This window comes from Panthera uncia, chromosome X (genome assembly GCF_023721935.1).
Source record: "Panthera uncia isolate 11264 chromosome X, Puncia_PCG_1.0, whole genome shotgun sequence".
Classification (NCBI taxonomy): domain Eukaryota; kingdom Metazoa; phylum Chordata; class Mammalia; order Carnivora; family Felidae; genus Panthera; species Panthera uncia.
The window spans coordinates 103,018,054-103,129,491 of record NC_064817.1 but is presented as its reverse complement, the minus strand read 5'-3'; the positions used below and the strand labels follow the sequence as shown (position 1 = coordinate 103,129,491).

The 111,438-nt window shown below is 37.6% G+C and overlaps 1 protein-coding gene across 2 annotated transcripts; it reads left to right on the top strand.

The window, feature by feature from the left end:
• Positions 1–40,748: 40,748 nt before the first annotated feature.
• Positions 40,749–105,577, top strand: ZNF280C (zinc finger protein 280C). 2 transcript variants are annotated; one of them, XM_049644282.1, is made up of 20 exons: positions 40,749–40,886; positions 48,535–48,580; positions 48,700–48,746; positions 54,991–55,137; positions 58,020–58,085; positions 58,187–58,323; positions 62,585–62,699; positions 65,587–65,757; positions 65,903–66,012; positions 72,018–72,238; positions 75,926–76,083; positions 76,741–76,841; positions 77,604–77,750; positions 84,576–84,707; positions 88,579–88,892; positions 89,359–89,499; positions 97,033–97,095; positions 99,845–99,963; positions 100,112–100,148; positions 104,019–105,577. In XM_049644282.1, the coding sequence occupies exons 3-20, from the start codon at positions 48,716–48,718 to the stop codon at positions 104,095–104,097; spliced, it is 2,289 nt and encodes a 762-aa protein (XP_049500239.1). In that variant the 5' UTR covers positions 40,749–40,886; positions 48,535–48,580; positions 48,700–48,715; the 3' UTR covers positions 104,098–105,577. The 2 variants fall into 2 exon arrangements, with proteins under 2 accessions (XP_049500239.1, XP_049500240.1); XM_049644283.1 differs by lacking the exon at positions 104,019–105,577 and adding an exon at positions 100,273–100,541.
• The last annotated feature ends 5,861 nt before the right edge of the window (positions 105,578–111,438 follow it).

Below are 111,438 nucleotides of genomic sequence, written 5' to 3'. Positions count from 1 at the left end.
ATGTACAATGATTACCAAGCATGAGGCAAATAGCTTCATGTGCAGACAACTACTCAATGAGACAGGTACTATTATTTTACCCTTTTGGTAGATGAGAAAACTGAGGTCTTACGAAGTTACTAGAGTAACTTGGTAATGGCAGAGCTGGGATTCAAATTTGGGTCTGACTCAAGAGCCTAGGCTCTTAATGACCATGCTATACTGATTCAGCTTTAATAATTCCCTTGTTACTTTCAAAAACTTTCTTACTAAAAATAGATAATATAAAAACCATGTGCATGCATTACAAAATTTGAATTCCCTTCCATTTACATCTAAGCAAAGCACTCCCTTCTAGCCAAACAGGCTCATAGCTTAGAATCCCTATTCAGAAGAACTGTACTGTCACCAATGATGTGAAGTCTATGTCTCCAGTGGGGACCTGGTCTTGTCCCTCACATCCAGGTCACCGAACCTTGTAGAATTTAGGCCCCCTCTGTGAGCAAATCACCCAATTTTTCTACAAGACAGCACTTTTGCCTCCTCAGCCACTGCTACCACCAGCTAATCTCACTGATCACCTAGATAAACCTGTTAAAAAGGAACTTTGTTTTCAAATGACTTATTTTAAAAGTTCTACAATAGATGAATTTAAAATAGCATTTGTAGCACCATTATAAACACATACCACACTTTTAACACATTTGCTATTTGCTTATTTTATTTTCAACATTTTTCTAAAACATACAAAAGATCTAATCCTCATTATCAAAGTTGGCTATTTTCCTTTTTAATTACCTTCTATTTGTAGTCTCTATCACACAGACCAGTATTTAATTATACTCTGTCTTGTGTTATGCCTGAATTCTGATATCTCCAAGAGATAAAGTATTGAAGAAGATAGAATACTGGAATCTTCAAGTTGGAAGGAGATTTAGAGGTTGCTTCTATAATATTCATTATGAACAGTTATTCAGTCTCTGTTAGAATACTTCCAGTGTAAGTACACATCACAAGTCAGCCATTATACTATTTTTATTCAATGACACAAGAGAGTGAAAAGGCAAGGTACAATCTGGGAAAAGAGATTTTTAATCCATATGTCCTACAAAATCTCACATCCATTATAAATAAAGAACTCCTAAAACTCAGCAATAAAAACAGAGACACCTCAGGGCGCTTGGGTGGCTCAGTCTGTTAAGCATCTGACTCTTGATTTCAGCTCAAATCATGATTCCAGGATTGTGGAATCAAGCCCCATGCCAGGCTCTGCACTGAGCATGGAGCCTACTTAAGATTCTCTCTCTCCCTCTGGCCCTCTCCCCGACTCGTGAACATGTGCTCGCTCGCTCGCTCTCTCTCTCTCTCTCTAAAAAAATTTTTTTAAATAAAAAGAAACACAGGCAACTCAGTGTGTATATAGAATATCATTCAATCATAGAAAAGAATGTGATCCTGCCATTTGTGACAATATGGATGTATCTAAAGGGTTTTATGCTAAAACAAGTCAAAGACCAATACCATATGATTTCAATTATTTTTTTAAGTTTAGTTATTTATTTTAAGAGAGAGAGATCAGGGAAGGGGCAGAAAGAGGGAGAGAGAACCCCAAGCAGGCTCCGCAGAGACCAATGTGGGGCTCGAAACCACAAACCATGAGATCACGACCTGAGCCAAAATCAAGAGTCAGACGCTTAAACAATTAAACCACCCAAGTGCCCCTGATTCCACTTATATGTGGAATCTAAAAAACAGGGGAGCATGGGTGGAACAGTCCGTTAAGTGTCTGACTTCAGCTCAGGTCATGATCTCATGGTTCATGAATTCCAGCCCCAAGTTGGGCTCTGCGCTGACAGCTTGGAGCCTGGAGCCTGCTTCAGATTCTGTGTCTCCCTATCTCTCTGCCCTTCCTCAGCTTGTGTTCTCTCTCTCTCACACAAAAGCAAATAAATAAGCATTTTATAAAAAAGGAATCTGAAAAACAAAAAAACCCAAAGAGTCATAAACACGGAGAACAAAACTGGTGGTTGCCAGAGGGGAGGGGGATGAGGGAATGGGCAAAATAGGTGAAAGGGATTAACAGGTACAAACTTCCAGTTATGAAATAAATTACTCACACAGATGAAAAGTACAGCATAGGAAATATAGTCAATAACATTGTAATAATGTTGTATAGTGACAGATGTAAGTACACTTACCATGCTGAGCAATGCGTAAACATATACAATTGTCGAATCACTGTTATACACCTGAAACTAATATAACATTGTATGTCAGTTCTACTCCAATAATTAAAATTTTTTTCAGGGCACCTGGGTGGCTCAGTCGGCTAAGTGTCTGACTTCGGCTCAGGTCATGATCTCACGGTTCATGAGTTCAAGCCCCATGTGCTGTGCTGACAGCTCGGAGCCCAGAGCCTGCTTCAGATTCTATGTCTCCCTCTCGGCCCCTCCCCTGCTCATTCTCTTTCTCTCTCTCTCTCTCTCTCTCTCTCTCTCTCTCTCTGAGTAAACACTAAAAAAATAAATAATCTAAAAAAATTTTTTTCTTAAGTCTCCGTGAAAAAAAAGACAGGAAACTCAATTTTTTTAATGGGGAAAATACTTGAAACACACTTCATAAAAGAGTACGCCCAAATGATCAATAAGCATATGAATAAGTGTTCAGTATTATTAGGCATATAGAAAATTAAAATTAAAATCACAATACAAACCCACCAACATGGCCAAAGTTAGAAGGACTGACAAGAAGGGGGTTGGTGGAAAGCATCTCAAATTCTTTTACACTGCTGGTGGAAGGCTGTATTAGTTTTCTATTGCTGCATAAAAAATACTGCCACAAATTTAGCAGCTTAAAACACCACACATTTATTGTCTTCTGGTTTCTGCAGATTAGGAATCCAGGCACATCTTAATGGGGTCCTGGGCTCTGGGTCTCACAAGGCTGCAATCAAGATGTTTTTATCTCAAGACTTGATTAGGAAAAAATTCACTTCCAAGCTCACTCAGGTTGTTGTGAAATTCACTTCCTTGCAGCTGTAGCACTGAGGGCTTCAGTTTCTTGCTCGATGTTGGCCAGAGGCCACTCTCAGCTCCTGAGGCTGTCCCAGTTTTCTGCAACATGGCCCTTTCCATGGGCAGTTCACAATATGGCCACTAGCTTCTTTCACATCAGCAGAACGAGAGCCTAAGATGAGGTTTCATCAACACAGAATTTAGCGGGACAATTATTTTCCGTGATGAAGTCTACACCTATTTTTCAAAATTACAATAGCTTCTTTTTCAGATTATAAAAAAGTACATAGTCATCATAAAACATTTAAACTGTACACAGAAGTGGAAAGAACGTAAAAAATCACCCCCAAAACCAAATACCCAAAGGCTACTACTCTTAACAGTGTGGAGAGCCTCCTTCTAGCCCTCTCTCGGGACATACACACATAGTTATGCTATCATTCTTGTGATGTGCACGTTTCTGTCCCATGCTCCTACAGGGTGGCCTTGTGCTGAAGTCAGTGTCTCTGCTACCTCTTACCTATGGTCCTCCCACATTTCCCCAATTTTAAAAGTTATGTATCTTGGGGCGCCTGGGTGGCGCAGTCGGTTAAGCGTCCGACTTCAGCCAGGTCACGATCTCGCGGTCCGTGAGTTCGAGCCCCGCGTCAGGCTCTGGGCTGATGGCTCGGAGCCTGGAGCCTGTTTCTGATTCTGTGTCTCCCTCTCTCTCTGCCCCTCCCCCGTTCATGCTCTCTCTCTGTCCCAAAAATAAATAAAAAATGTTAAAAAAAAAAAAAGTTATGTATCTTTATAGAGGGAAAGGGAAAATATAAAAACCATAAACAAGAAGATAAAAATGCAAAAGAAGTAAAATAAAACGTAAACATCACCCCCACTACCCAGATAACACCATTAACATTTCTATGTGTTTCCTTCCAGTCCCCTCAACTACCCAGGTATCACCATTAACATTTCTATGTGTCTCCTTCCAGTCTCTCCATCTTTTACATAATTGTATATATACCTCATAAACCTTGTCTTACCTCCTGGCTTCTCACAAATCTCACTCCCTCACTCCTTCCCTTGCATCCTGGACAGCCAACCTCTCCCTCCATTTATCCTTCTTATTAGCTTCATGTTCTTCCCAGGGTACCAAAACAAGAAAATCCTCTTCTAATCCTGTGTCACCCTCCAGATACTGCCCAATCACCTTCCATTCATAGCCCTTTAAAATTCTTAAACAATATTTTACTTAACCCAATATATCCAAAGTAATATCATTTTGGAACATAATCTGTATAAAAACTATTGAGATATTTCACAGTTATTTATATACTAAGTTTTTGTGTATTTTACACTCACAGTTCATCTCAGTTCAGACTAACTTTCCAAGTGCTCCATAGCCACATGTGGCGAGTTGGCCACCATACTGAGCAGAAGAAATCTAATTCATTGCTCCATCTGATAGATGATTACATACCTCCCCCAACCAAAAATCATCTAGTGTTCTGCTATTCAAATGTGGCCAATTAGTAGCATCAGCATCACCTGGAGCTTGCTAGAAATTCAAAAATCTCAGGCCCCACACAGGACCTATCTAAATTAGAATCTGCATTTTAGCACTATCCCCAAGTGATTCATTTGTATTTGAAACTTAAGAAGTCTGGTCTGCCTTCTATTAAACACTTCCAGTAGCAAGGAACCCCCAATTCCATCCCCAACGAAGCCTGCCCCTTCTTTAAATGGTTGTAATTATTAGAAAAACATTTCTTCTTTATTGAAGATTCCCCGTAAGCCTGGCATTGTGCTAAGAACTTCACATCAATTATCCATCTCATTTAAGCCCAACACTCTATGAGATAGTTGCCAATTTTGACTCCTTTTGTTGTGGTCACTGTTTATTGTGATAAAATATACATAATCATAAAAATTTACCATTTAACCACTTTTAAGTGTACAATTCAGTGGCGTTAGCTACATTCGCAATATTGTGCAACCTTCACCACTCTCCATTTCCAGAACTTTCATCATCTCAAACTGAAACCTATTAAACAATCACTTCCAAAAAAAAAAAAAAAAAGAGGTTAGAGTGGGAGAGAGCCAAAGCGTAAGAGACTCTTAAAAACTGAGAACAAACTGAGGGCTGATGGGGGGTGGGAGGGAGGGGAGGGTGGGTGATGGGTATTGAGGAGGGCACCTGTTGGGATGAGCACTGAGTGTTGTATGGAAACCAATTTGACAATAAATTTCATATATTTTAAAAAAATAAATAAATAAACATTTCCACATCTCCTCTCCCCCCAACCCCTGATAACCATCATTCTTTCAGTCTCTAGGAGTTTGACTATTCTAGGTACCTCTTATCAATGAAATCATACAATATTTGTCTTTTTGTGTGATTTATTTTGCTTAGCATGTTTTCAACATTCATCCATGTTATACACTGTATCAGAATTTCCTTCCTTCTTACAATAATCATTCCTTTGTATGTATGTACCACATTTTGTTTATCCATTCATCTACTGATGGACATTTCGGTTGTTTTCACCTTTAGGCTATTGTGAATAATGCTGCTATGAACAGTGGTGTACAAGAATCTGAGTCCTCGCTTTGAATTCTTTGGGGTAAATACCTAGGAATGGAATTGATGGATCATATGGTAATTCTATATATTTAACTTTTTAAGGAACCACCAAACTGTTTTCCACAGCAGCTGCACCATTTTATCATAGCCTTTAAAAAAACAGTTGTTGTGGCTATTTTTCAGATCAGAAAAAAGTTTTTAACCCTTTTATGAAAACTGGAATACAGAGAGAAAAAAAGATTTTTAAAAAATTATAATCCCATTATCCAATGAAACTCTTCACATGTTCATACAGATTCTTCCAGGATGTATCTTTATGACAATTGTTCCTTAAAATAAAGGTTTTGGGGGTGACTGGGTGGCTCAATCGGTTAAGTGTCTGACTCAATTTCGGCTCAGGTCATGATCCTGCAGTTCATGGGATCAAGCCCCACATCGGACTCTGCCCTGTCTTGGTGGAGCCTGCTTGGGGTTCTGCCTCTCTCTCTGCCTCCCCCTGTGCCCCCAACCTCTTTCTCAAAAGAAATATATAAACTTTTTAAAAGAGAAAGGTTTTGTTACCATGGAATTCTAAACATGCTTTCGAAGGAATATTTCAGAAGTGTACTTCCCTTAAAAATATACCATTTTTCAAATAATATGCAGCCATCAGAAATTATGCTTCTGAGAAGTATGCAATCATAATGAACTTTATCTTCTATTGAATGCCTCCTTTTTTCCAGAAAGTCACCCATGCTGACTCTAATCCTCACTACAACCTTGTGTAGGCTTTACCACTGGATGGACCAGGTTTTGCCAGCTGTGTGGTCTTGAATAAGTACCCAACCTTCCCATCCTTAAGTTTCCCCAGCTGTGAAAACAAAGAACCTACTAGCACCAACCTCTGGGGTTACTGAGCATTCAAATGAGACGATCCGCATAAGGCATGTGGAACGGAGCCTGGCTCGTCATAAGCACTCAGGAGATGTCTATGTTCATCAAGTAAATTCGGGTTGCCCTGGCAATTTAAACATGCAAAATGAGGTGCAACCATGACAGTACTCGAAGAACGTGTAGCTGAACACTTTGATAATCCTGGGGGTGGGGGAGACCTTCTAAGCATGCTATCAGAGGCAGAGACATCAAACAAAGAATTATTGGAACCAGGGGCACCTAGGTGGCTCAGTCAGTTACGCATCCGACTTTGGCTCTGGTCATGATCTCGCGGTTTGTGAGTTCAAGCCCCGCATCGGGCTCTGTGTTGACAGCTCGGAGCCTGAAACCTGCTTCGGATTCTATGTCTCCCTCTCTCTCTACCCCTCCCCTGCTCACGCTCTCTTTCTCTCTCTCTCAAAAATAAAGAAGCATTAAAAAAGAAGAATTATTGGGGGCACCTGGGTGGCTCAGTCGTTGAGCCTCCGACTTCAGCTCAGGTCACGATCTCACAGTTTGTGGGTTTGAGCCCTGCATCAGGCTCCGTGCTGACAGCTTGGGGCCTGGAGCCTGCCTCGGATTCTGTGTCTCCCTCTCTCTCTGTCCCTCTCCCGCTCGTGCTCTGTCTCTCAAAAATAAATTAAAATGTTTAAAAAAATTTAAAAAGAATTATTGGGACCAACCACACAATAAAAATCATGGCTGAAAACACCAAGAAGTTAGAAGATAAGCAATAATTTGGGGGGGGGGGGATGTAACTAATTTGACAGACAAAAGGTCTTTAATATACAACAAGCTTTACAGATTAAATAAATACAAACACTTAAAGGTATTTTCGTAGAAAAACAGGCAAAGGATAGAAACAGTCAAGCAAGGGAGTCCAATGTGGCCAATTTATGCATGGGGACATTTTGATGAGCCCCGCCGGCACAGCCGCTGTGACGCAGCCGCCCGTTCCAGCCGTCTCCATCACAGTGCACTCCCCCACCTACCCTCTCTCCCCAGCCTGCAGTCCAGAGGACTCTCACTTTGTATTTTAGTGCTTTCTGCACTATTTACATTTTCTTCTACAAAAGTGTTACTTCCAATCGTAAAAAATAAAAATAAAAAATCTTTTATACAGTGTAAACCTCCAAGGAGAAACTAAAATCATCTTTATAAAAGAAGTTTTATGGTATTAAATATAATGTTTGCATACTCTAATCCTGAGAGAAAAGTTGGGAATTTCGTTGAGCATTTCCTCTACGTCTGGAGCTGAGACTAAGGAATCTTTTGTGCTTTAAATACTTTCCTTCCCCTCCATTCAGTGTCAGATAGATAGGTAGGTAGGTAGGTAGACAGACAGACAGACAGACAGTTGCAATTTATTCATCCATTCACTGGATAGGTACTTATGGAACACCTGTCGGGTGCCAGGCATCGTGTCAGGCACGGGGACCTAGCAGTGAACTAGAAACAGTCCCTGCCCCCTTGAAATAGACAGTCTGGTTGGGGGAGGGGTGAACAGAAAGGAAGTCGATATTCAGGTGGATGACATATTGTCAGGTGTGAAGAAAAACGAAGCAGGGAAAGGACACAGAGAATGGCAGGGGCTGCTGTTTTGGATTAGTCAGGAAGGCCACACTATCTAATGTGATATTCGTGGAGAGGTGTGAAGGAGGTGAGCGAGTGAGCTATGAGGATTTCATTCCAGGCAAAGAGAACAGTAACAGCAAAGGCCCCGAAGCAGGACTGAGCCTGGTGTGTTTGATGAACCCTGAGGTCACCAGGGTGGCTGGAGCAGGGGGATGAAGGGGGACAGCAGTAGGAGATGAGGTCAGAGAGGTCATGAGTGGAAGGAGATCAGGTAGGGCTGTGTATATCATGGTAAAAACTTTGGATCTTCTTGGGGCGCCTGGGTGGCGCAGTCGGTTAAGTGTCCGACTTCAGCCAGGTCACGATCTCGCGGTCCGTGAGTTCGAGCCCCGCGTCAGGCTCTGGGCTGATGGCTCGGAGCCTGGAGCCTGTTTCCGATTCTGTGTCTCCCTCTCTCTCTGCCCCTCCCCCGTTCATGCTCTGTCTCTCTCTGTCCCAAAAATAAATAAAAAACGTTGAAAAAAAAAAACAAAAAAACTTTGGATCTTCTTTTTAAGAGTCTGGAAAGGTTGACATAATCAGGAGAAAGCAAACCTACAAAACATAGAGGTGTCTATCCTTTATATTTTCAAATGAAAAAGAGAGTAATTCCCATTAAAACAAATGACTCCTAGTTATATGTGATTATAGACCAAATGGTGCCCAATCCCTAACCATCCTTTACTCCCCCATCACTGAGACCTTAACCTCAGATTGGCAGGGTTTAGCAATAGGGATTTGGGTGTTATGAGGAAAGAGTTAACAGAGCAGGTCTGGTGGCTTACTCCTTGTCTGTCTCCAGGAGAACCATGAGAGACCCTTAGGCAACCCATGAGGATCTAAGTGTTGTTTTTAACACCAACAGATTGATGATTTTGTTGTGTACACCTACAGTAATAGGCCATGGCCATGCTATCTTGTTATGATTACTTTGCACAAACATGAAGATTGATGATGTGAACCTGGTTTCATTGTTGGGGTCCTGAATCTCCTGGTCATGGCCACTCGTCAATAAGATGTACATATGTGACCAGCCTTCCCATCTGTGATCCAAAACCTGAGACTCAAAATGGTCTTTACTGGACACAGATATTTCATGTGTATCCCTGAAATTCACTGCTACAAGACACTGAAAGAGAAATTAGAAAGTATTTTGAACTAAATGAAAATGAAAACACAACCTAACAAAAGCTGTGGGCTAAAGCTCAAGCAGTATTTAGAAGGAAATTTATTGCCCTGAATTCCTATATAAGAAAAGAAGAAACAGCCTCAAATCAATGACTCCAGCTTTGATCTTCAGGAACTAGAAAAATAAGAAGAAATGAAACTGAAAGTAAGCAGAAGAAAAGAATTATTAAGGCAGGGGCAGAAATCAATGAAATAGAAAACAGGGAAAAATAGAGAAAATCAATGAAATCAAAAGCTGGTTATTTCAAAAGATCAACAAAATTTATAAACCTGTATCCAGACTAATCAGGAAATAAAAAGGGAAGACACAAATTACCATTATCAGAAATAAGAGCAGAGATATCACCATAGATCTTCCAGACAACAAAATAAGGGGATATTATAAACAACAAACAATATAGGAAATTTAGATAAATTAGACTTCTTCAAAATTTTTAAATTTTTGTGCCTCAAAAAAAATTAAGGAGTGTCAGGGTGGCTCAGTTGGTTAAGCACCTCTTGATTTCAGTTTAGGTCATGATTTCACGGTTCATGAGTTTAAGTCCCTCATCGGAGGCCACGCTAACAGCACGGAGCCTGCTTAGGATTCTCTCTCCCTCCCTGTCTCTCTCTGCCCCTCCCCTGTGCTCACTCTCTCGATCTCTCTGTCTAATTAAATAAATAAACTTAAAAAAGAAAAAACTAAAATAAATTAAAAAATAGACATTTTTGAGCCTTAGAAGACACTACCAAGAAAGTAGAAAAACAATCCACAGAAAGGGAGAAAATATTTGCAAATCATATATCTGATAATAGTTTTAGTATCTAGAATAAATAACTCTCATAATTCAACAGAAAGAGAAACAATCCAATTAAAAATGAGTAGAGAGATGGGGTGCCTGGGTGGTTCAGTTGGTTAAGTGTCCAACTTTAGCTCAGGTCATGATCTCACAGCTTTTGAGTTCTAGGCCCGCAACAGGCTTTGTGCTGATAGTTCAGAGCTTGGAGCCTGCTTCAGATTCTGTGTCTCCCTCTCTCTCTGTCTCTCCCCCGATCACACTCTCTTTCTCTTTCTCTTTCTCTCAAAAATAAATAAACATTAAAAAATAGAAAAAAATGAGGAGACAGAGAGAAGGACATTATATGATTATAAAGGGGGCAGGGGGAGCACTTGGGTGGCTCAGTTGGTTAAGTGTCCAAGTCTTGATTTTGGCTCAGGTCATGACCTCACAGTTCATGAGATAGAGCCCCATGTTGGGCTCTGTGCTGACACCATGGAGCCTGCTTGGGATTCTGTTTCCTTCTCTCTCTATCCTTCCCCCACTCACTCTCTCTCTCAAAATAATGAAATATTTTATTTTTTAAACATTTTTAAAAATTAAAAAATAAAAGGGTGGGTAAATCTTGCAAGAGGACACACAATTCTAAATATTTATACATCTAATAACAGCTTCAAAACATATGAAACAGAAACTGATAGAATAGATATGAAAGGTGGCATCTGGGTGGCTCAGTCAGTTAAGTGTCCGACTTTGGCTCAGGTCATGAACTCGCGGTTGGTGAGTTGTGGGGCTCTGTGTTGACAGCTCAGAGCCTGGAGCCTGCTTCGGATTCTTTGCCTCCCTCTCTCTTTGTTCCTTCTCTGCGCTCTCTCTCTCTCTCTTTCTCTCTCTCTCTCTCAAAAATAAAGATTTAAAAATTTTTTAAAAAAGAAATGAAAAATAAACAAATACACTCTTAGAGATTTCAACATATCTTTCAATAATTGATAGTAAAAGTAGACAGAAAATCAGTAAGGATATAGAAAACTTAACACTGTCTACCAACTTGACCTAATTGAAATTTATAAAACACTCCAATGAACAACAGAATATACATTCTTTTCACATGGCTAGGGAACGTTTACCAAAATAGACCATATTCTGGGCCACAAAACAATTCACAACACATTTAAAAGTATTAGAATTATAAAACTGTGTGTTCTCTGAACCCAATGAAATTAAATTAGATTTTACTAGATTAGATTAAATTATATCAATAAAACAAAGATTTCTAGAAAATGCCTAAATATTTGGAACCTGAGAAACAAACTTTTAAATAACACAGGGGTCAAGGAAGAAATCAAAAGAAATTATAAAGCATCTGAAACTGAATGAATATGAAAACAGCAAAAATTGTGGGATGGAGATAAAGCCATGGTTAGAAGAAATTTTATGGCAGTAAATACTTATATTAGAAAACATTAAGGATCTTGAAACAGTGACCTCAAATTTCACCTTGAGAAGCTAGAAGACAAAGGACAAATTAAACCTAAAGTAAGCAAACTTAAACCTAAAGTAAAGACAGAAATCAAACACTGAAAATTAAAAACAACAACAACAACAACGAAAAGCCGGTTCTTTGAGAATGTCAGTAAAATAGATAAACCTCTAGAAAGATTGACCAGGACCCAACTAACCAATATTAGGATTGAGAGAAAGAACAGAAGTTATAGATCCTATAGATACCACAATTAAAGACGTTATAAGAAAACAAAGACCAATACAGCTCATAAACTTAGATGCAAAAATTCTTGGGGTGCCGGGGTGGCTCAGTTGGTTAAGCGTCCAACTCTTGATTTTGGCTCAGGTCATGATCCCATAGTTCATTAGTTCAAGCCCCAAGTTGGGCTCTGCACTGACAGTACAGAACCTGCTTGGGGTTCTCTCTCTCCCTCTCTCTGCCCCTCCCCTGCTCACTTTCTCTCTCTGTCTCAGAAAACAAACTTAAAAAATTCAAAAATTCTCAGCAAAATTTTAGCTAATTGAATCTATATGTATAAGAGCTACTTCATCATGACCAAATGAGGTTTATCTGAGGAATGCAAAGTAGGTTGAACAATCAACATCACTATAATTCACCATATTAACAAAAGAATAAAGGAAGAACACACCATCATCTCATTAGACATAGAGAAAGCAGTTGAAAAAATGCAACATCTTAGCATAAAATCTCTTAGCAAAGTAGGAATAAAAGGAATCTTCCTTAATCAGAAGAAAGGTAACTACAAAAGACCTACAGCTAAATCACATTTAATGATGACAGAGTGAATTGAATGCTTTCCCCCTAATATCGGGAACAAGGCAAGGCTATCCACTTTTACCATTTCCATTCAATATTATACTGAAGATTCTAGCCAAGCCAGTAAGTCAAGAAAAAAAAATGCATCTAAACTGGAAAACCTTAAGGAGAGGAAAACATTAACCTCTCATTAGTCATGGATGATAAGTTGTCAAAACATAAAATCTTCCAGAATGCATAAACAAGCAACGACTAATAAGTGAGTTCCACAAGGTTGCAGGAAGTCAATATACAGGAATCAACTGTATTTTTACACATTAGCCACGAACAACTGGAAATTAAATTTTTTAAAGCATCAAAAACATGAAATACTTCAGGATAATTGGGTTAAAAATGTCCAAGTCTTATACATTGAAAACTACAAAAACATTACTAAGAGAAATTAAAGAAGAATTAAATAGAAAGATATACTCTACTCATGGATTGGAAGACTCAATATTAGTAAGATGCCATTCCTCCACAAATTGATAAATAGATTCAACAAATACCAACCAAAATCCTAGGAGACTTTCTTGTAAAAATTGACAAGCTGATTCTAAAATTCATAACTGGTATGGAAAGAACCTAGAATAATAAGCAAAACAACTTTGAAAAATAATGACAAAGTTAAAAGACATACTACCTTGTTTTAAGATTTATTATAAAGGTACAGTAATCAAGACAGTAGTATTGCCAGGATAGAGACACGACCAATAGAACAGAATAGAGGGTCCAGAATAGAAGGTACAGGTTGCATATATGGTCACCTGATTTTTGACCAAAGTGACAAGGATATTTTCAACAAATGATGCTGTCAAAATTGGATAACCTTATGCAAAAAAAAAAATAAAGTTTGACTCATTTTATGTCATATATAAAAATAAACTAACAATCAACCTTAGACCTAAAGGTGTTAAAATATTTCTTGAAACTCTTATGTAGCAGTTAAACTTAATCTGATATAGAGGGATTCCATCATGTAAAAAAGATGTGAAGAATTATATTCCTTTCCTAAAGATTTGGAATTTAAAATAACCAATTAAAAACTGATAAATTCAACAATAAACAAATCTCTTTAATTTTGTTTAATCCAGTAACACACAAATGTATTTGATCATGGAACTCTTTATTTGCACATTAGTAATATTCTATGAAACACACTTTGGAAATCATGATTTTGTTCAACACTTTTGCTTTACTTGTGAGGAATCTGCTACCCAGAGACAGCAACTCACTTGACCAAGACCACTTGTCTCCAGGCATAAATTATCTGCTCTTTGCATTATGCAACAGATTATCATTTTCACTAGGTATGGGATATGTCTTGAAGGTTTCAAAAACAAGTACTGCTTCTGTTTCTGTGCTTGCACTACTCCAAGGGCTGTTCCTATTATATAGCACTTGTCATCATATAGTACAGTAATCTGTCTTCCCCATTAGACTGAGCACTCCCTCTGCCCAGAGAATGTGGACTGATCATTTTTGTTTTGCCCAGGTGGTTCCAGTGAGTAGAATATAGTGGAATCTCAGTAAATGTTCCATGAATGAAAGGACTTGGGATGGTTAAAGGACTTCCATGTGAATAGCCCAAAAACAAGAGTACAGACATCCAAGAGAAGAGTAGAGGACTCCAAGTTGGACAAAAAGATACTGAGGAAAAGTGACATATGGGAGAGAGGCAGGACTGGAGAAGTATTAGGAACAGTATTCGAACAACAAGGAATCAAGAAAGTGGACCCAATGAGAAGTAGTGGTATCACCAATGGAGAGAAGGTATTTGGCTCAGGACAATTAGTAGATTATTGCATCATCTCTAAATACTTATCTATTCTATCTAGATGCCAAGAAAATGCTCTGCTCCATGCAAAAAAAAAGAAAAGAAAAGAAAAGAAAAATAGCACATTATGACATAACCACATTAAAATACTTATTTCAGGGGCGCTTGCCTGACTCAGTCAGTAGAGCATGCAACTCTTAATCTCAGGGTTGTGAATTCAAGCCCCACTTTGGGGTGGAGCCTACTTTAAAAAAAATAGTTATTTCAGGGCGCCTGGGTGGCTCAGTCAGTTAAGTGCCCACCTTCGGCTCAGGTCACGATCTCACGGTTTATGAGTTTGAGCCCCGTGTCAGGCTCTGTGCTGCCAGCTCAGAGCCTGGAGCCTGCTTCAGATTCTGTGTCTCCCTCTCTATCTGCTCCTCCCCTGTTCCCACTCTGTTTCTCTATCTCTGTCAAAAATAAACACTAAAAAATTATTTCAGTTGGATAGCACTGAACATCTATCATAAGTATCAGTTCAATGTGTAGAGCGAAATCATTTCAAGCTGGTTATTCTCAAAATAAAAATAGTAGAATATATGAAAACACAATTACATCGCAAAAAGAACTAACATTGATCATGACAAGCTCTTGGTATACATAAACTCATTTAGGTCTCTCAACTACGTTGTGAGGTAAACATCTCCCCACTGGTTTCAAAAAGATTTGAGGAACTAAAGCATCTTCTAAGAACCTGCATTCTGTCATCAAAATCTGGGTTGCCCAAATTTTTCCAATAATTTCCAAAACCAAAGTTGTTTTAATGTGGTGAACTTCTCCAATGCCCCAATTTTTTTTAATGTTTATTTATTTTTGAGAGATAAAGTGCAAGCAGGGGAGGAGCAGAGAGAGAGGAAGGCAGAGGATCTGAAGCGGGCTCTGTGCTGACAGCAGAGAGCCCGATGCAGGGCTTGAACTCATGAACCTTGAGATCATGACCTGAGCTGAAATCGGACACTTAACTGAGCCACCCAGACGCCCCTCCAGTGACCCCAATTTTATAAAAAGGGTTTGATTTCCCTGACTTACATAATTTCTTGTTGAACAGCTAAAAACGATAACACGTGCATCATCTTATTCAGGGCAAACTGTAGGATTTCAAAACAGCTGCCTCTCTAAGGAGCATCCAAGACTTCTTAAGAGTTACTAATATGGGTTCTGTATCAAAATCAATTTGTAACTTTTCATTGGAAGAGAAGAAAAAGAGGAATGAATGTTTATAGAGTGCTTAAGAAATTCCAGATATTGTGCTAAACACTTTAAAAAGTTTCCTGTATATAATTCTCATACCCTCCTTATGAGATCAAATGGACCTTGCTTCCGGAATGCTTATAAAAAACTGTGAGTTTTAAAAGTTAGAAAAACAAAGGACAGGGGCATCTGGGTGGCTCAGTCCGTTAAGCCTCCAACTCTTGGTTTCAGCTCAAGTCACAATCATATATGGCTTTGATGGTTCGAGCCCCACATTGGGAGATGCTCTAGCAGTGCGGAGCCTGCTTGAGATTCTCTCTCTCTCCCTCTCTCTCTGCCCTCCCCCCACTCGTGATGTCTCTGTCTCTCTCAAAATAAATAAACTTTAAAACAAGAAAAACAAAGTACACAAATAGGATAAAAATTTAATAATGGAAATTAGTCGTAAATATGCAGAAAGTAAACTTAAAGACAGCACTACTACAAAAATAAAATCTAACTTTACTTTTTATTTATTTTTATTTTTTTAATGTTTATTTTACTCTTGAGTGAGAGAGAGACAGAACACGAACAGGGGAGGGGCAGAGAGAGAGGGAGACACAGAATCTGAAGCAGGCTCCAGGCTCTGAGATGTCAGCACAAACTCATAAACCGTGAGATTGTGACCTGAGGCGAAGTCAGACGCTTAACCAACTGAGCCACCAGGAACCCCATAAAATCTAATTTTAAATCTAAATTTCTACTTATTTGTCTCACTTATTTCCTTAACATTTTAAATAACAGTCCATAAATATAAGGCAAATATATTAAGTGATACTATTACCTAACAACACTTGGAAATATTAGTTATGTTCTATTCTAGACAACCACTTACATGAGAGATTCTAAGATTAAGTTTGAATTGTAAAGTTTTGCTTATGATCTCCACTTTGGAAAAAAAGTAAATCTCATTACATTTACATTTACATGGATGCAGTCAAAATCGTGTCCAATAACTCTGCCGCAGGAAAGATTCATTATAACACAGTTCTATAGAGCAGGTATTGGTCCTGCCTCCTACCCAGCAGTCAACAACAAAATCCAACCCATTAAAAGTAAGGGCAGGCCCTCTGGTTTCAGCTGATATATTTTTTGTCATTAGTTATTACCTCCCTCCCCCATAAAATTCCAAAGCAGTCTTAAAATAAAAGTGCCCCGTTCAAATGGCTGGAAATTCTACCTCTGTACTGGCTTTCCTATAACTGACACCTTTCAGGTTATCATCAACTATATTAATATGATCTTGGGAGGGGAATGGAAAGGGATGTTGAAAAAAATATTTTTTTCATAGAAGACCCCTTCCCTAAATTCCTAATAAATATCAGGATCAGAGGGTGACATATGATTATACTGTTATCTTTTTAAGTGGTTAAATCGAATGACCCCTCTGGCATTCACATTTTAAATCTGCAAGGGTAGACATTACATCATTTAGATGTCAAACTTGGAGAAGCTGGACTCCAGGCCCCCGAACTACTACTACCCAAAGTAGATGGAGTTCACGCTACCTAGTCTCCACATCGCCTTTTTTGTTTCTTTGTTTTTCTCCTTTTGTAAACTCCAAGATGCCGCGGAAAATTCTCCTGCGGCACTGAAGTCGAGCCGATCCCTATTAGCGGCCGTGCGCTGCTGCTGGGATTCATCTTTGGCCACTTCTGGGAGGTCCTAAAGCTGAGAAGAGGGGCTCCGTGGGAGACACACCAAAGCCCAAAGTGGAGAGTGGGGAGATGGGGCAGGGCATCAGGAAGAGTTTGAAAGTTTGGGGCGCTGGGCTGGTTTCCAATGTCCCCCATTTGTTACCAAAACAGTGTGAGCAGGAGGGGGAAGAGCCCGGGACTGGGCGGCGAGGAAGGACGAGAAGGGACCGGCTTGCCAGGCAAGGACAGAATTGACAAGTTGCAGGGAACACGCCTTCAGCAGCGCTGAATTCGAGCTGCGGCCGTTAAGTCCCCAACCCAGTCTGGGGTCGGAAAGCTCCCCACTGCAGGTCCAAGGCGCGTTGTTAAAAAGGAAACGGAGACACTGACCCCTAATGTCACTCTCGCCGGGCTTCCTCCCGGTTTTGACGCCCGGTCCGCGAGTGACCAGCCCTGGACCTGCTGAGCCCACGAAGCTCGCTACGCGCCAAAGCCACGTGCTCTCCCACTTGCCCCAGAACCCCGGCACCCGCCCCAGCCGAGCGCGCCGCCCGCGGGCTCGTGACCGTGAGTCGCCGCCCCACTCAGCTGGTCCTCGTGGAGCGGACAGCGAGTTTGGCACCCTGCAGAGGAGCGCGGGCCAGGGGCGCCCCTCTCCCAGCCTGAAATTGCCTGCCGCCTTGTGGCCGCATCCAGTCATCAGGACTAAAATTCGCTTTGGCTAGGAGAGCGCCCAGGCTTACTTTGCCCCAGGGGGCTCTGGGTCCCAGCGGGGATGGGGACCCCCTCGCGGGACGAAATGGCCGCCCCCCGCCCGGGAATTGAACTGGTGGGTCTCCTCGGGCGGGCAATTGTTCCCTGGGGTGGTCTCAGCCCTGGGGCTTGGCCTCAGCTCCAGCTCTGGCGCCCGCTGCGCCTGGAAAAGCCGCTAGTTAACCCCTTAGTCACCTGCGGAGGAAGTAGGTGTGGGTGAGCGAACGCGGAAGAGCTGGCGGGAATCAGGAGCGACCGCGGACCGGCTGGAGGACAAAGCCCTCAATGGGGGGAGGCGGGGTGGGCGGGAGAGGCGCACAGGCCCCCCTGGGGAGCGCAGCGCGGCGGGCGCCCGCACGTCCTGCTTCCCGCTCTTCTCACTCCTTCCTCCGCCCTGAAGCGGAGCCACAAGGAGAAGCAGCTGCGGACGCATCTGGATCCATTGCGGCTCCATCCACGGCTGGCTGCCGTCCCCCAGCGAGCCGCGCTGCATGCTGGCGACTGAGGCCGGGCGAGGCTGCGCTGCTCTCGGCGCTGAAGATGCGCGCGTGGGGGAAGGGAGGCCAGGCCCCGTCGGCCCTCTCTTCGGAGTAACGTTTTGGTTGTTCAGATTCGGTGCGGAGCCCAATGCAGAATATAGGGCAAAACCTCCCTCGAATTCTACAAAGCAGTGTGGGCTTCATGTTTCCAAACACTATAGTCACTCAACCCCTCCCCCTTCATGTTCACAATCATTTCCTCCCACCCGAATCCTGTTCGGGGCCACGGAATTGGGCAGTGGAGCCAGTCCTTGGAAATGGATCAGGACAATGCTTTTCGTTTTACAGAGGAGAACCAGACAGGTTTTGTCACATAACCACTATCTGGCACAAGTTTTGAACTTGGCTTGAGGAAGAAGCCTCAAAGGTGTAGAAAGAAAATATTACTAAATCTCTATTACGTTCAATTCAGGGATGGAAGTAAGGACTTCTCTTCTGACATCTTTTTGGGTCAGTGAATGCAATAAAACCGGTAAGGCCTAAGCAGAAGAGACAGTGCAGAGAAAGAAGATATGTTCAGAGTAATAAATTCAAGGAAATAGTCATAGCTGAGGGCAACAACATGGCAAGAAGGAGCCATAGGTACTCTGAGTTGGATGAAAACAGGGAGGTAGATTCAATAGAAAATATATGGATATAATTCCTTACGAAGGCAGGGAAGGCAATTTTGGGGGTGGGGATTTCCAAGGTATCAGTGGCCAAACCAAGACCCTGTGCCAGACAGACCCTGTGGTAACTTCGCCAATATCCACTCCTCCTTATTTTGGTGGCCACCTCCTGTTCCTTAATGTTACATCCCTGCCCTGACTGCCTTCTGGTTCCAATTTTAGCAAATTAGCATAATGCAAATCTAAATCAACATAATCCCATTCCCTGGCATTGACTGGCTAAAAACATGACCCAATTGGGGCTAGTGAGTGTAGCAATTTCCTGGGGGCTTTGAGAAAAGTTTTTCTTTCATGTTCTGGAAGAGTTTCAGAGGCAACCCCCTCTTCTGCATGTGCTCAAAGAAACAAGGAGCCCCTGATATTCTGAGCAGCCATATATCAACCATAACAAAGAGCCAAGTTTAAATAATGCAGACATCAAGAAAGTATAGGCGGAAAGAAATCTGACATTGGTTCCATTTTTGATCTCCGAATAGTGCAATTTTTCGTATCTATTATGGCCCGTGATATTTTATTTTATACTTTCTTTTCCCCATTAGATTGCATATTCCATCAGGGTTGGAGCTGTCAGGCCTCTTTCTACAACATATACCTAATGCAATACACACTTCAAAAATTGGGGCTGGAATCATATCTATCACTCACTTGACATTGTAACGGAAATAATTTTTATGCTGCAATACAGTCTTTTCATGTGTCATTTTTAATGATTTTTAATGACACATTTTTTATTCCCACCAGTGGATTTCCTATAATAGCTCTGTCCACTTGGGAAAAAGGGAACAATGTGATATAAAAATTAATAACAAAATGGGGCACCTGGGTGGCTCAGTCGGTTAAGCATCTGCCTCTTGATTTCAGCTCAGGTCGTGATCTCGTGGTTCATGAGTTCGAGACCTGCATCAGGCTCTGTGCTGACAGCCCAGAGTCTGGAGCCTGCTTTAGATTCTGGGTCTCCCTCGCCCTCTGCTCCTCCCCCACTGCACTGTGTTTCTCTCTCTCTCTCTCTCTCTCTCTCTCTCTCTCTCAAAAATAATTAAACATTAAAATAAATTTTAATCATATAATATGTGAGTTTTTGTGTCTGGCTTCTCTCAATTAGCATTATGTTTTAGTTTTTTTTTTTTTTAAGTTTATTTACGTAAGTAATCTCTACAGCCAATGTGGGGCTCTATCTCATGACTGAGAGAGCAAGAGTCACATGCTCCTCAGACTGGGCCAGCTAGGTGCCCCAGTTAGCATTATGTTTAAAAGGCCCATCAATGGGGGCGCCTGGGTGGCTCAGTCGGTTGAACATCCCGCTCTTGATTTTGGCTCAGGTCACGATCTCACTGTTCATGAGATAGAGCCCTGCACTGGGCCTACAGTGTGGAGCCGGCTTGAGATCCACTCTCTCCCTTTCTCTCTCTGTCCCTACCCCACCCCACCTTTCCCTCAAAATAAATAAATAAACATTTAAATTTTTTTTTTAAAATAAAGGTCCATCAATGTTGTAGCATGCATCATTCCTTTTTAGGGCTGAATAATGTTCCATTTATGATTATGCCATATTTTGTTTATCCTTTCACCCACTGACGGACTTTTGGTTTGTTTCCACCTTTTGGCTAATATGAATATTGCTGCTGTAAACATTCCTGTACAAATTTTTGTGTGAACATGTTTTCATTTCTCTTGGGAATATACCTAGAACTACTAGATCACATAGTAATTCTATGTTTAACTATTTGAGGAACTGCCAAACTGTTTTCCACAGCAGCTGCAACATTTTACGTTCCCACCAGGAATGTATGAGAATCTCTACCTCCGTATATCCTCACCAAGATGTTTATTATCCACTTTTTTTTTACCCACCCTAGTGTGTACTAAGTGGTATCACAGTGTGGTTTTGAATTACATTTCCTTACAGACATCTCTTCATGTGTTTGTTGGCCTTTTGTAACATATCTTTGGAGAAAATTTTATTCAAGTCCTTTGCCAATTTTTCACTGGGTTGCTTGTCTTTCTGTTGTTGAATTGTGAAATTCACTTACATATTATGGATGTTAAAACTTTATCAGAAATATGATTCGCAAATATTTTCTACAATTTTCCAAGTCACCTTTTCACATTCTTTTTTTTATGTTTATTTATTTATTTTGAGAAAGAGAGAGAGACAGAGTGTGTGCATGCACGTGCAAGCAGGGGATGAGCAAAAAGAGAGGGAGAGAGAGAATCCCAAGCAGGCTCTGTGCTGATAGGGCTCAATCCCACGAACCTGGAGATCATGACTTGAGCCAAAATCCAGAGTCAGACGTTTAACCAACTGAGCCACCCAGACCCCTGTCTTTTCACATTCTTGATAATGTACTTAGAGGCACAACAGTTTTTGATTTTCATGAAATCCAACTTATTTATTCTTTGGTTGCTTGTGCTTTTGGTGTCAATCGAAGAAACCATTACCAAACCCTTATATAATGCTTGTAAGAATGTAAAACGGTGCAGCCACTGTGGAAGACATTTTGGCCATACCTTACAAAGTTAAACATAGACTTAATATATGATCTAGCAATTCCATTCCTAGGTATATACCCAAGAGAATTAAAAATATGTGTTCATAAAAAAACTTATACACCAAAGGTCCTAACAGTATTATATATAATAGTAAAAAATGGAAACACCGAAATATTCATCAATTGACAAATACATAAACAAAATACTTTATATCCATACTGTGGCATACTATACAGCCATAAGAGAGAATAAAGTACTGATATGTGCTGAACCACGGATGAACCTTAAAACATATGTTAAGTGAAGAAGCCAGGCACAAAAGCCACATTTCGTATGGTTAAATTTTATGAAATGTCAAACATAAGCAAATATAGAGAGCTAGCAAGTAGATTGAGGGTTTATTAGTGTTAAGGGGTGTTAGTGTTAATATGGCAATACTCCCCCAGGGTGCCTGGGTGACTCAGTCGGTTGAGCATCAGATTCTTGATTTTGGCTCAGGTCATGATCCCAGGGTTGTGGAATCGAGCCCTGTGTCAGGGTTCAAGCTAAGTGTGGAGCCTGCTTAAGATTTTCTCTCTCGGGGCGCCTGGGTGGCTCAGTCGGTTAAGTGTCCGACTTCAGCTCAGGTCATGATCTCATAGTCCGTGAGTTCAAGCCCCGCGTCGGGCTCTGTGCTGACAGCTCAGAGCCTGGAGCCTGCTTCGGATTCTGTGTCTCCCCCTCTCTCTGACCCTCCCCCGTTCATGCTCTGTCTCTCTCTGTCTCAAAAATAAAAAACATTAAAAAAAAAAAAAGATTTTCTCTCTCTCTCTCTCTCTCACTCTCTCCCTCCCTCTATCTTCCCCTCTCCCCCACTCATGCTGTCTCTCTAAAAAAATTGGCAATACTCCCCAAAATTGTACCTCCAGATTGAATGTAAGACTAGTCAAAACATCACCTCCTTTCTTTTTTATTTTTGCAGAAATGGATGAGCTGGTCATAAAATTCATATGAAATTGAAAAGGATCCCAAATATCCAAAACAAATTTGAAAAAGAAGAACAATGTAGGATTAGTCCCATTTCTCCATTTCAAAACATACTACAAAGCTACAGTAATCAAAAGAGTGTGGTTCTAACGTAAGGATAGAAGTATAGAGGGGCACCTGGGTGGCTCAGTCGGTTAAGCATCTGACTTCGGCTCAGGTCATGATCTCGCGGTTTGAGTTTGAGCCCTGCATCAGGCTCTGTGCTGACAGCTCTGAGCCTGGAGCTTGCTTTGGATTCTGTGTCTCCCTTTCTCTCTGCCCTTCCCCCACTTGTGCTCTGTCTCTCAAAAATAAATAAACATTTTTTAATTAAAAAAAAGAAATGTAGACAAGTGGAGGAGAATGAGAGCCCTGAAGTAAGCCCATACAACTATGGCCAATTGATTTTGACAAGGATGCCACAACCATTTAATGAGGAAAATTAGTCTTTTCAATGAATGCTTCTGGGACAAGTGATATCCACATACAAAAGAATGATTTTGTACCATGTTTCATACCCTATTACAAAAATTAAAATGGGTCAAAGACCTAAAACTATGATATTCTTAGAGTGAACTATATGTATAAATCTTGACTTTGGATTATCCAACTTTCTTAAATATGACACCAAAAACACAATTAAAAAAGGAAAAAAATAGATAAAGTGCACTTCATCAGAATTAAAAATGTTTGTGCCTCAAAGGAAACTAAGTGAGAAGGCAACCCACAGAATTGGAGAAAATATTTGCAAATCATATATCTCATACAGGTCTAGTTCAGAGTACAGAAATAACTTTCCAAACTCAACAACAAAAAGATAAACAATCAAGTTAAAAATTGGGCAAAGGACTTGAACAGACATTTCTCCCAAATGGCTAACAAACACATGAAAAGATGTTCAACATCATTCCAACGCAAATAAAAATTACAATGAGGGACGCTTGGGTGGCTCAGTCAGTTAAGCATCTGACTTCAGCTCAGTTCATGATCTCATGGTTCGTGGGTTTGAGCCCTACATTGGGCTCTTGGAGCCTGGAGCCTGGAGCCTGCTTTGAAGTCTGTGTCTCCCTCTCTCTCTGCCCCTCCCCCACTCACTCACACACGCTCTCTCTCTCTCAAAAAAAGAAAAACTACAGTGAGATACCATTTCAGACCCACCATTATAAGTATTAAAAAAAAGAGAAAGTAACAAATGTTGGTGAGAATATAGAGGAATTGGAACCCTTGTGTATTGCTGGTGGGAAAGTAAAATGGTGCATCCCATAGAAAACAATTTGGCAGTTCCTCAAAAGTTAGACATATAATTATTGTCTCAGTCTGTGTGGGTGGCTTAAACAACAGATAATTATTTTTCATAGTTCTTGAGTCTGGGAAGCCCAAGATCAAGGTGCTGGCCAATTCTATTCCTAGTAAGAGCCCTCTTCCTGGCTTACACATGGCTGCCTTCCTGCTGTATCTTCGCATAGCTCTATTTCTCTCCTGTCTCTTCTTTTTTTTTTATAATAATACCCACTTTTTTTTAAGTTTATTTATCTTGCAGGAGGAGGAGCAGAGAATGAGAGACAGAGAGAGAGAGAGAGAGACAGAGAGAGAGAGAGAATCCCAAGCAGGCTCCACACTCTTAGCACAGAAATTGACACAGGGGCTCGATCTCACAAACCATGAGATCATGACATGAGCTGAAATCAATAGTAGGATGCTTAACCAACTGAGACACACAGGCGCCTCTCTCTCCTGTCTCGTCTTATAAGGATACCAATCACATCATGAGGATATACACTTATCACCTCATCTAAACATAATTACCTCTCAAAGGCCCCAACTTCTAATACCATCACATTGGGGGTTAGGACTTCCACATATGAATTTAAGGGGGACACACAAACATTTAGTCCATAACAATACCATATGACCTATCAATTCCACTTCTGGATATACACACAAAAGAATTGATAGCAGGGACTCAAACAGGTATTTGTACACCCATGTTCATAACAGCATTATTCACAATAGCTAAAAGGTGGAAGTAACCCTAGTGTCCATTGACAGATAAATAGATAAACAAAATGTGGTATATGTGTATAATGAAATATTATTTAGCTTTAAAAAGGAATGATTTGTGACACATGCCACAACATGGATGAAACTTGATAACATTATGCCAAGTGAAAGAAGCCAGACACAAAGGAGACATTATATTATTCCATTTATATTAAATGTTCAGAATAGGCAAATCTAAAGAGAGAGCAAGTAGATTAGTTGTTTATTATGGTAAAGGTTTTGCAGGCTAGGGAAACGATTGCTAAAGACTATGAGATTTTTGTTGAGGTGACAAAAATATGTTAATAATAATTGGCTGTGGTGATGTTGCACATATCTATGACTATACTATACTAAAAATTATTGAATTGTACAGTTTAAATGGGTGAATTGTATATTCAAAAATTATATGTCAATAAAGCTGTTTTTTAATATTTTATTTTTTATCCTAAATATTCTCCCTTTCTTTTTTCTTTTTTCTTTTTATGAATATAATTTATTGTCAAATTGGCTTACATACAACACCCAGTGCTCATCCCAACAAGTGCCCTCCTCAATGCCCATCACCCATTTTTCCCTCTCCCCCACCCCCCCATCCACCCTCAGTTTGTTCTTTGTATTTAAGAGTCTCTTATGGTTTGCCTCCCTCCCTCTCTGTTTGTAACTACTTTTTCCTCTTCCCTTCCCCCATGGCCTTCTGTTAAATTTCTCGAGGTCCACATATGAGTGAAAACATATGATATCTGTCCTTCTCTGACTGACTTATTTCACTCAGCATAATACCTTCCAGTTCTATCCACGTACCTGCAAATGGCAGATTTCATTCTTTCTCATTTCCAAGTAGATGTGGTTTATATATACAATGGAATAAAGATTTTATTTTGAAATAATCTCTACACCCAATGTGGAGCTTGAACTCACAACCCTGAGGTCAAACGTCACACACTCCACCAACTGAGCAATCCAGGTGCCCCTGGGTTTTTTTAAATTGTATTACTATATACTTACATGGAACAATTGAAAGCAAATAAGAAAATAATTGCATTTAAAATAGAGTCAATACTGATTTAAAAAATACTTAGGAATATTATTAACTAAAGAAGTAAAAGACTTATTATAAACTGAAAACTACAAAATATTGTCAAAATAAACTAAAGAAGACATAGAGAATGGGAAAGTCATTCCAGTTTCGTGGACTAAAGTACATAATATCGTTAAGATAGCAAATTCCCCAAATTGATTTAAAGATTGAATGAAAAGCCTATCAAAACCTGCATTTTTGGGGCCCCTGGGTGGTTCAGTCAGTTAAGCATCTGACTTTGGCTCACGTCATGATCTCACAGTACGTGAGTTTAAGCCCCGCATCAGGCTCTGCGCTGACAGCTCGGAGCCTGGAGCCTGCTTCAGATTCTGTGTCTCCCTCTCTCTCTCTACCCCGCCCCCGCTCGCACTCTGTCCGTGTCTCTCAAAAAACGAATAAAATGTTTAAAAAAATTTTTTTTAAACCTGCCTCTTTTTTGCAGTTATGGACAAATAAATCCTAGAATTCATATGGAATTGAAAAGTACCCTGAAGAACAAACATCATATTGAAAACATAGAGGAGTGAAATAAAATGAAAGTACAGAAGTAACCTCACACATCTATAATCAATTGATTTTCAATGAGGATGCCACAACCTTTCAATGAGAAAACAATAATCTTTTCAACCAATTGAAAAGATTAGATTGGAGAATTGGATATCCACATGCAAAAGGATTTTGTCCCCTACCTCATACCATAATCCAAAATTATCTCAAAAGAGATCAAGACCTAAATGTAGGAGTTGAAAATCTAAAATTCTTGCAAGGAAACATAGGTGCAGATCCTTGCGTTCCTGGATTAAGCCATTTGTTCCCACTCCTAATTCTATACCTAATGAACTGAAAACATATGTTCATACAATAACTTGTCCATGAATGTTCATAGCAGCCTTACATTTTTAAACTTTTAATTTATACTCTGCTTTTTAGGGTGATGAAAATGTTCTGACATTAGATTGGTGATAATTGCACAATATTTTGAATATACTAAAAACACTGAATCGCACACTTTAAAATGTACATTTTAATTTTAATTTTTATAATTCAATTTTAATTTTATGGTATGTGAACTACAACTCAATTAAAACTATGCTTTCTATAAATGAACAATATAGAAACAAATTAAAAAATTATATTTCACTTCTAATCCCGCCAAACAGCTAATAAGAACTTTTTGGTATGTTTCTTTCTCTTCTAGTCTGTGTGTGTGTGTGTGTGTGTGTACATATATAACATATATTTCAAAATTAAAAGTGAGATCATATTCAAATATAATTTTACAATCTAATTATATTTTATAAAAAATTCATACCCTTGGGGCGCCTGTCTGGCTCAGTCGGTGGAGCACAGGACTCTTGATCTCAGGGTCGTGAGTTGGAGCCCCACATTGGGTGTAGAGATTACTTATATAAATAAAACTTAAACTTTAAAAAAAATTACGTTTTATTTTTACTTAAAACTTTTAAATAAAAAAAACTAAGCTTATTTATTTATTTTGAGAGAGAGAGAGAGAGAGATCGCACGCATAAGCAGGGGAGGTCCAGAGAGAAGGAGAGACAGAATCCCAAGCAGGCTCCGCACCATCAGCACAGAGCCCAATGCGGGCTCGAACTCACGAATCGTGAGATCATGACTTGAGTCAAGATCAAGAGTCAGATGTTTAACTGACTGCACCACCCGGGCACCCCAATAAATAAAACTTAAAAAAATTCATTTCCTTACAATATGAATAGAACAGTATAATTAACCCCCATGAATCTACTACCTGGATCAACAAATATTAAACTCATGGCCAATTTTCCTTCATCCTCACTTCCTGAGTAATTCAAAGCAAATCCCAGACAGCAATTCATATTATCCATAAATATTTCAGCATACATATATAAAAGGTAAGGATACTTCTTTTTTTTTAATTCTTTTAAAGTTTATTCATTTTTTTTTAAATAGTGTTGTTGAAGTTTTTTTTTATTTTTTTTTTAACGTTTTATTTATTTTTGAGACAGAGAGAGACAGAGCATGAACGGGGGAGGGGCAGAGAGAGAGGGAGACACAGAATCCGAAGCAGGCTCCAGGCTCTGAGCCATCAGCCCAGAGCCCGATGCGGGGCTCGAACTCACAGACCGCGAGATCGTGACCTGAGCCGAAGTCGGACGCCCAACCGACTGAGCCACCCAGGCGCCCCGAAAGTTTATTCATTTTTGAGAGAGAGAGAGAGAGAGAGAGAGAGAGAGAGAGAGAGAGAATGTGAGCAGGGGAGGGGAAGAGAGAGAGAGAGAGGGAGACACAGAATCTGAAGGAGGCTCCAGATTCTGAGCTGTCAGCCCAGAGCCCGACGTGGGGCTTGAATTCACAAACCCGTGAGATCATGACCTGAGCTGAAGTCGGACACTTAACCTACTGAGCTACCCAGGCACCCCAAAGGTAAGGATACTTCTTAAAACCGTAACAAGAATGTCAATATTATAATTCTATAATTATTTTATTTTATTTATTTGAGAGAGAGAGAGAGACAATGAGGCAGGGGGAAGCGGCAGAGAGAGAGGAAGACAGAGGATCTGAAGGAGGTTTCATGACCTGAGATGAAATCAAGAGTCAGACACTTAGCCACCCAAGGACCCCTGGATTGTCTGTTCTGTACAGTTTTCCATAGTCTGGGTTTTTGCACTGTGTCATTTGGTGTGGTTTTTATCCTCCATATTTTCTGTGAACTATTATTTAGATTTAGAGGCTTAATAGACTTTAGTGTGATTTTTCTTTTTAAAAAATTTTTTTAACATTCATTCATTTTTGAGAGACAAAGTGCAAACAGAGGAGGAGCAGAGAAAGAGGGAGACACGGAATCTGAAGCAGGCTCCAGGCTCTGAGCTGTCAACACAGAGCACGACACGGGGCTTGAATTCAGAAAGGCAAGATCATGACCTGAGCCAAAGTCGGACACTTAACCGACTGAGCCACCAAGGTGCCTAGTGTGATTTTTCACAAGAATACTTCATATGTGGTGCTGTATACATGCCATCAGGAGGCAAATAATGTCTGCTTGTCTGTTCTGGGGGAAGTTAACAGCCACTCAAGATCCTGTCCTAGCTGTAATTTTTCATTAAAGATAATAAAATTATGACATTCTATCATTTCTTCTCCATTTATTAACTGGAATACTTCTGTTAAAAAATATCCCCTTATTAACTCCATGGATACCCTTAGGTACCATACGGAAATGAAAGGCGAGATAAAATACTTCATTCTTTTTTATTTTCCAGTTTTTAAAATTATGAGTTGGTTCCCTAGCATTGTTTTTAGAGTATCAGTCAGATCTAATGCATTGAAATAGATTTGATATGTTTCAATCCATTAGAGTTATTCTTCTCATTGCTACTCTAATTGTCCCCTCTTTGAGCAGCAGGAGGATCTTCAAGGTGGTTCCTGAGTCCTTTTTAGCATGAGCCAGCATGAGCCAGCCATACTTCTGATATGACAACATGTTCCAGGATCATCTTGTAATTTTCTGCTCCAATCCTAAAGTCAGCTATATCTCCAAGAATGCCTGGACAAGATTGCTTTTAATGCCTGCAAGTTATGGATGTGCTATTATTTATTTAACCAATCCACTTTTTGCAGGGAAAGAGCTTTAGATAGTTTCTAACTGTTCTGCATTATGAATTAAACACTGAGCTATTTTATAGAAATAGTATAGGGGCGCCTGGGTGGCGCAGTCGGTTAAGCGTCCGACTTCAGCCAGGTCACGATCTCGCGGTCCGTGAGTTCGAGCCCCGCGTCAGGCTCTGGGCTGATGGCTCGGAGCCTGGAGCCTGTTTCCGATTCTGTGTCTCCCTCTCTCTCTGCCCCTCCCCCGTTCATGCTCTGTCTCTCTCTGTCCCAAAAATAAATTAAAAAAACGTTGAAAAAAAATTTTTTAAAAAAAGAAATAGTATATATAAGATGACTGACGGCATGCTTATATTTTTCTTTATTATTTAATATTTAATGAAAGCCTAGTCAGTTGACTCATTTATGGCCTGACTCATAAACTAGTGTGCATCATTAACCTATTAAAAACACCTGCCTCTAGAGCAGGGCTTGCAAACAATGAATTAAAATGTGGCAGCAAAAAAAAATTAATTAAAAAAATAAAAAGTGGTACCAAACATGAAATAAAATCTCTGGAGGGAAAACTATATATATTTAGTCCCTAATACTCATTAGCCCTTAACGATACTCTGCTTCCTGGAACTATAATCCCTCTGACAGTTCCTAGACATTTCATCACCAGCCAGGAAGATAAGACTTGGTGGGAATAAGTTAACTGAAAGGTTTTTATTGTTAAGCTTCATTGGAGGTGGCTCACTTCTTGTGCACCTCTCCAAGAAGTTTTTATCTAGAAAACTACTCACTTACTCCTAAGAATTATACATGGAAAGTCACTGGCTCCCAACCACCCAAAATTCCCTATTTGTTTGCTTGGCAATTTTTGTATTGGCTGAAATGTTAGAGTGAATTAAGCCATCTCATACTTTATACACACACACACACACACACACACACACCAAGGCAATTGGTATATATTTTGGAGTACTAAAAGTTTTCTTCAATTTTTGAACATGATGCCTCTAATTCCTATTGATACATTATAGAATTTCTCTTTTTCTCAGACAGAATGTTTGAAACCTATTTTTCTAAGACTCCCAGACATGGGCAACAATCTTTAGGAAGAAAACAAAAGCATTCTCCAGAGATGCCTGTACATACTTTCACATTTTTTAATTTATTGCGTATTTTCTTTTCTTTAAATTTTTTTAAATGTTTATTTATTTTTGAGAGTGAGAGAGAGTGCAAGCAGAGGAGGGGGCAGAGAGAGAGGGAGACACAGAATCCGAAGCAGGCTCCAGGCTTTGAGCTGTCAGCATAGAGCCCACCGCAGGGCTTGAACCCACAAACCATGAGGATTAACTGACTGAGCAACTCAGCTTCCCCTACTGTGTATTTTCTTTACTTACTTTAAGACTCATTTCATCTGTATTTTGAAAGAAATGTAAGTCAGGTTCTATGAGATAAAGGTGCTTTCGGTCAAATTTCATTAAGTAAAAGCAGTTGCAACTCATAGTGTACTTTGGCGTGGGGAAGACTTCATTCTATGGGATAGTTAATAGGAGAAGCCACTCTTCCTTCAAATTATAGAGACCCCAGATATGGAATGCTTACAACAGAACCCACTGTTCTTGAGACTGGGTGGAGTGTACATGTCCTGCTGTCATGCCGTCTATAACCTTGCCAAAACAAACAAACAAAAAAACTGGTTTGCATGCATTCGTATAGGCTATGTCAATTTTTATGTTTGTTCATTTTGTTAATTGTGGGGAAAGGGGTATATGGTTAAGTAGAGTCGTCAGATAAAATACAGGCCATACTTACACTAACAATTATTTCTTGTTTATCTTGAAATTCAAATTTAACTGGGAATCTTGTATTTTTATTAGCTAAATCTGACAAACCTACTTATGAGTAGACAGTAATAGTGATTGATCTTTGGAAATTAAAAAGGACTACATATTGTATAATGCAGAGGGGCACTTCTAAAGTTTAATGTACATACATAATTATCTGGCGTGCTTGTTAAAAACCAGATTCTGATTCTGCAGATCTGGAGGCGGGCCAGAGGTTCTGCATTTCTTTTGTTTCTTAATGTTCATTTATTTATCTTTGAGAGAGACAGAGAGCAAGCAGGGGAGGGGCAGAGGGACAGAGATCATTACAGATCCTGCAGACACCAAAATGATAAAAAAGGAATATTACAAACAATTCTACACACATGTATTTTAGAATTTAGATGAAGTAGACCAATTGCTTGAAAATCACAAACTAATAAAGCTCACTAAAGACAAAAGAGATACTTTGAATGTTCATTCTTATAACTATTAAATGATAATTAATTCATAATTTAAAACCTTCTTAAAAAGAAATCTCCAGGCTCATAGTTTTACTGAATAATTATACCAAATATTTAAATAGAAATAACACAATTCTACCCAACCTCTTACGAAAATAGAATAAGAGGTAATACAGTGCAAAAAAAAAAAAAAAAACCAAAACAACAACTTCAGATCAATATCTGCCATGAACTTACACACGAAAGTCCTCAGCAAAATACCAGTTAACAGGATCTAGCATTTTATTAAAAGAATTATACACCATGACCATGCAGGATTGATTGCAGGTACGAAAAGCTGGTTCAACATTTAAAAATCACTCAAAGCGGAGCAGATTCTAGCTGAGTGGCGGCGGGAGCGCAGCTCACTGCACCCCACCCCCACCCCCTCATCCCGGCCTCGGCCAGGCCCCAAAGGCAAGGAAAAAGAGGCTGTCACAGAGGCTCCGCCCGAGCCAGGCTTACCTGCGGTTTCGGGAACCGCCGGCTCCAAGATGGTGTGAGGGGGGCTTCTCGTGTTCCAAGAACTGCCTGTGCGGCGCTCAAGCTGCTGTACACAGGTCAGCTTTTAGAAAAGTTGGTCGGAACAATACAGCAAGTGCTCGAAATGAAATCCAGAGAAATTTAGACTGATGTGGGTTTCGAACCTTTAACCCAAATGACACCTGTCTGGCTAGCTGTGTGAAAAGCAGTCACCCATGCTCACCATATGCTCCAATAATAGGAAAATATGAAAAAAAAAATAAAAGGAAAATATGCCGGGGAGGTTTTGAGATTTGTTGGTGGCATTGACCTCTTCTTCAGCTTTACAGAGATTCTGGGTGTTTGGCTGACCTACAGATACAGGAACCAGAAAGATCCTTGTGCTAATCCTAGTTCATTCCTTTGATGCAAAAACAAGGCACATCTTTCATATTCTGATCTTTTTCACTTTCTCTAACTTAAATTTCTGCTAATTTGTCTGTTTAAGAAAGCAGTGTCTGAAAAGTCACATTATTGACAGTGGAATTATATATTTTTACTCTTATGTTTCTCTAAATGTTTTCTTTTTTCCATTGCTTAAAAAAAAAATCAGAAACTTGTGGTCTCCTCTGAATCTCAGTGGTACCTGTAATCTGTATTCTCGGTGTCTGTCACTGTCCACTGTGGCCTTTCTTAGCATTTTTACCTGCAGAAAAACTTTTTATGGCACTATTGTGCTGATCATATTGTAAATATAAATATACGTCTCACTGGAATAATTGTTTGTAGTACTGTCCTGTGTAGATAGTTCCTACTGGAAAAAAGAGTTGAAGTTTATTAAAGCCAGAAAGTATCAGATTTTATTATGTTAAATTCAGTAAGGGAAATCCAAATTCTCAATTTTTTTGTCTTTTTAGGAAAGCTGTATTGTGAAAATTGTTAACATAAAAGTGATAATTTAGTTCCAGTAGTCTTTTCTGATTAAACTAATGTAGCCTAGAAATAGCTATGTCTTTAGGAAAGTGTGGTTTCGTTTTTGATTTTTATAGTTAAGTACAAAGGAGAAATGAATGGTCTCATGAATGTTCTGATGTGTAACATTTGCCTTCAGCCTTCGAGATGGAATGAACTTGAGAAATTTAGAAAGTATCACTATATAATATTCATATTTTTTTATAATAATTTGAAGTCCAAAAAACTGCATTTTTAAAAAACTTACTATTAATGCATTGGCCCACATAGCAAAGAGATACTTGATTATCTTACAAACTGTTAAATACCTTTTTCATGAATTTTCCCAGTATTGTAATCCAAGCATATCTGAATGTGAGCTCCCATAATTTGAAATTGAAATAGTATTGTGGTTCTGTATATTATGTTAAAAAATTAAAGAATGGAAACCTTAAAAAAAGAAAAAAAAAAGAAAAATCATTCAACACAACAAACCATATCAACAGCTTAAAGAAGAAAAATCCTCTGATTGTATCAATTGATACTGAAAAGTATTTGTCAAAATCCAAACTTCATTCAGAATAAAATCTCCCAGTAAACTAGAAATAGAGGGGAACATCCTTAACTTGATAATGTACATATATAAAACCTTACAGCTAACATTACACTCAACAATGATTGAGCATCAGACTTAACTATAGAAACTGAGTGTTTTGCCCAGGGAAGTACAATTCATCCATGTGGCCCCAGGAGTGGAGCTGCGGTCCAGTCCACTCACCTCCCTCTGGCCCAGCCTCTGGTCAGTGGAGCAGCCAGAGAGAGAAATTTGTCCTTCTGCAGCAGGGGTCCAAGGCTCTGAGGCCCCAGTGCCCTTGTCTGCTCTTCTGGCCAGTTGAGTGGCAGGAGATTAGCCTAGGGCTAATGCAGAATCTCTTCACTCTGGATAGAGCAGCCTCCACCCACAGCCTTGCTCCCCTTCGTCCTGGGCATTCTTTCTTCCACACCCACACCATTTCTCCTTTGAGCCTTCTCCAGGTCGGGACCCTGTCTTCTAAACACCTTGATATTTCTCTCTACAGTGAAAATGAATGATGAGTGAGCAAAGAATGTGTTCGTGAGAATAGTAATTAGCATTTCTGTCAATGTTTATACCAAACGTTCCACTGCCATCCAGGCTTTCTTAACAGACTACATGTAAAGTGATGCAATGGAGACTTCTCAGTGAGGAGGAGTAAAGAATGCATCCCTTCTGATTCTTTAGTGACTCAGTGATGAACCCTTTCAACATTCTTGAGTGTTCTCTATTAAGAGAATCTTGAACTGGTGAATTTCTCACTTGGTGTTCAGCTGTGGTCCAATCAGAGCATTTGATATATCTTTTACTCATTACATCTGAGGGGGGAAAACAGCACCACTCCCTCCTGCACACATTTTCAGACTTATGGGCATTTTCAGACAATTGATACGTTTGAAAGAGGAAAATACTATATTGTACCTTGTTTTCTCACTTGCATTACATCCTCCTGAGACTGTGGCTTGACCTGTAGCCTGTGGTGTTCCTGAATATGATTGGCATGGGTAATTAGCAAGCGACTAAGAAAGAACAAAGAAAGTGATATCAAACAAGTATATGCAGGGACATCGGAACAATGGCTTCAGAGCCTGAGGACTTAGTGGATCACTCTAGCTCTGCACACAACTCCATGTACCTTCACTTCTTCTTGGTAAATTAAATTAAATTAAATTAAATTAAACTGTTCTTACCTTCCCTATATCATAAGTATGTTACAAAAATAAACTTAGATAATTGAGGTGAAAATACTGAAGGTTTTGTTTGAGGAGGGAAGTAGTGGGTGAAAGGAGCTCTCTGAATGGAACATTCAGTAGAAGAAAGCCATTTCACCTTCAGTTTAGAAACCATTCATTTAATTAAATTCAATGCACATCTTTTGAGCACTAACTCTGTATATGTGGCATTCTGGGTCGTGTGCTATGTGGTCTTCATAGAAGTTATGACCCAGGGGAGCAATGCTAACTCCTATGTACTCTGACCTTCTCTTATACCTGTGCCAGTTCCCAGCCCTGAGTCCGGTCCATTTTCACCTCTTTCTGTTTGTGCTCAAAGGCAGCACAGCATTCTAGATACAGGCCAAAACAATGATGTTGAAGTTGGGGCCCCCCACTTGAGCCTAAGTTGTGGGTTGAGATTTAGACATGTCTGATTACCCCAGTGACTGAGGAGCCTCCTGGGAGAGAACATGTCCTCAAGGAAGAAGAAACCAGACACAATAAGCTTCAGCCAAAAACAAATACTAGGTCATCAGAAGGGAGAGATTCTCTGAGCCCAGTTCTGTGTCTCCTGGCCCTTGTCCAAGTCCAAAGGGCGGTGGGGTGGGATAGAGTGAAGGGAAGAAGAGGGAGTGGGGCTATAGATAAAAGCTGAAATATCTGTTTCAAACTTTTCAAATCCCAAATTTTGTATGTATCACACATGCTCTTATTTCTTATTTTACTCTGAAAGGATGAAGGCATCAATACAAGTGCAAGCAATAGAGTACCTGATTGGAGGTGACTTTTTAAAAATAAGAAATGTGTTACCTCATAAAATAAGTTTGGAGGAAGATGATTCCAAGGTTGGTTAATTGAATAGCTCAAGTACATCACCAAAGGCCCAAGTGGATTTCTTTCTGCTCTGCCATCTCCAGCATGACGGTAATATTTCCTGTCATCTGTCAGGGCTATACCATGGCTTCAGCATTCTTTGGCATCAGATGCAAATAGAGGCACCCAGCAAAGAGGGATGATGCCTCCCAGACCTGTGATTCATTCCCTACACCCTCCCTCTAAACAAAGGAAGGAAAAATCTTTCAGGAGGCCTCTAGCCGAATTTCCCTTGGGTCTCATTAGGCAAAACTGTGTCATGTACCCATCTTAAACTGACTCCTTATAAAGACAATGAGACTAATCATAATCCACTCCTCATACTGAGAAGAGAAATCACCTTTCCAGAACATGCAACAGAGTAGGCTCCAACAACAATCATATTTTTCCAGAAATAAGGATAGGTGGCTATGGCTTAGGCCTCAATGAGTTCCTTCACCTTCCTTCTCCACCATTTCAAAGGTTTGTACATAGTCCTATCTACTGTAAAATGTTTCTATATCTATCCCTCTTCATCACCTCTAAATTGTCCTGTCTTTACCTAGATTCTGTACTATCTCCATCTGAGAAGTAATACCCCTCCACTTAAAGACCTGGCCCTCTGTGTAGTTGGTGTATCCTCGACATTGCTCTTGTCCTAGACCCTCACTCTATTCCTGAACCACACCTATAGGCTGCTCCACCTGGCACTCCATAACTGAGAATCAGAAGAGATCTGAAGCCCTTTTCTTTGTCCCAGGAGAATACAGATTTAAAGATTAGAGAACACTTTTAAACCCTATGAGATGGGGCAGGAGTGGTGGTGGAGAGGCAAAGACCAAGAACATGCTTTATTGTGTCCTACCAGAATTCTATACCCAAAGATTCTCTGTCCCACTCTGGTATGTAGGACTGCCATGTGGCATCCACAGCCACTTGACTGGGGTCTTTTGGGGGCCACTTCCATTCCCCACCAGCCACAATCCCTTGGAAATTGAGTTTCACTCTAATTTTCTAATTTATCCTGGAGGAAATCCGAGAATGACTGAGAATGACTTGGTTTGAACTCAAAACTTGTTCCCTTTTCTTACACGCCATTGAGGCATTTATTCATTCAACAAATATTAAACTCTGTTCCAAGAACAATATGCTAGGGAGACATTGGTGAATGAATCAGGGTTCCCAACCTTCATGGATCTTACAATCTGGTGAGAAAAACTATTTTTTCCCACAAGACTTGGCTTGAAATTCATGTCTCTCTGACAGGGACCAGAATGGAAACAGAAGCTGGCAGCAATGTTGAGTTATTAACTCTATACAGTACAACCCATGTTCTAATCCTTCACACACAACTACTATTATTAGTATAAAGTATTTTGATCTTTATACAACTCTTATCACATTTTCCACTGAGGGCATTATTTCAGTCAGTCACTGTTTCCAATGAGATAAACACTGTAGGATATACTTGTGGTACAATATGCCTTATTAACAGTACGTTTGTCATCTGAGTGGAATAGGCCAAGGATACAGATTACAGCAAACATGGAGCCAGTATCTGATCCAAATTTATGTTCCATCATCGTTGTTACCCTTTCTCTGCTCATAGTCAGGAATTGATCTGACTATTCAACAGAATAGCTTATAGATGTATTTTCAGGAGATAAAATATTTACTGTTACCTACCCTCCTTTGGTTCTACTTACTGGGGAATATATAGTAAAATAGAATTTTATTTTCTATTTTAATGTTTCAAAATTCACCCCAGTTAATCATTCCCATATTTTCTCAGAAAAAAACAATTTTTCACAAAAAGTGCTACATTGTATGGAAATACAATACTGCTTTTTTATATGCCTTATAAATGCCCTCTATTCATTTGAGGAAGTCCTTAATTGTTTCTAATTTTCTAAAAATTTTTACCAGGAATAAATATTGGATTTTGTCATATGCGCTCTGAATCTATTGGAATGATTGTATGGGTATTCTCCTTTATCCTGCTATTATAGTGAGTTACATTGATTGATTTTTGGATGTTAAATTAACATTTAATTATCCCAGAGGACAAATCCTCCTTAGTCTGGAAGCATAATTCTTTTTATATGCTGTTTATTTTATTTGGTAATGTTTTGATAAGGAAATTTGCCTCTATATTTATGAAGGATATTGATCTGCAATTTTTTAAAATGTTTGTTTATTTTTGAGGGAAAGAGAGAGACAGAGCGTGCAAGCAGGGAAGGTCCCCTACTATTATTATATCGCTACTATTATTGTATTATTAGCAATGAGATTCTTTATGTTCGTTATTAATTGATTTATATATTTGGGTGTCTCAAGTTGGGAGCATAAATATTGACAATTGTTAGATATTCTTGATGGATAAATCCCTCTACCAAACATTTAAAGAAAAATTGATACCAATGTTTCACAAATGCTTCCAGAAAATAGGGTGAGATGCTTCGCAATGCATTCTATGAGGTCAGTGTTACCCTAATACCATGACTAGAGAGAGACATTACAAAAAAAGAAGAAAAAGAAATGAAAATTGTAGACCATTATCCCTATGGATATAGACTCAAAAAAATCCCCCAAATTTCCCACTTTCCAAAAGTGGAAACAACCCAAATATCCATCACCTGAATAATGGATAAATAAAAATATGGTATAATCTATATAATGGAATATTATACAGCCATAAAAAGGAATGAACTACTGATACATGCTACCACATAGATGAACCTACCTCAAAAACATCATGATAGGTGAAAGAAGACAGACAAAAAAGCTATATATTGTGTGATTTTATTTATATGCAATGTCCAGAATAGGCAAATCTGTACAGACACAAAGGTGATTAAAGGTTTCCAGCGTATGTGGGTAGAAGGGAATTGGGAGTGGCTATTAACAAGTATGAGGTTCCTTTTTTGGGAAGAAGTAAATGTTCTGAAATAAGATAGTGATGGTTACACAGTATTGTGAATGTATTAGAAGCCACTTTATTTTTATTTTTTTAATTTTTTTTTTATATTTATTTACTTTTGAGACAGAGAGAGACAGAGCATGAAGCGGGGAGGGTCAGAGAGAGGGGGGACACAGAATCTGAGACAGGCTCCAGGCTCCGAGCTGTCAGCACAGAGCCCAACGCGGGGCTCGAACTCACGGACTGCGAGATCATGACCTGAGCCGAAGTCAGACGCCCAACCGACTGAGCCACCCAGGTGCCCCTGGAAGCCACTTTAAAACAGTGAGTTTTTTTATGCAAGTACCTCAATTTTAAAAATTGCCCCCCCCCAAAGGCTATATAGGAGTAAATCCTCATTTAATGGCAGTCCTGGGGAAAAAAAAAAACAACACCAGTGGCCAGTTCATCAAAAGTACTAACAGAATGGTTTTCTAGAAGCTCGGGGAGGGGTTTTAAGCAGAGTCAATCATTCACATAATTTCCCATGTGTTAAGTACATTCTCACCAGGCATCCTTTGTATTATAGTTGGGCTTCTTGAGTACATTTCCTTTTGAGAGAAAATTTGCCAACCAGGTTTCTGGTCTTCTTGGTTGTTATATTTTTCACGAAAACAGAATAACTTGCATTGGAATTTTGATTTGGTTTATAAATGTTTTCTGATCATCCCATTGAGGAGAAATTGACCCTCCCCTCTACTAATTTTAGTTTGGATGTGGAGGCTCATGACACTTTATACACTAGGAGAATTAGAAAGAAATTTTATTACTCAAGGAAACTCCTGGAGAGCAGGAGGACCAAACAGGCCTGGGGTGGCTTGAGAGAGGCAGAGAGAGTGCACTGGACCTTTATAGTGTCTAAGGGATGGAACTGGGGAAAAGCTTCCCCTCATGGGCTGTAGACTTATAAGTTTTAAATTTCACACCTGTGCCAAAGGATATGGCAGGCAAGCTGCAGTTAGTTGCCAGGTTTTTTTTTTTTAATGTTTATTTATTTATTTTGAGAGAGAAAGGGAGGAAGGGAGAAGGGAAGAGAGAGAGAGAGAGGGAGGGAGAGATTCCCAAGCAGGCTCCACACTGTCAGAGCCTGATGCGGGGCTCAATCCCACTAACCATGAGATCGTGACCTGAGCTGAAACCAAGAGTCAGACACTTAACTGACTGAACCACCCAGGCGCCCCTAGTTGCCAGTTTTAAATGTTCCATCAACACCAAAGGAAGAGGCTGGCTGGAGAGTTGCAAGTTTTAAATTCCCCACCAGCACCAAGGGCAGGGGTGCCAGGGCTGTAAATTTGCTAGTTTAAATTTCCCACTAACAACAAATGAGAAGGCACTGGGCTTTTCTATCAGCCTCTCTAGAAGTGGGGAGCAATCTCTGAATGCCTCAAGATTTTGGAACTTAACTTTCCATATTTGTTACTTTATTCTGTCCTTTTCTGTAAAGCTTATTTTCAGTACTAATAGCAAAGGACAGTATAGATGAGAAAGAAGAAACTAACTTAAATAGAAGAATTGGTAGGATTCAGTGACTGACTGAACTTATGTATGTGTTAAGGAACTAGTGAAACAAGATTCTAAGTCTGGGTAACTCTTGAGAACAGTACCACTAGTGCCACAGACTTTCTGAAATTCTATTGGGAGAGGAAACTTTCTTAACTGTTCAGAACACACATATTTAGAAAATGTTCAAGCAGTATCTTGGAAAATGTTTTTCTTGTAAATGTATATTTTTCTTAACATTTTAATAACTATTATAGATATCTATATGACAGGAATAACAAAGAGTTGAAAGCAAAGTTATATGGTTTAAAACAAACTTACTGGCAAAATTAACCAATAATTTAAATAATCTAACTTTTATTCCTTTTATGCATCTGGTTTATGTCTTTGCCTCTAAGGCACAGTATTTTTTTTTTTTTTATTGGTGTTCCTAACTCTTATACACAAGGAACACATTTTCAGGGTGTGCAGTCCAAATTTCAAGAATGCAACTCAGGATAAAGAGTAGATTCCCTGAGGACGCTGGCATCAGCCTAGGACCCTCACCCTGTCCCTCTGCCTTCGAGAATGTGTAAATCCGTGCACATGTCCGTGCCGCCCTCCCCGATCGGTTAGAAAAGAAACCCGGATGTGCATGGGCGGGGAGGAGCTGGCGTCTACCCATGAGGCAGTGCGCGTAGTTATACATTTCTGCCTTGGTCTGAGGCGCTCATTCCGCGCTGGGAGTCGTCGCGGCTGCCGCTGTTTCGGCGGCGGCCGCCTAGTGTTTTCGCGCTCCTCCCTTTCCTCCTCCTCTTTCTCCTCCTCCTTCCAGTCCCAGTCAGGGCGACCTGCACTGCTCGCGGTAAGTGTCCCCCGCCCCCGCCTGCTTAGGCAGCGGCTCTGCCACACGGCTGTGGCCGCATTTCTCCGAGGGTGGCCGCATTGCTCTGAGGGTGGCGGCAGCGGCCCGGCTCTGAGGAGAACAGGTTGAGGGTCCGGTTGCCGGCGTGTGTTGCTGGGATCGCCCAGGGAGCGGGGGAGGGGACGAATTTGGCGGCGCGGTGGCGGGTGGGCCACCATCTTGCCGCCAGCCCTGGCGGGGGAGGGATCGCGGAAAGGTAGCTGCTCGGCGGCCGGCCGGGTTCGGAGGCCCGCTCACGCCATGGCCGGCTGGCCGGGCCGCCGCCGCTGCTGCCTCCTCACCGCCCAGGGCCTGTGCGTCTGTCAGCGCTCAGCCTGGTTTTCGCTTTTCTTTCTGGTGGCAACTCCCTTTGGTCTTTTGTATATTTGATACAAATGTTTGGCGAAACCACAGAAGGTTCCGAACTTTCTGGCTTCAGGGCCCCTCGGGCTCCTCCTTTCAGCCCTTATTCCCCCCATCCAGGTTACCGTTCATTCAGTGCTGATACCCTTGTTCTTGCCAAAGGAACTGTGCTCCTCGTCATAGAAATCGTGCTCCATTCAGTTATTGTCTAGAAGAGCCCTAAGGAGAAACGTGGAGTTAGGTACCTAGTTTTTAACAGTACAGTTTGTACCTTTTGCTGAGATGAAAACAAATGTTTCATTTTGCGGTCTTATCCTTCTCTAGACACAGAGGGAATACCTCTTAACTTCTCTCAAGTTTTAATGCTTTTTAAAAGGAGAAATCAGAGAAGAAAATGTCAAGTGAACCAGCTTCTGCAAGAACGGGGGATGTTCATCCAGGGGATTCTCTTTGTTTGCAAAGATTTTTTAGTTTTTTTAAAAAAATCTGTGAACTTAAAATTTGCTTTTATTGTCTTCAGATTTGAACTGTGAATTTAAATATCTTTTAGTGTCATTAGACATAAAATGTAAACCAAGAAATAGAGTTTCAAACTAGCATAGTCTTCTAGCATTTGTGAGATGCCCTGTTTGGGGGGTTACTGTAAAAACTCAAGCTGTCTCCTTAAGCAGAAACTTTACTGAGCTTATGAGGGAACTGGCTTGCTTATAAAATTAAGTTAGGGCTGTGTGCCCTTGGTGCTTTAACATCTGTACAAGTTCTGCTATCATTGCATCTTGCATTTGTATATTTCATTGACAGTCCTTTTAAGATGAGCTGTGGAGTGTTGGTAGAACTGTTTAGAAAGTGAGAAAATAGCCTCGAGGAGAGGACTTTCCCTGAGGTCACTTTGGATAGGAGGTGATAGAACCTAGGTCTTCTGACTCCTCCAATGCTCAATTCACTATAACATGCCCCACTTTTCATGGGAATGAGGTGGTCAAGGAGAATAAGCAAGGACACTCGCTTAAAAAAATATAGGAGACATTTTTCAATTCCCCTTTCCTTTATATTTTCATTTTAAGACTTCGTATCATTTCAACTTTGTAGTATTTAAATAATAAATAATATCATTGTTTCCAAGCATATTGAAAAGTTGAAAAACAACTCATTCTTCCAATAACCCATTTTTCCATCAGAAAAAGTTCTGATGTTGAAGAGCTCCAAATTTCAGCTTCCCTGTTCAACCCATTTTCCTCACTTAAGTTTTCTGGTCCAATGTGATTTCTTCAGCCCAGTGTTTTACTACCCAGCACCAGCATTTTAAATAGAAAAGCAGAGTAAGCAGAAAGAGTATATAATTCTGTACCCCTGCTTCTCTCCAATTTGTTTTCTTTATTCAAGAGGACATTTAGAACCATACCAAAGAATTTTTTGTTATATTAATTGGACAGGAAAATTACTTAAATGAAAAACAATTGTTATAAATAGAAAGTAATCCATAGTTTTAGTGACCAGATATAGGAACTTATATTGAGAAAACCTGTTTTGTTATTCCAAAGGTAACTTTTCAAAGAACAGAAATATTTCTGATACATTCAGTAATTAATATAGCCCTGAATATTTTTTTCTGTACTCCTGCTTCAGAGAGGGACTTAAAAATGTTTGGTTTTCAGTCAGGTTTTAAATAATGACTCAGGGAGATGTGGTTTACTCATTTGTATCAAAAATGTGTTTTTGATTCATTCTCTGCAAAGCAGTTTTCTTTTAAGGAGTGGTTTTATTAACCCTCAGTATGTCAAGAAAAATAGTCATCACTGTGTATCATCTGGATAAAATGGACCATTTTTATTTTATTTTTTATAAGTTTTCTTTTTAGTGCTTATATGCATCAACTTATAGTATGACTTTCAGTACAGAAGGAAAAGTTTAGTAAAATAATGTGAAGTACTCTACAATAATTTTTCACGTGCTTTATTTAGTCTTCCCAATAGTGCTGCAAGGAAGGTATTACTGTTTTTTATTTTACAGGTAGAATAACTAAGCTCAGAGAGGTTGATTAAAAATCCTATAGGTTTGGGGTGCCTGGGTGGCTCAGTTGGTTAAGTGTCCAACTTCAGCTCAGGTCATGATCTCGTGGTTTGTGGGTTCGAGCCCTGCGTGGGGCTCTGTGCTGACAGCTCAGAGCCTGGGGCCTGCTTTGGATTCTGTGTCTCCCTCTCTCTCTGTCCCTCCCATGCTCATGCTCTGTCTCTGTCTGTCTCTCAATAATAAATAAACATTAAAAAAATCCTATAGGTTTGGTGATCATAAAGTGGTAGATTCAAAATTCCCAGTTATTCAACCCCTATTTCAAGTTTTTTCATCATTGTACTCTACTTTTTTTCTTGATATTTTCCCTAGTAGATAAGTTTTACTTCTATAAAATGTGCATTAATTAATAAGCATACTTCCTGAGGTTACTTTAGTAATTAGTGATTATAGAATATTTTATGAAGCTTATATAAAATATTTATTATATAATTTGGCTTTGAAAAGCCAATTATTAGTCTTTTTCTAGGTTATGCCTTTTACATATGCACTACAATAAAAACACATTCTTATAGGTAAAATATTTACCGAGTATGATATACAAATTACTTTGCAGAAAGTAAATTTTATTATTGTGTCCCATCCCAAAAACTAACATAAAAGAAAATGTTTTAAAATATAAGCAATCTTTGCAAAGTATTATGTGAATGAACTTTAATCTTAGTGTCAGCTAGGTGTTTTCTACAAATAGCTGAAATATGAAAATCAACAGAAAAATTGAAAACCTAAATAAAATTAGGGAGAAAATAGTAAAGTTATTAAAGAAATGTCTTCTCAAAATGTGCCTGGACTAAATGGGTTCAGACTTTCAAAAAATAATTCCCGTAATATGAAAATTTCTTAAATAAAAAAAAAGGTGAGCCTGTGTTTTTCTTCTAAATAATATGTGATTTGTTCCCCAAACCTGGTTTGAGAGTTTGAATTGTTTAGATGCCAATGAAATTGTCTAAGGAACTAAGGTATAATCCAGTGTTTCTTGCATGTGAGTACTGGACCAATTAATTTCTATTATAAGAAAAGGTTTTCACAGACCTCTTCCTACTAAAAATGTTTAAAATATCTCTGGAGCTCTTACACGATCATAAAATAGTCCTATAAAACTATAAAATCAATACTATTTGAGTCAACTTTAATACATTGAATGGATAATACATTTTGATGAAACAGAGTCACTGCCTGCTTATTATTGAGTTTTTCATACCTATCTTAAACAATAGCAAGATTTTTCTATTTGAATCTTTTCAATACCATCATTTCTGTAGCTAACTATACTGTCACTTGACCTTCATTTGGTGCAAATTCGTCACTTAGATATTTTCTTCCTATGTTCTTGAGTTTGTTACTAGCCAGCAGCATTAAAAGTGGTAGTACTTGATGAACATGCTGTAGTAAAGACAGACAAAAACATGAGTATTAATATGCTCCAACAATTCCACTTCTGGGTGTTTATCTGAAGGAAATGAAAACGATAACTCAAAATGATATTTACATCCCCATGTTCACTGCAGCTTTATTTACAATAGCCAAGACATAGAAACAACCTAAGTGTCAATCCATTGGGTGAATGGATAAAGAAAATATGGTATATAAATATAAAATGGACTATTAAAAAGGAAAGAAATCCTACCATTTGTGACGTGGATGGACCTTGAGGGTTTTAATCTAAGTGAAAAATCAGAGGAAGACAAATACTATATGATCTCACTTATATGTGGAATTTTAAAACAAAGGAACTTATAGAGAGCAGATTGGTGGTTGGGGGTGTGGGATGGGCAAATTGGATGAAGATGGCCAAAAAAGCTGTTACATCTTGGGGATGTAACGTATAGTATTGTGACTACAGTAATAAGACTGTATTGTATATTTGAAAGTTTTTAGATAGCAGAACAAAAATTTATTTTATTTTATTTTTTTAATGTTCATTTATTTTTGAGAGAGAGAGAGACAAGCACTAGCGGGGGATGGGCAGAGAGAGAGGGAGACACAGAATCCATAGCAGGCTCCAGGCTCTGAGCTGTCAGCACAGAGCTGGACATGGGGCTTGAACTCATGAACCACAAGATCATGACCTGAGCTGAAGTCGAATGCCTAACCAACGGAACGACCCAGGTGCCCCAGAACAATATATTGTTTTAGGGCTCTCTTGCACCATTTTCTATATATCTATTTTCCCCAGAGGTCTATTAGTTTGAAAAATATTGGGGTATAAGCCATTGGTAAATGTATTATTACTGTTGAATGCAAGTACCAGAAACCTGGCTCAAAGTAGATTAAACCATAAGTGAACAATTATTCCCTTTTTTAACTGAAAAGGCTTAATAATTTACTTCAAGCATGGCTAGCTTCAGGTGTTTAAATGGTGTCATCAGAACTTGAATATCTCCCTACCCTACCCTCTTTCTCTACCGCCATAATCTTAAGGCTTTGCTATTTTTTTTCTTGGTTTCTTTCTTAGACATTCTTTCTCCACACAGTGACTCCATTCCTCCCAGGCTTATATCCTTCCAGCTTATTATTTTCTTAACAGCTTTATTGAGATAAAATTAATATAACATACACTTCACCCATCTGAAGTGTATAATTCAGTGGTTTTAGTATATTTACAGTGTCATGTAACCATCACTACAATCAAGTTAGAACATTTTCATCACCCCTGAAAGAAAACCCATATCCATTGGGAGTCACTCCCCATTTCCCTCCAATCCTTCCAGCCCTAAGCTGTACTTTCTCTCCTTATGAATTTGCCATTTCTGGACATTTCATATAATGAAGTCATACAATACGTGGTCTTTTTGCTGTCTTCTTTCACTTAATATGTTCCCAAGGTTCATCCATATCATAGTATGTGTCAGTGTTTAATTTCTTTTATGACTGAATATTATTCCATTGTATAGGTATATCACATTTTATTTATTGATTGGGCATATGGGTTGTTTCTACTTTTGGGCTATTATAAATAATGCCGCTACACACGTTCCCATGTATAAGTTTTTGCATGGGCATATGCTTTAAATTCTCTCTCACTTGGAGTGGAATTGCTGTGTCATATGGTAACTATTTTTAACTTTGTGAGTGACTGCCAAGTATTTTCCATAGTGTCTGCACCATTTCATATTCCCACCAGCAGTGTATGAGGGTTCCAATTTCTCCATATCCTTGTCAACACTTGTTATTATCTGTCTTTTTGATTACAGCCATCCTCCTAGGCGTGAAGTGCACATAACATACAGTTTACCATTTTAACTATTTAATCTATTAATGTTTTTTTTGAAAATATCATAGACTTGAACTCTTAAAAGTGAGTCTTAAATATGTAGAAGCTGAAACCATAAAATATCTAAATAGTAAGTATTGATACAGGCAGTCTCCAAAAACGATCGTATTCCAAGAGGTCTTTCATTAGTTACTTGGAATTCGCTTTTGCCCCATAGGAACAGTGTATTATGTGCATAGTAACTCTGAGTCAATAGCTGAAGTGGAGACTTCTGTTCTGCCTGTTTTGGTGCCAGTTCTGAGTTGCAGAACGTAGAGACCCTCTGGAGTTGCTATTATGGGAGCTCTAAGATCCTCATTGCATGTTTTGCTGGGTATTTCATTTCTCTAACAGATTATTTAATCTCCCACAGAATTCCCCGCCAAAACTCTGATGAGAATTTTTTGTGGTGATAGTTTTGGAAGGCTTGATTACCTTACTGTATAGCACAACTTTAGATGAAGTTATGATTCTAATGGCATCTGGGGATTTTTGACTTTTTTGAGTGTTTATGAATGTACCAATTGAAGCTCCTTGGTGACGGTTATGGGCCTCAAAATTCATCTTTGTAGATATAGGTGGTGTATATGACTTGTTTATATAAACTACTTGTACATTTAGTACTAATTTTAGGGTATTTGTGCCAATAGACATTTTATTTGAGCATTTAATAAAAGTGTTATACATGAGTCTCCATAGGCTATGTGGTTATGACTCTTAAAAAAAAAATCCGTATTCCTGGTAGCCATAGGTCTTTAATGCTGAGCAAGAATTGACATGGATTTATCTATGGGATATATGCATTACCTTAATTCTAGTTTAGGGAGAAATGGTAACTATTCAAGTAATTGAGTTAAAGAGATTTCGGTAGTCAAACTTCAACAAGGGAAATTTACTTAAGTTCAGAATTCACTTGAGATCTTTGTGATAGTAATTCAAACATTTATACCAATAACAACTTCTGGAGTGAAAGTGGGTTTTTTTTCCCTTTGGTCTAATGCAGTGTAAATAATTTGGAATTGGAAAAAGCAGGAAAGTTTGCTTTTGCCAGTCTGAAAATAAAGACGCATGTGAAGATTCAGCTCTGTTCATCCTAATACTTTAGGTATCTGATGACTATTTTTTAACTTTTTTTGTTTTATAACTGAAATAGTTTTTTACAGCATTTATTTTGTCTGCAAAAAAAAAGTGTGTGTGTGTGAATTCAGAACACAAATACCTGCTTTAAAGAAAACAATTCAAAAAATTTTTGATAATGTTTACTATAACAGCTTTTTTTAAAAGCTCAAAGAACTGTAGATATATTAAATTGTAATCTTCTGAAGGCAAGGACTATGCCTTATTCATCTTAACTTTTTCCCGAGAATTGAGCACATCATTTTGAACACAGAAGGCAATGAGTAATTAATTATTTTTAATGAGTTAATCTATGATGAAGTATATACAACTAATTCTTTGTTTCTTGTAATTAGTGTGAATAAGAAATAAAAATATATAAACTAAACATTTTTTAATGTGTTTTGTAATAATTACATTTATTTCTGAAATATGAAGAATAAGTAATGGTTAAGGATTGTCACTTAGCATTTCAAAATTCGGATTTACTAAAGCATGTATATTACATGTATTAACTAAAATATGTATTTACTAAAACGTGTTAGTCATATTTACAAAAAGGTATCTTTCAAAATTTATTTGCAACTTAACAATCGTCAGATTTCTTCAAGTAATAAATGCTTAATACATTCAGCATTTTATTTACTAAATTTGCATTCATTCAGGAATGAGCGAATCATGGAAAGTGAGTAGCATATGTATATCAAACATAATAAACTCAAAAGGTAAATTTTTCGTAGAACAAGATTAAATGTGTGTACATTTAACAAATCCACCCTAATAGTAGTTATCCTTATTTTTTTATAGGGAAGAATACTAAGACCTAACTTGCTATCTTGTCTGGAGTCATATGGTGAGTTTGCTGGAGATCAAGATTAGACCCAAAAATTTCTGAATCCCAAGTCTCATGTTTCAATATTTGGTGTTAAAGTAACTCATAAAATTGATTGATGTCATGTGTTGGTGTCTTAGGTGACTCTGCAACTTGATGGATGACGACAACCCTTTTCCATCAAAAAGTAAGTATTGCTGTTGCAAGTGATACCAATGTGCATGGCTTTTATACTGATAACTTTGTTTTATAATAAAAGGTGAGAGAAGCAGTGATAGGCACGTTTTTAAAAAAAAATACCAAAACACTTAAATTGATTAAAGTAATACATGTGCATAGTAAAAAAGAACAATATACAATAAGAATGTCAGTAAAGTAGAAATGAAGTGTGTCTTCTTCATCTCCAGAAATAATTACTATTACTGGTTTGGTATACATTATCACAAACTTTTTTCTATGCATAGACAAAAATATAAATTATTTCTAAATAAGATCATACTATTTATGCTATTATGTGGCTTTAAATTTTTTTTACTTGGGGCGCCTGGGTAGCTCTGTTGGTTGAGTGTCTGACTCTTGATTTCAGCTCAGGTCATGATCCCAGGGTCGTGGGATCAAGCCCCATGTCAGGGTCCGTGCTGAGCATTGATCCTGCTTAAGATTCTCTCTCCTTCTGCCCCTCTTCCCCACTCGCACTCACACTCTCTCTCTCTTTTTCTCTAAAATTAAAAATAATAATTTTTTTTTTACTTTTTTACTCTACAATCTATCTTGAATATATTGACAATGGTAGTACCCAGTTAAAAAGAATGAGGAAGATCTATGTGTTAGACATAGTATCAAGACCATGGTATCAACATAGATATAAATGATTTTTTAATTATCTGCATACATGAGTGTCCCTCTTTTTTTAATTTGGCATTGCCTGACTGCCTAGTTTCTTAGCTTGTTGATTATCATGTTAAGTGTCAGTGCTTATTCAGTAGACTTCTGTGTATAAGAGGAAATACAAAGGAAGAAGAAAATATGTTTTTCATTCTCACTTTGGATCTTACTTTGGAGTTAGATGCATACAGTTAAGAAATCCACATTAAGGGGGCACCTGGGTGGCTCAGTTGGTTAAGTGTCCAACTCTTGGTTTTGGCTCAGGTCATGATCTCACAGTTCGTGGGTTTGAGCCCCACATCAGGCTCTGTGCTGACAGTGCAGGGCCTACTTGGGATTCTCTCTCTCCTTATCTCTGCCCCTCCCCTGCTCACTCTTTCCCTTTCTCTCAAAATAAATACACATTATTTTTTTTATTTTTTTAGATAAAGAAATATTAAGAAATAGTGAGCAGTTTGAGATCATATATAGTAAGTCTGGAACTGCATGGCATAGAATGTCAATGTAGTAAAAGGTGGAAGAAAAACAGGTCTACTGGTTTACTAAGGAGGTTGTAACTGAACCAGGAGTTGGGAATTAAGGTACTGTTGAGTATCTGCTTGAGGTTAGGTTAGGTACTTTATATGGCATTTTCCTCAATCTACATTACCATTTCCATTAGGTAGATATTGTACACATATTAGAGGTAAGAAAACAGATTGAAGTAATTTCTCCAGAGTCACATCATTAGAAATGGTGCAGTGAAGATTTGAACTATTAAATTTTATGTGAGGTCCATGCTCCTACTATACTCAACGTGGACAGTATAAGGTAAGGAGGGAGGATATTTTAGGTAGAAGAAAATACAAATGAGAGGTCCAGGAGACACAATGAAGATGGTGTTTTCAAGTATTCAGGATATGTAAATGATAAACTATGAATTACTCTTTATTTGACTTAGAGCATTCTGTATATATGTTTTTAAAGTAAAGTTAGAAAAGACAGTTTGTAAAATTGGTTACATTTGGAAGGGTGGGAAGGTTTTTGTTTTGTTTTGTTTTATAGTAAGTAACTCACCAAACATTAAACATTATGCAAGAAATAATTTTGGCATACCTATATAGATGAGCAAAATAAGTTTAAATAATTTTAAAAGAATAGTGCCAATTGATTTTTTAAGGTGTTTCTTTTGTATGCCATCCCCACATCATTGTTTTCACACACTAATTTTGAGTCAAAATTAGAAATGACATTTAATCTAGCAAAATTATGTTTAGAAATTATTGCATTTAAAAGATAAAGATATCATTGTCTTAAAAAAACCAGATGATCATTGTCTAAGCCAGATCCTGGAGTTATTGTTTTGTTACTTTTTAGTTGTCCCCCCATCGGCAGGCATCTCACTCCACGTATCTAGTACCACTTGTATCCATCCTCCTTGCTATTATATTAAATTATGTGCTTCCTCAATACTTTTTTAAAACCATAACAATACATGCATAGTTTTAAGAAACAAATAATCTGAAAGTTATAAATTGCATAACCACAGTTTTTGAAGGGTAAGAATGAGAGGTGTGTGTGTGATCTGGATGTATGTATTCCCTATTTTTTCAGGCATTCCCTTTCAATAGGTTAGCTTTTTTCTCATAATTATTTCCATATTTCTAAATTTTTAACACATATGTGTACTGCTGTCTCTTCAATTTTTTTGCCATTATCTAATAATTTTTTTTATCTAACATGAGGATTTTAGTTTTCTTACACTTAGCCCTCCCTCCAAGCATCTTTCACTGCAGTTATAGCTCAAATTTTGGTTAAATCATTAAATGTTTTTATTACGATGACCATAATATTGTTCACTGATGAACATAGTACTATGGTATTAATATGCTATGCATACATTGCCTTTTTCTCTTTTTTATATACTCAGAAATTCAAATATTTCATTTTTAAAAATTTGCTAAAAGTTATATTGTTTATTATAGTTGACTAAATTTGCTAAATTTCATTAAAGTCTATAGCCAAGTCTTCTCACACCCTTCTGTAGCTTCTTAATTCAATTTTCTATATGGTAAAACTCATCAGGTAATCTAACACTTTGTGTGTGTGTGTGTGTATGTGTGTGTGTGTGTGTGTGTGTGTGGTCTCCTGGAGACATTCCTCCTGGGAGTAATGTTCTCTTGTTTTACTCTGGCTGGTTGTTATCTAGACCCATTGAACAGCTATTATTCTGGGACTTTCCTTTGTCTTGGTATTGTGCTGAATGCTACAATTTCTGCATTCTGTATCTTCCTCCTTCCTAAGTCCCATATTTTGGTGGATTCTTCCTAAGAAAGGAAGAGTGAATAGGGGGTAATTTTCTGTGATCTTGGTGGTCTTTATTTTTGATGAAAGAATATGTACCTCATGCTTGATGAAAATCTTGGCAGGGCACAGAATTCTAAATTGAAAATTATTTTTACTAATACTCCTGAGAACATTATTCTAACTTTCTTTCTGATTATAGGATAGTTTCTATGTCTAGCATTCACAAATCACGTGATATATTCCTATAGTGTAGATTTTTTTCTTTTCAATCTGGACATTTATGTCCTTTAGAACTAAGAATTTCTTTTGTATTTTTCCTTTGATTATATCCCCTCCCCTTTTTTTCTATTAATTTTTTTGAAACTTCTATTAGGTGACATTGATTAGTATATATATGTTTTTTATCTTTTAAGTCCACTTATGGGACATTTATTCAACTTTGGCATTTGGGTTTGGGGGCTTTTCTTTTACTGAATTTTGTCTGTCTTTTTAATCTTTTTGTTTTCTGCATGTTATTTTTTATAATCTTATTTCTCTGAAAATGCTAATTACATTCTAATAACACTTTTTTGAATTCTGTACTACCTCTTTTTTTTTTTAAGATCTTTTAACCTGCAGGGCGCCTGGGTGGCTCAGTAGATTAAGTGTCCGATTTCAGCTAAGATCATGATCTCACGGTTCATTAGTTCGAGGCCCACATGAGGCTCTCTGCTGTCAGCGTGAAGCCTGTTTCAGACCCTCTGTCCCGCTCTCTCTCTCTCTCAAAAAGATTTTAAAACATCTTTTAATCTGTTTCATTGTTTTGGTTTTTCACGTTGGAGGTTTAGTCCTATTTCTGGTGTTCATTGGCGTGTCCATATTTAACAATGAGGCACTAAAATGTTTCCTTGGAACTCTGAGTGCTTGGTCAGCACTTGTAGGCTGGTGGTACTAACAGTATGTTCTTTGGTTAGTTTCTCCAGGTGAGAAATGTCTAATCTTTCCTGGGATGGAATAAACCTCACCTTAAGTCCCCTGTTTTCATTCTAGCACCTCATTGCTGCTTTGCTGTGTGCCTAGTGTTTCTGAAGCTGGTTCGGTTTTTCTGGTAAAAATCTAACCTATTGCCTCTTGTTTTTAGTTTATCTCCGTTTTGTTAATGTAAAAGTTTATGGGTTTTTTTTTTCAGATATAGTTAGGTAGTTAATAGGTATAATCATATTTTATTAATAAAACTGAAACTCATTTTCATTGGATTTGACTATTTAAGTTTTTATTTAAATTCTAGTTAGTTAACATACAGTGTAATATTAGTTTCTGGTATACAACTTAGTGATTCAATACTTGAATACAACATCTAGTGCTCATCACAAGTGCCTTCCTTAATTCCCATTACTTATTTCACCCATGTCCCCACCCACTTTCCCTCTGGTAGCTGTTTGTTTTCTATAGTTGAGAATCTGTTTCTTGGTTTGCGTCTCTCTCATTTTTCCCCTATGTTCATTGGTTTTGTTTCTGAAATTCCACATCTAATTGAATCATATGGCATTTGTGTTTCTCTGACTTATTTTGTTTAGCATAATACTCTCTAGCTCCATCCATGCCATTGAAAATGGCAAGATTTCATTCATTTAATAGCTGAGTAATATTCCATTGTATCTATATATACCACCTCTTTTTTATCCATTCATCAGTCGATGGACATTTGGGCTGTTTCCCATAATTTGGTTATTGTAGAAAATGCTGCTATAAGCATAGGGGTGTATGTATCCCTTTGAATTAGTATTTTTGTATTCTTTGAATAAATACCTAGTAATGCAATTGCTGGCTCATTGGGTAGTTCTGTTTCCAACTTTCCGAGGAACCTCCATACTGTTTTTCAGAGTGGCTGCACCAGTTTGCATTCCCACCAGCAGTGCAAGAAGGTTCCCGTTTCTCCACATCCTCATCAACACCTATTGTTTCTTGTTGATTTTAGCCATTCTGACAAGTGTGATATCCCTTTGTAGTTTTCATTTGTATTTCCCTGATGATGAGGGATGTTGAGCATTTTTTCATGTGTCTGTTAGCCATCTGTAGATCTTCTTTGGAAAAATGTGTATTCATGTCTTCTGCCCATTTTTTTTTTTAAATTTTTTTCAACGTTTTTTATTTTTATTTTTGGGACAGAGAGAGACAGAGAATGAACGGGGGAGGGGCAGAGAGAGAGGGAGACACAGAATCGGAAACAGGCTCCAGGCTCCGAGCCATCGGCCCAGAGCCTGACGCGGGGCTCGAACTCACGGACCGCGAGATCGTGACCTGGCTGAAGTCGGAGGCTTAACCGACTGCGCCACCCAGGCGCCCCATTCTGCCCATTTTTTAATTGGATTGTTTTTTGGGTGTCGAGTCTGATAAGTTCTTTATAGATTTCTGATACTAACCCTTTATCAGTTATGTCGTTTGCAAATATCTTCTCTCATTCCATAGGTTGCCTCTTAGTTTTGTTGTTTCCTTCACACTACAGAAGCTTTTATTTTGGTGAAGTCCCAATAGTTTATTTTTGCTTTTGTGTCCCTTGCCTCAGGAGACATACCTAGTAAGAAGTCGCGACAGCTGATGTCAGAGAGGTTACTGCCTGTGTTCTCCTCTAGGATATTGATGGTTTCCTGTCTTACATTTAGGTCTTTAATCCATTTTGAATTTGTTTCTGTGTATGGTGTAAGAAAGTGGTCCAATTTCATTCCTTTGCATATTGCTGTCCAGTTTTCTCAACACCACTTGTTGAAGAGACTCTCTTTCATTGGATATTCTTCCCTGGATTTGATTACTGAAACTTTGATGTTTCAAGTTTTTCTTGGATTTGATTATTCTTTTTTAAAATATTTATTTATTTTTGAGAGAGAGAGAGAGATCAGGAGAGGGGCAGAGAGAGAGAGACAGAGGATCCAAACTAGGCTCTGTGCTGTCAGCACAGTGCCTGATGCGGGGCTTGAACTCACAAACCTGAGCCAAAGTCTGACACTTAACCCACTGAGCCATCCAGGCACCCCTTGTATTTGATTATTCTTAACATTTATTGGCCACTACTGATGACTAATGTTACCTGTTACTTAGCCAGCTAGCTTAATTTTATTACTATAAATCTTAGAGATTGAACTGAGTTTCTTTTGCTATCGTGTACTGACTGCAAATATCAATTCAGTAACTAATATTAGGATTACTAAAGTAGATCTTAAATATCATGCTATGCATTGCAAAAAAGTTACTCAAAAATATGTTTCTCTCCTTTTGACATTTAGATAATTCAAAAATGGCAGAACTCTTTATGGAATGTGAAGAAGAAGAGCTAGAACCATGGCAGAAGAAAGTAGAAGAAATTCTGGATGAAGACGATGATGAGCTGATCTTTGTTGGAGAGATATCAAGTTCAAAACCAGCCATTTCAAGTAAGCATTTATTTCAGTGAAGTAAAGTTTTATAGAAGATTCTATTTCTATTAGAAAAACCTGTGGGCTGTCTTATCTGTCCTTGTTATTCTGTAAGGAGTTGGAGCACACAGGTCAGTAAGAATTGGTAAGAATCAGAGGGAGGATGTGGCTGAGGACTTGAGTAAGGAGGAGAGAGGTTAAAATATCATTTGAAAAAAATGAAATGTTAACTAAGTTAACTAAAGGTTAAGATTACCTAACAGCATTGTAAGCCTTCTGAAGTTGGAAATCGTAAGTTTTAGTGGAGCTGAGTAGCCTATTCACTGGTTTTCTTTTTCTCCCTTAAGCCCAAATACACCTAGAAAAGAAAGCGTTTGGAATGTTTTGCTTGAAATATCAGAATACTGGGTGGCTGGGTGGCTCAGTCGGTTAAGCATCCAACTTCAGCTCAGGTCATGACTCATGGTTCATGAGTTTGAGCCTCGCATCGAGCTTTCTGCTGTCAGCACAGAACCCTCTTTGGCCTCTGTCCCCTCTCTGCCCCTTTTCTACTCGTGCACTTTGTCTCTCAAAAATAAGTAAAACATTAAAAAATAAGGGAGCATGAGTGGCTCAGCTGGTTAAGCATCTGACTTTGGTTCAGGTCATGATCTCCTGGCTTGTGAGTTCAAGCTCCGCGATGGACTCTGTGCTGACAGCTCAGAGCCTGGAGCCTGCCATGGATTCTGTGTTTTTTGTCTCTCTCTGCCCCTCCCTGGCTCATGCTGTCTGTCTGTCTCTGTCTGTCTGTCTGTCTCTCTCTTTCAAAATAAATAAATAAATAACATTTAATAAAATATCAGAATGTTAAATACGTTTGTGTTAGTCTCTGGGATGCTCACATACAGGCAACTGCCTTATCACAGTGTCATCTTGATTCACAGCTACAAAATGAACAGGCACTGCATGATTCTTCAGTCTCTTGTTTGTGTACCAACATGGGCTATAGTTTTTGGCCACACATATCTTCCAGCAACTCTTGATTATATTCATGAAGGAAGGAGGGTCTGGTCTTTAGCCACTGTGCTTGGACAATGCAGGCAGTTAGCTTACTTAATTATCATGGCTTTCTAGTAGAACATGTCCAGTAATTTTGTGGATTGTTAGGTTTCAGTTAGAGTAATTAGTCTTGACGCTGTGATAATGTTATAGTGAAGTTTTTGATCACACTTGTTAAAATGTCCAATCAACAATGTGTAAAGTGCAGAGGAGCAACATAGAGAATTTCAAGGGAGAAAGAGGAAATAGATTCTTTTCCTTTATATTTACTTTTTTCAAGCCAGGAGAATTTTGCAAAGAATATAGCCAGCATACCAGTGTTCTCTTATTTACCATGGCAGTACATTATATTGTGGTTAAGACATGAGTTTTTAAGTTTTTTGAAAGCCCAGTTCTTGCTTTTCTTGACTCCAAACTTGGTATAGCACTTCTATTCAGTTTTATCAGAGATAGAATAATTTAATTCTCAATATAATTTCCTGTAGCAAATTGAGAAGTGCCAAGTGGAAAGCCACTTCAGTTATAAACTGAAGTAAGTATGTTGGCATGTTGGTTGCTGACAGTGGAACAGAATATTATAATTATTTCCTAGTTGCTGTGATTATTTTTATCCTGAACTATTACGATATTTCAAATTATTCAAATAATTCTATTGAAATCATGGTAGTTCAAGTCGGATTTATATCAATTGTAGATAACTTAACAGTACTCAACTAAAATAGTATGTATTAGTTTTAAGTAATTCTATCTAGAATAATGTGTATTAATTTTAAGTAATTCTATCAAAAAGAAAGTTGACCTCAGTGAAATTTCTCTTCTAAATGAACTCAGAATTTAAATGAATTTATTGATGTTTAATTTTTGAGCCAAAAAATATTTTTGGCATATGGACCATGAGCTAAATATTGATATAGAACCATCATAAAGTTAGGGGTGGTGGTAAAAAGTTGTGTTTGATAGATTACAGTCACCAGAAAGTACTGTAGGATTGACTCTTTAATGGTTTGAGTAAATACCTACCTTAATTTATGAATGAAAACAGTATCAAGTTATTTGAGCAGATTTTTCTTCCAGAAGACTTCTGTGGTGCCTAGTCTTAGAGAACTGAATTTCCATTTTCTTAAAAAAACCCTACTTTTGTGTGACCCTTTACTTTACAGAATTATTCTATGAAATCTAGCTCTTTTCCCCTAGGAGAGGGAAAAGGAAATATTTTGAAGTTTTATGTGATTTTTACAATGTTTTGTACCTTTTCCTGATTAGCAATTTTAAGCAAATGTCTGCTCTTCCAAAATTGTATTTGATTCCTCAATAACCTAGAAGTTATGGGTTTGCATGGGTATAGGAGTGAACAATGTTTAAAAAAATTTTTTTTACCTTTTATTTATTTTTGAGAGAGAGAGAGAGAGAGCAAGTAGGGAAGAGGTAGAGAGAGAGGGAGACACAGAATCCGAAGCAGGCTCCAGGCTCTGTGCTGTCAGCACCGAGCCTAATGCAGGGCTCGAACCCACAAACCGTGAGATCATGACCTGAGCCGAAGTCAGACACTTAACCCACTGAGCCACCCGGGTGCCCCAGGAGTGAACAATCTTAAACTGATTGAGAGGGTCATGTCAGGCTCAGATTGACTTTTGGTATAATAGTAGGTTTAAGACACTCTGGTAAATTCTAGGTTAAGTTTAGTCCGTGGTCTTCAGTAGTGTCCCCTTCAGAACTCGAGAGCAGTGGCACAGATAATCTAATCAGCTTGCCCATAATGAAACTTTCAGGCTTTGGGGTATATACTTAAATTATTAGTTGTATATGGATATATTGGGAAATTTTTTTCTATTACCTTAATATATATTTAATTCTACTTGTAGATATTTTGAACAGAGGTAACCCCGGCTCATCTTCAAAGGGAATAAAGAATGAGACACTCACTCAAGGTATGGTATTATTGTACTGATTTTAATTCTAAAATGAAATATTTTGATAAAATTGGTTGTGTGGAACAATATTCAATATACTGTGTAATTTTAAAATGCAGGTGTTACTGATACATTCAAGCCTATGAGTCAACACTACAAAGATCCAACATCAAATCCAGTGGCTGCCTTGCCTAGATTTCATCCTGAATCTAAATCTTCACAAAGCTCTGTTATTGTTCAGAACGTGTCTAAACCTGTAAGTGTTTCTGAAACTACACAATTAGCTCAGGGACACATTGGATAGTATAATATCCAGTTAGAATTGTGGACTATCATAGCTAGTCACCATTCCATTAGAAGCATAATTGCAATCAGAGAATGTCAATATCTTTATGATAGCTCAATCAGTACCCAAAGTAATAACTGTAGGAACTAGCCAACTTGTCAATATCAGGTAATATGCTTAAATAGGTAGAATATTGAAAACTATGCTATCTAAAGGTGAGTAAAAAAGATCAGTAATGATTGTTGCATACTGGCAAAATTCTTAAGACAGTAAATTGAACCAAGTATTCTTATTTGGGAAGATTGTTCTGAGGTCATTGTTCCTGTTTATTCTGAAAACATACTTTCATGGCTTAGCTTTTATTTTTTTAAAGTTTATTTATGTTGAGAGAGAGCGCATGTGTAAGCAGGGAAGGGAGAGGGAGAATCCCAAGCAGGCTCCATACTCAGCGGAGAGCCTGACATGGGGCTCAATCTCAAGACCACGAGCTGATATCAAGAGTTGGATGCTTAACGGACTGAACCACCCAGGTGCCCCTTTGTGGCTTAGCTTTTAAAACTTCTAACAGATATAATAGTTAATGGTAATATTTAATATTTGTTATTATGGGTCCTTATTCTAAATGCTGTATGTAAATTAATTTCATTTAATTCTTATGATTTCTCTATGAAGTAGGCATGATTATTATCCCATGTTATACTTGAGGAAACTGAGACTCAGGCTAAATAATTCACTCAAGGCCATATAGATGGTAAATAGATTATGGATATGGGATTTCAATCCAGGTTAACCCAGAGGTGTTTTGGTTTTGTTTCTTGTATTTTGGGTTTTTTTTAAAGCTTAAAAAATTTTTTTCATGTTTATTTATTTTGAGACAGTGTGAGAGAGAGAGAGAGAGAGAGAGAGGGAGAGAATTCCAAGCAGGTTCTGTGCCATCAGCACAGGGCCTAATGCGGTGCTCAATCCCATGAACCATGAGATCATGACCTGAGCTGACATCGAGAGTCGGATGCTTAGCCTACTCAGCCACCCGGGATCCCCTAGCCCAGAGGTTTTAAAATATGCACGTACACACATCCATCCATACATTTAGCATTGCTATACATAGAAACATTGCTTTAGAGCGGTGTTATAGTCCGCATACCATTGGCATTCCCCGAGACCCTTTCAGGGGTTTGTGAAGTTAAAACTGTTGTGATAATTACACTGAGACCTTTCCTCTTTTCACTGTCAGCATTTGTACTGATGATGCAAAAGCAATGGGGGATAAAACTGTTGGTGCCTTACTATGAGTCAAGGCAGTGGCACCAATTGGGTGCTAGTAGTTTTTGTATTAGTGACCACCAAACACTCACAGAAAAATTTCACTTTCACTTAAGAATAACCTTGAAGATGTAATAAATTACTAATTTTATTTTTTTAATTAAAAAAATTTTTTTAACGTTTATTTATTTTTTTGAGACAGAGAGAGACAGAGCATGAATGGGGGAGGGTCAGAGAGAGAGGGAGACACAGAATCTGAAGCAGGCTCCAGGCCCTGAGCTGTCAGCACAGAGCCCAACGCGGGGCTCGAACTCACAGACTGAGATCACAACCTGAGCCAGAGTTGGACGCTCAACTGACTGAGCCACCCAGGTGCCCCTTAAATTACTAATTTTATTAACTCTCAGTCCTTGAATACAGTTCTTTTGAAATACTGTGTGTGATGAAATAGGTAGTATGCATAAATGATTTCTGTATCTACAGTATAAAGGTTTTCTTGAGGAAAACCACTTGAATTGTAAGTTGAACTAGCTGCTTTTTTTTTTTAATCCAAAGACATTTTTGTTTGAAAGGATGATCGGCAAAGCACCATGTATTAATTATTGCTGCATAACAATAGGATCACAAACTTAGCAGTTTAAAGCAATATGCAGTTATTATCTCATGGTTTCTGTTAGGAGTCAAGGCATGGCTTTACTGGCTCCTCTGCTTCAAGGTCTCACAAGGCTGCAGTTAAGGTGTCAGCCAGAGCTACCATACCATTTAATATTGCTTCCAAACTCACATGGTCATTGGCAGTATCTAGTTCTTTGTGGGTCATCAGACTGAAGGCATCTGTTTCTTGCTGCTGTTGGCCAGAGACTGCACTCAGTTCCTTGTTATGTAAGCCTTCCTAACATGATTGGTTGCTACCTCAAAGACAGCAAGGGAAAGTGAGTCCTTAGCAAGACGAGCTATATACCATAGTCATGTACATTCTATCACATTTGCCATACTCTGTTGGTTAGAAACAATCACAGGCCCAACCCACACTCAAGGGGAGATAACACAGGGTGTAAATATTAGGAGGGAGTCATGGGGGCCACCTTTAGAATCGCCCACACAGTTTTTCAGTCCTCAAAAATGTACAAAGTGTGCCTGTCACAGAAAAACAAAAACAAAAAAAAAAAAAAAAACCTGATAGTACTCTTGCCAATGATAAGATTTGAGCTTTCAAGCAAAAATTAGATTTTTGTGGGGGCATCTGGCTGACTCAGAGGAGCATCTGACTCTTGATTTCAGAGTTGTGAGTTCAAGACCCATGTTGGGGACTTTAAATAAAACTTCTTTAAAAAATAGATTTTGGGGGCACCTGAGTGGCTCGGTTGGTTAAGGGTCCGACTCTTGATTTCGGCTCAGGTCATGATCTCACAGTTAGTGAGATTGAGCCCCGTGTTGGGCTTCGTGCTGACAGCGCAGGGTCTGCTTAGGATTTTCTCTCTCCCTCTTTCTTTCTCTCCCTCTTTCTCTGCCCCTCCCCTGCTTGTGTGCACACATACACACTCTCTCTCTTAAAAAATTAAATTTTAAAAGATAGATTTTTGGAAAACTTGTATCTGCATTCTGAAACAATTATCAATAATAATATGAGTTCTGGAGTAGTAGTTCAAAAAACCTGAATTGAAAATGAGAGAGACATGGGGCGCCTGGCTGGCTTAGTCAGAGTAGTGAATTTTAGCCCCACAGGGGTATAGAGCTTACTTAAATCAAGCTGTATAAGAAAAACAAAGAAAAGAAAATGAGGGGCTTGAGTGCTAATTCTAGCTAGAGCATTGTCACAACCTCAGTGGCCCTCATTTTCTTCATTTCTAAAATAAGAATATTTACCCAAACTACTGGCTCTCAAACTTGGATCCTCTAAGTATCCACAGGATGTTTTTCTTTTTAATTAAAAAAAATTTTTTAAATTTACATCCAAATTAGGTAGCATATAGTGCAACAATGATTTCAGGAGTAGATTTCTTAATGCCCCTTACCCATTTAGCCCATACCCCCTCCCACCAACCCCTCTAGTAACCCTCTGTTTGTTCTCCATATTTAAGAGTCTCTTATGTTTTGTCCCCCTCCCTGTTTTAATATTATTTTTGCTTCCCTTCCCTTATGTTCATCTGTTCTGTGTCTTAAAGTCCTCATATGAGTGAAGTCATGATATTTGTCTTTCTCTGACTAATTTCACTTAGCATAATACCATCTAGTTCCATCCACATAGTTGCAAATGGCAAGATTTCATTCTTTTTGATTGCCGAGTAACACTCCATTGTATATATATACCACATCTTTTTATCACAGGCTGTTTTTAATAAAAAGTTAGTAGGTGTTCTTGATAATGGTAGGCTGCCAAAAATGTAAAAATTATTTTAGCTGGAATCAGACTAATTCAGTGGTTTCTCATGCTATCATAAGCTGTTTGGCATTTAGGGGGAAAAAAGCAAAAAGGAATATAATCATTTACATGGAGATAGATGAAAATCATTCCTACCTTTGACCTAGGGAAAAAGAATAATGGAGTGGGTGGTATCTTTCATATTAAAAAAATTAGAAACTAGAGTTTACTCAGACTCAGAATTTTTTGTTTTTGTGGGTATGGTTGTTTAATCAAAGTTCCTCAGTTTCCCAATCCTAGGGAGCTTTTAGAAAACAGTTTTTTTTTTTGTCATTTGATCTGGGGTGAGGCCTGGGCATGATAGATTTTTTTTTTTTAACTCTCCAGATGATTCTAATGTGAGCCAGGATGGAGAATGACAGATATATATTTTCAAATCAATTGAGAATCCTATGTAAGGGAATTTTCTCTGAAAACGTTAAGCTTCATTCTTCTCTTACCACAACAGCTCTTTAGGGCAGTCTAGAAGATAATTTTGTGTGTGTGTGTGTGTGTGTGCGCGTTTCATAAAAGTTTATGAAACAAAATAATTATAACTTTTTACAGGATTTTACAAAGAATTTATCACAAGTTGAATCGGATGATTCTTCAGATTTACTGTTTGACTTGACCCAGGATACAATTCCACTGTCCCAGGAGGGATCAACAATTTATATAGAAGGTTTGGCTTAGCACATTTTATGAATATAATAAAAAGAAACTTAGTGAATATACATGTGGATTGAATTTCTATTTTGAAACCCATACCTTCATGTTAAGTTTTTCATATACCATAAGATAGAAGCTAATAATCTCTGACTGCCTTTCTTGTGTGATTTCTTGTGTATAAATTTGAATTTAATAGTAGAATATTGTATTTCTTTCTATTAAGTTAGCTAACATGTATTTTTTTAGCTCATTCTCACTTGGAACCAGCCATGGCCTGAAAAATCTTAATATAATTTCTGTGAGTCAAGAAAGTCCCCTGATGTCCTAATACTATCATTTTTTAAAAAAAGTATTAATCATTTGGAAGGCCATTAGTATGAGAAAAAGCACATGGTTATAGTTGATTTTTTAAATAGGCTAGTGTCTTTCTTTCCAAATAAATCATTTTGATGTGATAGTTAAATATGATTATAGAGTATTATTATAAAAAGGCAGTCTTTAAAAAAATGGTTATTTGCACATAGTAAGTACCTAGTAAATATCCATTGAAGGAATAATGAAAATTTTCAATTGAAGTATTACAGTTCTTTGTGTACCATAACAAAGTTCTTCATTAACCTGAAATAAATTAGTATGCCATGAATTTTATTTAGTTAAAAATTCCCTTATAATGATAGCCATTGCTATTTGTATATTAGTAAATTTGTTATATTTCACTAAATGGACAGAGGTATGTAAAGATTTTTTTAATATTTAAATTGTTTACTAACAAATTCATGCACATTTACCAAACCAAAATAGAAAAAACATCTATAGTAATATGTGTGCAAAAATATTTTTCCCATTTTGATAATACTTGGTTTATTTACCAATCTAGGGTCACTTATCTAAGTTAGTAAAATAACCAAGAACCAAAATAAATGAGAAGGTAAAATAGTTGTCTGAAGTCTGATTTTATAAAGCACATGGTCTTTATTCATAGAAAATGTCTGAAATCTTGAAGCTTCTAGGGGGTAACAACAGTGACACCTAATCCTCTTGTGAATTGTTGTACTATAGGGAGTGGAACTTTGCCTTGATGGTAAATGGGGTTATAGTTGATTAGCAAAGTATAGGTTTGAGCCTGTATTCTAAAGGTTTTTGTGGCCTTTATCATGTCACATCTTTATGTTTCAGATTTCTCATTTTATTGAAATAGATACTTTTATTTTTGTCAGATAATACATTCATTCTCCAGACCTGACATCAGCCATTTGGAGATATAATTTTAATTCTTGCTCTACTTATCTCAGAGCTTTTTTGAGGCTCAAATGAGATAAGTGAGAAATGATAAATGCATTAAAGCTTTAAAGGACTTGACAGTAAACAGTTGTTAGAATGATAATTGCGAATGATAATATGTATTATGTGTTCAGAAGCCTGATTAATGGACTCCTGTCTAGAATAATCATAGAAAGTCCTTGGAGAAGGTTGGATTTGAACTTGATTTTGGAAGAATGAGAATAGGATTTTTATTGGCACTGTTGAAGATAGTGAATGGCACAAGCCAAAGACAGTAGAAATAAACAGGTTAAGGGGCTAGAATTTAAAACTATTGAGCTCAGAGTGATTTTATTTAACTTGGGAATTTACTCATGCTTTAAAAAATTATATATGAAACAGTCTATATTTATTGTACAGCCTGCTAGATAATCAGTTGCCAAAATAACAGCAATCATTGGTTGTTCAAGTAACCTAAGTATCTGAGAAGAATGTTGGTGATTACACAGAAATTGATCCCAAGTGCCTGCAGTATAGCTGTCAGTAAGCATGTGCTTGAAGATGGGAAAAATCATTTCTGTGTCATCTTAAAGAATGAAACACATATTTGACAGTGGAGCCCACTAATACAATACTCTCATTTTCTGTTATTTGTCTGTTCTACTGCTTCTCCTATTACTGTACAGTTGGGAGCATTAAAATAGGATGTGCAGTTTTAGAATCTTTATCACAAAGTACAATTGTGTGTTATTTTCTACAGGACTTTTGCTGGGTCTGGTTATAGCCTAAATAGCCCTACTTCTCTTGAAAATACCCTGAATTACATGATTCTTTAGCCTTTAAGGTGATGGTTTTCAAACTCAAAACTGTCTTTAGTAATGAAATCTCCTCTCAAACAAAATTTTATGTAAGTCTAATTTCTTTAAAAAGGTAAAAGGAGAGTTTTTCTATCTGATTTGCCTACTATATTCCCTAAGACAAAACCATTAACCTCAGGGGAATACAGTTTGAAAGCCATCATACTTTTTTAAGTTTTTCATATGAATGTGTGAGGTATTATCATTCAGGATTAGTTGTTTGTACTTTGTTCATGGGTTTAAATTACTTGTTTATTCCCTATCAGGTTGTTAATAAGTAGAAAAAGAACTTTTTATGAGTATCTTAAAGGTTTTCTCTAAATTTTTAAAATAAAAGTTGTTTTTGTTTACAAGCCCAAAGGTGTTTAAGCATCTGAAGGTAAATCTGTTTATGGGAACTGAGCTTAGAATGTTCCCTGTGCTTCAACTTTTTTTTTTTTGCTGAGGATTTTTTTGGTCTGCCTTCTTTTATGTTACCTATTTATATATATTTCTTTATGTGGAAGTATTTTTAGAATTTTCTTGCATAAAAAGTTTATTTCATAAATTGTTCAAATGTATGTAGTTCATAATAACTATTTGTACAATTTCTATCTTGATCATATAAGTTTTGATCATTCTGTATTGTCATTTGTATGCTATAATTCATTTATATTATCTTTAATTTAGCTTCAAAGTATTTTTACTTAAATTTAAATGTAAAGCCATTTTAGTAGCATTTGTAAGCAATGGTCTATATTAAAGTATTTACAAATATTTTCCCCACTATTTAAATCATTGTAGGTATAGATGAAACTCTGCCTATAATAAAACGTTCTTCTACTTCTAAAGTAAACAGTGTTAATCCAAAAAAGCCAAAGACCAGTGAAAGTGGTTCTGACATAAGTCCTTGTGCTTCGTTGTCCTTAACTAACTCTCCTTCGGTGGCATCTTCCCATGTTATGATATCAAAAGGTAAATATGATTCTAGCATGTGAAATAGAAATTATATTACTTATACATAAATTTTAGACATTCTAATGAATTTTTAAACTTTTATTACTGGTTGTTTCACGTTTAAAAAAGAATTTGAGTCACGAAAGTCCTTAATCTGTTTTAGGTACAAATACCTCATCACCTCACTATAAAACTGGAGCGCCTTTTCTAAGATCTTGTCCGAGGTGCAATGTAAAGTTTAATCTTTTGGATCCCTTGAAATATCACATGAAGGTAAAATTTTTTCAAAATTTGAATTTTAAAAATACTGGCAAGTTTCTGAAAACATTAAGGATCGGTCCATTGTAAATGCTCGTTTGTCCGGGTATTTAGATAAGGAATCTTCTCATTGATATTTTCATATAACTTAAGTAAAAATTGATATTCATGATCATTGTCTTTATACAAGATTTAAGAATCTTTCCCAATCATGAAATTTTAAATTTAGCTTATGTGTACTATAGTATATGTATATTGTATTTTACAGGGGGCATTAGAGGATACCAAGTAATCCTTCATTAATTTTATTAGATGTGATAATAGCTTTATCAGCCATAAAATTATCAATAAAAATATCCATTTTCTGGAGCTGGATGATGAAGTAAGGTGAAATTGACAGTGTTTGGGAATTGCTTTAAAACTAAGGATGCTAGACCAAAGCTTTAGATGTTGCTTTTCCTAAGAGATGTGATTGTCATTGATCTCTCTCTGAGGCTTTAGAATATATGAATACATTAAACACAGTGTGTAGTACTTTAAGAAATAGAATAGTCCCGAGTGAGGAGGAGATCTTCCCTACCTCTGACCCCTTTATTATTTTTTTAATGTTTATTTTTGAGAGAGAGAGAGAGAGCTGGGGAGGGGCAGAGAGTGAGATAGAGGATCTGAAGCAGGCTCTGCAGTTTCAACGCAGAGCTGGATGTGGGTGGGACTTGAAATCATGAACCGTGAGATCATGACCTGAGCTGAAGTCGGATGCTTAACCAACTGAGCCATCCAGGCACCCCTCTCCAATCTTTTTAAAGTATTATATCTAGAAGACTGTAAAAAGTCCAGTGTTTCTTTTAGCGACAGCCCTCAGAATGTTTGCAGGTATTGAAGCTTTCCCAGGTGAATCATTTATTTCTCAGATCTTAACATTTCTTTCTCTTCATTTCTGGCATTTTTTTTAATTTAAAAGTTTTTTAAGATTTATTTGTTTTTGAGAGAGTGCAAACGGGAAAGAGATGGGGACAGAAGATCTGAAGTGGGCTCTGTGCTGACAGCAGCGAGCTCAATGCAGGGCTCGAACTCACGAGCTGTGAGATCATGACCTAAGCCAAAGTTGGATGCACAACTGACTGAGCAACCCAGGTGCCCCTCGTTTCTAGCATTTTACCACTTGCAGGACAAATGTCTATGGCAAATCTCATTTGCAAAACCATTTGCCTCTACCCATGAAATGGTTCATGGGTGGAGGAATCCTCTCCTGCTCCTGGATGGCCTCCAATCGAATTGCTTTATTCAATCCCATTGCTTTATTCAATCCCAAATGGTTCCCAGATAAGTTAGTCCCATGCACCACAGCTACCAAGTCACGCAGGGGCTGCAGCCTTTGTCTGATAAGGCCCGCCAGGCCCTGGGCCGAGGCACCCTTAGCCAGCACTCACACACGGTGCTTGAATCTCTGTACATACTATATTTTAACTTCTAATGAAAATAATGTATTGATCAGAATATTTTATTGACTAGGTCATGCCATTCTTCAAACCTCTTGTAAAGCAGACATTTTGTTAGGTGCTTAATCTTTCATGGTACTTAAAAATTCTTTTCTTTAACGTTATTTTTTTTTGTCTGGTGATATACGTGTGTCACGTTACTCAATGAAAATCTTAGTCTTGGCATTTTAGTGTTTATTCATCAGGCAGAAACTAATGGTAGAACATTTCATAAGTAATGCATGTTACTAGTTGTTACAGGTTAATTCTAGCTTTATGTTGGTGTAGGAAGCTCTTGAAATTAGGTTTTAGATATTTCTTTTTAAAAAAAATGTTCATTTATTTTGAGAGGGAGAAAGAGAGAGTGGAGGAGGGGCAGAGAGACGGGGTAGGGGTGGGGAGAAAGAATCCCAAGTAGGCTCTATGCCCAATGTGAAGCCCGTCCCAGGGCTTAATCTCATGACCATGAGACCATGACCTGAGCTGAAATCAAGAGTCAGATGCTTAACCGACTGAGCCACCTGTATTGCAGTGTTCTGTGTTGTCTGTGGAAAGATAGTCTGTAGTCTTGTATGCCCAATATAAATGGCAGGCAGGGGGAAAAGAGGCAAGAAAAAAGGCCATGTAGATTATATTTAGGAAAGACGGGATGAGAAGAGTGCAAGGCAAAGAAGCAACTTAGGAAAAGTTCTTGCTGTTTCAAAGACTGGCAAATTTTTCACTGAAATTCAACATTTTATAAAAAATGTAGAAAGAAGTGTCCTAAAATTCCAAGTACAATCTTTTTTTTTTAAATTTTTTAACGTTTATTTATTTTTGAGAGACAGAGAGTAGGGGAGGGGCAGAGAGAGAGGGAGACACAGAATCTGAAACAGGTTCTAGGCTCTGAGCTGTCAGCAGAGCCCAGTGCAGGGCTTGAACTCATGAACCATGAGTCATGACCTGAGCCGAAGTCAGATGCTCAACCTACTGAGCCACCCAGGTGCCACTCCAAGTGCAATCTTTATTCTTGGGCAAAACTGTATTTGAATATTGAATATTTGAATATTGGAAATATGGTTATTTCCACCTCCCTGAGTGTGATTCCCGTTAACTGAACTTTGGGTTTTGGTTTTATATAAGAATTAGCTTTTACCAGCATTTTCAGTTTTCCTATCTATGTAATATAGAGATATACTTGATGTTTCTACGTTTTACATTATAGATGGAAAGTGAAAAAAAGGGCTGACTTTTTTAGTAATCCTTGGTTTATTTAATTGGGGGTGGGTGGGTAATATAGTCACATGATTCAAAAAGTGTAAGAAGGTAGATATTCATCATCCCTTACCATCAAGGAAATGCAAATTAGAACTAGAGTGAGATATAACCTCACACCTGCCAGAATGGCTAAAGTCAGCAACAGGTGTTGGCAAGGATGTGGAGAAAAGGGAACTCTCTTGCACTGTTGGTAGGAATGAAAACTGATGCAGCCTCTGTGGTAAATAGTATGGAGGTTCCTCAGAAAGTTAAAAATAGAACTACCCTATGATCCAGCAATCACACTACTGGGTATTTACCCAAAGAATACAAAAATACTAATTCAGAGAGGCACATGCACCTCTATGTTTATAACAGTATTATTTACAGTAGCCAAGATATGGAAGCAGCCCAAGTGTCTATTAATAGATGAATGGGTAAAGAAGATGTGGTATATATACGCAATGGAATATTATTCAGTCATAAAAAATTAAATCTTGCCATTTGCAGTGACATGGATGGAGCTAGAGAGTATAATGCTAAGCAAAATAAGTCAGAGAAAGACAAATTACATATAGTTTCACTTATATGTGGTATTTAAAAAACAAAACAAATGAGCAAAGGGAAAAAAAGAGAGAGGCAAACCAAGAAACAGACTCTTAATTATAGAGAACAAACTGATACCTACCAGAGGTGAGGATGGGTGAAATAGGTGATGGAGATTAAGGAATGCACTTGTTGTGAGGAGTACCAGGTGTTGTATGTAAGTGTTGAATCACTGTATTTTACCCTGAAACTAATATAACACTGTATGTTAACTAACTTGGATTAAAATAAAAACTTAAATAAAAAAGAATGTATACAGTGAAGAATCCCATCCTGTCTCCTATTTGCCTGGTTCCCAGTATGAGTTGCAAACGAAATAATTTTTTTAATGTTTTGTTTACTTTTGAGGGGTGGGAGGAGCAGAGAGAGAGAGAGAGAGAGGGAGGGAGGGAGGGAGGGAGGGAGACCAACAATCCGAAGCAGATCTGAGCTGAGAGCCCGGAGTCCCATGAGGAGCTCAAACTCAGAACCTTGAGATTATGACCTGAGCCCAAGTTGGACGCTTAACCAACTGAGCCACCCAGGAGCCCCAAAATATTTTTTTATTAATTTTTTTATATACTCTTTGACATTCTTTCTGAATGTATAGGCACACGTGAATGTTCTTATTTTTCATATATTTTATACACAAATCATAGCATATTACATATATTTCTTCACTTGAAGAAAGTGGCACACATGTTCTCTAAAATGTAGCTTTTATTCATTGTAGTATTGTTTGTGATTAAAACTATGTGAGGGTTTTACATTTTAGCTTTACATTTTTATATTTCAGTTAAATTTTTATAATACTACAATAAGGATTTCTGTTTTGAAAAAAATGTGAATTTTAGATTATTTGTGGATAATCTTTTGCTGTTATTATACATATGTAGATTGGAATACCACAAAGATAATATTTTCTTCCAAAGGAAGTATTTTAGAGTGTAAATGAAACATCCTATTTATCTAAGGCACATTACTAAGCTTTAAAGTATTATTTCATTTAATCCATAGAAAATTCTTCAGGCTCGATCTTTTTCTCCTTGTTTTATAGCCAATTAATTGGTATAGCTGGGATTCAAACCTCAGTCTCTTTGATGGCAAAGTCCAGGTTCCCACACTTTTCTCTCTGTTTTGAAAATTGTATGGGCTCTTTTCTTGGATGTTACATAGAAACTTGAAAATAAGGGTTGTTATTTGTTTTTAAGAGTATGGAATTTGATAGTTATCAGTCAGTTCTAACATACAAATATGTTATTTAGGTTCCTGTATCTTCATTTATATTCATCTACCTGCTCTGTCATTTTTTTAAGTTTCAAATTAACACTATTTTCTTTGATGTCTTCCAATTCTGTTTTATGGCTGCTGCTATTTAGGATATAGATGGATCTATCTCTTTTAACTTCATTGTGAATGTATCCTATATCATTTTTATAAAGTGTTCCCTTTTTGGCCTGGATTCTATTTTGTTTGACATTTATATTCTTTATCTTTTTATTTTCACCCCTTCCAAATCACTTTGTTTTTGGTACGTTTCTTGCTTCCACAGAGTTGTTTTTTCTTTTGTGATCCTGTGTGAAATTTCTTTTTTCAGTAGTTGAATTAAACCCACCCATTTGTATTGACAGGATAGATTTAATTGATCTGGTAGGTTTAATTGGTCTTGATTCTGTCACAATTTTTTTGTTGTGTTTTATTTTTCTAAGCTTTTCATTTTGTGGTTGCATTGTGAGTATGTAGTTTGAGTTTTTAGAAAAGTTTATATTTTTGATCTCTAGTTATTCTTAAAGAATTCTTCTAGAGAAACTCCACAACTGCAAATTGTGTATAATAAATGAATTAGTTTTATCTAATTGAAAATTAAAAGTTTATGTATGTAAGTATTCCACATTAGGGTCAGTTTATATGAGGTCTTGGGTTTTTTTTTTTTTAAGTTTATTTATTTATTTTGAGGGACGCCTGGGTGGCTCAGTTGGTTGAGTGTCCAACTTCTGCTCAGGTCATGATCTTACAGTTTGTAAGTTCCAGCCCCACATCAGGCTCTGTGCTGACAGCTCAGAGCCCGGAGCCTGCTTCAGATTCTGTGTCTCCCTCTCTCTCTGCCCCTCCCCCGCTCACACTCTCTTTCTCTCAAAAATAAATTAAACATTAAAAAATTTTTTTAACTTTATTTACTTATTTTTGAGAGAGAGAGAGACAGAGAGAGAAAGAGCATGCACACTAGTAGGGGAGGGGCAGAGAGAGAATCCCAAGCAGGCAGTGTGGAGCCCGTTGTGGAGCTCAAACCCACAAACTGTGAGATCATGACCTGACTCGAAATCAAGGGTCAGACACTTAACCCACTGAGCCACCCAGGCACTTCTAAGCTATATCATGACAAATATGAAATGAATGACTTTAGGCCAAGGATCAAATTATTATTAAATATTTATATCTGAAAATTTTACTTACAAGGAAAATGGTATTAGATATATAGCTATCCCTGGTCTTAAGGTTTTTAATTTGTTTTTGAAATTATTAAGATATGAGTGTTTATTGTTTGAATTTTTTAGATTATATGAAGAAAGAAGCAAACATTTTGGTGACTCTCTCTCCAGATATATTGCCAAGCATATTTTTACCTAAGCTGGCCCTAGTTATAAACACAGAATCATTTTATGGCACCTAACTTTTTAGAGAGATGTAAATAAAACATACATATATTTTTTTCTCTTTCAGCGTTGTTGTCCAGACATGGTGAATAAATTCTTGGAAATGATTAAAGCAGAACTTATAAATACTGAAAATAAAAATAAGACTGGTGCAGAAAAAGGAAAATTAATTATGTTAGTTAGTGACTTTTACTATGGAAGACACGAGGGAGCTGTCGATGATGAACAGAAGACTTACACAACTTTTAAATGCTTCAGTTGCTTGAAAGTTCTTAAAAATAATATTAGGTATGTAAATATTTGTTACTGTTTCTCTTTGAAAATTGGTATGCTACTGATGTAAATATCGTATCTTTATTTTCCTGTGCTATCCTAGATAAGCAATTTTAACACTTTCTACTAAGAATAAAGGCAGATTATTGTGTCGAAAATCTTTTGTTTTTTATTGTATTTTAGGTGTTTGACACTTAGATCCACTTTGTTGTATTTTTTTAATAAAGCTTAAGAAAGGAAAAAATTTGTTTTAACTTAGAGAAAAATCACATTTGTCTGTATTTATCATTGAACTAGGAATTTTCAATGAGATATTTTTATTATTTAGCTACTTTTGAATCTACTTTTCCTATCACAAGAACTACTTCATCCAGTTTGACCTCCTCCATATTAGTCTTATTTAATGCTCTAGTTTTCAATTCATATGTATCATTTTTACCACATTTACCTTGCAGAGAAAGTGATATTTTAAAAATATTTTTTTAATTTTTTTTTATTTTTGAGAGAGAGAGTGCACAAGAGGGGAAGGTGCAGAGAGAGGGGGGGACAGAGGTTCCAAAATGGGCTCCACACTGACAGCAGAGAGCCCGATGCAAGCCCAAACTCACGATCTGTGAGACCATGACCTGAGCTGAAGTCAGACACTCAACCGCCCCTAGAAAGTGATATTTTTTGATGATCTTTTTTTTTTATTTAAAAAATTTTTTTTAACGTTTATTTATTTTTGAGACAGAGAGAGACAGAGCATGAACAGGGGAGGGTCAGAGAGAGGGAGACACAGAATCCGAAACAGGCTCCAGGCTCTGAGCTGTCAGCACAGAGCCCAACGCGGGGCTCGAACTCACGGACCTCGAAATCATGACCTGAGCCGAAGTCGGCCGCTTAACCGGCTGAGCCACTCAGGCGCTCCTGATGATCTTCTTTAGAGAAGTTCCAGTTTATGAAACTTGTCTGCTTTTATTTTATAATTTAACATATTTTAAAAGTAGAGATATAATTCTCGATTTTGAAGATTTATACGTGTATGGTTTAAATTTTAGGAACTTACACTTTGCAGTCTTTGAGTAATATGGCATAATACTGTCATCCTAAGTAAGATAGTAATGAGCAAAGTAACAAGCAAGACACACTGACTGGTATTTTTCATTGGGTATGTAGTCTGACATTGTTTTTTTCAACATTTTATTATAAAACTTTTCAAATACTCAGCAAAGTTGAAAGTATTTTACAGTGAACATCTGTATACTTACCACCTTGATTCTACCATTAGCATTTTACCTCACTTGTGTTGCCATGTACCTATTCATCCATAGGCTCCATTTGATGTTTGGTTTTTTTTTGTTTTTGTTTTTGTTTTTGTTTTTTTTTTACTTTTCAGAGTAAATTGCAGGCATCAGTGCACTTCCTTTAGATGTGATACTGATATGTATATATGTGTATATTGTCACACACACACGTATTTGTAAACTTTTAAAAATATTTACCCTTGATAGCTATGCTTTGTAATTAGCATTCTTAAGTATCCTGCAGGTCATTTCTAAGCCTAGTATTTATTTTATTTTCTGATGAATTCTTGGGTCCAAAATGAAGTACCTGGAAAATCCCTGAAATGCACTGTAATATAAACCTAAAACAATTATGAATGCTACATTTGTGGCAGTGCTTTCTATTCAAAGACCTTTCACATATATGATTCATATGAGTTTTTACATTTTTTTACCTCCTTTTATTAAGCCCTAACAGCCATCAATAGCTAATGGCCAGTAGCTTAACAGAAGAGAATTGTGCTTTGAGATGTAACACTGAAACAATGTTATGATGAGAATTCTGTGACTTCCTTCCATATCTTTACCATTTTTACAATAAAATACATCAGAAAATAATAGTAAATTTGGTCAAATGCATAGGAAAGCGGTTCACTGTTTAAGTATTTAACTTATTATAGTGAAATGTTAGGCATGTGATACTGGAAGTTCTTTCAGCAATAGCCTTTTGGTTTTTCCTTTAAGATTGGCCTGTTTAATATTAAACATGAAATTTCCTTTTTTGTTTCATTTCAAAAGACTGGTTATAGATTTCTAGATTATCAGAATATCTAGAAATTTTAAGCTAACCATATTTTATAACACTTAGAAATCTTGTAAGATTTTTGTCATATTGTTTAGTAAATAAAACCTGAACAGTTAACCAAAGATGTTGTAGATGTTAAATAACATTTTACCTTAACAGTAAATCTAGGATGGCAAATTGATGGTTTTAGAGGGTGATAGAAGTGAATAGGTCAAGATTTCTACTCTCTGCCCTGTCAAGATATTGTAGGATTTTTTTTCTACATTAAGTGTTACCAAAACCAGTTAGGGCTATTTTATTCTGAGAATGGCTTTGTGAGGTGGTTACTTTTTTCCACATCTCCATCTCCTGGCTTGAGAAATGTGCACTGCAGATGGGGGCAGTGGAATAATTGAGAGATAGCTAGTTAACAGATCACTTTATGCAGGTAGATTGTATTACTTAAAAGTTATAAGCTGAAAGTTTAATGGCTCATGACCTTTATATGTAAATATTTAGGCAAAACTTGGATTTTTAAAAATAGATTTTAATAAAGATGATGTTAAAATTAAAGAAGGGGGAAGGGGGGCTGCTGGCTGGCTCAGTTGCCAGAGTATGTGATTCTTGATCTCAGGGTCGTGAGTTCAAGCCTCACATTGGGCATAGAGCCTACTTAAAAAAAGGAGGAAAAAATATGTCAAGGTGTACTGTAAGCAGGACGTGTCAGAAGATAAATGTTAAAACCTCCATATTATGATTGCTATCTAGGCTGATGACATCATCACTTCAAGATTGTATCCTTTGGGGACTCATAATGAGTAACTGTTAATATTTGGCTCTGTATTAAAATTGTTAACGTGATTGAATAGCTTTACTTTGAAATTCAGTAAAAAGTTTCAGTGAGCCTTCTGAAATAGATCTGCCTTTTTATATTGTACTCTCTGCCATCGAAGGTCATAGTTTCCTTCTCATAAGAAACCTATTAGGGAACCTGACATAGCAGAATGTAAAAAATGAACTGCGCTACAGGGGGCATGGCCTGCGGGTCAAAATGAAGTGTTTGTGCTAATAGTAAACCACTATCATGAAATAAAACAAGATGTTCTTGTAATTACGAAAAGCTCTTGTAATTATAGGTATTAAAATTGCTACTACATGCATTTACAAACCAAAACACAAATAAAAATACTAATTTGTCTTTTAAGCAGCTGAAACCTATTGTATGTCTTTAAGACCTTTAAAAGACTTCTCTCTGGCTCCGTAGCCGCTTTTGGTGATAGGGTTTTCTCTCTTTATGTATTTAATGTATTTAAAATGGAAATAGTATTTCATGTATGGAAAAGAAGCCTGTTGTTTTTCTTTGCAAACTTTTTAAAATCTGAATGAACGATGAAGGCTTGTAGCAAAGTAGTGGTATTTCATATGAACTACATTAATGGATGATTCTCAAAGATGCAGAGAGAAATGTTTACTGGGCCACCTAATGAAAGTGATTATTTAAAGTGCACACTTTTCTAGAAGACTTTAAGGCTTTGCAGATACTACTTTGAGTAATATAACTATATTTTTAACATTTAAGTTCAAATACTTATCTGTGAGTTTTTTCCTTGGTTATAAATCTGAATATTTGCATCTATTGACAATCATTTATAGGTTTATGAACCACATGAAACACCATCTGGAACTTGAGAAGCAGAACAACGAGAGCTGGGAAAACCATACTACCTGCCAACACTGCTACCGTCAGTATCCCACACCGTTCCAGTTGCAGTGTCACATCGAGAGCACACACACTCCGCATGAGTTTTCTAGTAAGTCACCATTTTGCTGAAGTCGTGAACATCCATGACTTTGGTTATCTAAGCTCTGAGGACTCCTTACGATTTCTGATGAGAAACGTAAGAAAAAGAAATAGACTTTGGATTGTGGGCACAGTTGAAAATCAAGTTTTAACGTGTATAAACTCTTCGCTAGAATTGCTTTCTAAAACTGAAGTCTTGTAAATAGAAACTTCCTTTACATAATTCGTGCATCATACATAGGGGGCTAATGTTAGAAAATTCGGATGCCCCAGTTTGCAATTATGGAATCAATGGCCTTGATTTACACCCTAATAAGAAAAGTAACTGCGATGATAGTTAAAAATCATGGAGTCTGGAGTTAGCTAGGATTTAAATTCCAGTTCTGCATCTTAATATAGCTGTTAAGACCTCCGGCAAGTTACTTAATCTTTCTGTGCCTCAGGTCCCTCATCTGGAAAATGGGGATAAAAATCGCAGTACCTCTCTCAGTGACGGCATATAAGTAAAGTCCATAGAACAGTGTTACAGAGTTAACAACTCTAGAACCGTTGGAACCACCATCACTATTACTATTACTGTTATTATTGCCATTGTTATGGGTATACAAAATGCATCTTTTATTTCTATACATCCTTAAAATGGTGTAATTGTTTTCTCCACTTTCAGCTATTTGCAAAATCTGTGAATTATCATTTGAAACCGAACATGCTCTTTTGCAACATATGAAGGACACTCATAAACCCGGTGAAATGCCATATATTTGCCAGGTACACATTTTATCATGTACTTAGGTTTTTGTTTTACTTTCACGTGCCACAAAATCATATTCTGTTGCTCTTATTAACTGTTTGAATAAAACGAGTTACTAAAATTGAAGACACTCTTCAATAATGGAAACTCCATTGATGTAACTCATATACATGGGCAATGGTGGCTTGGACTTTGTAGGCCATAGTTTACTGACTCCTGGACTAGACAAACAAAACACCCTGCTGCAGAAAGACACGTATGGATTTTCTTACCATGTAGAGAAGAATATAGATATGACAGAGAAATAAGAAATGCTATTAGTTATGGGGAACTCAACTAAATGCTTTGAGACCAGTATTTTTCCAGAATTTGAAATGGTTCCCAATCAGATAGCAAGATAAATTGCCTCTGTCATAGCCTGGGTGCCATTTAAAACCCAAAGAAGAGAATACTCTATTTTATATAGCAGGAAAAACTTTCTAGGACAAGAGGTGTCAAAATTTGGAAATTCAAACAAGATAGGGGGGCAGTAGGTCTGAAAAAAAAGAAGAAAATCTGGTTATATTTAGGAATATATCCCCAAACTTTGAAAGATAATTTTTGTTTCAAAGATTATACTTATTATTTTCAGTAATAGAATTCTTGGTTGTATACGCAGCAGAGCTGAATTAGCGTTTCATAATATTCCTCTAAATAAATGACTCATCATTACTACTTTGATGTAATTGCATGTCCGTTATAAACTTTCAAGTTAAATTAAACCTTCTTTATATTTCTAGGTTTGCCAGTTTAGATCTTCAACATTTTCTGATGTAGAGAATCATTTTAGAGCATCCCATGAAAACACTAAGAACTTGCTGTGTCCATTTTGCCTCAAAGTTAGTAAAATGGCAACTCCCTACATGAATCATTACATGAAGCATCAGGTGAGATTTAGCAGTTATTTGTTCATTTTGTCTTAGTAAAAAGGCGTGTGCGTGTATATATGTATGTATGTGCACATATACGTATGCATATGTGTATATACGTATATGCATATATGTATACACACACACACACACACACACCTTAGAGCATTGGTTAGATTTGTTCTAAAAGGAAAGTTAAGTGGTTCCAAATGACATGATTAATTTACAATTTATGCTGAATTACTTGTGAAATTTCCACTCCTTATCTCTGTCCACTTCCTATTGGTGGTGAGGCTCTTGAATAGAGAGAGTTCTGAGGTAGAACTGGGAGGCCTAGAGCAGAGGGGAAGAGGGAAGATGAGGGAAATATTGAAGTTGAATATTTCAGGGGTCTACAAGTGGTGAAAACAGGAATGATTTTAAAGGTAGTGAATCAAGAGCAGGGAAAAGGGTATTTTTGAACTGAGAAAGATAAGCTTGAGGACTCTGTTTTTTTTTCTCCTTCTCCAAACTTCATTTCTACTTTCTAGCTCAGTTTTTATTATGAAAAGACATGTGGTTGTCTTAGCAACCTAGAATGGTCTTTTGTAGCAGCCAGTGACAAAGGAAATAGCAATGACACTTGTTTCTAGATATGTGAACTCTTCCAGAGGACTATATTTAGGTTATAACTTGTTTCCTAGATGACTTTTGCCAGTTTAGCTTTGTCATTTCTGGGATACCAGTGTTAGTGCTGGCACCTTTCCCTTGAATTCTCTGTTTATTCTTGCTGGGTCTTTTCCTGACACAATTAGACCATCCTTTATTTAGGCTGAAAACTTTGATGAGACAGTAAACCTATTTTTTTTTAATGTTTATTGATTTATTTTTGAGAGTGGGGGGAGGGGCAGAGAGAGGGAATGAGAATCCCAAGCAGGCTTTGTCAGCTGTCAGCACAGAACCCAGTGCGGGTCCTGAACTCATGAACTACGAGATCATGACCTGAGCCGAAATTAAGAGTCAGACACTTAACTCGACTGAGCCACCCAGGCACCTTTAAACAGTAAGTCTATTCTTGAGTGTTTGAAAGAGCAGTGGTACCTTTGCCAAAATTAGAAGTCAACAAGTTTACCAAATGCAATTATGTGATCGAGTTTTGTCTCCTCACTCATAAGCTCATTACATTGTCTTATTGTTGATTGCATTGTCATGGCCAATTTACTCAGCACTGGTTTTCTCAGCATTGTCTACTCAGTATTGTTTTCAGTTCCACTCATTAAATGACCATGAAATCAACTTGTACTTGTTAATTGAAAAAAAGTATAAAAAGTAGAATACCCAAATATATTCAGGATCACCTGTGTCATGACTGGGATGGTTCCAACATGCTGGGTATGCCATCTCACCCTTAAGAACCTGTGGCAAAATCTTTCTTTTTTAAAAAAAATTTACATTTTTTAAATTTATTTTTGACAGAGACAGAGCACAAGTGGGGGAGGGGCAGAGAGAGAGGGAGACACAGAATCCAAAGCAGGCTCCAGGCTCTGAGCCCGATGTGGGGCTCGAACTCACAAACTGTGAGATCATGACCTGAGCTGAAGTCAGACGCTTCACCGACTAAGCCACCCAGGTGCCCCCCGGCAAAATCTTTCTATTCTAGAGTTTCCCAGGAGTGTTCCATCAGATGTTAATAGATGTTCCACTCTAAAATTGCTCCTGGAAAAAGAAGTTCCGTAATTGGCTGGATTTAAAAAATTAACAATTTTTTGTTTATGTTTAAAAATAGAGCTTTTAATATGCTAGAAAACCTTATAAATCCCCAAGGAAGGGATATTGTCTATATTGTTCCCAAAATTTATTTAATCCTTTATTTGCGCAATGCCTACTAACATTTCTTGAGGAATAGTTTGGAAAACACTGGTCTTGGTGCTTTATTTCATGTTTTGACCTTTGATTTTGAAAGGAAGAATGAGATGTAAAACAGTAGCTCTAACTATTTCATTATGAAGCTTTTAACATAATTCTTCCTACCATGCTTTACTAATCTCCAGAGTGAGGTACAGATGCAGAGGAAGTAAGAATGTCCTTAGAAAGGTAAAGAGATGGATGGGCCTGCCATGTGGACTACGTCTCTTAAGTGGTTTACCTGGTCTATAGTCACTCTTCATACCCTAAATTGTATGCCTTATCTTGCCATGTATATAGGAAAGAGTTGACCCAGCAGGTCTGCGTTGTTCAAATCATGTACATTTTCAGAAGGGTCTGTTTGCATATTGGCATAATTAGCCCTTGGCTAACTCCAGGAAATTGAGCCTTTGTTATTAATTGATGAGTGTTTTACATGCCTAGGACCTTGAGCCACATTGTGCCAGCTTTTCTAGATCATTTGTACAAAGATATGATTATGGTGAACACCTGCTTTTCTTCTGGGAGCCTGAAGATTTGGTGACTGAACCCTTTAAAAAAAATAAACCTGGCTTCTGGTGACTGAACCCTGTAAAAAGAACAAACCTAGCTTCTTAGACTCAAGAGAGCTTTCCTCGTAAAAAGCACTTCATACGTATTGCTGCAGTTAGTTGCCGGGGGATTGATTAAACATGTCCTATGCAGCTTGTTGGGAGAGTGCACTTGGAAACTGGTGCCAATATCCTCCAAACTCCACCCAATGCATTTTTCTTCCTTTATTAATCCTGTTCTGTATCCTTTCACTGTAATAATTGTGTCTATGAGTATAACAATTTCTAAATCCTGTAAGTTCTTCTGCATCATCAAGCCTGGGAGTAGTCTTAAGGACTTGGTGCCCAATATTTGTGAGTTTGGAGTACCTAAGAGGTAGCCAGTGAGCAGTCAACAGAGGAAAGAGTCTAATAATAGGATCATCAAGAGTTTTTCAAAGTACTTTCAGTTTATGCAGTTGTCCACAAAAGACTCAAAAACCATAGCTGAGCAGAATTATAAACTTGTAATTGAGCTAACATTAGTGTGATTTTAGATAATAGGAATTATTGAATCTGTGGCTCATTTTATTCTTTTTGAAGACTTTGGTTGTAACCTTTTCCTAAAAAGAATATATTAGTATGTCTTAAGTGATTTTAAGAGCTATCGATATGGTTTGTACAACTTTTAAGAAAGGATGAAGGATTTCATATGTTAGATATTCTTATTAAATCTTTATAGAAATAACAAGTAGCTAATATATACTAATCACTTGTTGTATGGCAGTCACAGTGTTTTTACTTGCATTATTTTCTTCAATCCTCACAAACATCCTACAAAGCAGGTATGGTCATTTTCATTTCATAAATGAGGAAATAAAGCTTTATAGACAGTAAGTTACTTTGCCCAGTGCCACATTCCCTAATAAATGGCAGAGCCAAAAATTGACTTAGAGCCCAAGGTTTTACCATAGAGTCATATCCTTTACCAACATTAGGTCTAAAAGCAGATATTACAGATAGTCAGAATTAGCCTTGAAAATTCCTCAAATCACCCAAACAATATAGTATGTTTGTCAGAAAGTTCAACGCAGACGGGTAATTCTCTATCCTTGGAATAGGTCACCAATTTTTTGGTTGAACATCATATTATTTAAAACTGTACTGTATTATCCTTTTTTTTTTTTTTTTAAGTAGGCTTCATGCCCAGCGCGGAGCCCAATGCGGGGCTTGAACTCACGACCCTGAGATCAAGACCTGAGCTGAGATCAAGAGTCAGACGGTTAACCGACTGAGCCACCCAGGCGTCCCTCTGTATTATTCTCCTTACCACATCTCAAGCATATATGCATAAGAGAGATATGCAAGACTCGAGTCCAACTAAGGGAATAGTAGATTAATGTCTCCCATCCCAGGGCTCTGGGCAGATGCTCATTGAATGGCATGGCAGACATTTTGAACTAGTTAAATTGTGCCTGCTTCTCATGTGCATGCTCCTTCAGTCTCTTGCTGTCTTCCTCGTTATTTATTTAACAAATACTTATTGAGTGCTTAATATATGCCAGGGACTGTTTAACAGAAGTGAACAAAACAGTTTGTGCTCTCTGGAATTTGCATGGTAGTGGAGAAAGAGTATGTGTATTATGTCTGAATGTAAATGTATGCCAGCTGGTGATAAGTACCATGGGAAGAAAACATGTGAGGTTAGGGAGTGCCAGGGCTTAGGAGGTGAAGGAAGCCATTTCTGTTTTTATATGGGATGGTCAAAGAGGGCCTCTCCAAAGGACATAAGAGAGTTAGCTATGTGGATATCTGAGAGAGGATATTTCAAGGAGAGGGAATAGTAAGTAGGCAGAGAGGTGAGCACCTATCTAGATGTCCAAGGAACAGCAAGGGGCCCGTGTAGCTGGAGCATGGCAAACAAGTGGGAGGGAGAGTAGGTTGAAATGAGACTGTAGCAACAGAATGCAGAGTAAATGGCGTAGGGTCTTGTGAGCCAGAGTTAGGATTTGGATGTGGTGTGGAAAACCATTGGAAGCTTTAAGCATGTGAGAGATCACTCTGGCAGCTATAGAGAGAATAGACTGTTAGGAGGAAAGGGTGGGAACAAGGAGAAGGTAGGAGGCTATTGGAAAAGTCCAGGTGAGTGGCTTGGACTGACATGGTAGCTGAACAGGTGATAAAAAGTGGAAAGATTGTTTTTGAAGGTAGAGCTGACAGGTTTTATTAATGGGTTGGTGGATGTGGGGTGTGAAAGAAAGGCATGAATTAAGTGTAACTGAGTTCTTTTGTCCTGAGCCACTGCAAGAATGGTGTTCCCATACACTGAGATATTGGGAAGACTAGAGAAGGAACAGATTTTTTTTTTTTTTTGCAGGGTGGATGGGGGAAAATCTAGAGTTCAGTTTTGTTTATGTTGATTTGAAATGACTGTTAAATATCAAGTAGTGATGTCAAGTAGGCAGTTGGATGGATGCTGTTTAAAATCATGAAACTGGATGAGGTATATGCACAGGTAGAGAAAAGATTTCTAGGAATTGTACTCTGGGGAATTTTCTACCTGTCCTGTAACCTTGCTATCTGTTTCTTGACTGGGATCTTTTTCCCTCTTTCCTTCTTTCTCTTGAACACATGTTAGGTGAATCTGTTTACATTGCCTATACCTAGGATATGATCCAATGCACCATACTTCTAAAATTGTCTTAAAAATGAAACTAAAATAGTAATCAAACATTATATTTATATATTGCTTTGAAGTTTTTTCAGAACTTTTATTTATCAAATGCCTGCTGTACACCAGTAACCACTAGCTACTTACACATGTTAACTCATTTGCTTTTCCTAAATAATTATGCTTTACATGAAACTAGTGATGGGCCTGTGAAGATACAGCTTTGGAGAAAACATTCTTTTGCATTTGTATGTTGTTCTAAATTTACCTATAAATATAGAATATATTTTTTAATTAATGAAAACATATACATAAAGATTGCAATTGATAATGTGTAATAGAAAGAACATCAACTAGCTATGAGCAAATGACTTAGATCTCTCTTGGGTCCTATTTCCCATTGATAAAAAAATAATAGGCCTAAGTTTGAGAAGGGATGTAGTCAAGGGGTTCTCTGACAGTAGATTGGGATCAGTTGTTCTCATTTGTGCTTCTGTAGCCATACTGGCCAGTATCACAGCCACTAGCCATCTGTGCCTACTTAAATTAAGTAAAATTAAGTAAAATTGAAAAATCAGTTCCTGTGTTGAACTTTTTACAGTTCAGGTGGTCAGTAACAACATGTGGCTGGTGAATACCATATTGGACAGTGCAACTATGTAATGTTATCAGACACTGTAGAAAGTTCTGCTGGACAACACTGCTTTATACAATCATTTCTGTAACAGAACTTTTGGAGGGGATGTCTGGTTAAATTTGTTTTGGTTTTAGGAAGTTCAAATCTTTTAAAATGTTTACTTATTTTGAGAGACAGAGAGAGAAAACATGAGTGGGGGAGGGGCACAGAGAGAGGGAGACAGAATCTCAAACAGGCACCTCCACACTGTCAGCACAGAACCTGATGCAGGCTTGATCTCACAAACCACGAGATCATGACCTGAGCTGAAATCAAGAGTTGGACCCTTAACTGACTGAGTCACCCAGGTGCTCATAGAAAGCTCAATTGTTGTTGTGAAACAAATAGAAATGTAAAAAATTGGGACGCCTGAGGGGTTCAACTGGTTAAGTGTCTGACTCTTGATTTCGGCTCAGGTCTTGATCTCGAGGTTCGTGAGATCAAACCCCACATCGGGCTCTGCACTGACAGCACGGAGCCTGCTTGGGATTCCCTGACCACCCCGCCCCCATCCCCACCTTCTGTCTCTCAAAAAAATAAATAACATTAAAAAAAGAAATTTTAAAAATTAAAAATAACTTCACCTTTTCTAGGATAAAAATATAGTATAACTCATTTTCACTGTATCGTGTGCTTGAATGGTTTATACTTAAATTTATAATTAAAAAAGCTTTCACACTACAAAGGTATAGGACTTGTCACATTTGAACCTAACTGATAATAGCTTTTGTTTTGATTGCCTATATGGCAATAAATACTTATTTTAAAGATTTCATTTTTAAGTAATCTCTACACCCAGTGTGGGGCTCAAACTTTTAAACCCTGAAATCAAGAGTTGCCATGTGTTACCAACTGAGCAGCCAGGTGCCCCACAAATACTTTTGAAATACAAATACTAATGCAAGCAGTGTTCTTGAAAAAAAATGAAAGAATATTCTGGCATTGTTTATGATGGGATATAGTAAAATACTGGTTTATAAAAATTATTTAGCTATTATAATTAAGAGCAATTTCAGATTCCAGGATTTGTGGTGATAGAAGTTATTATTTCTCATAGTATTTTTAATGTTTCTTATAAACAGAAAAAAGGAGTTCATCGTTGTACCAAGTGCAGACTACAATTTTTGACCTGCAAAGAGAAACTGGATCACAAGACCCAGCATCGGACATTTATAAAGCCTAAAGAGCTAGAAGGATTGCCTCCTGGTACAAAAGTGAGTTTTAGATATGTTTTATTTTAACATTTTGTGTGATAGTAGAAGTAAATTCCTGCCTGGTTTTGTTTTAAATGTCTATTTATTTATTTTTAGAGAGAGAGCACAAGCAGGGGAGAGGGGCAGAGAGAGGGGGAGAGAAAGAGAATCCCAAGCAGGCTCCAAGCAGCATGGAGCCCAACACGGGGCTTGATCTCACAACCACGAGATCACGACATGAGCCGATATTGAGTCAGTGACTGAGCCACCTGGGCACCCCAGATTTTATTTTCAAGTAATCTCTATACCCAATGTGGGGCTCGAACTTACAACCCTGAGATCAAGAGTCACACTGAGCCAACCAGGTGCCCCCTGCCTGGGTTTATCTATTGACTATAATATTAAAAATTAACTTCTGCTTGTCATTAAGATATAAGTTTAGGTTTTACCATTGTTTTGCTTGGAAAGAAACCTATCCTTTTTTTTTTTTTTTTTTTTTTTTACTTAATTGACATGTGCTATGTTGGAGCATATTCCTATGTAGTGAGTGCAACTAGATTAACCATAGGCTGTGTCAGTGAGTTGTTTCAATATTTTATAGGCTGTTTCTGAGTTCTTCCAGTTGGCAGCATATATGTCTGCTTTAGCTGCTAGACTGTAAGGTTAGGAATCCTCTTTAATTTATCTTTGTGTCCCCAGCATCTGTCATAGTGCCTTGAATGCCATACTTTGTTGAAGTTGGTATTACTGAATCTACTCTCAGAAAAGCATCGCTCCTCAATAGCATTGCTGTCTTAAGTGAGCAAACACACATATCTGACTACAAAACTTCCTTTTCCCTATTTGTCTTATGTACACCTGTTTTCTCTGACTTCTTATGTAAGTAAAGTCACCTCTTGATTATTTGCTCTGGTAGAAGGATACATAATCCAAAGTGAAATAATTCCCAAACATTTATATTGGCTTTGAGTGCTTACCTTTGAATGTAAGTATGTCCACTATTTGAATTAATTAAAAAATGTAAAGCAGTGCTCTGAAGATCTAGAGTGAAAGAAGCTATCCAGTATCCTTACCTGTAATCCATTCATTCCATGCTGGGACTAGACATGCAGAAGACTAGTATAAGCAGTACAGTCCTTTCCCATATCTTCTCTTATTAATAATTAATAATAATAACAAGTGTATAATGATATCGTCATCATCATCATCATCATAGTAATAGGTGTCTTGTAACACTTTAGAATTAAGCTTTCTGTGTGATTTTTCATACATTCTATTATTTAATAACAATTTAGTGAGGTAGACAAGACAGGTATTATTTCCATTTTATAAATGAGGAGGCTTAAAGAGGATAAATTACTTACTCAAGGTCAAATGGCTAGCAAGAGGTAGTATTGAGATTTAACCTGGGTCTTTTGACCCCTAATTCAGTGCTTTTTGTATGATACCAGGTCACATGTATTTCAAAGGACTTCCTCATTGGCTGGTCCTCAAGTACATGGGAGTAGTATAGTCAAGTGATTAAAGAGAATGTTAATAGGCAACTGTGTTTTCCATTATTAATCAGTGGGTATAACCGAACATCACCTTTTTTGAATACTAAATGATAAATGTTATGTTAGTTCCCTTTAGGGAAATTCTGAATATTTTCAAACTCTTCATTCTGTATAATTAATTGATGTAACCTCCACAATAACCTTTGGAATTATAAATCCTGACCAATGAACCTCCAGATAGAGCAGGTCACATTTACTGAAGATCTGTTTTATAGTTACCAAAGAGTAATGCAGGGCTTTCCAAGGTTATTATTTCTGGTTTTGAGATTTAAATTTTGACTTCTGTGTTTGTGAAAGCTACTTAGTTGTATCAGAGAATAAAATAGACATGGAATGTGCTTTTTTTGATATTCATATAATTTGCACTAACTCCTAATTATCCGTTAATATCTGTTAACATAGAAACGCTATCAATACAAAACTGCAATTCACAACAGTAAATAAATAATGAGGTAAATGTCATTTAATTGGTATGACCATTTAGAATAAATGGGATACTTAACTGATTGTAGTTTATATTTACCATTTTCAAAATAATGATATTTAAATTTTGAACTGCAGTGATTTTTTGGTAAAACAGCTTTATTGAGATATAATTCAGTGGTTTTTAGCATATTCACAGAGTTGTGCAAACATCACTACGACCCATTTTTGAACATTTTTGTCACCCCCCAAAAAAACCCTATAGCTGTTAGGAGTCACTCCCTATTTCCCCTCCACCAGCCCTAGGCAAACTTTACTTTCTGTTCCTATGGATTTTCCTATTCTGGACATTTCATAAAAATGGAATCATATAGGGGCCCCTGGGTGGCTCAGTCAGTTTTAAGCATCCGACCTTGGCTCAGGTCATGATCTCATCATGATTTGTGGGTTCAAGCCTTGCCTCGGGCTCTGTGCTGACAGCTCAGACCCTTGAGCCTGCTTCGGATTCCGTGTCTCCCTCTCTCTCTGCCCCTCCCCTACTCGTGCTCTCGCTCTCAAAAATAAACATGGAAACAAAAATTTTTAATGGAATCCTACAATATGTGGTCTTTTATGATTGGCTTCCTTCACTTAGCGTAACATTTGTGAGATCCATCAATATTAAAGCTTGTATCAGTAATTTATTCTTTTTTATTTGATTTATCCATTCATTATTTGATGAGCATTTGGGTTGTTTGCACTTTTTGGCTGTTGTAAATAATGCTCTTATGAAAGCTCATGTACAAGTTTTTGTGTGGACTTACTTTTTCATTTCTCTTAGATGGAATTGCTTAGGAGTAGACCACTAAGGAGTGGAATTGCTGGGTTATATGAGAACTCTCTTTTTTTTAAGTTTTTATTTTCATATTTTTGAGGGAGAGAGAATCCCCAGGCAGGCTCCATGCTGTCAGTGTGGGGCCAAATGTGGGGCTTGAACCCACAAACCATGAAATCATGACCTGAGCTGAAATCGAGTCAGACACTTAACCAGCTGAGCCACCCAGGCGCCTCATATGATAACTCTTAAGTTTAACATTTTGAAGAACTACCAACTGTTTTCCAAAGCCACTGTACCCTTGTACATTCCTACCAGAAATATATGAGCTGAGCATTGCAGTTTCTCTACATCTTGTTAATACTTATTATTAATCTGTCTGTTTTTTACTGTAGCCATTTTAGTTGGTCTAAAGTGATACCTCACTGGAGTTTTGATTTGCATTTTCTTGATGACTAATGATTGTTGAGTATGTTTTCAAGTGTTTATTGGCCGTTTGTATATCTTTAAAGAAATGCTTGTTCATTCAGATCATTTGCCCATTTTTAAATTCAGTTATTTGTCTTTTTGCTGAGTTGTAAGCGTTCTTTATATATTGTGTACACAAGTCCCTTATTAGAAATATGATTTGCAAATATTTTCTCTGATTCTGTGGGGTGTCTTGTCACTTTCTTAACAGTGTCCTTTGAAGCACAAAAGTTTAAAATTTTTATGAAGTCCAGTTAATGTTTTTCTTTGGTTGCTTATGCTTTTGTTGTCATATTTGAAAAGTCATTATCTAACCCCAAATCATGGAGATTTACTCCTATGCTTTTTTCTAAGAGTTTTCCAGTTTTAGCTCTTACAATTTGATTCTTGATACATTTTGAGTTAATTTTTGCATCTAGTATGAGATAAGGATCCAAATTCGTTCTTTGCATCTATTTATCCTGTTGTTCCGACACCATTTGTTTGATGACTATTGTTTCCTCCACTGAGTTGTTTTGGTACCCTTTTCAAAAACCAATTGACCATAATGTCAAGGTATGAAGTAATCTTTTTAATATTAATGTGATGATTAATTTTCTAAAATATGTATATATTGTCTTCATTATTATAGGTTACTATTCGAGCCTCAGTTGGACCTCTTCATTCAAAACCAGTAACTACATCTCCCAGTAGCAGTGTTCCAAGCACTTCTTCTTTTCAAATCTCACCTCCAAGGTCTAAAAGTACAACTGCTAAAAATATAAAATCTACTACAAGTAAATCCAAGACAAGTAAGCCTCATGCAGCTGTATCCAGTGCAAGTAAACCTCATGCCAAAAGGCAAGGTAGAGTTGCATCTAAATATAAGACCAAAAAAACCTCTTGTAAACAAAAGAAACAACGCAACAGAAAGAATAAAATCAGCATAGCTTTGAAGAACTTAAGGTAATATCTTTTATTCCTGATATGTAATATTTATTGAATATTAAATATTAAAGGTTTATTTTAATATAATTTACCATATCACAGAGCTCCCTTGTACATTGACATGATGATCATTTGTCTGGCCTAAAGGCCTAGAAGATAATAAAAAGGTACTTTTTACAACTGCGGAGCAGAACTAGAATTAGCGTTCATTGTACAGTTGTCATCATTTACACCAGTCTTCTGTTTTGTGCTTATATCTTGTCATAATTGAATTGATTAATGCAGTCGTTTTATTCCAGGGAACATTAACTGGTGTTTGATTTTTGACACTTATTCTAGCTTATTGTTTCCAATCAAATTTTCAAATTATGTCTCTATTTAAAGATGCTAATTTAAACATCTTAGCTTCAATTAATATTAAGGCTTTACCTTATTATTTTTGTTTCATGAGAAATTTTCATTATTTTTTTTCTGTCTCCATAAGGTGCCGTCGGGGAATTCACAAGTGCATTGAGTGTCATTCCAAAATAAAAGATTTTGCAAGCCACTTTTCAATATATATCCACTGTAATTTTTGCAAATACAACACTAACTGTAACAAAGCCTTTATAAATCATATGGTGAGGTAAGTTAAACATGTACACCACCAATCAAAATTGCTATTTGACAATTTTGTTTTTTAAAAATAAGGTTGTTTTTTTAGAAGCCAGTTTGTCACTTAAGGGGCTAAAAGGATCTAGCAAGAGGGAACATCTAGGATATTACTTAATATTATTTTCCAATGTAATACCTCATGAAATTAAGGGGACCAAAGTTTTAAGAGCAGTTAGACCAATGAAATTAGAATAGGTTTGTTAGGAAATTTGTTTTTCTAAGTCTTTTAAGAAGTGGTATTTTCAAACATAAAATTTTTAATGTTTTTAAAATATTTGTCAAATAAATACATGTAACCACAAGAGTGTTAGCCTCTTCAAAGGAGTCACTTTGGGAGACTCCAGGTTTGTCAAAGATGCTAAGAACAATATTGGCACTCTCATGAATGGACTCTCTTCCTCCCTTCTCCCTCCCTTCTGCCCCTTCCCTTTCATCCATCTTTCTGTCCATCAGCCTTTCAAGCCATTTATCTTTGTATTCATTCAATGAAATGTGAAGTGAGAGACTATAGGTATATTTTAGTCATGATGCTACTGTTAGAATTCCTTTTCAGACAAAAGTTCAGTTTGAGCACCTACCATGTACTCTGTGCTAGAGAAAAACTACAGAGACCACACTACTTCACTACTTTCATTTGAACCTCATTAGTAGTAGCTTACTTTATTCTTTCAGGAAGGATTTTTTTTAAATATGTAAGAATTGTTCAGATATAAATATGCTAAGTTGATTATTCAAACTGATGTCGTTCCATGTATTTTCAGTCAGAAATAAAGTGGTTTTCTTGCAGATCATAACAAGACCTCTGTTACCTGTTACCCCCCCTTCCTTACCACTGTCCCAATGTACTTCATCATATACAATATTTATTCATTTTGAGTTCTCATTACCTGATGATTTTGAGTCTTGACCCTTCTTTCCAGTGCAGCAGCACCAAACTTGATATCAACCTCACCCTTAAGGTCATCTGTTTTGAATGTTGCTTGCTTTTTGTCTTAGAATCTTTTATATCTTCAGTCATGTTTAACCTTACTATGCTTGGATCTCTTACCCTTTTTGATCTTTCTTTCTGCTGCTTTCCAAACTACCAAACTGTGTTTGATTTAATTATCTCTGAATCCATGATTTTTTTTAAAAAAATGTTTATTTTTGAGAGAGAGCGAGAGAGTGCAAGCAGGGGAGGGAGGGGGGTGGGGGACGTTTCAGGGTATCCGAAGCAGGCCCTGAGCTGACAGCAGAGAGCCCAATGCAGGACTCGAGCCCGGGAACCACAAGATCATGACCTGAGCTGAAGTCTAACACTTAACCAACTGAACCACTCGGGCAACCCTCTGAATTCATCATGATTTTTAACTTTAATTTGGTTGTGTGTTTTTAAAAAGACCTCTTTATTTTTTTCTGCAGCACCTGTTTAAATCCTTTTCAATACCCTCAAGGTTTTATTTTAGTCTCTTAGTTGTTAGTCTCTTTCCTAGTCACTACCCAGAGGTCATCTTCTCGTTTTTCCCAAGATTAACTTTTTTCTATCGCAAGTTTTTCCCCCTTTATCCAGGTATCTCAGAAAAAGACATTTCTCACTTTTCGAAAGCTAATCCTGCTTTCATTTGCATTCATCTCTTCCATTTGCTCCACAACCTTACTCCTTTATTTTGTGCCTTCATTTCATCTCTTTCTCTCTACCACATTCCTTCTGCCTGCTAATATTTTCAGGTATTTTTCTAGAATGAAGGAGATTTGCGTTTTCTTTGTGTATTTTCTTGTCTTCCTTTTATTGTCAACATTTTCAAGAGTTTCTTTACTATCTTATTTGCTTTTTCTTTACCCTTTGTAATTTGAGTATCGCCCCCACCTATCAGTTAAAGCTTCCCCTTTAAAGGTTATCAGTCATATCCTAATCATTAAACGTACTCATTATTTTTTATTCTTACTTTTCCATGACTTCTTTAGAATATTTGATACTTTTCATCACTCACTTTTGAAAATCTTCTTGTCAACTTAAACTGTTACCATCACTTTTTTTCTTCCCTTTTGGCTACTTCTCTATTTCATTACCTTTTCTTTTTTTTGTCTCAGACTGTTTTTTAGTTTTTAAGTTTTTAATTTTAGTTCCAGTATAGTTAACATACAGTGTTATATTAGTTTCAGGTGTACAAGATGATGATTCAGCAATTCCATATATTACTGGGTCCTCATCATGACAAGTGCACTCCTTAATCCACATGACAAGTGCACTCCTTAATCCACATCACCTATTTCACCCATCCCTCCTACCTCCCCTCTGGTAACCATCAATTTGTTCTCTGCAGCTAAGCATCTGTTTCTTGGTTTCTCTCTCTCTCTCTCTCTCTCTCTCTCTCTCTGCTGATTTGTTTTGTTTCTTAAATTACACATACGAGTGAGATTATCTGGTATCTATCTTTTCTGATTGACTTATTTCGCTTAGCATAATACTCTCTAGCTCTACCACATTGTTGTGAATGGCAAGATTTCATACTTTTTTGTGGCTGAATAATATTCCATTTGTGTGTGTGTGTGTGTGTGTGTGTGTACATATATATACCACATCTTCTCTATCTGTTCATCTGTTAATGGATACTTGGGCTGCTTCCATAATTTGGCTATTTTAAATAATGCTACAATAAACATAGGGATGCATGTATGTATCCCTTTGAGTTTTTGCATTTGGGAGGGGTAGAAAACCAGTAGTGTGGTTACTGGATTCAAGGGTAATTCTGTTTTTAACTTTTTGAGGGAACTCCATACTGTTTTCCACAGTGGCTGCATCAGTTTGCATTCCCACCAACAGTGCATGAGGGTTCCTTTTCCTGCACATCCTTGCCAGCACCTGTTGTTTCTTGTGTTTTTGATCTTAGCCATTTTGACAGGTGTAAGGTGATATCTCATTGTGGTTTTGATGTGTATTTCCCTGATGATGAGTGATGTTGAGCATCTTTTCATGTGTCTGTTGGCCATCTGGATATCTTCTTTGGAGAAATGTCTATTTATGTCTTCTGCCCATTTTTAATTAGATTGTTTGGTTTTTTTGGTGTGACTTGTATCAGTTCCTTATATATTTTAGATGCTAACCCTTTATTGGATATGTCATTTGCAAATATCTTCTTCCATCCAGTGGGTTACCTTTATTTCATTACCTTTTCTTTTTTTCAATCCTTCTTGCCTCTTTACTTTCCCTTTCTTGGTACCTTAATCACTCTCAGAATGTTATTTTACTTTTCTACTGTAAATCCTCCAATTTCAGTGCTGAGTTTTCCTAAGATCCATCTCTTCATCAGCTTGACAGATATTTTTATCTTTGACCCACTGGCATCTATGAAGAACAAAAATAAGTCAAACATTATTGTCTGTCTAGGATCCAAACTACTATCACCCCCAATACTCTTTAAGCTCAGTTTGTCTCAGGGTATCATTTGCAGAAATGTGGAGCATCAGCAAAATATAATACACTTTAAGTTTCTGAAGCCTGTGGTGGTCTCTTGATCTGCCACCATTCATAATGACTTCCTGAATGTCTACCTGCTGCAGTTTGCCACTCTGCCTCCTATCTACTGCAGGGGTTTCCATTCCTTGGTTGCCCTAAACCAGGCCCCAGCCAGTCTCTCTCAGTATACTGCTGGGAGGAATGCTGGTGTTTTCATTAATTGAAGTATAATTAACATAAATTAGTTTCAGGCGTACAATATAATGATTCTACAGTTCTATATATTGCTCAGTGCTCGTCAAGATAAGTGTGCTCTTAATCCACTTTATTTTGCCCATTCCCCTCCCCCCTCCTCTCTATCAACCACCAGTTTATTCTCTGTATTTAAGAGTTTAGGGGTTTTTTTTTTTACTCTTTTTTTGTTTCTTTGTTTCTTAATTTGCACATATCAGTGAAATCATAATGGTATATTTCTTTCTCTGACTTACTCTGCTTAGGATTATACCCTCTAGGTCTGTCCATATTGTTGCGAATGACAAGATTTCATTCTCTTTTATGGCTGAGTAATGTTCCATTTTATAGAGATAGATAGACACACCACATCTTTATCCATTCATCTGTCAGTGGACATAAGTTGAGTTGCTTCCATATCTTGGCTATTATAAATATAATGGTGCAGTAAACATAGGGTTCGTTTTCTTGGCATAAATACTCAGTAATGGAATTACTGGATTATATGGTAATTCTATTTTTGTTTTTTTGAGGAACCTTCATACTTTTTTCCACAGTGGCTGCACCAGTTTGCATTCCCACCAACAGTACATGAGGGTTCCTTTTTCTCCACATCCTTGCCAACACTTATTTCTCATGGTTTTTATTTTAGCCATTCTGACAGATGTTAATGTGATATCTCACTGAGGTTTTAATTTACATATCCCCAGGCGTGCCTGGTTGGCTTAGATTGATTCCAGGGTCTTGAGTTCAAGCCCCATATTGGGCATAGAGATTTCTAAAAAAATTAATTTGCATTTCCTTGATGATTAGTGATATTAAGCATCTTTTCATGTTATCGGTCATCTGCATGTCTTCTTTGGAAAAATGTCTCTGGACTATCTTGTTGTAGTCCCAGTAGTTTAATTTTGCTTTGGTCTCCCTTACCTGAGGAGACATACCTAGAAAAATGTTTCTACAGTCAAAGAAATTACTGCCTATGTTTTCTTCTAGGATTTTTATTGTTTCAGGTGTCACATTTAGGTCTTTAATCCATTTGGAGTTTATTTTTGTGTGTGGTGTAGAAAAGTGGTCCGGTTTCATTTCTTTGCATGTGGCTGTGCAGCTTTCCCAGCACCATTCATCAAAGATACTGTCTTTGTCAGTATCTTGCATCCTTTGTCATAGATTAATTGACCATGTAAGTGTGGGTTGATTTCTGTGTTCTCTATTCTGTTCCATTGATCTATGTGTCTGTTTTTGTGCCAGTACTATACTGTTTTGAACACTACAGCTTTGTAGTATATCTTGAAATCTAGAATTGTGATGCCTCCAGTTTTTTTCTTCTTTTTCAAGATTGCTTTCGCTATTCGGGGCCTTTTGTGGTTCCATGCATATTTTAGGATTATTTTTTTCTAGTTCTGTGAAAAATGTTGTTGGTATTTTGAAAGCGATTAAGAATGCTGGTCTTTTATTCTGTGCCAAACACACAACTGCCCCAGTGGAGCTTTAATTCTACCCATAACTTATAGGAGATTAAATTGGAAAATATTTTTAGTGTTTCTTAAACCCATGGTCATTCCGTCCTCCTATCTCCCATTTTCCATAGGCTCCTTGGCTGTCTTGTAGGACCTCCCATATCAGTTCTATCCCCACATACTTCCAGTTGGCCTCAGGCTTCCTTTGTAACCTTCTCCTATTTTCCAGTGAGCCCCAACCCTACATTGCATTGTCATCACACACACACAGCACTTATTATTAGCCTCATATAGAACCAAAAGCTTCCACTTCTACTTTTCTAAGGGCCTTTGCATTTCCCCTAATTCAGTGATGCCTTGCTTCCTTTGTTGCCTCAGGTACCCTCCCCCTGACTGGTACACCCTGACCCAGTGTGGACTTTTGTCATAGATTTGAGCTCTGCATCCACAGAAGCCTCATTTTCTTAGAGGTTGAGTACCTTTATTCCCAGCCCATACTAACTCTATAACCACAAATCAGGCCCCCCAAATTAATTAATCTTCCCCAACATATAGTTTGTTTCATATTCAATATCTAAAGTGTCTTTCCTTATTTGTTATTCCTTGGAATCCCCCTCTCCTTCCCTTTCAGTTTACCTTCTTTTGTGAGGAATCTGATCCCCACAGCCACTTAATAGGAATCATTCCTTCCTTTGAGTTCTGTACCATTCAGCTATTCTGCCTCGTATTAAATATGTGTCTGTCTTATCTACTTGAGAAACAGTTCTTTGCATTCATCATGGCACCTATTCTGCAGCTGTTTTCACAGGATTATAAGTAGCCAGAATCTTTCTTTTCCCATGCATAGGTGGTATGCTGGTGATAGTTACCTTGTGTCTCAGGATAATCATTGATCTGGTGTGTTGGCTGGTTTGGGTCTGTCAGTGCAAGCTAGGGCCAGTGTTTCTCAAACTGTAGCTTGCATAAGAATCACCTGAAAAACTTGAACTGATTTCTGGGCCTCACTGCCAACGATGAATTCAGTAGGTCTAGAGTGGGACCTGAGACTTTGTATTTCTGATGATTTCCCAGGGGGTATGGATGCTGCTGGTCCATGAACCACACTTTTGGATGCTATGGTATGCTAGTCCTTGTTAATCCTGCCTGGTTTTCTAATACAGGAAAGCTTTCCTTCTCAGTTTAGAAGGGGATATAAAAGCTATTACCATTTGTTGCAAAATTTGGTTAGTGTTTTTTTTTTTGTTCTGTGCATAGAGCTCTGTTTTCTTTAATTCGCTTTCCCTAAAGGCTCTCCTAATAATTGCAAAAGATTCTTTAAATGTTTCATTTTACTGATGGCAAGTAATGTAATTTATCCCAAGTAGCATTTACCTTGAGGATCATTCAGATTCTCTCCCCTTGCTAATAAGTATAAGATAAGAAAGTGATAATTATTATTCATAACAATTTATATTATAGCAAAATACATTATTAGCAAATACCTTTTAAATTGTTTTCAACTCTTAGGGCACCTGGGTGGCTCAGTCAGTTGAGCGTCTGACTCTTGGTTTTGGCTTCGCTCATGATTTCATGGTTTGTGGGTTTGAGCCCCACATCAGGCTCCACGCTGACAGTGCAGAGTCTGCTTGGAATTCTCTCTCTACAAATGAATAAATAAATAGTTTTCAACTCTTAATAGCTGAAAAAATTTAATTTTATGCTCTTTGCATTTTTAACTTTGAGGGTTTTTTAAATAATGGTGAGGGTACTGATCATTTAAGAATATTCTCAGGAAGGGGCACCTGGGTGGCTCAGTCAGTTGAGCATCCAGCTGTTGATTTCAGCTCTGGTCATGATCCCAAGGTTGTAGGATCGAGCCTCGCATTAGGTTCTGTGCTAAGCATTGAGCCTCCTTGAGAATATCTCTCTTCTTCTGCCCCTCTCTCCTGCTCACATGCATGCACGCACTCTCTCTCAATATAATTAATTAATTAATTAACATTAAAAAAGAAAATACAAAATAAAGGTCTTGAATTAGGGACACCTATGTAGCTCAGTCAGTTAAGCATCTGACTCTTGGTTTCGGCTTGGGCCATGATCTCACGGTTCGTAGGTTCAAGCCCCGCATCAGACTCTGCACTGCCAGCGCTGAGCCTGCTTAGGATTCTCTCTCCCTCTCTCTCTGCCCCTCCCTCGCTTGTACACGGTCTCTCTCTCTCTCAAAATAAATAAATAAACATTTTTTTAATCTTGAATTAAACAGATGAATAATAGAATTTTAATAATTTAGCTCATGATCTTTTATTCAAAGCTAAGAAACTAAACATGTACTTGAAATATGTTCATAAAATTAATATGAATTACTGTATAATAACATCTCATCTGTCTGTTCTTTTTCCAGCTCTCATAGCAACCATCCAAGTAAACGGTTTTATATTTTTAAGAAGCATTCTGGAATTCTCAGGTAACTAGTTGATCTTTTTCCATTTTCTCTATTGAAAAATTCTAGTAACTTTTTTAACCTGATTCTTGAGTACCTTGTTTGGAAAATGAAGTGATTACTACCAGACGTAATACAGTTCTCTTCATTATAGCATAGAGCAAAGCAGAAATAGCCTATATTCTCTGGCTAAACTTTGTTTCAGTGGTGTTAGGCAATAAGGCGAAACTTTCATGGATTTACATTATAAAATAAAAAATATTTGAAGATCAAAAAGAGGTTTAAGATAATCTAGTAAATTGACTAACACATTTTGATTTTGAGCAATATATAGCCTTCATAATTCTTGGGATTTTTTTTTTCATTTGTAAATAAAGTACACAACCTGTTTACTCTACAAAAGGAATTGCTGATGAACATTTCGAAAGGCACTGATAATTAACCCTAATTATACCACACACGCTTAGCTCAGAATCCACTATGCATCATTTTTCCACATTCTTCTGCTTTCTTTTTACTTCATCTTCTTTTGTTTATTTTGTTCATGTTGTCATTGCTATTTGAAATATCAGTGCCAAGATTTTGGTAGCATCAAGATGTCTTATGGCTAAGACGTAGACTTAAGTTTAGCCAGTACTTGTTTTGATGCTTTGGATTAATGGAAAAGTGGAGGGGAAGATGATACATCTCAGGACCTTTGTATTCATTATTCCTTCTGCCTTGTTCACTCTTCCCCAGATATCTGCATGGCCAGCTCCTTCCTTTAAATCTCTAGTCTAGTGAGTGAGACTTTCTTTGACCACTCCATTTAAAATAGCATCCTTTCCCCTAGGCCCCATCCCCACCACTACCTATCTCCATTTATTTTATTTTTCTTCACTTTTTGCTTTCCACCATATTGTATACTTCACTCTTTTGTTTATTGTCTGTGTCTTCTCACTAGAATGTGTGTGGTTTGGATATTTGTCTATGCCATATGTTTACTGAGCATTGAATAGTGCCTGACACATGGTAGGCATTCTGTAAATATTTGAGTAAATTAATGTGCATGTTGAAAATGACATATGTGGATGATGTTGGACCAACAGTTCATAGGCAGAGGAAAGTTTGATTCTATTTTAAAAATATATTCATGCTATTTTAAAAGTATTACTAAATTTAAGGAAATAGAATTTTTAAGAATGAAAAAGGACTTGTTAATTCTAAAGATGAGCGTTTGTTTTATTTTTACATCGTTATCAAGCTCAGTTGTGTGGTTGATTCTTAAATTGATTCTATGACTTTAAAGATCTGAGGCTTTTTTTCTCAATTTGGATGGGCCTCAGATTTAAATATAAAATTGATTAGTTTCTGTGTATGAGACTTAGCATATTTGTAATTCTATAGAACAATAAATTTTGTAATTTTGTTAAAAAATGCAATGTTCATTTTTTTAATTTATTGTGTACCTATTATGTATAACACATCGTAGCAGTTCCCATAAAGATGACAGTGATGAAGAAGGCTTGTCCAACCTTCAAGGAATGTACAATATATGTTAAGGTGTGAATATAAGTAAAAGGTTTGCAGGGGCGCGTGGGTGGCTCAATTGAGCATCTGACTTCAGCTCAGGTCATGATCTTGCAGTTTGCAATTGCAGGAGGCACATGGACTGTTTAAGATTATTATGGTAGTTAACATTGACTTAATAAGAATCTGGGCTAAGGTGGTGAAGTGGTATTACACTGTTTAAGAACATGGGCTCTGAAATCAAAGGGCTCACTTTCAAATCTAATTTTGGCCTTGATAGGTTTTTAAACCTGACCCTGTCCTCTATAAAAAAGTAATAATTATAACACCTACGTCTTTGGTTTGTTATAGCATTCAGATAAGATGATATATCTAAAACCCTCAGCATGGCACAGAGTTAAGTGCTCAATAAATTGTTAATAATGTAAAATATTTGAAATATTGACTATTTTAAGAAAAAAGAGAGAGATAATTTTGAGCCATTGTGTTGGGAGCATGACATCATAAGAGAGATTGGTTAGGAGGAATGGTTTTGGGGGCTGGGGAGGAAAGCACAATTTCAGTGTATGAAGATCATTTTTGATGTTCCAGCGTGACACCCAGGTATAAATATATAGCAGGCTGTTAAGACTAGAACCACAGGGGAGCAGTCAGTCTAAGGTATGCTACTGGTTTTTATTCCTTGACACGTCGAAGTACTTAAATTTAAAGCATCCAGTGAACTATAAAACTATGTTTACGCTCGTTAATTGGTAATAACAATAATTAAATTATATGATTTACTTTTAAAGCCTTCCCATTTCTTTTCTAATTTTATCACCTCTAAAATAAGATACTAGATTATAGGCTCCAGAGGTTGCCCTCTTTTGTTCACTCTTGTGTCCGTAACATCTAGCAGTAGAGTGTGTGGAAAGAAGGTCCTCAGAAATGGGCCAAAGCACGGAAAGAGTGTGACTTGCACAAGCTACACAAATTGTTAGTGGAGCCACGATTAGGCTTTAGGTCTCTTGACTCTTGTCCTTTAGCACCCGGTATGAGAGGAAGTGGTTTATAAAGCAGTAAATGTTAGCATAACTTAAATGTGGCTATGTCATTTTCTGGGTACCATTTCAGATAAATCAGGCTTAGGAGAACAAAATTGGCAATTGATGGTCATAACACATAAAAAGCATATCAAGAGTTATTACATGGAAAAATAATTATTGAACGTGCCTCTGGACTTGGATAAAAGATGAAAACCTTTGCTTTCCTTTTTTCTTCATAGGGGCATTACTCTAGTGTGCCTTAAATGTGACTTCCTAACTGATTCTTCTGGCTTAGATCGTATGGCTAAACACCTAAGTCAGCGTAAAACTCATACTTGCCAAGTTGTAATAGAGAATGGTATGTATTTATAATTGTGTTACTTTGAATTTCTGATATTTATTCCAGTACTTTTGATCAGCCACAATATGGGCTCTTATGTACTAAACTGATAGTGTCACTCATCACCTATACTACTGTAAATGTAAACCTCTTCTTCTAATTTCAGTTCCTGAAAGTACCTCAACTTCTGAACCCTCGTCTGAGTAAGTTCAATTTCCATTTCGTGCATTTTTCTTTGATGGATTTTAGCACTGTTGCATTTTTAAATGTACCATTAATAGAAATGAAAAATATTAAAGTATTTTGTTTTTGTTTTTGTTTTTAAAGCGCTTGTTGAAATAGATTCCTGCTCTATGGAGCTCGTGCAACCTGGTGCAAGACAAGTTGGAATTTCCTAAGTTCAAAGTTCTGAAGTGTTTTCTTACACAAAGGCAGTTTCCTAAGTTCAAACTTCTGAAGTGTTTTCTCACACGAAGGCGGTTAAGCAGTTCATGACACTAGTTCAGAATCAGTTCTTTTCAGCTTTCAGATGGCACTAGATTCTTATTCCACCTTATCTTTGTGTCAGGTTAACATATCTTAACATAAGCTTTTTTCTCCAGTTGGCTCTCTCCAAAAATAGCTTTTGTTGCCATGGTCGTTTTTGCTTTGCTTAAAATAGTTTGTGTTTTTCTCTGCTGTACTTGCCTTCAGAATATTGCATTCCAAATGATATGGCTATTCATTTTCTTTGTCTGTTTTGTCTGGTTTCTTAGTTAATTTCTTATAAGTCTTACATTTTTAGGTCAGATAGCTGTCTTTTTCCTCTTTCCTTGTCTGTCATTGTTCTATTTTTCATATTTTTCAGATGCAGAAGCAACACAGAAATTTCAAAAAATGTCCAGGATACTCCTGGTCAGTGTCCCCCTTCGATGGACACAACTGATGCCTGTTCTCTCTTTCCAAGGAATGTGAATTATTTGACTGTGAGACCTCCTCTAGATTGTGGCCTTAAGAAATCAGATCTTGGGGAGAGTCCCTTCCTTCATGACTGGCCTCCCATAAGGCTGATGCTAATTTGGCCAGAGATGACCTCAAGGCCCACCAAATTGAGCACAACTTCCCACTGGGGGCTTTGGTTCTTGATCTTACGCTTATGGGTTCATTCTGACCAAGAAAGGCCCATCAAATCAATGCTTCAACGTCCAAGTTGGAGTTTAATCATTTTGGCTGCTGCCCTTTAATCTTCGTCTAGTATGCATGCAGTCCAAGGAATATAAAAACTGGTTGTGTAGGGAACCAAGGTTACTTTCATGTTCTTGGAAAATAAGTTTCTAAAATTACAGTTCCAAAGTTATAGTTATTTGTACTGTCATTTAAAGTTTTATCCAGTATTAATCCTAGGAGTTTTCAGCAATACTAATATTCAATTTTTTTAAGTTTAATTTTGTCTTGATTTTATGTTGTTCTTCACCAAATTTATTGATGTGTGTTTTGTTATGTCCACTTTTATCTCTTTTCTTTAAAACTTTTGTTTTGTGTTTGTTTTGTTTTGTTAAGAACTCCAAGAAATTCTTTAGAATTCTCTACAAATTTCACGTAGCTACCTATTGATAGCTTCTAGATTTGGTAGTTGTTCAGACCACTAGACAGGATTACATCTTCTGTCTGTCTTGGGACTATCATTAACATTATCTTAGTGATTAGGAGCTCAAAGACATAAAGAATTGGCAAAAAACACTTCCTACAGCCCTTAAAACAAATTTTAAAGTTATGTTTCTGTACATCTAATACATAATATCTTCTTAGCCATTAATGTAATTCCTTTGGATAAAGATAATATATTCAGAAAATATTGGGACCAAAAAATGCACTTGTTTCTTGCCCATATATATATAGATGTATATTTTTTTTAATTTGGTGTTTGTTTATTTTGGTTACATTGAATATAGATTTGCTGAACAGTTTTGATGTTATTACTTATTTTTTTAATAAAATTTGTATTGGTAAAGTGCCTCAGGAATTATTTTCTCATAAATAACTTCATATAAAAGCTGTAGATTTTACCGTGTGACTAGGAGCATTGCTTTGCTTCTTACATGGAAGCCTGATTCCTTGGCCTACAGACTGAGAGCTTCACCAAATGCATCTTGCAGTTTTTCCTCCAGCACAGTTAAAAGTTCACTATTTATACTTTACTAATTTCTTGGACTTTGGAGGCTGACAAAGCCCCTTTGTGATCTTAATAACTATTAAGGTGGTCAGGCTTTGAAGTTGTTTGACTCCATCATGAGTGGTTTTTTTCATCCTAACATCAGAACTTCTTGTACTTTTTACTTGCACCTTGAAACTGTCTTAGTCCCTTTGGGCTGCCATAACAGTATCATAGACTAGTAACATGAGCAACAGAGATGTATTTCTCATAGTTCTGGAGGCTGGAAAGTCCATGATCAAGGCACAGGCAGATTGAGTATCTGGCGAGGGCCCACTTCCTGGTGCATAGAAGGTCGTGTTATTGCTGTATCCTCCTGGCAGAAGTGGGGAGAAAGTTCTGTGGTGTCTAATTTATAGGGGCATTGGGGCGCCAGGGTGGCTCAGTCGGTGAGGCGTCCACCTCTTGAGTTTGGCTCAGGTCATGATCTCATGGTTCGTGAGGTCAAGCCCTGTGTCGGGCTCCATGCTGTCAGTGCTTGGGATTCTCTCTTTGCCTCTGTCTCTGTCCCTCCCCTCTGTGCAGCTGGCTTGCAGGTGCCCTTTCTCTCTTTCAAAGTAAATTAACATTTTAATTTATAAGGTTACTAATCCCATTCATGAGGGCTCCACCCTCATGATGCAGTCATCTCCCAAAGGCACACCTCCTAATGCCATCACATTCAAACATTCAGCTTATAGCAGAGACATATTGAAAGCCAATTTCAATGACCACCTGTTATGTAATCTATTTGTAATTCAGTCAAAAATGTGGAATCTATTAGTTTTAATTTTCTAGACTTTTTTTTATTTTAATGTTTATTTATTTATTTATTTATTTTGAGAGAGGGAACGTGAGCAGGGGAGGGGCAGAGAGAGGGGGAGAGAGAGAATCCCAAGCAGGCTCTGCATTGCCAGTGCAGAGCCCAACAGGAGGCTCAAACTCATGAACCATGAGATCATGACCTGAGCCAAAATCAAGAGTCAGACGTTTAACCGACTGAGCCACCCAGGCACCCCCAGACTGATTTCTGCTGTAAATGATTTTCCAAAATCTCTAAAAGTGTGGTTTGTTAGTAGTGTTTCTACTACTACTTGTTTCTTAGTAGTAGACTTGACAATATTCGAGTCTTTATTTCCATATCTCTCCCTCTAGAATGTTTTTTCATTCACCATCTTTTTTTTTACTTTTCAAAAATTGTAATGAAAACATATAACTTTTTGCCATATTAACCATCTTCAAGTGAAAAATTAAGCACCAATTACACCAAGTTTTAAACTTTTACCCAGAAATAACTTCTTTGTGGTTTCAACATAGATTCTCTTTTTATATACAGATATTTTCTCTGGATCTGTTATAGTTCAAGAATATGATAAGCCAAAACACATTGTTGCTATAGCAATATTTTAGATAGGGGTACAGCTTTTTGTTCTTCCATAAGATTCTGTTTCTTACAGTTTGTATTAGGTTCATTTTCTCGAAGTATAATACTCTTAAAGTTCTGTATCCTGTAGCACCATTTTTTTTTGCTTTGTTTCAATAAAACATTTCAGTCACTACTAAGCTTCTTATTATAGGCAGTTAGTTGAGTGTTAATTGGTGCAAATGAGTATTAGCTCTACATTTTGATCCCATTGCCCTCAGGGTATTCTAAATAGTTCTTTCACTTGATTTAGAAATAGCCATCTCTCACATGTGTGCTTTTTAAAAGGTTACAGCTGAATAAAGGTGTGATTGGCTCAGTTTCAATCCATCACCATTATTAGAAAAATAACCTCCGAACTACAGAGACTTAGCTTCTTGTCCTTTTTTGTCACACTTTGCCAAAACATCTCTTTGGGCTTCACTTCCTTGTTCAGCAAGTACTTATTGAGCACTTACTATGTGCCTAACACTATTCTAGGTTCTGGAAAAACAGACTGAAATCTCTTCCCTGGTGGAGCTTATATTTCAGTGGCGGAAGACAAGACAATAAAAAATAAGAAATTTATATAGTATGTTAGATGATGATCAATGCAACGGAGCAAAATAAAGTGGGCAAGGAGGATGGTAAGTATGGGCTGGGGTTGGGAGGTTGCCATTTTAAATCTGGTGGTCAGGATAGGACTCTGTGGGAAGAGGACCTTGAGTAAGGACCTGAAGGAAGTGAGGAAGTAGGCCACTTGATTATCTATTGGAAGAGCGTTCCAGAGAGAGAATAGCAAATGCAAAAGCCCTGAAGAGAAAATTGAAACCCCTACACATTGCTGGTGGGAATGTAAAATGGTTCAGCAACTGTGGAAAACAGTTCAGCAGTGCCTCAAGAAATTAAAACGTGGAATTACCATATAACCCAGCAGTTCTGCTCCTAGGTATATCCCCAAAAGAATCAAAAAGCAGGGACTCAGATACTTGTACATGCATGTTCATAGCAGCATTCCTCCCAATGGCTAAAAGATGGAAACAGCTCAAGTGCCATCAATAGATGAAGGAATAAATAAATTGTGGTATATTCATACAATGGGATAATATTTAGCCATAAAAAAGGAATGAAGTACTGATTCATGCTACAATGTGGATGGACCTCAAAAACATGCTATCACAAGAGATCACATATTGTATAATTTCATTTGTGTGCAATATCCAGAATAGATACATCCATAGAGATAGCAGATTGATGGTTGCCAGGGCCTTAGGGGGAAGTGGGAATGGGCAGTGACTACTAAATGGGTACACGGTTTACTTTGGGGTATGATGAAAATGTTTAGGAACGAAATATAGGTGGTTGTACAACATTGTAAATGAACTAAATGCCACTGAATTGTTCAAGATGGTTGAGTTCTTAAATTTTGATTTTAAATTATGTGAATCTCACCTCTACAAAAACAAACTTAAGTTTAACAAATTAGGAATTTGAAGGAAACCTTTTTAACCTAACCTAATAAAAATCAGCTAACATAATGTGATGCAAGGTAGAAATAATGAGTCCTGAAGTAAGGTCATGCTTGGCTCATGGAACAGCAACAAGACCGATGGGGCTGCAGTGGAGGGGGTGTTGGACAGGAGAGCTTGTAGTAGGAGATGGGGCCTGTGAGATGATGTGGGCCATGTAGTATAGGGACTTCTAGGCAGTTGTAAGGATTTGGCTTTCACTCAGAGATAGGAAGCCATTAGTGGATTTTGAATGGAGAAGTCTTTTATATACCTCAATGAAAAACAAAAATTCTGAGGTGCCTAGGTGGCTCTGTCGGTTAAGCAGCAGACTCTTGGTTTCAGTTCAGGTCATGATCTCAAGTTTTGTGAGTTTGAGCCCCACATCGGGCTCTGTGCTGACGGTGCAGAGCCTGCTTGGAATTCTCTCTCTCTCTCTCTCTCTCTCTCTCTCTCTCTCTCTCAGCCCCTCCTCCACACACACGCACAGGCTCTCTCTCAAAATAAATATACTTAAAGGGAGAGGTCCCTCAAAAAAATTGAAAAAAGAAAAACGTTCTTAATTACAGTCTTAACAGGATCACTAGTTGCTGTCTTGAAAATAAGCTGTAGGGGACCAAGGGCAGAATCAGGGAGGTCAGCTAGGAAGCTGTTTTAACAATCCAGATGGAAGATAGTAGAGGTTTAACTAGGATAGGTGAAAGTGTAGGTGATAAGTGGCTCAACTGGGCGACTATCTTGAAGGTTGAGCCAACAGAATTTGTTGGTGGTTTGGGTATGAGGTATGAGAGGAAAAGTGTTGTGGAGGACAGCACAGCCATTAGTCTAAGCAACTGGAAAGGTGATGTTGTTAACTGAGATGGAGAAGACTAAAGGAGGAGTAGATTTGGAAGGGAAGATGAGGACTTTGATTTGGGACATGTTTGAATTTGAGATGCCTATTAGATATGCTAGTGTGGATGTCATGGACATCCTGATGTGTGAGTTTGGGGTTTAGAGGAGAAGTCCAGGCTGTCAGTAACATTTAAATTTATTAAAAAGTTAAAGGCTATGAAATCACCAGGGGATAGACTAGGGATAGAGTAAGGACAGGGTTCACAGGTTGAGCTCCAGGGCATTCCAACAACAAGAAGTTAGAGAGATGAGAGGGAATCAGCAGAGGAGAGAGTAAGGAGTTGCAGGTAATGTGAGAGGAACTCCAGGGTAGTGACTGTGTCCTTGATCTCAGAGGTCCTATTTGTACACCATGGGTACTAAATTGTTCTAGAGTTCTTGGATTCTATGATGCTATTTTGGTTATACCTAAACATCAGTTATAAATTGTTCTTAGAAGAAAGTGAATTCAGAATGCCACATACCACTATCCCCAATAGCAGAAACAGGCACTCTTTCAAAATTAATAGAATGAAATTCCCCAGTTAGTCCTAGGCATGGTTAACTCCCCACCATGGACTTTTGTAAAAATAACACTCTTCCACTTCTGCAAAAGAAAGTATCTATATTGGGGCACCTGGGTGGCTCAGATGGTTAAGCATCCGACTTCGGTTCAGGTCATGATCTCACAGTTCATGAGTTCAAGCCCCGTGTCAGGGGGCTCTGTGCTGACACTTAGAGCCTGGAGTCTGCTTCAGATTCTGTGTCTCCCTCTCTCTCTGCCCCTCCGCTGCTCACACTCTGTCTCTCTCTCTCTCTCTCTCTCTCTCAAAAATAAATAAACATTAAAAATTTTTTTAAAAAAGAAATCATCTAGATCTAGAGTGAATGTCCATAATTTATAAATGGTCTGCAACATAAAGGTGTCATGGTCAAATAAACTTAGGAAATACTGGGTTATACTTGCGTAGATTATTATTGGATTGTTCATGCTACATGTGTTTGGTTCTCTAAGAGAACTCAGCACTTATTTTGACCCTGGAATTTCTGCCCCCCCCCTATACTTAATAGCTTCTAAACATTAATCTCCACAAGATACAGTGGAGAATGCTGACCTAGATTAGTTATTAGTCAGATTTTCTGAACTGGAAAATAATAGTTGAATGAGGGTGTTGACTAAGATGAACTTCTAGACATTTCATTCATGTTCATGAATCATTTGTAAGGTGGAGTATGTAACAGGTTAGCAGTATCCATTTTCATAGTCTTAGAAATTATATCAGGAAAAAAATTTTATGTTCATTATGATGTATGTAAAATCTAAGAAATGAATAACTGGAACAGACCAGTAATTTGTGTTGGAGGGTATGGTCATCTTAAATTATTTCAAACTCAAGAAGCTTCAGGCTCTTATCGTAATAATGTCTAGCTTCTCTCTATAACTTGTTATGCTTAGCTTATCAGTCTACCCGCTTGCCTACTTTTCTTGCAACTGTTACTATTTTTAGCCTATTATTATCTATTAAGGGGTTTCTTTGTGAAGTTTACTTCCTGCTTACACAGCTTCAAGAGATCTTCCTTGATATGAGCTTTGATATCTGACCCCAGAGTAAACCCTCCCTGTACCATAAAGGGGCAGTGTGGGTGAGTGGCTAAGAGCCCAGGCTCTGCAGCAGACTGCCGAGGTTGGATGGAGTTCGTGGCCCTACCAATGTCCAAATGTGTGTGACTTTGAGCTCCCTGCCTCAGTTTCCTCATTTTTAAAATGCAGACACCAGTACCTACTCATAAGGCTGAGGGAATTAAATGACTTAACACTTATGTATACACACTTAGAACAGTGGTTGGCACACAGGAATGTAAGTCCCCATTGTTACTATTATTGTTAGTTTATTACCACCCTTCCTGATTTTATTTGTTTTCATTTTATTCAGATAGATCTTCAGCCTATTTTTCATTATGACCTTTCTACAATGATTTCTGATAAGCTTCTTTTCCTAACCCATTGTGTCTTTCTTGAGAGTCATTGTTGAAGCACATAGTACTGGGTGGGCATGCCATTAGATTTTTGGTGTCGCAAGCACACCAGACTTTTATTTTTATGGAAGTTATATGAGTGCTCCTAGGTTCATCTGAGTCATAACTGCCTTTTTAAATAATATTAAGGTATTTTCCCTAAATTATACTGCCTTACTCTTGACCACACCATGGTTTGCCTCACACTCAAACTCACACACCTCACTTCTCTGATTCTGAGATCCTTCTGCAGCCTCACCCCTGTCACTTTGTTATTCGACCACCTGAAAAGCTTGCTGTCATTAACAAACTCAGGCTAGTGTGTATCACTTCTGTTTTTAATCTCTCATGCTGAAACATGCGTGTTTATCCATACCACTGTAACGTATGGTGGTGTAAACAGAGCTAAGCCTTGAAATAAGACAGTCCTAGGTGTAAATCCTGGTTTTGTGTCTTAACCAGTTGTGGAGCCTCAAATAAACTACCTCAAACCTCAGTTTCTCATCAGTGAAAGGTATGTAATGACAATTTCCTCACAAATTTGCTATAAGGATTGTGTGTGTGTGTGTGTGTGTGTGTGTGTGTGTGTAAGATTTGGCACTGTCTTTTAAAAATTTTTTTAGTGTTTATTTGTATTTGAGAGAAAGGGACAGTGTGCAAGGGGGGGTGGTGCAGAGAGAGAGGGAGACACAGAATCTGAAGCAGGCTCCAGGCTCCAAGCTGTCAGCACAGAGCCCGATGTGGGACTCGAACGCACGAGCCGTGAGATCATGACTTGAGCTGAAGTTGGACGCTTAACCAACTGAGCCACCCAAGCGCCCCTGATCTGGCACTGTCTTGACAAAAAGTAGGCATTCAATAACTGCTGCTGCTTACACTACTACCCCTAATGTTAGTGCTATTCCTGCTGCTGCTTCTGCTGTTACTGCTTTCATTGCTGTTGCTGCTATTACCACTGCTGAGAGAAGACCCTGGAAGCTGCTCGTAAGTGGAATCTTCTCATTGACAGTTTTAGTGGCAATCCATCAGGACTGTGGTTATCTGTAACTTTGTCTTATAGTGCCCAGGTCTTGTAATACATTCCTCCAAACTGCTGGGTGGGTGATGTGTTATCACAGTGCTTCAATTACGTGTGGTATAATTCTCTAACATTGAAAATGAGTGTAGTTCTGTCTAAAGGCTATGAAATGACACTGTCTTGTTGAAAACTAGTATAGAATCCAGTCTACTGTGGAGGAAAACATTTCTTTTGTGCTTAGAGAGTCCTTTCCTTACAGGAAACTTTTAAGTAATTGTTAACCAGGAATTCATTTCCAGGAATTTCAGCTACTTATCCAATACTATTAATTTTGTGGAAAAGTATAATTGTAAATACCAGCAGTAAAGTGGCACATTGGACTCGCTGCTGTCAACACAGAGCCCAATCTGGGTCCTCTGTCCCCCTCTCTGCCCCTTCCCCACTTGTGCTCTGTCAAATACAAACATTAAAAAAAAGAAGTACCCTTGTTTTCAGAGGTAAAGGATATTGTCACTCAATCTTGGAATTGCTGTTTGCCCCTTATCATCTTCTCCCTTCTCCAATTCTCCAATATATCTACCTGACTACACTCATTATAGAAGGAACATTTTAAGTTGTACAAGTTTCTTTTCTTGATAAAATGTTGACAATAGAATGAGGTAATTCTGTTTCGCAAACCTTTGGAGCCTCAGAGCATAAGAATTCTTGAGTGAATCAGTAAATATCTTAAGCTTAGAAAATTAGGCTAATCAGTTGTCTGATATTGATTGGATCAAATGTCCTAAAGACCACAGTGTGAAGTGATTTTCAAAGTTTATTTAGTTCTTTTGGTGACTTTCAAGTGGCTTTGTGGTCAAATTATCTCAGTTCTGAATAATTTAAAACCAGAATATATTCAGTGCAGATTCATTTTCAAAACTGAATGATCAGGAAAAACCTGAATGTCTTCCATTTTCATTTGTTCCCTGTGCCCTTTGTATCAGGGAAATTGAATAAGTATAACATATGAATTTTTTCTATAAACTACATTTCACATATGTTATCTTAGTTAAACTTTCAAAAAAGTCTTGTAAAGATGATTTTCAATCCCATTTTACAGATAAACAAACTGAGTTCACTTGTCATTCTGAAAATCAAATGGTATCAGAAAGTACTGACTTGTTCCTGTTATGGAAACATCATCCTCCCTGCCCTGGTTTTAGTCAAATCTGAGCATTTTCATTAATGAAAACAAGCACAATTTCAAAGCTGACTTCTTTTTATTTTTTAATTTTTTAATGTTTATTTTTGAGAGACAGAGTGCGCACAAGCAGGGAAGGGGTAGAGAAAAGGAGACAGAATCTGAAGCAGGCCCCGGGCTGTCAGTGCAAAGCCCAACGTGGGGCTCAAAGCCACGAACTATGCCATCATCACCTGAGCTGAAGTCGAATGCTCAACCGACTGAGCCACCCGAGCACCCCAGCGCTGACTTACAATCTGTAGACAAATAAGCAATCCTTGTTCAGAGGACTAAAACTGCATTGTCTTCATAGGGGGCTTAAAATACATGTGGACCTTGAAAAAAACCTGATGCATGATCACACTGTACATTGGAATGGAAAACTGGAAAGAATCTTAGAGGTCATTTCTTCCCATCTCAAATGGTGCAAAGAAGCTCTTCTAAAATACCCCTTTTGAAAACAGTTCCAGGGGCTCCTGGGTGGCTCAGTCGGTTAAGCGTCCGACTTCGTCTCAGGTCATGATCTCACAGTTTGTGAGTTCAAGCCCCACGTCGGGCTCTGTACTGACAGCTCAGAGCCTGGACCGTGCTTCGGATTCTGTGTCTCCCTCTCCCTTTGCGTCTCCCTCACTTGTGCTCTTTCTCTCTCTCTCAAAAATAAATAAAATGTAAACAAAAAAAATTTTTAATGTAAAAAAAAAAACAAAAACAGTTCCAATTGTTAAAGCCAGCCCATTCCTAGACTTTCCATCTCCCTATCCTGCCCTCCCTCCTAGGAGGAGAGTTTGATCCCTGGCTGCCTACTCAGTCCCTGCCCCCAGGTTCTGGGCCTATACCTGAGCTAATAGCGATTTCACCAGCTCAAGACCCAGTGCCTAGCATCCACTCCCATTTCATCTATTACTTGGTGTAAGTGCAGCAGGGGTGGAGTCCTTAGTCTCAGGCCCAGGAGCGCATCTTTCTCTCAGGCTTACGAGAAGTAGAGAAGAATAAGAGAAGTTAGCATTGTGGCTCTAGCTGTGCAGTTAGACGGACCTGGGCTATACCCTGCTCTAACACTGGGCAGCATTGTGACCCTGAACAAGCTACTGTGATCATTCTGTGCCTCAGAGGTGGTTGTGAGGATTACACACGATAGTTCCTGTTAGGCACATAACAGAGTACTTAGTGCATCGTAAACAATGTCAGCTGCCACTAATAATTGTCGTTATTTCAGTTGGAGGTATAGAGGTTGGAAACTAGGCTAGGTCTGATATTCTTCCCATCTAATGATCTCCCTGGAAGGAT

Bases quoted from the DNA above. Each gene is read 5' to 3' on its own strand.
- ZNF280C (XM_049644282.1), top strand. From the start codon at position 48,716: ATGGATGACGACAACCCTTTTCCATCAAAAA. The intron at 76,084-76,740 runs GTAAGTCACCAT...CTCCACTTTCAG, and splicing joins CACTCCGCATGAGTTTTCTA to CTATTTGCAAAATCTGTGAA. The intron at 97,096-99,844 runs GTAACTAGTTGA...TTTTCTTCATAG, and splicing joins AAGCATTCTGGAATTCTCAG to GGGCATTACTCTAGTGTGCC.